The following is a 106100-nucleotide window of genomic DNA, read 5'->3' as shown; positions in this document are numbered from 1 at the left end:
AAACTCTATTAAAAAATTAACACAATGTTTGTGTTTTCGAAAAGTCCAGTTTTCTCTTCGAAAAGCGCACCAAATTCATTTGCGCGCCTAATAATAGGATTAGTGTCTTTCCTTAACTGTGAGCAAAATGCTCTAAAGCTTTCCTGCCAGAGTTTTCGGCTAATCTTTTTGATAAACCAGGATGAAAATACAGCTGATTGCAGCTGATCACCTGTTAAAGGGCGGTATTCATGGTATTCGTATGGCCGAAGCTTGACTAGTGCGCATGCGCCGCGTCCACTATATATATGATCATCTGCCAGTAGTGCCAGTAGGAGGCCACTTGGGCCACCGAGAGCGAGCAGCAGCGAGCGGAACGCAGCAATATGCGAGTGGGCGTGCGGTTGTGAATTTTGTGAGTTGCATGAGCGTTGTTACTTTTTTGAGAACTTTTATAATTAAACCACTTTAATTCAGAAGAAGAAAGCAACGATAATCGTCGTCATATTTTGGACTAAAGCTGGCGTATAATTACAGCCGAGAGTTATCTATAATAATAATAATCAGTAGGATTGAGAAGAAGAGCGTCCTTCGGTACTCGAGTCACTGTTTGCCTTAAAATCTGCGAGAAGGTAGTACCAGTGAAAATGAACAAGAACATGAACTCACCGTCGAAACTCACGGAGTTCGCTCCGTTGAGCCCCGAGGAGAGCCAACCTGGCGTAGCATCGCTCTTCTCAAAGTTCTTCAACTTCACCAGAAGTGCGTATCCGGCAGAGTCAGTTATTTCTAGTTGCGTTATGTTGTTATATTCTTTATGATTATCAACATTGTCTAATTTATCCACATCGTTGATATATTAATTATCAGATTCTGACAGTGCTATTTTGTTATAATTAAATGCTGCACGTGGTCTCGATGCACATATAATCATGCATCCATTCTAAAATGTGACAATTGCAACACATTATGATCTCTTTGTTCAGATTCGCCCAGTATTAATGATTCTACAGTATCTTCCAACAATGACGAGCGTAGCTCATCGGATTCAGAATCTTGGAAGCAATCAGAGAGCATGGAACAGACTCCAGACGATGATAGTACCAGCATGATGAATTTTCCGTTGGACAGCAGCGAAGGTCGCAGTTTGCCCAACGTTCTGAAACGTATCAGCAACATCGTGGCGTTGAAGAGTAATGTAAGGGCCAATGTTCTACCGTTAGGGTGATCACACCACACACTTTCTATAAGAAGTGACAGTAGGGTTTCGACCAATCGCGTTCTCGATATTCGATTGCTCCTATGGTTTATTATGGAAAGGGTGTGTGATCACCCTTAATCGTTAAAAGATCCAAATTTGTTTATTATTATTATATATTATTATGATCTTTTTCTCTACGAGATTAGATACAGATGCTTATATCTATTTATATTCTCCCTTTCTGAATAAATGCGGAGAGCGTGTATAAGATTTCTTTACAAAAACTAAAACGTTTTTCTATCATCTTGCTATAGAATAGAATAAATATATGAATCATACTTGTACAAGATATTGTGAAATATATATATTTATTTCTTGCTATATTTTGTGAAGATTTTCTTACATCATACGTTACTCTTATATTTTGCAGAACCTACGGTCGTACAAAGATTCTCAATTGAGGAATTACTGGATGCCGGACAGTGTGAGTAAACAATGTTACGAGTGTGGCGAGAGATTCACGACGTTCCGGAGAAGACATCACTGTCGCGTGTGCGGGCAAATTTTCTGCTCGAAATGTTGTTCCGATCAGATACCAGGGAAAATTATGGGGTGTACTGGTATGAAAATAAAAGTATTTCTAACATACATTCACCTTTTACATGATATATATATATATATATATATAAAGTTAAAAATAACATATAATAAATATAATATATAATAATATTGTATAATAAAAATATATAGCATACATATATATTTTATATATCGTTTATTTATGATATTTACGTACATCACTTATATATTTATATCATTTATATCAAATAATATCACCTAAATCATTTCATTCGTATTGAAGAATACCTACGTATCGCACTTACAGGAGATCTCCGAGTTTGTACATATTGTTGTAAAGTAGTCCTCTCCTACCTGCAATCGTCGGACATGAGGAGTGATCTAACGGCAGATCTGAAAGCACTGCAGGAGGATCTTCAGGTGAAGTATGGAAACGATTCGCCGCTGTTGACGCGAAAACACACCAACGAATCGATGGGCGACGAAATGTCGATAAGTCGGAAACCTAGCGTGGGATACATGGAGGAGAATTACGCAACTGGAAGGTAAATTGATACGTATGAATTATCTGCTGCTTATCCGTGTAGATACGTTACACGTTCATCATTGTTATTTTTGTCTCATCTGTTACAGATCGGGCAACAGTTATCTGACGTCGCACGAGCGATCCCTTGTGCTGCAAAATTCTGCCTCCTTGAGGATGATCTACGAGGAGCTGTTCCGATCTAGTCAAGCCATTACTTTACAAACTCATCGGATCCGCTTGAAGAGCTATCACAACTGTTTCCTGGCGAACGAATTAGTAAACTGGATGATAGCCCAAAATAAGGCAGCCACCCGGTATGTATCCCACAATGGTTCATTCATAGCAGCATGTGTCTGTTCCTGCTTTAATTACGCTGTAATTTTTATTATCTCGACTTTTGTTTGTCTTTCAGCGTGCAAGCAACCGCGATAGGGCAGGCGCTGCTAGAAGCGGGCTTCGTCGAATCGGTAGTTGCCGATAACGTGTTCAGCGACTCGGTCACCGTGTTTAGACCAGTGCAGCTATCTTCCTTGCAAAGTATGGACCTACTTACGGACAAGCGAGCGACGTGCGACGCGCAAGAGCCGGCGTGGGTGAAGACCATTCCTCAGCACGACTCGACTACGGGTAACAAACGTGACAAATTGAAATCTTGAAGGAACGTAAGCAGCGTTTCATGAACTAACGTTACAGATTCCGAGAGTGAGACGAAGCCGACGAGTTCGCAGTCACAGACTTTCGGTCGCTTACCGTCGTCCAGCTCGAGCTTTTACTTGGATCTAAACCTGGAGGCGTCCACCGTCACGCTGAAGAGACCGACTTCGGAAGACCTAACGGCGATCTCTGTCGACAGCAGCGACGGGATAATTGAACAGAAAGAGATCAATCTGAAACCGCACGATTGTAATCTCAAGATATGCGACGACCTGTTGAACGACACGCTTCAGGTACACGAGTTCAAGGAGAAGAACGGCTGGCATCGTGCGACAAACTTGAGGACGGCCTTCGGAGAGCTAAGCGCGTACGAGGGTCTAACGTGAGTCACTGCACTGTTTATACACAGTAATAGTAATAAAAACATTGATTATTGATTATATATTATTTTAGTATATTATATTTATTCAGTCAAATTACATATAATGTTAATTTAAATAATAAAACATAATAAAAAACATTAAATAATAAATAATAAAATAATAATAAATAAAATAAATAAAAAATAAAATAATAAATAAAAGTAAATGATAATAATGCGATGGAGGAAAGCAAGTGATATTTGTTTTTGTCGCAGATCCGCATACAAGGCGCACGAAGACTCGCTCATCAAACAACTCCTCAGTAAGGAGGGCTTGTCGCAAACGTGGTCGACCACGATACTGTCTATCGTGCATCAGATAGTCGATCACGTTAGGCCGGATTTAAATCACGACGCCGAGAATTTGGACATTCGACAGTACGTGCAATTCAAAAAGTGTCCCGGCGGTAGCAGGGACGATTGTGCAATCGTATCCGGTGTGGTCTGCAGCAAGAATATCGCGCACCGCGGGATGAACGCCATGATCGCGCATCCCAAGATCTTGCTGCTGCAATGTGGACTCATGTATCAGCGCGTGGAGGGCAAGTTGATAAGCTTGGAGCCTGTCATGTTGCAGGTACGTGATAGAATATATATTTATTCCCTTATTTATTCTATTTATTAGGGGTGTGATTTAGTTTTGAGGGTTTTTTTGCTCAAAAACGCATGTATTTAAATATGATAATGAATGAATACCTTAATCAAAATATTTTCCTTCGTTTTCTAGAACTTTTTCCCATCTTTCTGGCAAGAGATGGATTCCACCACGATAAAATCACTCTTCTTTTCAGTTGATCCATTCGTCGACGAATTTTCGCACTTCTTCCAAATTATCAAAGTGTGTATCCTCTAAAGCGTGTTGCATCCACCGGAACAAATAATAATCGCATGGAGCAATGTCCGGAGAAGACTTGCCATTCAAGCTCTAATAGTGTTTCTTTCACTGATAACGCAACGTCAGGTCGAGCGTTGTCACGCAGAAGAATCACTTTCCGTCGTTTACTCGCAATTGGTGGTCGTTTTTCGTCCAATGCTTGCTTCAACTTGTACAATTGGTGTCGATAACGATCAGCCGTGACAGTCTCATGCGGATTTAACAGCTCATAGTACACTATCCCACCAAATACAGAGCATTACTTTTGAACCGTCAATATTGCGTCTCGAAGTGGATGTTGATGGTTCGCCTGGATCCACCCATGATTTTCTGCGTTTCGGATTATCAAAATAGATGCACTTTTCATCCCCAGTAACAATCCGAGACAAAAGACTCTTCTTTTTTTGCCTGGCGATCAACGAAATGCAAATGTTCAACCGGTTCGCAATGGCACTTTCCGATAATTCATGTCGACCCATTTCCCTTCTTTCTGAATTTTTCCCATTTCATGTAAATGTTTGGTAACTGTTCTACGATCAACATTTAATGCTCTGACAAGTTCTGAAGTGGATTGTGTTGGATTTTCGTGCAATAATGCTTGCAACTCTGCATTTTCAAGCTTTCTTGGTTGTCCCAAGCGTTCTTTGTCCTTCACATCAGTATCACGACTTTTAAAGCGTCTAAACCAGTATTCACACGTCTTAATTGATGGGGCAGAATCACCATAAGTTTCCACAAGAATTCTATAACCGTGAGCCGCAGTTTTCTTTTGATTAAAAAACAAAAGCAACGCATGTCGAAAACGCTGTTTCGGACGTTCCATTCTTACGATGATATAAACACGACTGTTATTGCATCTATTGCTATAATGCTACTAAATGTGATGGATAATGTCAAGACTGTAAGAAACAACAGTTATCGGAAACAGCTATTGGAACAAACTGACACTACAGCCATCTGTTGCAAAACCCTCAAAACTAAATCACACTCCTAATACTTTTCTTTCATTTCTTTATTCATCTTTAATAAATAAAATTGCGACATTGTATATATATATCTAATAATTTTCTAATACATGCATCGCGTAATGTTAATTCCTGGGTCGAATTTTTAGGAGAGCGAGTATCTGGGACACGCGGTGGCGAGGATCACCGCCTTGGGCCCGGACGTGGTGCTCGTGCACCGCTCCGTCGCCAGACTAGCCCAGGACAAGCTGAGAGAATGCGGCGTGACGTTGGTTCTGAATGTGAAGCTCAGCGTGCTCAAGAGGGTAGCACGATGCTCGGGTGCCAGCATCGTCAACACCATCGATGCGCATATAAACGCGAGGTACATACTCGGCACCTGCAAGAAGTTCTACCTGAGGGACTTTCCGGATGACCGAAGTGAGTAATGAAGCAAAACATGTGTGCATCCACGTTCTACCAAGAACTATTTTATCGGATGAGATTTTAATGTCGCTGCAATCTTGTCTGAATTCTTAGGAGGCGTAAAGACGCTGATGTACTTCGAGAACTGCGCAAATCCACACTTGGGCGCGACGATCTTATTGCGGGGCGGTTCGCAGACCGAGTTGAAGAGAGTGAAGAACGTCACCTCGATGATGATCTTCGCGGCTTATTCATGGCGCCTCGAAAAGTCCTTCCTCATGGATGAATTCGCGAAACCACCGTCACCCAAGGATAACTCGTTTCTGGACGAGGCATCGCAGAAGGATTTGTCGAGCCTAGAAGAATCCGAAAAAGCCATGAATCAAGCTGATGAGCATGCGCAATCAACGGACTCAAAGAGGTTGAAAGCGGACGAAGAGCATGACGATGCGTCCAACAGCGGGCAAAACGCCGCTGCGATTCGAAGTACGCCCGCGAAGAACGAGGACGCTCACCGCTCCGAGAATATTTTAAACGCGGATTCTTTGAGGGAAGTGTCATCGATGCTCTCGGAAGATTCCGATCCTTATGATACCTTGAAGTTGTTTAAGGGTAAATCGAAGCCGTCTGTACATGATCCGAAGGATTCGAAGGATCTGGAGCCAGGATCTTGCGAGGGCGATACAGTTAAGGACGATAAGCCCAAGGACAACGTCTCCGTTCCTGATACCGATGCAAAAGAGCATAATAATACGTTGGAGCTATTCACGAGCAAAGAGGGTGCGGGTGTCGAGCAGAAACCCAACGAACTCCTCGAGAAAGCGAAGCTGAAGGACAGAGTATCCTCTGACGAAAAACGCATCTACGGGGAGTCCATAAGCGATCGAAGCGACCCGTTGCATCAGTATCTGAACGAGGATGAGGAGGACGTGTTCAATCACACCAGCCCGAACGGGCAGCGCCTGAGCGTCGCCGAGTTTCCTCTATTCAACAAGTTCAAGAAGGCGCTCGAGGGCACCGTGCTCAGCGTATCGCCTTATCTCAAGTTCTCCATACCGTACTTAGAGACCGAGCCCGGACGAAACTGCGTGCTGAGGAGCTTCTTCCCGCGCGAGATTTACTACTCGACGCAGTTTCTCGACAAGGTCAAGGAGACCCGGACAAACAGCGTGAGCGTGAACGAACAGCTCGCATCCGAGAACCGCGAGCGGAGCAGCGCGAAGCTAAAGCCGCAGCACCCGTTCGTCCAGGCACGGCTGACTACAAGCATAGACAGCCGCGACGTGCAGAGCATGCTGGCGAATTTCCGCGCGTGCGGCAGCAGGCTTACCCAGACACACAATGTGCTGCTGGACAATAAGGTGCAGCAGCAACAATCGGCACTGACCGAAAGCAACGAGCAAGCCACCTCGGCGTGGCCGGACTGCCTGGATCCCAGCAGTCACCAGCGATTATCCGTGCTGTTCTGCAGCTTCTCGCACACCGGCAACGACACCCCAGCGTTCTGCGTGAACCCCTGGGTCGTCAACATGATGATGTACGGGCAGAACGACATCGCCCTTGGCCGTTTCCTGGAACGTTACTGCCTGACGACCGAGTACAAGTGTCCGGCGCAGGCGTGTCGCGCGCAGATCGCCCAGCATATGCGACGCTTCGCGCACGACGGCGGCTGCGTCCACATCAGCCTGAGCGAAATGAGCTCCGAGCCGTTCGTGCAGGAGAACACCGATCAGATCCTGATGTGGAGCAAGTGCGTCAAGTGCAAGAGCGTGTCTCCCGTAGTGCCCATGTCGGCAGACACATGGTGCCTATCGTTCGCCAAGTACCTGGAGCTGCGCTTCTACGGTGGCGTGTACACAAAACGCGGCATGGACGCGTGTCAGCACTCCCTGCACCACGATCACTATCAGTATTTTACGCGCAAAAATATGTTAGTCGCATTCAAGTTTACCAGGATCTCGCAGTGGGAGATCTCGCTGCCGCCACCGTTGATCAACATCATTTACGACCCAAAGCAACATGCGAATGTGATCGAAGAGATGAAGAGCGTGACGCTGAAGGGCGACGAGGTGTTCTCGGCGATCAGGGAGAAATTGATGAGCCTGCAGACGGATGCGGAGAGCCTGAACCTTGCCAAGCAGCTGATCGCCAAGGATCAGCAGTACTTCAAGAACAAGATCGAGGAGATCCAGCTGAAGCTGACGTCGCCGACGTTGGAAAACAAGAAGCTCGAGGGCAAGGCGTCCGAGAAGCAAGTACAGACGCTGATGTTCAGGATCGAGGATGGCATCGTGATTTTGAGACGGCTCATCTCCGAGGCCGTGTTTACGTGGAGCAGCAAACTGTCGGAGATGGCGGCCAAGAAGAAGGACGAGCGACCGCGCCGGTTCACCGAGCGATCGCTCACGGCCGGCAGCAACAGCCTTGTCGACACTGATGGCTACATCACCGAGGACACCGCGTCGGAATCGCAGGTCGAGGATTTGAGTCCTATGTCGGCCGACTACAACGCGGCGGAGGCGATCACAGCGATACCGACCGACTTCGAGGCGATCGAAGCGGTTGAAAACTTGGACAACGAATTGTTGGAGTCCACCAATAATCCTGATGAGACAACCGTTGCTCAAGGTTCACCCAAGATGCACCAGCGTTCGTACTCAGACGTTTTGCCACTGTCGTCAGACGACGTGCCCGACAAGAAGAAGAAGAAGAAGACGATTCTATCACAGCTACTGCCGTCCGTTTCCGTGAGCCACACGATACCGAATCCTCTGGGGCCCTTGGAACATTATCTGCTGCCGCTGGGGTACGTTACGCACTTCATAATCACAACCTTGCAATGTTTATCATGTTTGAATAGCAAATTTAGCTCTTGGCTACATGTTAGCATTAGTTGGTTTGTTTTAAATCTTGGTCCAAGGTTGACCAAGTCCTGTAGGACCTATAACAGGAATTCTCGGATTTTCTTCTTCGGTTTCACAAAATAATTCTTTTGTTACAGATCCGTTGTTCCTGTAGTAGTATATGAATCCGAGCCCTCGTCCATAATCGCGTACGCGCTGGACTCGCACGACTACAAGCACGCGCTGCAGGAGCTGCTGCGTACGACGAAGGGTTCGGACTCCAATGCTAGTCCGCTGAGCAAACGCAAGTTTCCAGAGGGCAAGGACAACACGCTTGACCTGACGCAGTCGAGCGACTTCAAGCGGTCGTCCATGCTCTCCTTCTTCCGCGGCAACAGTCCCAATCTAGCGGCCAATAGTCCCATCGAGTCCGACAAGAACGTGGCGAGCGTGGAGTCGAGTAGCGGCGCCGTCGGCCCCGACGTCGACGATGAGAAGAAAGCGATCAAGCAGCAGAACTACATCGAGGTGCAGTTTAACGACGCGACGACCAATTTCTTCTGTAGGATATACTTTGCCGCGCAATTCGCCGCTCTGAGGGAGAGCGTCCTGCCCTGCGGCGAGGACGGCTTCACGAGGAGCCTGAGTCGGAGCGTGCAATGGGCGGCGAGAGGCGGAAAGAGTGGCAGCGCCTTCTGCAAGACCAGAGGTAGGATCGGTCTCTTCCATAAATCGTGACGTTACATCAATTCATTAACGATTAATTTTATAACTTTTATGATCAAATTAAGCAAATAATGAATAACGCGTTCATATAAAATTTTCAGAATCTAATTTTCCAGCTTATTTAACTACCCGATAAAAATAATTTTATACATTAAACGAGTATCATGTAAAGATGAGAAGTGAAATCAGATTTTATGAAGCCTAATTGTGATTTTTAATAGGTTTAACATGAACGTTATTTGTGCAGAATATAATGTGCGTTATCTTTGTTTGCAGATGATAGATTTGTCATAAAGGAGATGTCCCGGCTCGAGATGCAGATCTTCCTCGATTTCGCGCCAAACTACTTCACCTACATGGAGAAGTGCCAGCTGACCAAGCAGCCAACCTTGCTCGGCAAGATAGTTGGTGTGTACCGCGTGTCATTCAAGAACAACACAACCAACGCGGCTCTCCGCACCAGCGTGCTGGTGATGGAAAACCTGTTTTACAACCGGACCATCACCGATAAGTTCGATCTGAAGGGCTCCGTGCGGAATCGATTGGTGAATCCGGACGACACGTGTCACGAGGGCGACCTGGTCTTACTAGACGAAAATCTGTTGAACAGTACGTATTTTTCGCTTATCTGCAGACAGCGAGTCACTCAAGTGCGAGACTCCTTAATGAACCGTATTTTCAGTGAGCTGTGACTCTCCCCTGTACATCCGATCGCATTCCAAAGCAGTATTGAACCGAGCAATCGAGCAGGATACCAAGTTCCTGGCAGACAACTCCGTGATGGACTATTCGTTGCTGGTGGGCTTGGAACCGAGTTCTGACGAGCTCGTGCTCGGCATAATAGGTAAAGCTGCAGTTCAATCCTCTCGTCGATCAGCATTGTAGCAGTCAAATATTAGATATATGCACGAGTCTTTTTGTTTCTTTTCTTATTGCTCTAGAAAAATTGTTTAAGTTTAAAAATTAATTTTTTTAATTTAATTTTAATTTGGCGGTTCTGAAATGTTGGTATTAAAGTCTTTGAATTGTCACATGGGATAGAGAACAGTTATTCCTTACACATTAATAAGGTAAAGTGAGAGTTTTCCAAAAAAGATTTGTGCATATACCTGATGAAAAAATAATCACATAACAATCACACTTTCGATGCAGTAATGTGTCCTATAATATTAACGTAATAATGATTATCTTCAATAATCAAGATAGTCTCACCTTATCATCATTTTTTGCTCAACAGATTACATAAGAACGTTCACTTGGGACAAGAAGCTGGAGACCATGGTGAAGAAATCTGGCATACTAGGCGGCCAGGGCAAACTGCCGACGATAATCTCGCCGGAGGAGTATCGCGCCAGGTTCATCGCCGCGATGCATCGTTACTTTCTGCCGGTGCCGGACAGATGGTCGGGTCTGGGCAAGAGCGTCGAGATACCATCCGAGTCAACAACGTAATTATGCTAAAGATTGAGATTCGCATTTTTCTACGCGGTGCGATCGTGCGACTGATCGCATGTATGTACATACGAAACGGTTTTTCTACGTATTTTCGAGGAGCGCGAGCGTGTTGGCGTTACACGCGTTATTTGGCTGTTATTTTATACATTGTAACAAAGCGTGCTCTCTGCGGCGAGGGGCACGCCGATGGAAAGTCGCGCGTGTGTGTGTGATATCGTCCGCGAGATACCGGTTTTTAATATCTCGACTAGAGCGCGTAACGTAAATCAATATCCCGGTTTCTCGCGCGGAAACTTCTATGGCTGTTTGTAAAATAAATTACGTACGCACGTATTATATACCGATATATATGTATATGTATATGTATATATGTGTGTGTATATATATATATATATAAAATAGTTAAGCGCATGTACATAGTACAACTCTTTTGCAATACGTCTGAAAAGCGGTTGCTGCTTACTGCCCGCCGCCCCAAGTTCGAAAGTACAAAAGGCACTCATGAAAACGTAGACAGCAAGGCTAAGAAAGCACCATTATTAATATTTTATTTAATTCTCCAAAAATTCTTTTTTATGTACACGTGACTATTATTTTAGCCGTTGTAATAGTCAAATAAACAATAATCGTAATTTCAACGTAGTAGTAGTAATAGTAGTAGTACATTCTTGTCCTCCTTCTTGTCAATACTCCTATGCTCCATCTCGGACACGGCCTATGCGTTACACAAACATAAAGGAAGGTATTAAAGCGTGTACCTTACTGGAAAAAATATCGCGTACTCGCACTCTCTTACTCTCGTTCTCTCACACACTCTCTCTCTTTCTCTCTCTTTCTCTCTCTTACGACTAATATCCACTATTATTTACATAAACGTAATCGCAGTGACAAAGCCGTATGCGACACCTGGACACACTGGATCCAGCTATATATTGCATCGTCGGAAATTAGATTATCGGGTTAAGCTTGGACTCTGAATTCCTTGTTACCTTCACACCTCTTGGAGACTACGATTTACGCCTACAAATAAGAGGAGGAGATACGAATATCCGTAAAAGACACACTTTAGATGTTCGCTCGCAAAGAACGGAAAAAATTCCTTCTTGCTATCTGATACGCGTGGTGAGATAGAAAGAAACTTCTACCCCCGAAGGGGCTGGAGGGAACTAAATTCGTCGCTACGCGGAATATAAATAGGATCTTAACGGAAACAAAGTACAAGTAGTCCGTAGCACGAATAATCGTCCGTCTATGTTGCGAAAGGTACGCGAAAGATATACTGATATCGAATAACGTTACATCGCCAGCTGCCATACAAGAGCATTCGTGTGAATATCGTGAAGTCTAGCGTTGCATAAAACAGGCAGTACGTAATCTCTAGTTGTGCATTTAGTCGACGAAATAATCCAATCGAGGAACTCCTCGCCGCTTTATCGCGAGACCGAGGAAAGAGATACCGGGTTAGTTGATGTCAATCTCTCCCATCTCTCCCGGACTGTTCTCTCTCTTTTTGTTTACGTTCCGTTACTCGCGAATTCCTCGAATTTTTGTCTCATCGTCAGTTACCCCTGTCACATGTTCTCAGTTATTACAAGTAAAACAAACGTCACGTAAATTTGAAGTACATCACAATCTCTCCTTTTTTTACAAATTTTTACACGATAGAATCTTCGTTTACCTCGTTAGCTTAGCCTCGTAATATTTATACCATCGAGATACTCGGTATACGCCTATACATGTATGGAAACGGAAACGCGCGCGCGAACAACGCGAGTATTGCAAGCATCGCTAGTTTAGGAGGAAATACAGCGAAAGGATCAGTAATAAACCACCTAAGTTCCACGAATAAATGAACATCTCCGAGTCTGCGCTACAGCGACCGGTTTCGCTGCTCTCCGCTCCGCATCGGGCTCTGCCGTCAGCCGTCCTAGTAGCGCGAAGAAAGGTTCTCGTTCCTCGCAGGGAACGAGAATCGCGGAAACCGTGGCGGGTAGTCATCTTTTGTACTGTTGGCGTGGAAGTGATAGCGAGAGTTCACCGTCCAGTCGGATACAAGGAGTACAGCCAAGATATCCGAGAAACGTCCGCGAGTCTACGCCGTACAGGAACAAGGAAGCAGAGCTCCCGGGACAGAGACGATTCTCAACGCGCTCGAGCTCAACTGACCAGGACTCGATGTTCCTCATCGCTTCCTGCGGAGTGATCTTGACGCGTTTTTCGGAGAACTCTTGCCCCTCTTCGGTCCATCGGCCTCTCACCGACCGTAACGAGCCACTCTTCAGCGTCCCTTCAGCACTGGATCTCCCACGAAGAGGAAGCTGCGAGGGATAGTATCCTAGTGATCAGGACCCGCTTTACAGCTCATGCTCGTTGAACAAACGGCGACGTCGTCGTCGTCGTCGAGGAAATCGACGCATCGCATGCAATCTCGCGTTCTTTTCCTCTTCCTGTCTCCAGACAGAGCGTTTTCCTCGTGAGAATGGAGCCTCTCCTCCTCTCCCGTCCTCCTCTTCTTGTCCAGCCGCTTCCCCGCGTACGCGTTTCTCTCCCGTCTCTCCCTCGTTCCATGCCCCGGGCAACACAATCCTCGCACCGGAAACGTAATCGCGCGCGTCTAACGCGACGTCTCGCGCTCGCGCGTCGCCAACTAACACAGTCACTTTTATCTCTGCGGCTCGCCTAGACCGAATTGCGTCTGCTGTGGCTGCGTCTGCTGCTGCGTCGCATTGCCGGACGCGCTGCACCGGCCGCTCGCGGCGTGATGCTGCATCACGGTCGTCCCCGTCGAGTTCGCCTGCAATCCGTTCTGGCTCGGGGACATGCCTGCAACACATAGATATTGCAAGTTCTGATTTTTTTAAACAATATCCAGAATTAATAATAAAAACAAAGAAATCAAACTAAAGCTAAAGAGAAGGAGAAACATTATGTCAGAGAAACGGTTCATGACTTTGAAGCAGTTATCAAAACCAGTGCGAACAATACCGATCTGCTGGTCTCTGCTAGTTGCTGATGGAAGCTATTCTAATCTCTAATCGAGCTGATTACCAATTAAAGCTGTCAACAACTTACCCGACGGAGTCTTTTCACCAGCCGACATCTTGGAGAACGCCAGCAGCGCGTCCGGGAAATTCGGGGGAGTAGCTGGCGTGTTGCACGGAGTTATCTGCAAGCGCAAGAATAGTCTCGCTTAAAAACAGATTTAAAAAAGTTCTCGACGAGGGCATTAGCTTCTCACTTCTCAGTTACATGCGCAGAATAATTTCATGACGCGAGTAGCGTTGACAAACACTGCTGATGGACAAAAATACAGAAGAGAGACATTACTCTTTTAACGCCCGCGAATATTTTGATCCCGGAATCAAAGGACGCCTTTAGGGATTCAAAGAGCATCGCCTGCTGCTTTGGATCGCAGCAGATCAGACTCGAAGTCGCTCAAAGTGACGGAAATCCATCGGTCGTGAAAGACGGCTGTTAGCATTAACGAGTTTGTTGAACCCTTCAGCTTCTGCGGCGCCGGTCACCCCTTTCCCCCCCGCCTAGCGTCAGATAGATGAATACGGCGATCAAACAATACGGGCACGACGCGTTGCACTAGCGTGGCAACGACCAGCTCCGATAATCCGTCGCCGATAAGCGGATAATTAAACACCGGCAACGGTGTTTGCCGTGTTTTGATGCTTCTTTCACAGACGAGTCCGCGCTTCCGCATTTCCAACGTTTTACGTACTAGCCTTTACGTCCGTACGGGGTGGTTTATCGTCGCTCTACAAAACAAACTGCCTTTATCTTGTTTGCGCTCGACATTGTTCAGAAATATAACGTAAAAGATACAACGCGTGGGAATGTGTAATGTGAAAACATGATGAAAGATACAACGCACGCAAACAGCGCGGCAGAGCATAATACAGAATATATAATAATCGTGCACCCATACAGGGTGGAAGAAAGTATTGGGGGTGTGATTTAGTTTTGAGGGTTTTGTTTGCTCAAAAACGCATGTATTTAAATATGATAATGAATGAATACCTTAATCAAAATATTTTCCTTCGTTTTCTAGAACTTTTTCCCATCTTTCTGGCAAGAGACGGATTCCACCACGATAAAATCACTCTTCTTTTCAGTTGATCCATTCGTCGACGAATTTTCGCACTTCTTCCAAATTATCAAAGTGTGTATCCTCTAAAGCGTGTTGCATCCACCGGAACAAATAATAATCGCATGGAGCAATGTCCGGAGAAGACTTGCCATTCAAGCTCTAATAGTGTTTCTTTCACTGATAACGCAACGTCAGGTCGAGCGTTGTCACGAAGAAGAATCACTTTCCGTCGTTTGCTCGCAATTGGTGGTCGTTTTTCGTCCAATGCTTGCTTCAACTTGTACAATTGGTGTCGATAACGATCAGCCGTGACAGTCTCATGCGGATTTAACAGCTCATAGTACACTATCCCACCAAATACAGAGCATTACTTTTCAACCGTGAATATTGCGTCTCGGAGTGGATGTTGATGGTTCGCCTGGATCCACCCATGATTTTCTGCGTTTCGGATTATCAAAATAGATACACTTTTCATCCCCAGTAACAATCCGAGACAAAAGACTCTTCTTTTTTTGCCTGGCGATCAACGAAATGCAAATGTTCAACCGGTTCGCGATGGCACTTTCCGATAATTCATGTCGAACCCATTTCCCTTCTTTCTGAATTTTTCCCATTTCATGTAAATGTTTGGTAACTGTTCTACGATCAACATTTAATGCTCTGGCAAGTTCTGAAATGGATTCTGTTGGATTTTCGTGCAATAATGCTTGCAACTCTGCATTTTCAAGCTTTCTTGGTTTTCCCGAGCGTTCTTTGTCCTTCACATCAGTATCACGACTTTTAAAGCGTCTAAACCAGTATTCGCACGTCTTAATTGATGGGGCAGAATCACCATAAGTTTCCACAAGAATTCTATAACCGTCAGCCGCAGTTTTGTTTTGATTAAAAAACAAAAGCAACGCATGTCGAAAACGCTGTTTCGGAAGTTGGATTTTTACGATGATATAAACACGACTGTTATTGCATCTATTGCTATAATGCTACTAAATGTGATGGATAATGTCAAGACTGTAAGAAACAACAGTTATCGGAAACAGCTATTGGAACAAACTGACACTACAGCCATCTGTTGCAAAACCCTCAAAACTAAATCACACTCCTAATACAAAGTCGAGCATGCAATCAGGGAGTATCGTTTCCCCAATTACATGTTCCCAATTGAAAAGATAATTACATTTTCCATCTAACTATGACAGCGGGTACAATGTTATTCTCTGAACGATATGCTTCTTAGCCCCCGGGCAGGCCAACGGTGGGGTTTTAGTGAGTAAGAGTCTCACACTCCCTCCGCACCTCCCAAAAGGTGCGGGGGGGCCATGATGGATTTCTCCACCTAAAAAACAATGTTATTGCCTTTTTAGATCAGCTGCATCACGGATCTAGCACGGACTGTGCTAGACTGTGCAGGGGCACGAGGATAACGCGGGATCGATCGTGGGGGCACAGGCACGCGAGGTAAAAAGAACGTGCACGTCCGAGGGTGGTGTGCAATACAACGGACGGTCTTGCAGACCGCGATTTGGCACACGACTTATCGGAATGCGCCGTCGCCGACACCGAGAATAGTACACGCATCTACTAGCGACTGCCTGTTCGGCAGCGGTTCTCCTTTGTGTCGAGAGCGTGTCACCTTCACTCTCGTCCAATATCACGGGGGCCATCCGGAGTCGTTTCGTCCCCGGTCTGCTACCGGCGCGGCCCTTTGCCCTTCGACAACCGGTTTCCCTAGTCCGATCGCGATTTAATTGGACCTCCGAGTATTTATTGACCGGTCAATTACGGTCTGGTTAATCAAGCTTCGAGGATGACCATTACGCTGTTATCGTACTGTGATTACTTTATTTTCATTGGTATCCCTCGTTAATGCATTTACCGCCAAGCGTATTTCAGCTAACTTTGCAATCATGTCAGTGGGCTCGTTAGATTCATCATGATGCGTGCGTGTGCATAATCGTTTTTAAAATTTGACAAACGATGCTATAAAGTTGCTTATAACGTGCACTTTGTTCGTTATGCTCTTTTGTTACTGTTAACTCATCATCGGTGACCGGCCAGATAGAAAGCTCAGTATCGGTCACCGGTGATCGGTCATGATGATAAACGTGTTAACTCTGATAGCTCCTTTCGGCATCTTATCTCGGGATGTTTGTGTAACTTTTAATTGATGATTCTATTGGGTTGGCCAAAAAGTAATTGCGTTTTTTTCCAATAGATGGACATACATGTCTTGAAATGTAACTAACTTCATTCTAAACCGCAAATTCATTATGTAGGTTAACAACTCACAGTTCAAGCTTGTTTTAGAAAAAGAAAGTGCACGATTTCGTTAACAATTGTTTGTTTGCCGTCGATTTCAAAATGGAAAATCAAAAAGAACATTTTCGTCATATTTTGTTTTATTACTTCTGAAAAGGGAAAAACGCTGTGCAAGCTCATAAAAAGTTATCTGATGTATATGGCGAAGATGCTTTAAAACTGCGGCATGTCAAAATTGGTTTACTAAATTTCGATCTGGAGATTTTAATGTGAAAGATGCACCACGCTCAGGAAGGCCAATCGAAATTGATGATGACAAAATAAAGGCACTGATCGATTCGAATCGGCGTTTAACGACACGAGAGATTGCTGAGAATCTTAACATATCGAAATCGAGTGTTGAAAACCATTTAAAACGACTTGGATACATTAGTAAGCTCGATATTTGGGTAACACATGAGCTTAAAGAAATTCATCTCACTAAGCGTATTGACATCTGCGATTCTCTTTTGAAACGTGAGGAAAATGATCGATTTTTGAAACGTATGATAACAGGCGACGAAAAATGGATCGTCTACAACAACGTCAAACGAAAAAGATCGTGGAGCAAGCGTGATGAACCTGCTCAAAGCACTTGAAAAGCAGATATTCACCAAAGAAAGATTATGCTGTCAGTCTGGTGGGACTTTAAAGGTATTGTGTATTTTGAGCTGCTTGCAAGGAATCAAACCATTAATTCAGACGTATACTGTCATCAACTGGATAAATTAAATGATGCCATCAAACAGAAACGTCGAGAATTGGTGAATCGCAAAAGTGTTGTGTTTCACCATGATAACGCTAGACCACGTACAAGTTTGGTCACTCGTGAAAAATTGTTGCAGCTTGGATGGGATGTGTTACCATGATGTTACCACATCCACCATATTCGCCAGACCTGGCACCATCAGATTACCATTTGTTTCGTTCTTTGCAAAACGCCTTGAATGGTAAAAACCTTTACTGCTGATGAGGATATGAAATCGTTGTTGGAATTGTTTTTTGCTGAAAAAGATAAGAACTTTTTTGAGCGCGGAATCATGAAGTTGCCTGAAAAATGGCAAAAGATAATCAAACAAAATGGACAATATATTGTTTAATAAAGTTTTTGTTTCCCATGAAAAATTCGCCTTTCATTTATATTAAAAAAAACGCAATTACTTTTTGGCCAACCCAATAGTTGACCGGGGGGCTGAATTTTCCTCGCTCGATTTACGGCGTCAATCGACGTTAATCTGAAAGTTTCGGGGAGGATATAAAGTATACGGATCTTGCACCGCATCCTGCGCTACGCTCGAAAATGACTGGCATCGACCCACTTCTCCACTTTTTATCCAGTGTTGAATTCGCTGAAGCCGGGGAAGGAAAATACACGGAACGCGGCAAACAACGGGAAAGAGCAGCAAACTTTTGCCAGAGAATGCGAGCGACGACACGTTGCAGCATGCGCGTTAAATAATGAGTGCATCTGGTGAACGGCGGTGGAGTTCGTTTTCTCGGTCGAAGAGCAACGATGAGTTTTCCATCGCCGGAATTTCCGCGATTTCGGCCGCTTCCAGTATCTCGGCGATACACGTATCGCTGCGCCTCGAGATAAGAGATCCTATCACGAAATTAACTGATGAACGACGATGTTGTTCTTCTACTTTATCTACGCTGTATCTCAAATTTGTCTGGAACTTGTATTCTATATCGGTCACAACCCGCAGATCATTGAATTTGTTTAGAACTTCTAACTTAATCAGCTGCGACTCAAAGATCAATTTGACTGAGACCTTGTGATCGACTGTGTGGCTTAACGATAACGAACAATTGAACCACAAGATTCGCCTGAAACTTCTATTTTAATCGGACATAATTGGCCATCAAGATCATTAAGAATCCCCTCAAAATTTTTATTTTAATCAACAGCAGATAAAAGATCATTGAATTTGATAGAACTCTTATCTTGGTCGACAATAACTCTCGAAGATCATTGAATTCGTCTAGAATTTCTACTCTGATCAATGACAATTCTCGAAGATTATGAATTCGTCTAGAATTTCTACTCTGATCAATGACAATTCTCGAAGATTATGAATTCGTCTAGAATTTCTATTCTGATCGACAACAGCTCTCGAAGGTCGTTGAATCCGCCGAAAACTTCGATTTTAACCGCGATTCAAAGATCGTTCACGTATGTAGATCAAAATAAATCACGCAATATCCGGCAAAGGGATTTGCACCCATCACCGAGCACCCTGTGCAAGAACACCAGGTCTCACGTGAGGGGAGGAAGCGGCGCGCGAGGTAGCGCGAGGTAAATGGCAGATCACGCGAACCTGGTCGGTAGTTACCAGAATAAACTACGACATATCGGATCGCGCATATCTCGGCGTGCGAGGTAGACCCGAGGAGGAGGAGCAGCTCGCTCGCTCGGAATCTACCCAGCAGACGACCACGCCAGGATGCCGCGCCGCCGGAATAGAGACACAGTAATCGAACGGTTCGTCTCCCTGGGACTCTTCGTCGCACCCAGCGGCCTTGCCCGCGACTATAAAATCATGCGGAACAAAGCCGCTCACAAGAGCGAGTAATTAATCAGGAAGATAGAGAGCAACGTAAATAGTTGGCGGAAGGGGTGGCAGTGAAGGTCAGACACGCGCTGCGATCGATCTTCCCTCCGTGTGCGTGTGCGCTTGTATACGCGTGCGTATGTGTGTATGCACATTAGCACGACCGAGTGGCAGAAGGAAGTATTATTTCGTGAATTGCGTCGGCCCGTCGCATTGTCCCTCCTCCCCCTCGCCCTCCGCCACCTTCCCGGAATTCGTCCGCTCTACGTGCGATCTTTGGGTCTTCTCTCTTGCTGAACCTACTTTTGAATAATCAATAAGACGAGAACGTACACCGGCGGCGGCGGTGGCGGCCCACGCGAGCCCACGAAAGTTTTAACTCGCGCGACTGCATTACGTCACGTTACGTGGGTCGAGGGGATCAAGAAAACGGAGAGAATAAATCTAACACGCCGGGTACGGCCGTCGAATGAACTCGCCGTAATCAAAGCTCGTCGAGGAACGGCAGCAGGAAGTCGAACAAGATGCTCCTCGTCGCCGAGAACGAGGAGTAACGCACGTAACGCGATTCTGACGCAATGCACCGTCACGTAATCGGTGTCGGGAATAATATTGTTACAGATAACATCGACGCGCCGGTACATAATATCATTACATAAAATAATGATAACGATTCTGCCCGGGCTGGAGAATAACTAACAACGAAATCATTCCAGATAATTTTACAAGTGGGAGACGATGACGAGAATTCCCAATTACGCTGGAGCGTTTTAAACATCTTGACGATATCAAGTTTTACAAGTGAGCATTCGAGCAACATAAATAAAGCGAAATCGAGGGGATTCGCCTCACGATTTTCCCATGCAATTTCCCGTGTGAATTCTGTTCGCGTAACTATGCTGTTCCTCGAAGGAGAGGCCTTATCTGCAGTGTCGTTCCTCACGTTAGAAAGGAGGAAGAGACGCAGCCGACGACTCTTTGACGCGGAAATAGAACTCATTGATTGCGCGGGGCGCACGGATATAGATGCGGGTCCGCCCGCCTACGTACTCTTCGTCAGTCACTCTACAAGCGAACGACGTGGATGCTTACTTGGCCGAAGTGGGTGCCGGCTCCCTGGGCGCAGGAGGGTATCGCCGCCTCTTGGAAGAAAATGCTCAGAGCAGTCTGCAAGAGAGAAAGTACGGCGATTAGAAGTGCTCGATTACAAGCGCCAATGCGATAATAATAATAATAATAATAATGATAATAAGTTGTATTACTATATCGTTATCTCCCTTTTCCCAACATACGCTTGACGTATTTCGATACGATTACGTTGGTAAACATTTGCAATTCTTTCTCACATTTCTTTTATAATGAATCATTGCGTATATTGCAATGTTTTCGCTGAAAATATTTAATGTTTGAGATGATGATACAGTTTCAGGTTGAGTCTCGGCACTGAGAGGAAAGAATGGTTGCATTTACTATAATTTATAACTGTAATTTACAGTAAGCTCTGGTGACAACAATATTATTTTACTATTGACAACAATATTATTATATTATTATTACACATATTATATATAGTTGATCTTGTGCTGCATGCACTAAAGGTATAATTAAATGTTATAAAATTATAATTATCAATATATCCCATGTTGTGATCATACTGATTTAAAAAAAGTAGTCAATTTATTTGTCATTTTTTATCTAGATTTTTATTATTTATTATGAATATTGAAAATATCATAATTTGTAGTATCCTTACAAACGTTATAGTAAAACTCTAAAAATGGGTATTCTAATTATAGTTATTTTACTATACATATATTTACAGTCACAATAGCACTTGTTTTTCAGTGTACTAAAATAATCGCCTTTATCTCGAGAAAGCAAAATCTGATCTATTTAAATATGCTCTTTAAAAAAAAACAAACCTCAAACTGCAATCATATTATTTACAGGAATTCCTAGTGCCTTTTCTGTATATTTTCCACTCCTGCATTTTCTATTTTTACTCTCTAGCAGGTCGAGGAAGATATTAAATTGCGATATCGATACGCTTTCAGGTTGCAGAATGTTTAGCGCGTAGGTATCAGTTTCAATCAAGTACAAAGAATCGCGTGTAATCATCTGCACAATCAAAAGCGACGAAAGAAAGGGAACGATACGAGCGAGAACGGTCGAACGAGAACTTTCCTATGCCAGATATCATTAAAACGGTTATCGCGATCTTTCGGCCGTCTCGTAAGCCGCTTCGTCAGTATCGTCTGGTGCTTAACGGTATCGATATCCGATCCCTGTGCCCGACCGGCATCGGATATCCATATCCGCGAAGGTTCGCGTTCGCCGACAAAGGTATCCCATAATCGCTGATAACTGCTGCTAACACAACAGTAATTTCCACGCTTCGCCGCCAATTATCAACAGTTATTCGTGTACCGATAATTATCCGTAAACAGCACGCCACGTCGAGAACAAAAATTATTTTATTTTAATATTATGTAATGAAATAATGAAATAATAAAATAATAATCAATTACAATCAACGATCGCACGATTATTAAATTTTGTAATTTTACGTTGCGTTATCTTTTACACTGTTTTATCATTATACTACTTTTTACAATTTGGATTCTATTTAAAGATAATTGAACGTACTATTTAATTATATTTAATCGAACGGATACAACTCTATCAAGCCAAGATTGTTCGAATTACGGCTACAGCGAGCTTATTATAAGACAACGCTTGCTACAATATTACAAGGCGAACGCATTGCGCAATAAAAATATACACCGTGACATTCGACCAACTGGCGTTTAATTAAAACGCCGGTGATACTCGATACATTGAGAGCATTAGCATAAGAATGTAATAGGCCAGCTCGCGCGCGCGGCATGAAACACGTTTCATATTTCGGTCAGAACACCGTCGCGGCGAAAGGGATAAAACGTGCGAAGGTGGGTCCACCATTGTCTATTCGCGCACTGGTCGTGCTTACTTGCACTTTCGTGCGAGTACGTGCAACAAAACGGGAGTTGGAAATAGCAGTTCTGAAAAATGAAAGAAAAAAAAAAGAGAGAAAGGGAGAGAGAAGTTGAGAAGAAAGAAATCTTAAGAATCAAGTAAAAGAAATTAATTTGCGGATTTATGAAAAGAAAACTCGGGAAAGCGTGCGAGGAGAATGACAATCAAGCAATTAATCAAACACGAGCGAAAATTGTCAATTGGCGCTCGCATTCCGACGGATATACTGTTAATTAAGTGAATTATATAATTAATGAGGTGGATATTTAATTGACACAGAGCGACCGCGCGATATATTACCGGTAGCATTAATTATGCTGCATACAATTTACTGTCGCAACGGTACGTAATATTGTATCTAATATCGAAGATGTAATCGTCCGTGCTTCTCGATTACTCATTAATTTATTCGTGTCAAATAATTAGAATTCGATAAAATATACTAGTTGCATATCTGCAAATTAATTCAATTCGCTCGACATTATTCAATTCTGAGAACAATTTGACCATCTCAAAATTTACATATTGTCCCGCCTCGTGCGATTTTAGAGTCAACATAACGTCGACGAAATACCATGTGACACGACAAAACGATAACTGAAATTGTTCCACTTCGTTCGTTCTTTTTCAGAAAAAGTTTCAAATCTCGCTAAAAAAAAAAACACCAGATTAATTCGCGGATCTGTAATATTTACGCTGTTGCAATTGGCAATCGGGTGACACGCGCGGTGAGCTCCAACGAGCCAACACGGAGGGATACGAGAACGCGACGACGTCTCGCGCTCGCGAATAGCAGCGTGGTTCCGCTTTAACGCACCGCACCGCCACGCTCGAGCGGGGAAAGTTCTCTCAGATGAAAAGAATTCGCCGTAGCGCTCGCGCGGCATTATCCATCTCGCGTTCCCTCCGCGACGTGGATCGGGATCGATAATGTGGCAATTTTATACATATAGATATATATGTGTGGCGAGGCGAGTCGAGTCACGGGACGCCGCGGGGGACGTGGAAAAACCGCTCGAAACTGCACATTCATTTCGAAACGCAGAAGGAAAAAGTTAAATATTCATCCAGCGATATTTCGTGGCGCGCATTGCGCGATACACTCGCGAGAACGAGAAATCGAGATTTTCCTTTTTCACCTCCCGAAGCACGCGATAACGAGACACCCTGTATATCACGCGCACTGTGTCGGATTGACACGTAAGAGACGGGACGAGGAGCGCGTTCCCGCGTGTATAAATACACATTGCCGCATTGTTTACATCGTGGTCAAAGCACACATGCACACACAGAGAAAGAGAGAGAGAGAGAGAGAGAGATTCCTCAAGCTAGCTCTAATCACGATGATGCGCACGATGTCTGTGTATGTCGCAACCTACGTCTCTCTTTCTGTCTTTCCTTTCGTTAGTTTTCCCTCTTTCTCTCTCTTTCTCGTTTTCTCTTCGTTTCCTTCCACGATTACGCGTAATCGCGTAATAATACGTAGGAAAGAAGGAAAAGGAGCATCGATTTGCGCGTTAAATTTGCGTAGCACGTTAGCCGCGCGTGAAATCATCGACGCTTCCTTCACCGCACCGAAGATAAAAATTTAAGAAACGAGATTAACGAGATAACAAAACCTAGGCAAGGCAAGAAATCGGTAATCTAGTTCGCGCGCGTGTTGTGTGCGGTCTGAGATGTCTTAATAATCTTGATAACAAGCGACAAACTTTCGAATAATAATCATTAATATAAATCCGAATGATGAACAATCGCATTACATCGGATTTAAGTACTGTTCAAAAAAAGAAAAAGAGTAAAAACAACTTTTACGACGCTGTTTTTCTCAGCGCGTTACGCGCCGCATTCGGCGAATGCGAGGCGAAAATTACTATGTCTTAATGCTCAAGTAATTAAGATTTCTCGAAAGAGAGTTCGACGCCCACGTGTCCTGACCTTCAGGAAACCCGCAATCGCCAAATTCGACGAGCCTAAATCTCCATCCATAAATCATAAACATGGAAGACCAGAGCCTCGCATTAACCGTGACCACCGTGACGCTTCCATTGTCGAGCGCGAATAAACATGAATGAGTCATGCTCGCGCATGCTCGCAGCGCGTGCTGCCCAAATTCGCCGAAATTAAGCCGGTTCCTAGTTCCAGCTGCGGCTTGCGGGACTCGCAAGCAGGTTGACACACATACACGATATAGTTCGTGGAAAACACGGACGCGTAAACACGGCAGAACACCGCGTGACTCGCCGTAAATAGCGATTATCGATCCCTTCTGTCGCAACACTCGGCTTGACGATTGGGATGCAATCGTTCGTCTCACATGTACAGTGAGTAACAAAAATATTCGGACACCACAGTACTTTTGAATATCGGTGTATATTTCAATTGTTTAGGAATGACAAAAGTAAAAATTTTTTTTCTTATGATGTATCATTTATTGTAGTTAACAAAAATATGCAATTTAATGTATCTATGTTTAGCCATTACATTTTTATAAACATTAAATGAAATATTGTCCGATTTTCGCGTTACAAAAATATTCGGACAGTCAATATATTTTCTCAATATATTAGGCAATACATTATTTAAGACACCAGTACCTCGGTCAAAACCAATGTTTACAAACATACTATGAGTATCAGGAACTTGGAATTCCATTTATCCTCAGTATTACGTCTATCGTCAGTGAAAATGGGTCGCAAAAGCAAAAATACATCTTTCAATATAAGACAACTCGTGATTTTCCATCGTGAAAAAGGAAAATCTTATCGTGAAATTGGTACCCTGTTAAATTTAAGTAAGAGCACTGTTGCGGACATTATAAGAAGGTTCCAACGAGAAGATCGCATTGAATCCATAGCGCAAACTGACCGGCCAAGGATATTAAATGTTAGAGAACGCAGACAAGTTGTACGAAAGATACAAAAAAATCCACGTTTGAGTGTTCCAAAATTAGCAGTTGAAGTTTCTTAAGAAACTGGAAAAAGTATGCATCCCCAAACAATTCGTCGAACATTAAAAGAAAATGGATATAATGGCCGAGTAGCCAGAAAAAAACCATTTATTAACGAGGTGAACAGGCGAAAACGTGTGGCGTTTGCAAAAGAATTTAGTAGCAAGGATGAAACATGGTGGGATGATGTGATCTTTTGCGATGAGAGTAAATTCAATATTTTTGGGTCCGATGGACGAGCCATGGTGTGGCGTAAACGTAACAGAGAGTTAGATCCAAAAAATTTGCGTGCTACGTTTAAGCACGGTGGAGGAAGTATACTTGTCTGGGGCTGTATTTCAACCGCTGGTGTTGGCAATTTAGTTTTTATTGACGATATTATGGACAAAAACAAATACTTGAAGTTATTAAAAGATAATTTACTGCAAAGTGCTGCGCACATGGGAATTGAAGCAACATTCAAATTTTATCAAGATAATGATCCCAAACACAAAGCTCGAATTGTACAAGAATTTTTATTGTATAATTGTTCCAAAGTGTTGCACCCTCCACCTCAATCACCAGACTTAAATCCCATCGAAAATCTGTGGGATGACTTGGACCGGCGAATACGCTTAACTCCCATACGTACAAAAGAAGAGTTAAAGAAGTTACAAGAAGAATGGCAACAAATAAGTCCCGAATATTTAAGAAAAATTATTTCTAGTATGCCTAAACGCTTGAAGCATGTCCAAAATCAAAAGGGCTATGCTACCAAGTATTGAAATTTCAACGGTTAAGTTTTAAAATACCTTATTTGGTATGAGTGTCCGAATCTTTTTGTAACGCGAAAATCGGACAATATTTCATTTAATGTTTATAAAAGTGTAATGGCTAAACATAGATACATTAAATTGCATATTTTTGTTAACTACAATAAATGATACATCATAAGAAAAAAATTTTTATTTTTGTCATTCCTAAACAATTGAAATATACACCGATATTCAAAAGTACTGTGGTGTCCGAATATTTTTGTTGCTCACTGTACGTGACAATACATGTACGGGACAATTTCCAGAGAGATTGTTGCAGTAATGTAGTGCCGCGGTCGGGCAGCGCGGAGAAAGAGAGAAAGAGAGAGTGCTTTCCGAGCGGCCAGCATTGCGCAATAAATTCCCTGGCGATCGTGTGTAACATCGCGCCGTTACAATCACAACGTTACGCCTGATGTGCACGAAGACAATTATCGTTCATGCATCTCACGGTAACGCGCGATAAAATCCTCGTTGCGTTGCGCAACGAGGACGGCCGTGCGGATCGTTAGAGCCGCGAACGAAAACAAACGCAGACCGCCGCACTGGAATCTTTCGCCGAGAGGCGGGACGCAAAACGAGAACCAACTTCAGTCCGTCTCGCCAACTTGATCTTTTCTTCGAGTCTCTTCATGCAAACAGAGAAATTACGCTCAATGATCTTTACGCTTGATCTTTACTCGTCAATATACAGGAAACACGGACTATTTAATAATCTGAATTTTTTATTCAAGTAGTGATTCGCGAAGTTTTCCATTCGAGTATGCCGGATTTGAATTTCAAATGTAATTTCAATCGGTTTCGGTAAACAATTGAGATTCCGAAACAATTGAGGGACTCGGGTTTTTAAATTCAATCGGACTTCGGCGTGGAATAACGCGACAATTTCAAATAACTCGAACCGCTGTTTACGATTATTGTTTCGCGAATATCGCGTTTTACGGCGATCGTGGCGCTACCGGTTGATAAGGAGACGCGCGGACGCGCCGCGTGATTACGCGGCCCACGACGATCGTCACGCGTCGGTTTTGCGCCGCATGCCGGCCCGGAACATCGCAGCGGCGCGGACGCGCCGTTAGCAACATCGCGCGATTTTTATGAATGAAGCGAACGAACGGAGTGGAACGGCGTAGTGGCTAACTTCACGACGTTCATTGACGCCGGAGCGGAGACGAGGCGGAGATGTCGCGGGCCAGGTGTGCCGGCGGCCAGCGATCACGCGACATCGCGCATCGTCTCCCGCGACGCGACAATTCATGGCAACCGCGAACACTCGTCGATCAGCGAATCGGCGCATCTCCTGGCGCGTCGTCGTCGTCGACGAACGACGCGAGAGCGATCGGCCATTTTCGTCGCTTTGTTTACGTAGCGGTGTCCAGGCGAAAATACATCGCGGAGTATACATACACATATATATACACATGTATACAAGTGTATATATGTAAATTAGATATCTCGACACGCGCGTAAAAATACACTCTTATTTTCCCTCTCTCTCTTCCTAATCCCTAGGCTTGATCGTATCTTTGTCTCGGTTCCCCCTGCTCCCTCACCTCAAATTGCCAATGCGCCGCCTGCAGCAGTTGTTTTGCCTGCTCCCTGGCACAGCCGGCGGCTAACACGAACTGATTGATCATCACCTGCTCCCGAAGGGCGTCCATCTTCCTTCTTTTTTTCCTCTCGTGTCGGTCACGTTTCGTTACAAACGACACGAAGGGAGAGACGCGGGCGGCGTGGGAGGAGACGGCGGAGAGGAGACAGCCAGGGAGTCGGACAGAGAAAGAGAGAGGAACGAACGGACGGACGGACGTACGTACGTGCGTGTCGCGGTGAATAACGGCGACCGAACGCAACCAACGAGGGACGGAGGAACTCTGGCAAACCCGATGCGCGCGCGGTACGACGCGACGATGCTCACGGTGCGTCGCGGATTCCCGCGCCTGTCCGCCGTGCCTGCAGCAAGAACGAGCGAGCGAGCGCTCCGTCTACACGCGAGCCGCGCGGCGACGACTTGGCACGGTGAGCGGCGGGCGGCCCCTTGTTTTCAAAACTAAACTCATCGCGAGGCGGCCGCGACTACCGCGGTGAGCGCTGCGGGTCGCGGCACGGCGCGCGCGGCGGTGCGCGAGGGACGACCGGGGTGAAGCGCGCGCTGGATGGCTGGCTGGCTGCCTGCACGTAGTGACGTCAGGTCGCGCTGCTGCTCGCGCCGCGTTGCGCCGCCGTGCCGCCTCCCCAGTGTTTAGGAACGTTCCGCGTGCCGCGCGTCCCCCCGCCCAATCGCTGCCCCCCTCTTCCGCGCGCCATACGAAAATAAACAAAGATTACGGTCGCACGGGGAAGTGATGGTTTAACGGATTTTAAGTACTTTTAACTATCCGTTCTTCGAACGATACGAAATACACGCGTGATTTATTGGTCATAAAATTACCAAGCTGAAAAAAATCAGAAGCACCAGGACATCTGAGATCTGGGAAGTTTAAGTTGTCATGTGTCTATTTAGGAAATAGAGAAACCAAGACTGTTTAACTTTTCATGCAATTTGAAAGAAAAGTGTTTCGAGACACCGTTGATGTACTGTTTTGTTAAATACGGATGAACTTCTAGTCGGTGCAAGTGCGTTTAATTAAACTTGTCCCTCCTATGTTTTTAGTACACAATTACAATGTGTCTTAATTTAGAATAGATCTTATAAATTACAGTTTGTACAGAGATAATGTGACAGCTGCACGGCTGCCACAGTCAAGCAGTCTCCATCCGAAAGATTCGTACGTTAGCAAGTAAGAAAATAGTTACGTGAGCGGCCTTTTGTACGCCAGTAGATCGTCGTGATTGTACATGGTATGGATCTCATAGTACATGTATTTAAAAAAGTACAAGAGATTGTCATATTGCCCGTTATATCTGCGGTCCACTTCCGTGCATCCGTTCGCTCTTTCATCGTTGGCCACAGAGTCTCGTTCTCCGTTGGACACTGCACTGCCCAAATCAGTGGCATATCCTTCCACTCTACCAAAGACACACGAATGCAATTCTACCAGGAACTGATGAATCGCTTCGATCGTCGCCAGATACCACCTCGGACTCTTCTTCTGGTGCCGCCAGAACTGAGAGATCCTTGATTTCAAGATAACGCAGCGTATTCCTGCAGAAATCAATCTTTGTATAGGTATAGGTGCTCCAGATTTTGCACGCACCATTCATTAACATCAACAATAATGTGCGATGTTGATCCCGAGAATATACTGTCAATGAATAGTGCACGAGATCTCAAACTCCCTACATGTAACACTCGTACAAAAGAGTTTTGTATGATAATTGTAAAAAAAATAGGAAATGCAATGCTCATCGCGCACCTCTGAATCTTTTGTCCCTGTATATTTGTTTGGTCTGCTGCCACGTACTGTCAATAAAAATTGCTCGCTTTACAGGAAACTCGGCTTGGAGGTCCCTCTCCACTGAAGTATCACCCTCCTTCACGCTTTCCGCAAAAAGAGCCTCTATGGAAGACGCATCTTTGCTAGGGAAGATCAGAATAGTCTGAGGGATGACTTCTCTCAAGATAAAAGGGATTATTTCCAAGAATCACAGAATCGGAGGTAGATCGTTATTGTCATACTTCCTCTTTGTTCAGCGTCTTCGGGAACTCTGGATACCTGTAGATCGTCACATCGTCCGGCGCGAGTATCGCCGCGTGGATCGCCGTGCTCTTGCCGTCCACTTCGTTAGGGTGCTTAATGATATCGATCTTGATCGGTAGCTGAAAGTACAATAAACAACGATCCAGCAAGAAACAAGGACGAAAGAACAAATCGCAAAAACGGGGGTGCATTTTGACTTGACACGGATCGGGAGATGAAATCTGATCGCGATCGATACCTTTACTCGCGGGAAGTATCTCCGATCGATCACGGGCGTGCAACAGGTGTAGCAGAAATACTTCCGCGATTTGCGACAGGACTCGCAACATGTTCTGCCCTCGATCGTCTTCAGGATCTCGGTATCGGCGATTCTGTAGTTCTGGAAGGGCATTCGGTCGATCGCCGCTTGCTCCTCGGACTTCGATAATTTCTCCTCGCTGCCGTTACCGGCACCGTTGCGCTCCTCCATACTTGCGATAATTTTTATACGAAAACAGTGACTACTTAATAATTTATTTACTGATAACGGGCTAGCTATTTATCTGTCTACTGGAGAACAAGAGAACGTGCAAAATATGACCCAACACGAACAACATCGGCAAACGAATGCCACTTGTCGCTACGTCGTAGAGACGGATCAGTGCGAGTTCGCAAGGTTAACTCGGCAAACACGAACACACAGGGTGAATCCTAACGACTGTCCCAATTTTTTACTACATTACTACGAGAAATGGATTACCGACTGCAACTCTGATTAACTGACCGATAGTCAGCTGATCTGTGTCGCATAGATGGCAGTGGATTGACCGTAAACAGCGTAAACTGATATAACTATCACGGATAATAAATATCATGAACATCGATTATAGATAACGACGATTGTGAGTACTTGGTTGAATAATTTGTTTCTAATGAATGCAATACAGTAAAATTTTACGAAAAAATCGAACCAATCTCTTTGATTGACCTAATAATATATTAAATCACGATGCAATGTGCACAGATAGTAAAGAAAATAATAATATTGAGAAAGAGAAAATATGACTGAGCAAAATTTAATAAACTACAGATTACATATATTATATTAAAATATATTAAAATATTGCATATATTATATTTTTGCTAATTATATTATCATCAAAAAACTAAAATGAGAATAGTCGGCGATCTAATAATCTCTATAAAGTCGCTGATGTGCAGCGTCCTCATTTTTCGCCGGTACAACTATTTAGTCACAATTATTTATCATTAAAATTTGATGTGTCCGTACTGTAGTTACAATTGAGAATGTGTAATGTAGAGTTGACATGTTTGACATTTTTTGTTTTAGGATATACTAAAAACATCATATATGTATTTACAATATGTATATTATTATCTGCATATTTATGTGTGCATATGAGATATTATTTTTGATAAAAAATTAACTGCATGGAATCATCCTGAATATTTTGTGATACCTAAATAGACATGTATTTTATTTTGCATAATCTAGAAATTAATATGCACTGCATAATATGTGCTTGTATTTCTACGGTTACGCAGTTTTAGCGTAAAGAAAAACAGTTGTCGTTGGAAGTTCATATCTTCCATATCTTCCTCCTTCTAACATATGTTTTTGTATTATGACTGTTATTACATCAATTATTACGGCAAGATAGCTGAAGCGAAATAGATAAGAAAAATAATTTATTCGTAATATAATATTCTCAAACAATGTATCATAAATATTTAAATTTCTTATCATAAATTTAAATATTTATAACATTTATAATAATTATATAAAATGATAAATTTCTTATTGTACCTTGTAAAAGGTTTTAATCGAAAATTTAAAGCTTTATTCGCGCTGGTCACTATTATATTGGGTCATTAAGTATGAAACTTTACAAATGTAAAAGCGCCATCTTTAACATTTGTTATCTCAAATTTGGCGCCAGACGTCAGTATCAGGTTAGGTTAGTGTGATAGATGTATGTTCGCTCTTCAAATGTCATATTTGTTTGTTCAAATATCTTCATTAGTTTTATTGGTGGATTCTTTTTTATAGAACTATGGAAAAGTCCAAAATTCGTGTGATTTATGAATATGAGTTCCGCCGTGGAACCACAGTGTCGGAGACAGCTCGTAATATCAACGCTGTATTTGGTGAAGGTTCAACTACTAAAGCAACGGTGGGCAATTGGTTCAAAAACTTCAAAGATGGAGATTTCAGCCTCGCTAATGAGCCACGTGGAAGACCAAAGACGAAGGTGGATAATGATCACTTGAGAGCCGTAGTAGAGTCCGATCCATCTCAAAGTACACGTGAATTGGCATCGATATTCAATGTTTCCATACCCACCATATTGTTCATTTAGCTGCAATTGGTAAGATAAAGAAGTTGGACAAATGGGTCCCACACGAATCGACCGATGCGCAGCAGGCGCAACGTCTAGAGGCTTCCCTTTCTTTGCTTTCCCGTCACAAAAATGAATCTTTTTTTAATCGAATTGTGACCTGCGATGAAAAGTGGGTACTCTACGACAATCGTAAACGCTCACATCAGTGGTTGAACGCTGATGAACCACCGAGACATCACGCGAAACCCAACATTACACAGAAGAAGCTTATGGTGACTGTTTGGTGGTCCAGGTCAGGTGTTATCTACTACAACTTTATGAAACCTGGTACATCGATAACGGCTGAAGTATATTGCAAGTAACTGGACGAAATGATGCAACAACTTGCTATTAAACAACCGAAATTGGTCAATCGGTCAATGCCAATCCTGTTGCATGATAATGCTCGACCGCACACTGCACGACTGACCGTGGCAAAGCTACGGGAGTTGGAATTGGAAACTCTCCGTCATCCACCATATTCACCAGATCTATCACCTACCGACTATCACTTCTTCCGGAATTTGGACAACTTGTTGGTGGGAAAATTGTTCAATTCTCAACAGGCAGTCGAAACAGCCTTCCGCGACCTCATCGATTCCCGTACTCCTGGCTTCTATAGTAGAGGCATAGACCAACTACCACTAAAATGGCAGAAGTGTGTAAATAACATGGGCGCATACTTCGATTGAAAATAAATAAATCATGTCCATGTGCCAAAAATGCAAAAGTTTATGTTCTATTTGTAAAGTTTCATACTTAATGACCCAATATTTCTGGTTTTTGGATTAAAACCGCACTTTTATCATTTTGGTTCCGATTTGATTTCGTAACATTAACCTGATATCAGGTTACTTCTCGCCTCTTGATGAAGTAAATTGAAATGTTCACGAAGCATTCGGCAAAAATCAGAACCAAACTGACAAAAGCTACAATTTTAATCCGGAAAGCAAAACTGATAAGATTTTTAATGTTTTCATAAAGAACAAGAAAGGACCCCGCACAAACCTTATGAAAAATGGCTTTCGGTGAAATTGGCTGAAACTTTGCCATTTTGTACTTGAAGTGATGCTGATCGAAAGTTACCATTGCAACAAGTCAATCCTATGAGCCGTTCTTGTTCTAAAAAGGCCCAAAGTTTGTTAATAGTGTCTATAATACGTTCTCGCTCTAGGCGTCAACGACATGGACGTAGCATGGATCTGACCCTTTCTGTGCGCGCGCGCGCGCAACTGTCAGAAATAAGAAAATAAAAATAGCAACGCGAAACAAAATGAATTAATTGTTTCCAAACAGAGATTGTTTTTTTCGTATTTTATTTTATTATCATAATTTAGTCTTAAACAGAGAATTGGTGGTATACACATAAGGCCGGCTTACTAGTTATGAGTCGAGTCATAGTGCGTTCGAAAGGGAAGGTAAAAATAGGGTTTGGGTGTATGAGCCTTAGCCCGGATCTACAATAGGTGTAGTAAGCCTCAAGTCGTAAGAAATTGATCAATCACAGCCGATCTTTCTCCTCATATTCCACTGAGATTGGTCAATTTCTTACGGCTTAAAGCTTACTACACCTATTGCAGATCCGGCCTTAGTTTCGGAGAAATTTACATCTAAAGCCTATTACACAATGCAAAGGAACAGGGAATAACCAATCGCGTTAAGGCTCAGACACAATGAAAGGAATAAGGAACACAGAATTGGACGTAAGAATTTCGACCAATGAAAAGCCATGCATGCGTGAACTGGTGATGCATGCGTGGTTTTCTATTGGTCGAAATCCTTATGTCCAATTCTGTGTTCCTTATTCCTTTCATTGTGTCCGAGCCTTAACGCGATTTGAGTACGGATGACCAAATCGAGCAACGCGATTGGCTATTCCCTGTTCCTGTTGCCTGTTCCTTTGCATTGTGTAATAGGCTTTAAAATGAGCATTTTCCAGCGGTAAGGAAAGTACCATGAATAGCTATAATTCGGCGTGAAGCGTGGTAGTCTAGTGGCTAAGCGCGAGACTCGTATTTTGCCATCCGCGCAAGTTGGGTTCGAGACCGAGTTGTGATAATTTTTTTTCTTCGGATTTTTGTTTCTTTGTGTTTGCATTATATTTTTTTATTATATAAATAATAAATTATTATGTAAATAATGATTTATTATGTTTTATTATATTTTGGAGGTATACGTATATAATGAGACATAAACATATACATTTAACATTTGTAAACTTTTTATTTATTTATATAGTTTGTATACTGTCGAGTGTTTATTTATATATAAATTATATATAATGGCGTGCCCGGGTGGTCATGTATTCTTGTAAATATTTTTTCAAATTATTAGTCTCAATTTCATTTTGTTACTTGGTGAGAAAAATAATACATTATATTAATGATAATATATTATATTATCAGTAATTCAAAACGAAAGAATATCAAATTTTAAAATAAACAGCAAGATCCCCGCATGTTGCACGCACGCACGCACGCGGTCTTGATACTGATACGTATATGTTCTATAGCTGTGGCTGAGGGCGGATTCCATAACGAATCAATATTTTACAAGAATCAATAGATTATAGATGTAGTTGCTCCACGCCACGGAATTTTTCTCTTTACTATCATTCTGGATTTGCGATGAAACATTAAGGCCGCGCTTACAATGATAAAAACGTCTTCAATGTAACTTTTCAGCCAATCGCAGGTAATTTTTAAACTACTTTTAGAGGCGCTTTTATTGCGTTCCGAATACGAGCTAAATCTCGTACGTATTGCCAACCGCAGAATTAAAATTGATGACCAAAGCACTCGCTCGAGGACCATTATGGTCCTCGAGGAAATATTATGTAAAGAGTAATTCGCGTCGCGAGCGTTCGAATTGCCGAATTCAAAATGGCCGCAGTCGCGCCGCGCAATTCGCACTTCGACGCTATGCGACACGCGAAATAAATTTCTCGTTCGCGATAATAATTTCGCGAAGAATAATCGCGCGCTTTTCCGCCGAAAACTAAAGTGTGCTCGCAATTGTAGTCGTCTTCGATGTTCAAGGATTTCGTATTGTAAGTATAAGTATCGCTAATAAGAAATGCGATTGAACCCTTTCACTGCGCTTTTAGGCCGACACTAACTGCCCACTGGATGGAAATATTATGTAAAGAGTAATTTACATGATTTACTCTCATTAATAAGGAATAGCGTAATGTGCGGTGGTTATTCTGCGCGTCGCAACGGTTATTATTGCACTTCGCTTTGCACGCAAAGACCGTCTTGCGTCCGAGCGCTTCCGCCGTCAAAGGGTTAAAAGGCTCACATTATATTGTTATAATACTATTATATTGCTATTCCCGTATCTTCGCAATAAACGGTTCCCAATACGGCAGAGAAGGTTGCAGCAACGTTCCCAGCAAACACAAAATATAACTATTATATAACACAGAAGCAACACGTAATATAACAACTGTTATATGTTATTAATGTTGAGATTGCATAATTTACTTTGTAACTGCAATATAACTGCGTTATAAAACTGTTATATTGCTCTGTTATACATTGGTTATAATAATATAACAGTAATATAACTGAAATATGCGATATTATATAACTGTAATATTTGCATATTATGTCTATGTTATGTATCATTTTTAACATTCAGATGTCGAGTTGTCCGGTAGATGGCTTCGTTTCTCGCATGCAAAATATAATACAAAATATATATAGGAACGGTGATGACGGCAGGGCACAACTTGTATCGTAAGTCCATTTCTACGATGAAGTGGTACATGTTTGAACGAATAATAAATAAGAGGAAAGTACGAACTTGTACATAACGTTTAGGAAAATAAATTAAACATACACCTGTAATTGTAGAGAGAGGAAGAAAGAATAAATAATATATATTCCATTTATATAACATTTAAATAACATTTTAGTAACACGTTATATTATTGTTATATTACTGCAATTTCGTTTGAGTGGGAAATTACAACTAACATATACGTTACATGTAACGAACATGTTATATTGCGTGTTACATTCTGTTATATTATGGCAATATCATTGTTATATGACTGTGTTTGCTGGGTTACTACAATGTTGCATGCTTCTGTCGTGAAAGATAAGGGCGCTGAGAAAGCGAGACAAAAATGCAATAGGTGATAAAGTACTTTAAACATTATGCGCTGACACATGTAGGATCTAACCTATATATACATATCGCAAAAATGTTAATTTTATTCTATTCTTTAATTTTAATTCTTATTCTTTGCCATAAAAGCGAATATTCCCTTTTGCACACTTTTGTATGCGCAATTAAATCTAGAAGAGGATTTTTATTCTTCTGCAGGCAATAAACATAAGATGTTTAAAAAATTTAGCATTTTGTAAAACAGACGATTCCAGAATTTCTTTAAGATATGAAATATTCTTTATACATATATACATATATAGAATGTATACATATAGAATATAATATATTGATTGATACAGAAGGATGGGGGAAGGATGGAAAGAAAGAGAGAAGAAACTATAAATAGTTCGCGATGCAAGCGCGAGAAGTGCAGTTATAAAAACCCCGTCTCGTTTCATTTTCAGTCCTCAAGAAGAGAAGAAACGCACGGCGCGGCGCGGAGGAATGTACTTAAATCGGAAGCGTGGATGTCCGGTGAACGTTGAATCGTGGCGGGAACGTGATCTCTGCGGACGATGGCTGTAAGTCGATAGCTTGAACTTTTTGCGAGAGTTGCGCGTTAACGCTCGCCCTAACTTTAATTAGCTCATCGTGCGGTTGTATCGACCTCGAAGAAAGCTTTGTGCCTGTATTTTAGTATAGTTTCGAGACTTATTATTCCGCGCGTATACGCGCGAGCAAGCAAGCAAGTGAGCAAGCAACCGAGAAAACGCTGCTCTCTTTCTATCTCTCATCTCCTTTAATACAGAATTTCGCGGAATTTAGTTTACCGCTCGCCGCTCGTTGAGTTTGCCGTATAATTATCCGATGATGAGGAGCAGGGCGGGCGAGGGGATAGAGTAGGAGGAGAACGAGAAAAGAAGGAGATCGAGGAAAGGGAAGGGAAATTCTCTTTTTACGCGCGACGGCATCCTTCCGCGCGTTTTGTCGTCGCGAATGCGAATTGATTGGCTCCAATCAACCGATCGGACGCATAATTGCACGCCCGTGTCGCATCTTTCCCTCGGGAGAGAGAGCAGCCCTTCAATTTGACTTTGCCGCTTCGTCATTCTCTCTCTTTCTCTCTTTACTCGGTTTTCTTCTAATAAATAACTTCATATCCGAGGAAGCGGTCGTTCCGCGATACCGAGCTGCGAACTCTCGCTCACGTAGCAACTAGCTTTTCACATTTCGCCGCGCGGTGTAATAACAGCACGCGAATCGAACCTTTTCCCTCCGATATCCCTCCGATGACCTACGCACTTTTGCCCGACTGGCGTAGATCACAGGCTGTAACGCGCGCATTCTGCGGAGCTTGCCGATTTAATCCGATTGTCTCCCCGTGAGGACGCGCAAGGACACCCTCGATCTCTTATCGCAATTAAACGCTACATGATTGCGCGCTCTGTGATTCGCGATTGTAATTTATAGTCGCAGTTGCCTCCCCGAGGATACAAAGAAAGTGCGATATTACGATCGAGATCGTCGATGAGAATCTCAGTTATTTTATAGCCAACGATCATATGATCGTCACCGTGTATCTTTGTCAGAAATGTAAAGCTGCTTTTGTAAACTACAGTAAGTTGCAAGTCGGACCGCTGATTAAAGTGTGATCAATTACTGCTTGATATCAAAATGATTTATTTATATTAACTATTCATATTATTCTATTCACATACAAGAATTATTTTTCAAAAATATTATTCGCCTCCGAATTTTCCTAATTTAAATATCAAGAAGATGAACGACCTTCCTTTTGTTCTTGAAAGCGCTTTTGTAATTCTTTCTTTTCCCCTGTAGATTGTCATAATCATAATGGAGCAAATCTCCTGTTCTATATTCATTTAAAAAGGTACAAGAGACTGTAAAGCTTATCACTCATCGTAGCTCGCATTAGTTTCTTCGCTTTAGTACCTTTCTACTTGAACTAAATAATCATCGCTTAACGCGCGCACTGATAACATCGTTATCAGTATCCGACATTCGCGTTAGCTAAACTTGTGCGAGAGGATGGGTTCCCTCTTTATCTTTTTTTTAACGGAATGACCCACTGTGAACTGCGGGTCGCGCTTGCGACAGCACGTTTCCTCCCACGATTCTTGCGACATTAGCATGCCCGTAACTCGTAATTATACGGACCGGGAACACACACCCGTGCGTGCGCGCGTGTACGCGCGCAGTTTCACCCCCGCGTACAGTTTCGGGGGCGCCGACCGAGCGATCGCAATTTTCTGCCGAATATATTACGTGTACAGCGCTCTCCTTTCTATCTCTTTCTGCCGGCGGCGCGTGTATGAACATTTAGTTTTCACGCTTGAAAAACCAGCCGCTGACGGAATCCAACGTCGTCGTTAAATCGCAGACGTGATTTAACTCGTCGACGACGTCGGCGGCGGCGGCGTCTCCGCGATCTCATTTGTAACGCACCCCTCTGTCGCGCGCCGTCCTGAACAATAACAGTGCTGTAATAGACAATAATAGTAGGCGATAATGATATTTCTTGCGATGCACGTGAAGGCGACAGCCAGCCTACAATCGTTCGGCGAGGCTGGATGAATCTTCAATTGGTCCAGTGCTCTGTGATACAGAAACTTCAATTCAGCGTAAAGAGAATTGTAATTTTATTATATGACAAATTGATAAGTCGCGCGCAATTAGTGAAAAATATTCATCCGCTGCCAATACCACCTCGGCCGTGATTCAAACAAAGGGACGTGGAAGAAATGGAGAGCAGAGCAGTCCATAATGTTACATCTCTTTTTCCTTGTATTTCATGTCATTACCCGAAGTAGGATGACATGTAATAAAACTTTGCGATAAATTAATTCGATCCCTTTAGTATTTACAATTCGAATATATTATGCAATATTAGCACACTCTTAACGTAATAATTTTATTAATTAACTAATTAATAATTTTAGTATCCATTTTATTTGACTGATACTTATTTTATAATTACATTATAATATTCATTTAATACTCATTTTATTGCAAATTCTTCTACCTTCTGCAAATTGCGCTACTTATCTTGGCGCGAGCTCTTAAACTCCATAGAGAGAACGCGGGACGAGGTCAAAACGATGAGGCGCGCCGCTTCAAAGTGGCGAAGCTTTTAGCGAAAAATTCGACAAAAGGCCAGCCGCTGAGGGATGGGACTGATCCACGGTGGAACAAGCAACAATTAGTTTTAGTACGGAAATAGTTCTACGGTCTGATCATGCTTCTACCGATCGGGTCGATTTCCGTTCCTGTTTTGTGCATTATTTGCCGGCTCGGCGATGCTTCGACGTGGGAATACCACGAATGTCCGACTTTCGAAATGCGCCAAAATGAGAGACGTGTAGGTACTTTCGCGCACGAATGTTACAGTGTTTGCAAACGTGTTTACTGTTCGACGTTACCCATTGGTCATTATATCCTGATGCGAAATCCATGTTACGAAAAGAAGCGTGACGTTGAAGCAAAATTCGTGTATTCATGACGCTAATTAATTGGCGTCGATGTCAAGAGCCATGTTGAAGAATTCCCTATTAGCACATTCACCACTATAACGGTCACCGGTGACCGACATTAAGTTTCCCGATCACGTCATGATGGTCACCGGTGACCGACATTAAATTCTCCATGTACGTCACGTCAGTCATATCGGTGACCGATATGCAATAAAGGAGTTAAGACACGTGAATAACATATATCATAAGACGTAATTACGTACATTTGCAAGATAATGATTGTTTAATAATTGAGATAAATAATACATAAAGTGCGTTAATTTGTGAAGAATTTAATATTTTTATCTTTGAATTTTACAAATGATTATATGGATATGTAACTGTCTTACTTAACAATTCAGTGGCATGCGGAAAGTGAGCTAAATTGCGCTTGGCGGTGAATGGTATGTTAAGCTTAAAAGTGCGCAACAAAACTAACGCTCGTCACTTTTGACTTAATTCAGGAAGACAAGGATAATTCAATTATTTTTAATTACTAATCGTGTTAGCTTTGATACCTATGTAAATCTTGAATTTTTGGAAAAATGTTAGCCTCGCTTATGTAGCAGAACTAACACTCAGAGCTTTTAAGCTAATTTAATAATGAATCTTGGTTCATCTTTTAGCTCGCATTTGCAAGGACTTTCGCCTTTCATTTCCCGTGAATCCTGACGAACGAACATTAGTCCTGCTTTTGTTGCATGCGTAGCAGGGCCGACGCTCACAAGCATTTTTAATTTAATTTAATGAACCGAGCAATGGTGTTCCTAGCGTAATTTTTAATTCACATACACAAAGAACCCTTTCACTCTCAATTTTCTACTTCAAAAACCTTGAAGAATGAACGTAGTCAATATTGAGTGCATTGAAGCTGTCGTATGCACTCATGTTCAACCATCAAATAAACCTGTAGTGTATTGAAGAAGCGCGTCATTTCATTTGTATAATTAATTAATATGATTTAACCGGTCCGCGCATGCGCGCGCGACTGGAAGCGAGTCTGAGAATCACGTGCTCCTGAAAACGGAGCTCGCGCGGTGGATGAAATTAATATTGACCCGATTGTACGCAAGTTGTTTGTCCCCTTTCACTTACTCCGTACGAATCCTCGTGTTCTTCTTCGTTCTTTTGGGATCGCATTTCTTCATTTGCGTAACTCGACGGGTTACAAGAGTTACACGATAAGAAGCTTGTTGCGCACGTCGGTTCCCGCCGTGAAACTGAACGGAGCGACAACCTAGTGACGTCACGAAGCATCGATGCACGCTCGAGTAGAGGAAATGCACTTTGCACGTGCAATCGCACGAGTCGGATTATCGTGTCGAATTATTGTAATTCCGCCTTTAAACCGTCGCTTGTCCCGCGTATAAGAGTCGGGCGCAGCCTTTTTAATCTGCGTGCGCGTCGGATACGTGCATAGGCATGCTTGCACAAATACTTGCACGCATATGCAAGTTCACATAACGCATCCGACCGGAACGCGTTACCTATTTCCGCCCGCGCATTCCGTTTCCAAATCATTTTACGTTTCTGCTTTATTTGCCTCGGCGTTGTTACGTTCCGCACGTTTTTCCCGCTTCCCCTTATGTAAGAGGATACCGCGTAAACACGAGACACTCCCTCGTCGCGATTATCCTAGTTGAATTAAACATCTCTTCATTTTCTTGTTATTCTTCTCTTTGCGCACTTAAACGCATCGAGTAATGGAGGAAGCTTTTGTTTTAATGGTCTTACGCAGCCGATATTGAGTATTCTTTTAACGTTGGCAGTCACGTGCTGAGAAAGGAGAGAGAAACTTGAGAAAATACAATATTAACATTGTTGTGCAATGTTTATCGTTGCGTTTACATTGAAAAATAACTGGAAAGGATATTAACTTAAGCGAGTGTGGCATAAAGTTTAAGAAACATGATCATCTTCAGAGCTATTTCAAGAACTACGATAAAAATTGGTAGAAATTGTACGAATTGAGTGGAAACGCTGATGATAATATTATCGGAAAGAATGTTATTAAATTATTATATCCAGCTTTTGCCATATATCCGAATCTTGATATCTATTTACAGATCCTTTTATTTTATGGTTCCGCCGATCTAACGTCGGTTTAATCGGTTACCTATTCTACTGCGGGAATTAGCACAGTGGCACAGTGGCGGGTGACACACGTCTACGCCCTCAAAATCCGCCATTGTCTGTCTGAAATTCTTTAAAACTTTTAACTTCACAAATTAATTACTCACGACCGATCTTTCGCAACTTTGTGTAATTAAAAAAACTAACATAATTAAAAACATCATTTTCCTACCACGTAGAATGCAATCTATGTAGCATTAGTCACCCCTTTCACACCGATATCAAATATTTGCACTAAATTCGCTGCACAATTAAATCAAGCTGCAATTATGCAGATCCAAATAAAATAACACAGAATCTTTATCCGTTTCCGTGCAAATAATAATAATAATAAGAGCGCAAAATTGTTTCCAATTTCGGATAATTGCCGGACGTTGTAAAGAGAAATCTGCAATAACGTTATTTATTACGGTAGACGTCCATATCGCCGCCCGGTATCGGGTGTCGACATCACAGCAGCTCCAGAGGACACAGGCTAGACATTTGGAGCGCTAATGGCAGAGATGGCCAGGCGGAACGGCGCTGGGCATAAACGATAAAGTTGCGCTTCGATGACGCGCTGTTTAATTACTTTAGGGTGGAATTTCACGATGGCGCGGCGAGTAGCGGTTTCGACGATATATCGCCGTCGTGGCGTTAAGTGGGATCTTATCGTCCGGCCATTGGATTAACGGTGAATTAACGTTTATAAATCGCGCACGTCGGACGAACGTTCTTTCCCCTGCCCCCCTCCTGCGTGATTCTCCCTGTGTAATTATTTACATGCGGAAACGTGGGAGGGAGAAATGTTTCTCCACGTTGTTACGATCATTAGTTATGCTTACAATATCATTGACGTCTTCCGGCAATCGAGGGATGATCGCGTCGCACTTAAGATACGTGTCGTTATTGCGTATAGTGACAGGGGAGAGTGGGGCGCAATGGGGTTGCGGGGCATAACGGGGAGTTGCACAATTTTCTGTTTTTTCTCGCAAAACAGTGTTTTTATTTTGTTAACTAGGTCCAATTTTTTTATGTATGAAAGATAAATGATTATATTTTATATTACAAAACCAATTGTTTCTTTATCTTTGTTTATTTTTCATAGCATTTAGAAAAACGACATCCCCGTTGTGCCCCATTCCCCCTATTGGTCTTTTCTTTTATCATATTTTTCTTATTTTTATCAGTTTTTAGTTTTTATCCTTTTATCGCAAACAAGTTTTTATTTGCGAAGAAAGCAAGCATGACGCGGAAACATATGACATGACGTGTATTGCGTCGTGTAAAATTTTGTTAAAATTTTCGTGCGGTTTGCCGTATCCATGAACGGATTTTATTCACATATTATATATGCATAATAGAAAATGTTAATAATCAAATATGCGATAACAAGCGGGTTTATTTCATCTCCGCGTTCGCGCAATAAAATGAAACTGCAGCCAGAAAATCCTGGTATGATTCCGGTTAGCTTCATTACCGAAACTTTCGTGTTCATGCAGGTGTTTTCATAATTGTTGGCATTAACGCGCAGATAAACGTGGAGCGCAATATTAAACATGGACAATATTATTATTAATATATAAATATTGTATTATTAGATATTGGATATTAATCAAATTTGAGATTATTCATTGACGTACTTACCGAGCCTACTTGTAATGATTATTCAAAGATGTTTCTTTGCAACAAAAGTAATAAAAACATTGTTCCTCGTAAAGATAGGTAATTCGCAAGGTATACACCAACGCGCTTCGCAAATTAGCCTCCGCTCTTGTTAATAATTTACGTTTTAATATGTGCCTTTACGCCGAGATCGCTTACTTTGAAGTGAAAATGTTCTTGCAATAGGCTATTGTATTTTCTTACAAGTATTGTCGGCGAGCGATAAATAAAACTAATCAACGAGGGTGAAAGCATACTCATTTCCCTCCGTTTAGCAATCTTTTTCGTCTTGCGGTGGAAAATAGATCTTTGACGATATATATATCTATAGATACTCTGCAATTATCGCACGGGTTCCGTGACAGCAAAGTGGACAAAGTACATTGACAATCTATTAACAGTGAAACATTTTTCGCATATTGATAATAGAGAGAGAGGGGGGGAAGAAAGATTATATAACATATAATAAATAGATCGAATGTTGCTCTAATCTATTATAATCTATCGTGCTACGTGAAAGCTCTGCTTCCTCGAATAACACAGATCTCTGTGAATGAACCGTGTGTCAGTTCATTAAACGAGAATTGCATCTGGCGACTCTCATATAAACCCATTTGTTCCGTTATTATAATGTATGTCGAGTAATGCGTGCTGAACCGATCTGCTGAGATTCCGCAAACGTCGCAAATTATTTAGATTTTAAATTTCTCTCAAATTCAACAAATTTAAGCCTCTATTTCTTAAACTACTTCATCGCAAACCGATTTTCGCTACTGTCTGTGACAGAAATAATGAAACTACGAACTATTCGCTCATTAAACTATAATTAAAAAAAGAATACATAAAAAGTATTACATCGGGACGATGACACGTACGACGAAGTTAAATATCCCAAATTGCTCATCCCAGAGTCGCGCGCGCGCGACGGAGACATTGGATTCGAGAAGTCCACGAGAGAGTACCGAAGGAGAAAGGGTGAAAGGGTGCTTTCGGGTGGTCCTGCATCGATAAACGAGATCGTGCACCCACTTTATTCCCGTACCCTCACTGTACCCTCCACCCTCCGGGAATCCGTCCGTGGGCGCGCGAACGGTGGCGACGAGGGGGTGGCGGCAGCGGTGGCGGGGCCCGGGAGTGGAAGGTGTAGCGGCAAATCAGTTGATAGGGCCAAGAGTCTCTAGGCAGGCAGGAGGCAGGAAGGCCGCCGAGCCGAGCGGAGACGGTTGGCACCGCAACCGGCCGGCTATAAAAGCCCTCGCATCGAGGCGCCGTCATCACACGCGATTTGTACTCTGGGCAGTGAGGAACTGTCCGCCGTGCACCACCTGTTAGAGACCGCCCGTTCGGGTTTCCGTTTCCTCATCACCACCGCCGGCTCCCATCCTCACGTCGGCTCGGTTCGGCTCAGCACGGATCACTTGTTCCTCTCGTCGGCGTGGGACAGGTGTCCGGGCGTACGAGCGCATCGACGACTCGATCGCGAGCGAGCGGAGACCGGAAGTCGGCGGGACCGCCGGAAGTCCGCCGTCCTTGCCGCCGTCATCGTCGTCGGCGTTCGTCCTCTCACTCCGTCGAGTCTTCTCTTGCTCCTGTTCGAGGAAGAGAGGATTCTTCTTCTTCTTCTTCTTGCGCTTCTTCCTGCGTTCCTGTCAGCGTCCACAGGTTGTCGATTTCATCACTTCCGCGGTGACGAATCACGAGCGAATTGGGAATTCCTCCACGGAGAGGCTCCGCAACAAGTAAGTGACCCGACGCTCCTCCCCTTCCGTGCCGTGCGTCCCCACAGGACGCGCTTCCGGAACAGAATCACTTCTGCCGCGCAAAAATCGGCAAAAAATGCCATTTCACGTTACCTCGAATAATTATTTATTTTGTTTTTTTTTCAGTATTTTAATTTTTATTAGTGTCGCAAATAAGCAAACGACCGATTTCGCCGTTTGACGGAACCCTGCAACCTGGAGAATTTCCATCAATTTACGGTAATATACGGCGCGGGAGGAGTGATTCCGCGCGAGTGATAACGGCAAACTATGCGCCAAGTCATTGACGTCAACCAGTTTCGACGATATGCCGATATGGCTTCGATATCGGCGCGCAGATAAGCGACTTTGCCGTGTCACCGTGGAAATCACGGTCACGTTTTTTAAATACTCGCTGTCGTGTCGCGATAATCGAAAAGTATCGCCCGTCACTCGAAATTCGGCGGGTGCTTAATCGCGCGATGTAACACGCGATACCCAACCGCGGACACGCTGACGCAAACAATCGGACCGGCGTGCCGCGGATTATTACCGATAGCCGCGATAAATAATAAAATTTATTGGCAGCGATCAATAGCGATAATCCGATAAGCTACGTCACCGAACGGGGCGGACGTCCCATCCGCGTGCGAGTTCGACCTTAACACCGCCAGTCAGGAACGAGTTAGGAGCATATGCACGATAATCTGACGTCATGTGCACGCGCTAATCCTGATTTACGAGGAAATCGACAACCCGAGCTCGGCAGAAAGCGGACAACACGCGCGCGCGTGCAAACAACCGCGTTCCCCGTTTGTTATTCAGCATTATCAATGCGTCGCCGCGGCATCGCGCCGCTGTCAGCCGCGCAGATTCATCTCAATTAAACTTTCCGACACAGTTTTGCGCGCGCGACAAGCGCGCCGGATCACTGCGACGTGCACGCTCGCGCTCGCGCGATACGTGATTATTATTATTATTGTTATACAAATGCAACTGAAATGCAACGCGCTAAAAATAGGCGACGACAAAGGCTCCCGCTTCGTGCGCGTTCACCAATTAACATCGCGATGCCCCGATGCTATGAACGGCATTATTATTATTATTATTATTGTTATTATTATCAATTAATCGCGACGCACAGTTGCGTTAAGGGCGCGGGATACTCTTGCACGATGAATGAACCGGAAACGCGCGGCGCGCGCTTGAATTAAATATCGAATCGCTGTGAAATGAAGCGTGGCCGCTCCTCCAGTGGCTGCTAATTTCCTCGCTCGTGAGACAATTTATTTGTTTATTTATTTGTTTATCTGTCGTAAATGGAATCTTTCTCTCCGACTCCGGAGAGTGTTTTTTCTTTATTCCGTTCGGGATATAACTCCGCTCTCGTTTTCTCGCTTGATTCAGAATTAATGCTGTCTTTTACCCGCCGAATTTGACCACCCTCCCTAGATTTCGTACTCTCGGAGTCTTGGTGTACTTTTCCTGCGGTCCTGCGTCTGTTTCTGAGGGTAGGTTTATTTCCTCCGGGAAAGCGGACTGTCGCCGAAAGAAAGTGTTTCAATATTTCCCGGCGCCGCCGGTCGATTGCATGCGTGATGCAATCAAACGGAAGAATGAGACTTGGTATCGATAATCGTCGCGATTTTTCGTATGACATTATATTATAAATAATAGAATCCTGTTTTTCGTTGATCGCATGGGTGAACTCCGTGCGAACGAATACGCGAGCGCAAACGGCGCGGATAACGCCACGAGCCAGAAATTAATCTGTTCTCATGGCGTATTAATAATGCGATAATCACGCGTAATTACACATAGCATTACAAGTACCGTGATTCACGTTACCAGTACGTTATTAATAATGCCGGCGATCATAATAGTATAATAATATTTATCGGAACGGATGCCGCGCCGGCGATGCGCGAAATCGCAATCAGGAGGATCGATTATGGATTCGCCGGCGCTGGCCGGTCGGCGAGATCGACGGGTTACGCGGCCGCGGACGGCCTGGTAATTGTTTGATAAGCGAGATTAAACGAATCGCGGTAATTGCGCGGCGATAGACGCGACGGCGAAACAACAAGCGTCCGCGTCATCCTCTCGCCGAGGTGTTCTCCTTTCGCTCTGATTGAACGCGGACTCACGAAGGGAGGACGAAGGCCGGCCCGCGCCGTATGCTCCTACATGGGGGTACATCGAGTTTATATTGGATCCTTCGATATTGCGTCGCGATTTATCCCGGCTCCGGGATTTATACGCCTCTCCCGTTCCCGTTTCTCCTTCAGCGACGCCGCCTCGTTATTAGCTATTTCCCGCGCTCGTACTCTCCGCTGCGATCTCGATTCCCGGTTCAACCACGTTTCCACGAATCCTCATCGTCCAGAGGACCCTCTCCTAGTCTGCTTCTGAGGTCCCGATTTGCGCGATGGACTGATTCGCGAACCGGTACCCCAAAACGCGCGCGCGGAATCGGACGGAGAATCCACTCGCATTTCTTCGCGGAAGAGAATTTTTGATCACTCGGTTGAGAATCATTCGAGCCAACTTGATATCTTCGATATCTCGATATTTATCGCCACGTGATTTCCACGTATTAACGATGTATTATTATCATTAAATACTAAGTAATCCGGGTCGCGTCTGGACGGCGACGAATCAAACTAAGCGCGTACAAACAGCATAACATGCTTGTCATGTATATTAATTTTGTAGCAAGATAGGCAACTTTTAAACGAAGAACAAAATTCTCCGAAACATCGTTACATTGAGTTGCATCGTCATCTAAACGCGACTCGGATAATTTAATTAATGACTTAATATTTAATAACAAAATCCAGTCGGACTGGAGTCCGAAAGAATCGCGCGCTTCGCGATGACTGCGATCAGTTTATGCGCGTTTCCGGAGGATGAATTTTAATCAACGGAATTAATTATTCCGACGCAAGTTGCACAAAACGAAAATAATGTACAACACGAGCCAAGCGAGAGAGAACACGATTTGTTATACGATTTCTTCTCCGTCGCGTGGGAAGAAATTCAAGACTTTCAGGAATCTCGCGCGGGCGATCAAACTTTTTGACAGTTTAACGATTCCTCCAGCAGGCCGAGGAAGTTCCTCTCCGTGAGATTTGCGACTGGATACTGTGCAGGCTTAAGAACTTTTCCCGATGTAGCACGCGAAAACTTACGCGCAGCAGTTATCCGCACCGCGTGCGATGTTCAGCTCGTTCATTAAATGAAGAGAGCTTAGCCGACTCATCGAAGAACCCGGGTGAGCGGGTGCTCGTGGTTAGGCACACGCGCGCGCGGATTCTGATTAACGACGATTACCCGGACATCAATCATCCGTCATTATCCTCCACAATTAACATCTACTGCGCTACTGTAATTTATTATGGCGTTTCTCTGATCGCGCCATTTATTATCCGGATTGCATCCATTACGCTGTACAACATATTCCTCGCGTGATGCGGGCCTAAAATTATTATCGCGCTTAGTGTTTATTTTTATTTATTTATTTTGTTTTATTTTATTTTTAGTTTACTTTTATTTCTTTATCGCGCGCGTTCACCACCCGCGCCTTTCACATTTAACACACCATTAAATTATCGTGACACGTATCCCGCACCGTCAAAATAACGCTAACAACCCGCTTTGCTTAGAATTTTCGAAATTTGCGAGGGAGAGAGCGCGAGATCTTGCGCCGTGCAAACGTCGATCGGCGGGTGACCGACCGACCGCGTCGAAGTGACGTGTTAATTGTCACGCCTTTGTTGTCGCATTTCGCTAAATTTATTCCTGGCACCGCCGGTATCGCCGGTATGCAGCTCGCGGCGCACCGGAATATTCGCTGGCAATTCGCGTAATCGTTCGAGCGGTTGACGTCCAAACGAGCACTCGAACCGCGGCGTTAATCGAATTTCTTTTGGATTCCAATCGCTGGTCCGGCGAAACCTACGATCGACGACAATCCTGTGGGATTGTCCGTCTCCCATTCTCTCTCTCTCTCTCTCTCTCTCTTACTCGTTCGCTCGCTCGCTTTCCATCTGTCTCTCTCGTTGAAAGTTTCGAGCGCATTGAACGATCGATTTCCCATTCGACGTTACACGAACGAGGGGGTAAGCTTGCGCCCGCGAGCCTCTCGAGTAATCGTGTGTAGACCGCCGCGCGATTGTTCTTTGACAGGTCCATATAACAAAATCATCCCAATCTCGCCCTGCCGTCTTGGTACCCTCCGGATTCATATTTCTCACGTAACTCTCTTGCTGATCTAATAATTCTACTCGATATTACTACATGCTCAGGATTTTACAGAAAACTTTGCAAATTAATCTATTGGCATCAATAATTTTTAGAAAATCTTTAGAGATTTATCTTCGTATTTCTCTCGTAATGATAAAATGTAAAATCATGAACAATAATGTTTTATCGTTAAGGTAAAAGTCCCAATGACTAACCACGTCCCATTACCTAGCCATTGATGGGAATTATATTTTTTATTAAACTGTATATACAATATTACGAAGATATTTGTACTGATTTATCTTATTTGATTATTAAGTATCGTATAGAAAACATTGTGGGTAAAAACGGTTTGTTTAAAATATAAGAAAAATAGTTTTAATTATCGCAAACGAGTGCACCGCGAATGTTGTTAGATTCCTTACAATTTTATTAAGAAAAGTGTAGTACTTGTTAAGATGATAATTATCATAATATTAGGTTAATCTGCGTAAATAAAATAGTTATAGAATCTTAAAATTATAATTAGTAAGTAGAAAAGGAAAAATTTGATATTTAAATTATTTTTCAAATAAATATTTACGTGGCTATATATCGGTACAAACAAATTCCTATGTCCATATGGTATGTCCTAATACCTAACCACCGACACGTGAATTTTCGTGCTTCATTTTAACGTTTTCTGTGGAAACTTGTAAGTATATTTAATCTTAAATGTTACTTGTATCAATATTATATAAATTGTATAGGTTTCTTTACGTTTTATGCAAGTTTTTTAGTTCATTTTCTGCAAGCAACTGTCAAGCAGTTTATATAACCCAAAAATTTTAATTGCTTTTCAGTTTATTTTTTGCATTATAGCATTGTCTTATTACTTTACATAAACTTTTTCAGTTTCATGCAATTTTTTACTTCATTTGGTATGATATGTAGTATAAATATAGTATAAATTTTGAAGTAGTCAACTTATTCTTTGCATTATAAGTATAAACTATAAGTATAATTATAAGTATAAACTTATTATTTGCATTTTTTATTAACTTTTTTCTTATTTCGCCTTCTCAGAATAAATTTTTTTCCAATAAAATTATTTTAAATATGCTACAAATATTATGGCTAGTTATTGGGACTTAAATAATTGGACGCTAGGACATATTGCTTTTTGATGGCCATGTATTGGTACATCAAGTCTACTCACATTTTAATTAAATTTTAATTCAATACTGCAAAAATTGTGAAAGTTCTTTGTTTCTGTATGATACAAAATAGTAATATCTTTCTACATATGCAAGCTATTTTTAATAAAAATCCTAATATTTCGTTAAATTTTAGATATATTGTCTTTGTATTTCTAAAGTGGCCAGTTATTGGGACTTTTACCTTACTGTCGCGTCTCTCTTCAACAAGAAAGCTACTTTTAGTCAAATAAATTTGAGGGACAGAGAAAAAACTGATTCTTTCACTGTTACTCACTATCAAGATCGCTAATTAACTCTCATTCACTTCCGCTTCCTAGTTTGGACCTATTTTAAGTCGTAGGGTTTGCAATCGTCGCGATGAAAGAACGCGATTCCGAGTTAAACGAATCCGGGCGCCGGAGAAAAAGACTTAATCTTCCGCACGTGGAAGATTCGAAGGGACCGACGAGGACCGACCTTTCGTCTCCCTTTCATCAAGTTTAGAAGTTTATTCCGAGTTATCACGCCCGCGGCCGCCAGGCTGCTTTCATCCTCTTGTTGAGTTGACCCTCTTACACATGCAGCGAGAGCCTTTCCCCGACAATAATTCGTTATCGCGACGTGATTCTTCCAGCGAGAGGATCACGCGAGAGAACCGCGCGTTTTGAGAACGGGCGTTGCCGCCGCGTCGCGTCGGTGACGCAACCGAATCTTTAATCTGCATTCTCACCGCGCGATTGCGAATGACGTCGAGGCACGTCCACGCGCGCGGTGACGCGGGACGATGAAGAAGAGCTTTGATGCTGTTCGAGGTGAGACACACTCGCCGTTCCACATTCATAGTTCATGAATGCGAAGATTAGTGTGCTCTATTTTGCGTCGTATATGTGTATAGCGAAACGGATGTCGCTCGTATTTCGATGGCGCAATAAATAAACTTCCACACGCGCGCAATTTCTTCTTCTGTGCGCACACTTTTTCTCTCTCTTTATTTTTTTTCCTTTTCTTTCTCTCGTGATCCTTCTTCGTGTGCGACGAGATTTATTCAGTAAATTTCATTACGTTTCATCTTTTGTACACGATATTTCCTCGCGACAGTCGGCTGGCGTTCAAGCGTTTTACGTTGCGATTGAGTTGTTGCAACATTATTGCAAGAATGTAATGCGCGATGTGTGCCCTCGGCAAACAGCAGTTATTGCTCTACGTGAGATTAAGTCGGCGAGGAGATTAATTCTCTGCTTTGAAAGAGGGAAAATGATGTTGTAAGGCGTTTGGTTCCACGCAACGCGTTTCGCATGACGATGTCTCTCCATTTAGCACTCTCCGTGCGTGACGAAATTAAAGGAAGAAATAATGGGGAGATGTTTCGCTATAGCTCCGTAAGATTTAATTGCGGTAAACTCGAGTAAGATAGCCGTAGTTTTTTAAAATACAACAAACATACATACCGCAGTTTGTCCTATTCGCTGGATTTACAGCGGTTTGCGTTGATCAACGGGATAATCGACCACTCTGCAATCCGATTGAATACGTACGCGTGTGCCTCTCAGAAAGGCCGCATAATGGAACCGCCGGCGGCTTATTACGGCTAATAACCACAGATTATCCGCGGTACCGCGAGACCGACGAACCGATTTTCCCGACGCGTCACGGCGAATCCGACGCGGCAAATTTGATCGATACAGTCGGTGAGAAGGGGAGGAGAACGTAATACAGAATTGCCGATTCATCAACGTGGACGTGACACTGCGCGATCGCGTCAGGACCAGCTTTTTCGGGGGAGACAAACAACCCTCGGGAAAATCACGGGGACGTTATTTTTTTGTTTAACGCACTCACCGCCACGGTGATCACCTGCGACCGTCACGGCGTAAACGGCCGATCACCGGTGATCGACGTGCGTTAAATTGAAACAATCGTTCAGACAGTTGTGAATAAGATTATAACACGCAATTATTTAAATTTGCAAGATAACGATTATTTAATAATAATAATAGAAAAGTATAATAGAGACAAGTGCATTTAAACAATATTTTTATTTGTTAATATTAAGGGAACGATTATGCGAATGGTGAATCTTATTGTTAGTAGTACAGCTGGCGTGAAAGGAAAGTCAGCTGAATTACGTTGGCGAATGTGCTAACTTGAATGAGGTGCTCTTTAACTTAAGCAAGATGTCTTCTTTTCTTTTCTTGCTTTAAGCAAGACACTCAATTACATTCCTCTTTAGATACGTGAAACATGGGGGGAATCTTTGAGGATATAAAGAAATCCTATTACCGGGCTGAATCTGCTTGAAAAATCTGTTGCATAGCACTGAAACGCATTCCTCTCGTTGCGTAAACGGAGGAAACGGAGAAGGAAGGGACAAAGGAACAGCTCTGATGCTATTCACTGATGCAGACGGTGGAAGCGGAATCATTTTTTAAGCGAGAAAAAGGACGAAACGTGCGTTCCGCAACCCGTACGAATAAATCCTTTGCCTTTACCGCGGCGTGTTCGCTTTGCATTTTGAGAGAGTGAAAAAGAGAAGGAGGGACAGAGAGAAGCGAATTTTTTCGTAACACACTTTACGGTCTTTCACTAGCAGAGGCGAAATGCGGCATCTAATTTTTCAATGTAAGCGAGCACGTTCTATATCTCGGTAGAGATTTTTCCAAGCGCGCTCTCTTTCTCTCTTTCTAGCATAAATAAGGATAAAAGGGCAAAACCCGGTCGCGCGTACGAACACAGAAAACCGAGAAAGGAACCTCGAGAAAACAAGCGGGAGAAAGAAAGATGGAAGAAGCGTCTCCGATATCGCGGTCGTCGCGCGGTACCCTGGTATTGTAATAACGTTATCGTCGGCGAATGTCGCCGGGCGGATCTGCCTTTTTTTTCCCGCACGCAAGCGGCACCCGCCGATCGCGTCCATGTCGCCGATAATGTAATTAGAGCGGCGATCTGGGCACGCGGGCGATCGGCGCCTACTTATCGCGGCCGCGAATCGGCGCCCGCTATATACCCCAGGGGCGAGCAGACGATCAGGCGGCGGGGTGGCGAGGAGAAGGGTGCGCGACGCGTAGCGCCAGGCGGGAGGACGAAAAAAGAATCGGCCGGCGACGATAAATGATAAAAGTGTAAAATTAGAAACAATTACGGGCGCGCGAAAGACTGCCGCGAACCGGTCGGCCGGCCCGCCGGCGCGCGGCTTTATCTGCTCGCGCGAACGGCGCCGGCCGCCGAGGAGCCGCTGACATCGGCCGCTTCTATCTTGACCGTGTCGCAGCCTCCTCCTCCTCCTCCTCCTCCTCCTTTTCTTCTTCTTCTCCTCCGCCTCGTCCTCCCGGCCGTTGCGCTTTCAGTTTTGCGACTGTCAACGACGGGCGCGATCATGACAAGTTCGATACCGGTATTTCGCACTGGACACTACCGCCGGCGAAGGTACGCAAGGTACGTCGCGTGCACCGGATCCGAAATTAATACGATTGGACTAATTGCGAGAGCTTACTTAAGAGCGAGATACATTTTGTTCATTTTGTTTCTTACGTATGTGTATTATTTGTTATACAAATGATGGGTTTCTTTCTTTTTGTTTTTATTTGATGTCTCTGTGAGTAGGTAGGAAAATGATTTTACGTTGATAAAACCATACATGGGGCGACTTTGACTCCCGGCTTTATCCTTTTGTTTGCGCGTGAATAAATTGTGCCGGGTGTTGGTTTTCATGCAGCAGGTTCTTGGAGTCACGATGGATACTTGCGTTGGAAATTTCTAATTATCCGAACTAGGGCAGGTTCGATTGATCGATCGATTGATTTGTTATTTCCACGTATTGCAAACAGCAGCGTGTTATTTCGGAAGACGATTCTCAGAATTCACATCGCGATAATTAGCAATAATACTGTTAAAAACATGTGTTGTGTGCTGCAATTGTGATTTGCTATAGTTGGCTGTGTTGGCTCCGGATCACGCGATTGCGTAGTGATTACGTAGCGATTGCACGATGTTGCATGTGCGACGACGAAACAATTTACAAAATTTCAAAGAAATCCTTTCACATTCAGTCTTGTAACAATCATCCATTCAGTTATTCCAATGTATTGTTCCATTACAAATTTTTTTACTCGAGACTACGTGTCCAAATAATGAATTTTTTAATACAATAACATATTTTTATATAATATTGTTTTCTCTTATTCGCGCAGCGATCGAAAGAGCGACTCGATCAAATAATTTCTCTTTTTAATTTCGGTTTTTGTTGACAAGCGTCTCTCGATTTGCTAATGCCGATTACGTCAGTCTTTGCAGTCGTGACGTTAATTAGTGAAATAGGAAGATGGTGATGCGGGGTTTAATCGGGTTTTATTCGCCTTCTTTAACGCGCGTTAGTTGACGCTTATTCGTAGAATCGTCGTTATTGGAGGGTGATCGTGTCAGCTATCTCAATTAGATAATGATCTGAGAGCGCCTTATCGTTCACTGAATACCATTTAATGATCACTCTAATAACGATGTAACGTCGTGGATGCACGTAGAGGATAAGTCATAGAGAATAAGTTAGTGCCGGCGTTATCCAGAATTCTGCTTCCCATTTCGACGCGGAAATCCTCACCGGGAAATTCTGACTCGTTATCCATATATTTCGATGCAGTCGTTGCATTCTTTACTGATGTACAATTCCTTTCAAGAAGCTTATTCTAATATGTAAATGTGTTTATTTTGTATGTATGTATATATAATTAAACTAGACGCGTGGAAGCCTTTTTTCCAATTTCAATCACAAATGATTCCGTTAGTTTAATAACTAACAATAATATTAATTGAAAGGAAAAAAGTCAGAGAACTTCTGACTCTTAGAATAAGAGAATTCTGAAAAACTTGAAAATTCTCGATAATACAAACTAATTAAAAATTCTGATTAAATTGCGAGATGGTGCTTCGATCTCGGAATTGTTCGCGAAAACTTAATTTTATACATCCTCGTTTTAATGTAGTACATAGTTTTAATATACTACAATTTGAATAATTAAAAACTTCCAACGTAAATATCCATCGTGACTTCAAAAGACTGGCGCGCAAAATTGACGTGAACAATTTAACGCGCCGTTTCGCGACGTTTAACGCGAACAAAAAGACATTATATAAAGACGAAACATTGTGAAGAAACATTGTAAACAAGATGTCAAAGTCCCCGTTTAATCTTCGATCTTCAATTTTAGCCTTGAGTAATTGAACGAGATGCAGCGCTCTCTTTTCTCTACGCATCGCACTTATTATAATGTCTTGCAAATATATTATTACCTTCGTCTAACGTCCTCTGCGAGCCGCATAGGTCGCAAACATGTATATTAGACATATGCAAAAGTTTTAGTTATTTTTCGTTATGACATATGACAAATTTTAACAAATTTTAATGCCAACTCCTCAGAATCGCAAAAAAGCGAGAATTTATGTGAAACCTAAATAAATAATTATTTTATTAATATTAACCAGAGTGCTGAAAAAAGACTAAAACTTTTGCATACATGTCTAACATTCATGAATTTTGACTTTCATATAAACACCGATCTTTCATCTGTTGGATGCATACCACAGGCATCTTTGCGTCTCGTTACTCGCGTATCACGCGTTACGGAAAGTTGATTTGCCGTGTTATACGGGCACTGCCACTATTTTCCCGGCGTATTATGCGAATCCGTGTTATACGAGACCGCGTTATACGGGGGTGCAACCACCGTACATCTCTTGTGCGTCGTGCGTCTTTGCGAACGTGAACGTGGCTTCACCCTCTCGTTGCATGTCGCACCTTTTATCGAACCCAGGATATCGTAAAGTCTTCCGGTTTCCGTCACGTCCGCTTACAGCGCGGATGTAAGCGACTCCGCCGTTAATACGGCGATGATAAAGGTTTATCGTTCTCGTTACAAGAAGAATGCGTCGCAAATTTCGTGACCCTATAATCGCAAAGCGAACGTAATCGCTATCAGGCGATGTGTAAAGGCGCCCTGCGCCCTTACGTGCCTCATCGTTTTACGAGGCGGAATGTCTCGCGTCACGGGGGTGGAAGATGAAGGGGGAGAGGTGAAGTGTGCGTACGTGTAGTGCCCATGTAATGCCGCTGTTAACAGATAATCGATACGGAAACGATCACGATCTCCGAAACGGAAGCGGCCGAGATCTTATTAATTCGGGGCGGACCTCGAATTGCGATATTAAGGTGCGTCCACTTCCGGGAACGAAATCGAGATGCGCGAAAGTTCAATATGCGCGATGGACGAGCGAGTTTGATGTTTTCGTGCTGATATTTGCTTTGCATATTTTATGTATTGATATTTCCTTGTATGCTTAATATTCTGTGATAATTGTGAGGAAAATACCGAGTTGATATGTGTGCTTAATATTTTCATATTTCCGAAATATTATTAAATGCACTGTTAAAATATATTTTTGAGATTTAAATGAAAACGATTTTAAAACATTTCATAATTTTTGAGAAATTAATTTAAACTTTTGGTTAAACAATCACGAGATAATCTTCTGATTTTTTCATTGTTTGCGAGGAATTAATTCTTTATATCTTCCTTATTTTAATATATCTCTTTTCACGTGCTGCAATTTCTGTAATTTATTCAATTGTAATTTACTAATTGCAAATATCATTATTTCCAATTTAAACATTTATCTTGGCTTTGGCGTTCAATCTAAAGCCACAGAGTTATCTCGCCATGAGATTATCCATTTTTAATTAATTTCTCCAGAATCATGCCGTCTCAGAATTGTTTTCGTACAAACATGCAGGCTCCGCTCCTCTATATTAGTCTGTAAATTATTGCATGATAGATCCGAGCGCGGCATTAATCGCATGCTTTCGCAACATTGCGCAGCGTTCATCGAGCCTCTTTTACCTACTCTTTGCTCGATTGTTCAACAATAGCAAAGCGAGCGAAGACAGCAGAAACGAACGCATAATTCAAGGCTCTCTTCGCGTTTGCCTTGTTCTTCTCTCTCTCTCTATCAAGTTCTCCCGCCGAGATTTCGAGTGGACCTTCCCCGATCGGTTGGCACTTTCGCAACTTCCGTGATGTGTGCAACGACTCGAATATCTCCATGATCAAGCGAGGCTTCGTTGCTCGTGTTTTTGAAACTGAACCCGCGACGCTCTTCTCGGATACTTAATTGCCTTTGTTCCGTGCGAGCCGACTGCTGCGCTTTGACTGCAGCTTAAACATCAGAAGGAAACGCGAGATACCCAGTGCATCGAAATCATTTCAAGTAGGGCTTGCTTGTGTTCTCTGGTAAATTTCGATCGTCGACAGTTGCGCTTCGAAATTGTTTCCGCGATGTCCGCGCTCGGCGTGATAATGAGAACTCACCCTCATGGTCCTCGCATTTGCCACCGACACGTCGCGATTTTCTCCTGAAACGCGTAGTTAAAAATGCGTCTGCACAGTAAATTCGACCAAAATTATTTCCATGAAAATTTTAATAAAATTCGTCTCAGCACATCTCTCTTCAGTCTGTCATGTTCTCTTTTCTTCTGTTCTTTTGTCAACGCGGAGGGGTCTCATCGCGAAATGAGGACGCGTTCCGTGTTATTGCGTTAGACTTGTGCATCTGAATGATCACGAGCAGATTCGAGCTAGAATTCTAGTCGAAGTCGAGAATTCAGTCAAATCGGAGTTTTATCTAATAAAATGAGAACATCTCCCTCTGAAATCTGTTTTCCATGATGCACGGTGCATTTCATTTTTTCCCCAATTTTCCTTCGCCCTCCCCCTTCTAACGGCCGCCAATAAAGAGCGGAGCGTTTTCTTTTTTCTTTTTTACGGGGGAACTATCGTCGTGCTTTTAAGATTTCTCCCGCGCACGGATGTGGAAATGCAGCGATCGAGCGAACGAATAAAAGACCGGTCAAATGAATTCCGCGAATTGAAAGCAATCGAGTCGCGCAAAGAAATTTATTATGTAGGAAGTCGTAGAAGGAAAACCGCGACACACACGCAGCCGGACGCGTGCATGGCTCTCGCGCACTTTTTCTCGCAGGTTTCCCAGAGTTGCAACAATTTTCGCGTAACGACGAACGAGTGCTCGACGCTACGCGACTCGCCATCTACGTCAATCAGATCGATTTGATTTGCGAGTGAATTTTTTCAAAGCCATGTACTTGTAGCACGATACACAGGAACAAAATGGAAAATGTTATCAAAATATGGCAGTGTCCGTTCAAACATCCGGATGTTTAATCAGCGATTGACACAAAAAGGCTCGCGAGAGCCTAAATCGCGAATATTGGATTTGACGGCGCGCCATATATGTTAAACTATATTTAAACTATATTTGCGCAGTAAATATACATATATTCTATTATTACACAAATTATAACAAAACATAATATTATATTACGAACATAATATAATATTACGAATTCTATTGATATTTAAAATTACGTTAAACGTTTTGGTTTCCGAGCTCGTACCATTATCAGTAATTGCAGTGAGAACTCCCAAAATACCCCCACAAAGATTTGTAATTCTGGACAAGTAGATGACGACCGCAGTTGCGTAAAGTTGGAAAAGAGTATTTATCATCGCGAGCAAAAGAGCGGTAGCAGGAGCGCGCAGAAAATGCAGTCTCTTCCTCCTTTCGTCACATCACAAACATGACGGTGACACCCCCGCTATACACATCCACCTCTGGCATTTAAGCCCGTGCGCATCACAAGCCCGGGCAAAGCGGCGGCGCGGCGACGACGACACGACGACGACATGCGTCGTCCCTCTTTGCCGAAAGTCGCGGAATGTCACGTGATGAAAGCGACGAGGCTCGGAAGTACCCTTCTCTCTCCTCGTCCGTTACTGCCCCGCCACCGCTCCGTTCCACGGAGTTCGTCGTCGCGGACTGTCGTGTGCTGTCATGCTATACCGTAATATCATAAAATATAAAACGGTGCTAATCCAGCCGCGCGCAGAGATAACGTCAAGACGAACTTCGCCGCGACGTTACAAGTCCATCCGTTTACGTCCCGCGACCGCCGTTCTTTGTTCGGTCCGGATCACGGGAGCAGTCAGCTCGACCGCGAGACGCACCCCCGCGGCTAGCCGGGCTTGTTCTCGAATAGGTAATTAGTTGCGAACTCGCTGACATTCGTTATTTGACAGTTGACAGCTTCGTCGTTCCCCGTGTTCTCGTTCGATCTCATTCTTCTTCTCGTTCCGGCCGATAGGCGGTCCGGAAACGAACGAAACTCCCCGGGTAGAAATTTGGTCTGGCATGCCTGATCTAGCGTATGCCAAATAAGGCCCGAATACGATTTTTGATCGGTATACCGGATTCGGCATGCCAGATCCGATAATTATTTGGCATGCCGAATATTCTTTTTTTCTGATTTACCAAGCGACCGATAGATGGCCAGGCCAAGCGTGACGTTCTCGCAAGAAACATTTGCTTATCACGTTATAAATAACCATCCGGAAAACCGCAGTGGACTGAAAAAAATAAGCAGTGGCCTGTTATAAATCATTAATATTAATTAATTGAGACAATTGTGAAGTTAAATTGTCGTTTTACGGGAGGTACGGGGGGACTTTGATTACATTGTCAGAATAATTAATTGGCAGTGTTTTCTCGAATTTTATAGCATTGTTTAAAATCGGCAGTGGTATACGAACTTTTGAGTTGTGAATTCCCCCCTGCGTTTACTTAGGAACAGGTACGGCAGACATGACCCGGTCCAAACTTGTAAAATGCGTTACACCCCTTATCCGGGCCGAATTTGGTTTACCGAATCAGGACCGAATGTCAGAGCCGGCATGCCTTACTCGGCCCTAACTTTTACCAAACATAATTTCTACCCGTTACGACTCAGTTTGATCGACGCACCCTCCCATCTCCGTACTCTTCCTCTTTTCCTTCGCCCCTTTCCCACTCTCGGGACTCGATTCCATCGACTTGTAGGGATCCTTTTGTGGATCCGCGAAGATACCACGCAGAATCCCTCCTCCCCTGCTTCTTCCTCTTTCCCTCTATCTTACCCCCATCTCGTCGATATATTCTCGCGTGCCGAGTTCTCACAATGAATCCTCCGCGCACAGACATTAACATGAATAAGCGCAGAAAGGGTTTCGGTATGATAATTACGCGGCTCACTGCGGCATTACGTGCAAAGCGGATGGCGCGCTTTTCAGCCCACGCTAGCCGCTCGAGCGAAATTTGGATTAACCGAAATCTGTAGTTGTTGCATAATTTCTGTCGTATTTTGTTTATCTTCGAGGCGCAATAAATTCTTACTAGATTTGTTTGCAAACTGCGCTGCTAGGTGGTATACAAAAATAGCATGCAACCAACCTAGCAGCGCAGTTCAGAAACAAATCTGATAATTATTTATTGCGTGCCGAGGATGAGCGCACGAAATACGACAGAAATTATGCAACAGTATTTCAGCGTTTCTCGGTGCATTGAATGCGCTCTTGCGCTCGTGTTCGTCCGCTTGCTCACGCATCGATAGAGATTTTCCGTAGATAGGGGCTTATCGCACGAGATTGCGACAGAACTTTTTCCGATAAGACGTAAGAAAATTATGTTGTTTTTCTTTCTCGAGAAGAAAGAAATTGTAGGAGCTACTAAACATGACGTAAAAGTTCGTGTCAAATTGGAGCAGAGCAATATATAATTCAATATAATATATAAACTTCAATTATTTGTCATGAAATTATTCATATTCGCTTCTACCATTTTGTTTTTATTATTCCATTTTATTACATATTATTATTTATTATTTTATTTTAATATTTTAATATTCGTTAGGCGGAATGTGTACTCGTTCGTGTGTAGTTTCCGACTGCAAGGATTGCCATGCAAATGTTTCGCGAATCATTATTGCATCGGGTGTTTGTATAACGTATATTTCCAAATTCACGTTATCAGTCGGCGGTTTTGATTTACACGCAAATTGCATGCAGTTATCGCGGGTTCCATACGCATTTTGAAAATATTATTGCTCTGATTTGAGCATCCTCGAGCGTGAAACTTCAGACCGAAGTGATTCGGGACGCGATCGGGAATAAATTCAATGGAGACAGCGCACTGTTTAATATTTAAAAATCGAGTGATCCAGCTTTTCCGTTGTTAAAAAAAGGATCACTCTATGCTATTGTAAATACAGCCACAGCCCTGAGGGACTATTAAATTTTTCGCTTGAATCATCCGGGCAAAAATAAAATCCTCGTACGCCTATAAATACATCAGCCTGTCAGAACAAACATAAAAAAAGTTATAGTTCGAAAAAAAACACACAAAAATTAAAAACACACGGGCTTTCGCACTTTCTTTCTCATTTCTATATTATCCCTCAACTGTGTGATATCAACGAGTCAATAATAATTACTTTTATCAATTGTAATTCGCACAGTGTATTCCAAAAATCTCAAAACAAAGCTCAATAAACATATCTATCTATTCAATGCGCAATTGGGAGGATTAAATTGATCCTCGAGAGTCGCAAAGATGTCTTGCTTTTAACAGAATCAGTAACGCGACGAAAGTTTACGAGACGTGCCATGTGGATGCAGGATCAGAACGGACGAATCCTCCCTTAAATCCTCCCTTAAATCCTCCCTTAACGAGGGAATTACGGTGAGAGAGGTAAGACAAATGCGAAGCCGTGATTCGCATACTTACAAATCATATTTTACGGACAAGAAGGCGTGAATACGTGAGCACGAAAGAAATCAAGAGCAAAAGAGAGCAAGAGAGATAAAAAGAGAAAGAGAGAGAGAGAGAGAGAAGAGGGGAAGATAAAGACACAGAGAAAGGAGAGAAAGACTGATGAAAAATTACCCGAACGTCTCGAAGGTGTTGGCTAAATTAAATTCGGTCACGTGCGACCGCCGCGACGCCGGTAACCGCTGCCGCCGTCGACGCTCGTTTAAAGCGATGCTCTAGAATTAAAGCGCTGCGGCGCCGCGCGTCGTCTACATCAAGTGATGAATGAACGGGGGCGACCCTTTGTGCGAAAGAATGCGCGGTTACTTTCTGCTCAATGGATGTGCTTTGACACGAACCGAATGGATTAGCATTGCTTCAGAGAGCTGACAACAACAATTATTGCATTATTTATGATATTATGTTAGCACGTATGAATTCTGATCTTTGTTTTAATTCTCTCTATTTTTATAAATAATATATTTAATCAGCTTAATAATGCTTTGAAGGCTTTAATATCAATTTTTCAAAATCGTAAAAAGACGAGATCCCAATTTTAAATAATTTGTATCGCAATATAATGAATATAGCTAAGATATAACTTGAAAGATATACATATATAAGCAACAAATATGTATGATTATAATAAGTTTTCAAAACCAGTAGAGAAAAAGAGATTAAATCTCATGCATCATGTATAATTCATGTGTTTATTTATTACGAATGATTACGGCGGATTGACGTGAATCAGAGATGATAATGTCATAATACTTGTGAACACGCCGAGTGCATCGGATATACAATAAATTCATCAAAACAGCGCGGTATCGCAATATCAATATTTTAGATCTCGATCACTTTAATTTTAATTGCATGCCAGCGCAAGTTTTAATCAACTTTTAATGACACTGTCTATTTACTGATATTAATTGATATTATCGCAAAACGTTTAGATGACAACTATTGTTATTGACGTCGCGTCACCACTGTGATGATTATTTCTGTTTACGAGAAACATCGATTCAATCTTTATCACAGCTCTCGGTATTTTATTATCGAAAAACATCATCATTTTTCCGAAAATTTCACGATTTGTTACAAGCTAAATACATGATTAACTAAGCAATCCGGGTTGCGTCTAAATACTTAAGCAATGTTTTGAAGAAGTTTAGAAAAAGTTTTTATTTTTTAAATATTGTCTATTATAAAATTAATATACGACAAGCTATATTGTGTGCTATTATAAATGTGTGTTTAGTTCAATCCATTGTTATTTAAATGCGATCCGGATTATTTAATTAATATCACGCACGAGGGAAAGTCTGCGTTCAGAGACAGATCTTGTCAGCAATATTGCGGTGAAGTAGTTGAAACAGAAACAAATGTACTCCCACTCAAGTGGAGAACGCGGAAGATAAGATGGAACACGGTGATCAGATGACAATCTTCGATCAATCGGCTGATCTTATTTTTATCTTATCGTGATTGTGAAGTGCTCGCACTTCACGAAGAAAGAAACATGGACTCTCTGTGTTGTATATCCCATAAATGCCATCTGATTCCACGCGCTCGCGCAAATATTGCGGACGTCGCGTCCACATGTTACGCACACGTCCGGGTACATTGGGTAGCAAATGATACGTTCCCGCGTTATAATTTGACGTAACGATCCGCCCGCACTTCGACAGCCTGGCGATCATGACGTTTGAATCGACGGTTTTTAGGAGGCACGCTACATTGAGCGATATGCCCGCCTCCGTCCGGCTCCTCCGCGATTTTGCATCTTCATTTGCCCGGCTTTGCGATGCGCCATCGACTTCTACGTTAATTGATGAAGGAAAACGGAGGTATATTATTAATATCTTAGCGATTACCGCCGACCGTTTGTGAACTTGTCAAATTTTTTTACACTCAACACTGATTTACATTCAACATGATTATGGAATTCAGGATATTTCTTCGTATTTTTCGCGTCTTACGAGGCAAATTTAGTTAAGGTTATGAAATATTGAAATATTGATATCGAGACTCGGAATAGACTCGATTTAAAATATGATTTCTTTATTGTGATTTCTTTACATCTCTCATCTCTCGTTATTCAGAAAGATATTGCGCAAGTGTATTTGTTTATTTTATTATAGTTTAATGATGCAAGCAGATGTGTATTTGATATTAACGAGACAGCTTCAAAATCTTCCAAGATTATTCAACATTTCGCAATGTTGGAATTCTTAGAATATCGCAAAACGTTTTCTTTAATCTTCCTACGATAATATTCTCATCACGAAAACGTGATATTTGCTCGAAACAAATGTACTCCATGCTTTGCTCGTGCACGCTAGCGAATTCCGGAATTAAACAATCATTTTTTAATAAAGCTTGGCAAAATGAAGCTGCAGAGCTCGAGATTTTTTTCGACTAATATTTGATCCTTCTGTAAGGACCACGAAAAAAGTTGAACATTCAAAGCGTGAACTCTCAGTGTTCGCCGCACTAGGAAAGAGCAGAAGCCACTCTTGAAGAGTGTGTCCCAAGCGGAAATCCAATAAATATCCAATCTCTCTTTTGCGAAGATATATTAGAAATTTTTAATTGAGACGGCTCACTTTCTGCTCGTCGATAAATTATATTTACTCGTGACTGACGATCGAATTGCTCTCAATCTTCTCGTTCGGACAACGCGCGCGACATGTTGCTCTTTTTGCAGAAACGTGATCTCCGAGAAGATATTAATCTTCTGATTGCGTTGAATAATATTTGCAATATCCTTCGTGGTGTTTCGAGGATCGTCAACACGTTCCTTAAAACATTCACCCTCAATTTCTCGACTATCAGACACGTGAAAAGACTATTGCAGTCGAAAACTACTCGATTGGGGGCCACGTCCTTTCATCCCACGTTTCATCCCTTCATTTTTCGTACTTCCTCAATCGGAGAGGTCCTTCTGCTGCGTTTTTCACGTACATACGAGATATTGGACGCGGAAAAAGCTTCGCGTGGGCATCGACGTAAACGCATCAATCCGCGTCGCTGGTACGCTACTCACCAATATCACGGAATTTCGCCGTGATTGAGAATCGCCAGAGAGACTGAGAGACAGAGAGAGACAGACAGAGAGAGAGAGAAAGGAGAGAAAATCGGGTAACGCGAGTGTGCCTCTTTCTACATTTCATTTCCCTACGTTCGATAAACAAGGAAATAACATGCCGGAGATACAGATCACCCCCCCCCCCCCGAGGGTTAATAAGATCGGTTAACTTGCAAACGGTGGTGCGCGCTCGGAATCGATTAGCGAAAATGCGATCGCGCGATTCGATTGTAAGGATATATCAGGATTTTCGACTTTGCTACGTGTAAAATTGGCATACTAAACGGCATGTTGCTGTTACACTCTCACATTGCTCGTCTAATACGTAGTTCACGTGGGTAATTTACAGGTCGCGTAGAACAGACGGCTGATCGCGAGACATGCTTGTTAAATCATCAAATCCATATATCATCGTTAGAATATAATTGATAATGTAATTACTGCGACTTTTCGTTTTCGAGATTTTCGATGTAACAGTTTTAACTCGTTGTACGTGGGAAACGAAAATTACAAATAGTAATAACATATAATTAGCCATAATAATAATCTAAATATATATAATAATAATCTAGATATCTAAATATAATATTATCGCGCTTACTCTAGTCCGCATACAACTTATTGACTTGCGTCTCATTTCTATTGCAAATTAAATTAGATTGATATATTTGATTTTCGTTTCGGAATTTTTTGCTCCCTGATCAAAATTGTTGAACATCTGATAGCTGTCTCGGTGATACATTTAAAATCTCCCTCTATCTCATGATTCATGCGGAAATCCATTTGATTGAAAGATCACGTAATATGTCATCTCCCTCACAGCTCGAGTGATAGCTGGGGGACGACGCGTGTACGTCGGACTATAAATTTACTCGTTCTACTTCGTGCGGCGATTGATAATACTTATTGGGTTTCGACGGGCGCGCGTAATGATGAGCGTGAAAAATTCGAAAATTTATGATTCACGATACGCGATATTTCTGTAGAGAGAAAAAAGAAAGGTGAATAATAACGTGGCAAAAATAATAATCATAATGGGTGACCGATACGCGAAATTTCGCCGGAGAGAACGGGACGACATTATTGCAGCGTGAAAGCTCTGTGAAAAATTCCGCTGCGGAAAATTGGAGTGACCCGAGCGGACACGGAGTTTAATTTATAATTTATAATCGCGGCACGAAGTTTCATAGAAATTTATCTTGATTTTTAGTTCTACCGTCAACGCATCTGACATTAGCGTTAAGCTTACGCATGCAAAAGCGCGTACGAGCCTTCCAGAAGTTTTGTGTCTGTCTTTGGAGACTCGAAGCGAGGATAACACACATAAATTACACCACGTCGACCAAAATTCACAATCTGCTTTCCGCAGAAAAAGATGAGCTCGTTAAATTATAATTAAATGAACATAATATTATATGAATTGGAATAAAGTGCAAATGTCATGGCATTTTGTTCCTATTCCACTTATAAAGGCCCTCTGAGGCAAAAATGATTAATCGGAAGTGGTCGAAAGTAGTATCTGAAAGCGGGCGGTGTATGTGTATGTTTAATGTGAATAATAATTTTTTTATTCAACATAACGTACAGACGGCGTTGGGATCCAGCCATAAAAAGGATAATTAATTAATTAATTAACTAATCAAAAGATAATTAACTGTAGGGTAACCGGAGTACATCGTTCTCTACACACGAGAGATATCCGGTTCGCCTGGTCCCGAAAGAGCCGCGTCACGTTACATCGAGCGACGTTACGTGTATTTGCATACGAAACGAGCTTCCGAGCTTTTTGCGTCATTTTCCTTTCGGTTTATTTGCGTTTCGACGAGAGACATGAAAACGGACCGGGACAAATTGGAAATTACAGGACTCGTAGCGATTCCGCGCGCGCGCGCATCTCTATCTTCATTAAGTATCGCGAATCTTCCTTTTTCAAGCCGAAGAGAGAAAGAGAGGAGAGGAAGACGCAAATCCGGTAGAGAAATAAACAGTCATGTTCGGCGTTACGTGATGCATGATACGTGGATCTCAATCTCCGCGTAAATCCCGACTCCGAGGGAGAATTGAGAGCGGTGAGAAGGATGTCTAATGAGAATTTGCATAGCGAATTACGGTGCCGGTATCCATCAGTAAATACCATTCTACATGGATGTAGATGCAAAGGTACGGGAGAGTAGGCGGTCGCTTATGATACACGTACAGAGCATTTTGGTCTATTGTATCTCCTTTCGACGTCAAAAGGAGGAATTTAGCGAGCAATTAAACTTTTCTTCATGAGAATTATGTCGAGATATTAATGATTCTGCATTATGAATGATAAATATTTATGAAGCTTTGTAAGCGTCGAAGTGCGAGTAACTTTTATACGATCATGACTTTATTCAAAGTGCACTTTATGTAAAAATTATGTCTCTCGTTTGTTTCTTTCCATTGAATTTGTTGATTAATTTAATTTTTTTAACATCATTTGCATACATGGCTATTCACAAATGATCGATGACAATCTTTTTTCTTTTATGGATCTTCGAGGCGATTCTTGTGCTCGTGATTTAATCCAAAACGCACTCGATTATAAAAAAAATTGTTGTGCAAAATCCTTCATATAAATTTGTTTCTTATAATTACATGTTCAAAGATTATAATTTAAAAGCGCGAGATCGCAAACTCAATATCTCGCTCGATCAAGAAGAGCTAGTGAAACAAGAAGAAAAGATTCGCGAACTTTGCGTGCGTGGGGAAACAAGTTCGCGATCAGGAATAGTTGCTGTGAAAAAGTTTAAGGAACGGAGAAATAAACTGGGATAAATTAGACTTTACGCGCAGAAATATCGTCGCTTGTCTCTTTTAGCTCTCTTTTTTTCTCGAAGTAGATAAAGATGATCAGCATATATGTGCGTGTGCATACATTTTTTTGAATTTTATTTCGTGCACGAGCATGAATGCATCGTGCGAAACGTAGTTTTGCAATTTTACACAAAAAAGGACGCGTTTTATAATTCCAATATATTCTCAGTTCATTTTGCGCGAAAAACGGAAGTACTGAATATTACACGTTCTGTGAAATATTTTTTTTAAATTATACTGGCGTTGCGGTCGCGAAACACCCTCCGAACACTCATATACCGGATGAATCTCCATCGCCGTGAGAACACGAATACTGAAAGCGCGAGAAATAGAAGGAAATGGAAGGAAGTAATTAAAAGGCAGGAAAAACGCTGCGCTATTATCGCATTATCATTGCACATTTATCGGTGCCCGAAATATCGCGCGTCCCGCGATACTGATACGTCCCGCGACGCGTTAATGCCGCGCACGTTGATGCACTCGTGCACACATTAATGACCCACTCAATCAATGGGCACTTGTGTGCATCAACGGGCTGATGTGCCGCGTCATGCGGACGAGGAGAAGGGTAATTTGACCTGCGATTCGCGTACCAATTTGCCGCGTAGCCTCCGTTACCCTCGCCAGAATAACAACCCCTCGGATCCGTAATGTCGTTCGTGAACGCGGACAAATCTGAAGAAATCTGAAACAAATTTGAATTTGAGCAAAACGAATCTGAACTGAAAATCAGATTCAGCCAAAGTCAAAGTGTAAAAGCATTTTGCGGACCGCCTTCGACAATCATCGTGTCACGTGACTAGTTGAAATAATCATTTAGCTTCATGTGAAATTATACTCGTATTCTTTTACCTTCTGGCGTTGTCTAATTTGAGTAGGATTGCTCCACTGGTATCGTATCTCGGAGCAATCGCGAACGTGTCGCGGTCTCGACTGGAATCGAGAATAGTCAGCGATTTTCTAAAGATTTATAAAAGTCCTTTTGAATTTAAACATTAATTTAATTTGTAAACTTAGATGGTGGATATCAGCAATTAATTAAATTAATTGTTTGCTTCTCTTCACTTTATGACTGAGATTACGCCGAGCATATCGCTCAGCACAAAAATATGTTGCAGCGTCGACAAGTGATATCTATTAACGTGACCGATGACTATCCGGTTCATTAAGCGCGTTAACCGAGTTGCAAAATATTACGGGATCACAATTGACCTTTATTAACACGGAATTTCGGCGCCGACCAATGATCAATGGCTCGACTGATTGTTGTTAACGCACTGATTATATTATCATTTAAGCACGCGAATTACAATGCGAATTTCACTATCAGTAGCAAAATTTTAATTATTACGATTCGATAACATTAGCATCACATTATTAGACACTTCTGTCTAATCGACTGCGTAAAATTAAAGCTTGAACTTTAACTAGAATATTTTCTTTTCGCGTACAATCTTCTAAATTTTATTAATCACGTCGTGTCGTCCGAGAACGAAGCACTGCGTGTGCTCATCGATTTTTCTCGCAATGCTGAACATCTCACTCGTCTTGCTGAAAGGAATTAATTGCACAACACGAGTTTACATAATTATATGTCTGTCATGCGTGTACACACGTTCATTCGCATTCTGCTCTTTTGCAATTTTTATCTCTGGTCGCATTGTTTTTCGCATATTTTGTTCTTTCTGCAGCTTTGCATCCTTCTTATTCACTTTTTGTTCTACCGCGATGTGAAGTCTTTCATTCGTTTGCGGAGGCGTTTGAGACACGAGTTCTGAAGCGACAAATCGTAAAAACGCAAAAGCGACTGCCTCTTTAAATCTCGCTACGAAATCTCACGACACGTGACAAGAAATTCTCTCTTTCTCCGAGGAGAAGATAATCCTTACTTTACCGCGAATAAAGCACGTACAAGCAACAGGGCAAAGAAAGAAATGCGGGAAAGAATACGTGCATTTCGCGCTCAATAAATTCTGTCGATTTCTCTTTGATTCCGCGTTCTAAAGAAAAGAAACGCATGTTCACGAAGTGTTTAATCTCCACACGGTGTGACGTACTACTTTGTCCGGGCATTAATTTAAAAAATTCACCGCGGCAACCCGCGGTTACCAGGCACAATGCCGAAAAGAAAGGACCCGTGGGCCGTGGCGAAGGGAGCGCGAGCAACGGAACGAAGTTGACTTGCAATCGAGTTGAGGCCGACTCGCGACGCGGTAATTGGAAAGCTCGGGACGGACGGCCTTAAATTACGGACGGCAAATTAAGCCCGCGGTGTTAATGAACCCGGACGATGACGACAACGATGATGAAAACGACATCGACGTTTCGACGGAAACGTTGGTCCTCGCGCACGCGTTAAATGTTGCGCTCCTCTGTCAAACTAGACTTGGCATGATGTTTCACGAGAATTCTTCATATAAATTTCCTTGTCTATTTAGAATTTTGTAAATTTTAATTAAATTTAATTATGCAATAATTATGATTAGCAAGCTGCATTATTAGAATCTCCATAAAATTTTCTAAGCAATATAAACTGATCACTGATTATGTTAGATTACACTAAAAAGATAACCAAAGCTAAAAAACGCTTAATGTCCTTGTAGTTTCGCAATCAACGTGGACCGCAAAGGATTAATCGGATGCGGATTCGAATCGTCGGCGCTTTTGATGCGCCTGTAAAGCGCCATATGTCGTATAAAGCGCGCGCTACATTACATCTTGCGGGAAACGTTGTCGCGTGCGAGAGTTGCAACTCGACCCCAAATCCACAAAGTCTCAAAGTAATTTAACACGATGATAGCAGCCCCTTCTCTCTCTCTCTCTCTCTTTCTCTGGTTGCTCCTGGATTGGATGCTCATGCTTGACTCGTAATCTAACGCTCGAATCGAGGGACACAGAAGGCCCGAGACCAACCGGATGTTGGCACGGCAAGCAATCCGTACGACAAAGTAACTCTTCTCACCTGCTGCCACGCTGAAACTCGTCTCCTCCTCGTAAGTTATCCTGTGATGGATGGGACAAGATGAGACTGATAATAGACTGTTTGCTCTTGAAACCAGCAAGAAAATGGAATTCCGAGGAAGGAGAGCTACTCGACACGCAAAAAATCTAACGCGTGTACTCGTTCGCTTTTCCTGCCGATTTCCCTTTTACTTCGTTTCCACGACGTAGAAAGTTCATCTGTACATTTAATGATCCACTTACAAAAATATATTTTTTTTCAAGGTTCTCTTTTCTTGATTCTATCGATATAAGATCGATATGGCAGGGAATCGAGGACGTTTTACCTTTCTCCTATTTATGGTATTTATGACGAATAAAATTGAATAAATAATAACGAGTTATAATTTTCAGAATCTATAATTTTAATTAATTCTATAGTTTTAATTAACGTTTGCGATGATGTAATCTATAAAAGGTGAACCAGATTTAATAAAAAATCTTTATAATATAATTATGGTTTTCCATTGACAAAGCATCCATGCTTGGATCCATTGATCCCTTGATGCACTTTGTGGATGCTGAGACCACGACGTGAGCATAAAGGCCACCGGCCTTTAATGTAATTTAACACATCAAGGAGAAGTGAATTGCCGAACACGGTCGAAGCCTTAGAAGGAAAAAAAGGCGACACTGACGAGAGCTTTTTACGTCAGCGATCTAATCTATGTAGAAGTATTCCGTCTGCCAACTGACCATTATCATCTGTAACGTATTCCCTTTATGTTTCAGATGAACGTTATTAACTTACACGCTTGCACGATGGTACTGATCGGCATTCTGATGTTGACGACGACAATCAACCTCATAAGTTCCGCGCCGCTGTCTCCGTACGAGAAGAGGGAACTCTCGGACCGTCGTCCCAAAATTTTCCTACTGCCGGATCGAGCGATGCCAGAATTGGAGGTATGTTTGCTCGGACTGACGTAAATAATTCACGATAATCATGTCCGTTGTCATCGTGACGCGTGCAAACGACATTCGGTCGCTTTAGCTTTAACAAGTCCTTCATAAAAGCGACTTTTATGATGAATTGGTGATGACATAAAATATTTTATGATTATGAAGCCTTTAAATAATGGAAATTGCTGATGGAAAAGTTATGGTATGTTCTATTGTGTAGAATTTGTCATTGATAACACTGAGGCATAAATGGAGAGTTACACGAAAACTCCTAAGAATGTGTTAAATAAATAAAAATATCGCGTAGCACTCTCTTAATTTGAATCGATTGAAATGTCACTGATTAAATCAACAATGATGTGAATTTGCTGAAATTAGTTCTCAGTCATTTTTGTTGAACTACTGATACTCGTTTGTCTCACTTTTTGCTAACGATCTTCTTTTATTCTATCGCTTTTAACAATCAAATATTGGACCAAATATAAAAAGATTGATTTTATTTTATTTATCAGTTAAACTTCACTGATCGCAATGCTATTTTTATAATTGAGGGTATATTTATTTTTCATTGTATAATATTTTAATAAAAATTTCGCGCGTGTGCGTAAAATGCAATCGATTCTCTCAAAGGGCGAAAGTCTCTATGTGATAAGGCAACGTCATCAATAATCTGTCGATAAATTGCGCTCGTAGAAATCGCGTTTATTCCTCGCGGAGCGGCGATGTTCGCGAGGACTATTGTGCGAGAACTATTCGATAAAAGCGCGAGACACGTCCCGTCGAGCTCACATATAAACGTACGTACGTGGGTACGCGTACGCCTTTGAATTGTTAACGATCGATCACCGTCCGCGTCACCGTGGTGTTTAAAGATTTGCGTGCGTGTGCGTAACGCCGCACATAGTACGCATGGAGGAGACTTCGGCGCTCCGCTTTCGGCACGCCGGAGAATGATGTGGATCGCGCGTCGCGGAGTACATATATGATATAATTGAATCAACGAGGAATTGATGAATCTTATGAATGACAGAACGTCTCCGCGGCACTTTTCTGTACGCTCCTGGGATCCCATAGCTGCGTTAGATTCGCGTCTCCTTATTTCCCGCCCATACCCGCGGAGTTCCATTTCGCGAGATGAGATGAAAACGAGACGGAAACGCTAGAATGCGTTCTTTCATTTGGGCGTATTGCGTCGAAAATGAATGACAATTGAGATATTCATATAAAATTAATGTGTGTGTAAAATTTTATATTAAGTTAATTAAAAATATAATAAAATTGATATAAAATAAATAAAACTAATAAAATTAATGTAAAACAAAGAATTAATAAAATCAAGAAAAATTGAGGTATACATCGCTATTGAGACATGCGCCGGTTTTCTCCGCGATCGTCACGAAGAGGCGAGTTACTCCTCTCTTTCTTTCTCGATCCGACAGTTTTTGGAGCTTCCTTCTTTTTCTTTCTTTCAAAAAAGAAGAGAAAAAAATGCATGCTCATGATTCACGTGTGGTTTGCTTTGGATCAGTGACCTGGGAGAAAATTGCGAGCCATGGCAGTAAAACGAATGTAGGCAGGGAACGCCTGAAGAGCGCTAGTCCGCGGCTCCGCATACCGGAACTTTTTATTTGCGTTGCAAAGCGTGCAAAAGTGGCAATATTGCGATCGCGTTATCCGCGACTCGGGTTCATCGTTCATCCTTCGCCAACTTTATAAATGCGCGTTTTTTGGCTTGACATATCGCGCGACCACGCGAGCTGAGAGAAAACAGTTCTCGCTTCGCAATCCGAGACAGCTTGAGATTGCAGCCTCGGATCTCTTGGCGTTAAATTCACAGTTGCTGGTAAATTAACTAGCCGATTTTATGCGATGGAAAGAGAGAAAGAAGAAGAAAAAGAAGAGAAAGAAGAAGAAATTGGATGAAAAAGAAAAAGATAGATAAGGAAGAAGAAGAAGATGAGAGAGGAGAGGATGAACACTCTTTGAGTGAAAATCGTTTTGCGAAAATATGCAGTAAAATACACGAGCGAGATATCTCTGAGGAGGCGTAAAACGCGGCGTAAAAGAGCGGTAAAGGTAAAACTGCTGCTCGGGGAGATATCACACAGTAAATTGTACCTACTGGACAGGTTTGTGTGCAGGAGGGTAGCACGTAAATCTGAAATTGCCCTTAACACTTACGACGCTCTCGTGGACTCGATTGTTCGTTCGCTCGAATCCGAAATACGGTCTCGCCTAGTTACGGAGTTTCAATCGCGGCAATGACTGCCGTCGGAATATTTAACGCTGAATATTTAATGAGTGTCACGTCGCGGTTCTTTTCCGCAGCGGTGAACTACCATTTCGCATAACGCCACTTCATATCTAACACTTTATCGTCAAAGATAAAAAAATGAAAAAGATAAGATAACACAAAGAAGATAAAAGAAGTTCATTTATAAAATAACGACCAAGGTTTCGATAACGAAATTTAAGTTACGATGATGAAACAACGGACGATACTGAAAAAGAAGAAATACGATGATGAAGGAGCGATAAGAAAGGTCAAAGAACGTTCGTTAACGAGCAATTAATTTTACGTTACAGCTTTACTGGCAAAATGTCTGTTACTTCGCAAACTTTTCTCTCTCTCTCGCTCTTGCTTTTATGATATATATTATTCTTTAAATATTAACGCGATATTTTCTTCTTTTTGACAGAGTGAATTACTGGAAACGGACAACAATTTCGGCACGTTGCGTGCCAAGAGGATTGGCTCTTTGTCGATCGTCAACAATCTGGATGTGCTGAGACAAAAGTTCCTGCTGGAGCTGGCGCGCAGGAAGGCGTTGCAAGATCAGCGGCAGATCAACGAGAATCGCCTCGTCCTCGACAGCATCGGCAAGAGATCCGTGCCCGAGTTTTACGAAACGGACGCCGCTAGCTTCGTGAAACCGGGCACGAGAAACGGCCACGACTGGACCGCGCCGTCCAACAGACTCGAGTGGATCGAGGAGGCTCCGGGACCACAGGACGACCGGATGGCCAAGGTATATAATTTTCAATATTTTCGCCTCATTTCCAATCCCACTTCAAAATCGTTTGCATGTTAAACGATATTGGCTTTAAATTTGAATGTAATTTGAAGTAATTGAATTTTTATTATATTAATTGAAAGATTTGCTTTTAATTAAACCACTGTTCTCTCGCTTTTCAAATATTTATGTAGTCTTGTTTCTCTTTAGTTTTCTGTCTATTAATATATTTATTAATAATTTTCTAATAATAAATATTTCCTAATAATAAATAATACATTTATTAATAATTTCCCTTTTTATCTATATGCAAATGTAGATGGAGAGCAAATTTATTTAATTAAATAAATTAGATATGCTTTTCATATATATGAAAAAAAATATATATGAAAAAATATATATATATGTTTGTAATAAGGATAACATTATTGTTTCAGGTGCAGGCTAATGAACTTCGCCTATAGTGATCTGCAGAGGAAGATCACTATTCTGATACCTTTAGCTTTACTATATTGTGACTTTAAATCGACCATCGTCATTGCTGCATTCTTTCATCGAGTATCTCTTCTTTCCGTTTATCCGTTCCCCGTTTGACAGATAATCCCAGAAGATTCTGACGATGCGTGAAGATACGTGAAGATAGCTTGCTGAATTTCCCAATTGGCAACAAGAGTTCAGGCGCGCCGTCGCTGATCACATCCATCGGAGAGATCGAAACCTTCCGCGTGCACAGTATTCGACTCTTCTCTTCTGTCTTCTCGTTGACTCTTCTCTACGCCTAGCTTAAGCGTTTATTTATTGCGTTGCGTGACCACAATTATTATATGTAATGATAGAGCTCGGGGGTGGAATGAGAATCGGGCGACTGTACCGTTCGAAGACGCAGATACGACATGGCGCATGATAGATTGGGCTCTGCTGTTCCGCGTCTCCTATAATTAGCAAATAATTCACATCTTCGGACAATCGCATGGGAACGCGACGCGGTTTTTCATTTCTAGCTTTCTGTATCTGGCCTCTTCGGACGCGGAGAGAAAGAAAGAGAGAGAGAGAAGCTTAACGAAGCAGTATTACACGTTGTGATTTTTTTAGGCTCTCCTATATCTCGCAGAGAATGACCTGGTTGTCCGATCCTTCCTTAGCGCGTATTTAATTGATCGCGGTCGCACGGGATGTAGCGTAACGAGGAGACACATAGACTTGTTACACTCTCACCGCACTCTGATCCTCTCGCCAACGATAAATGTACAAATAACTTGATTCTATCGATACCTGCATCGCCCCCGCGTTGGATTGTTGGACGCGGCGGGCGCTCACCTCGTATGTACCTGCTGTTTGCATCTCTGCACGAAGTCTATTTTTTCTGCGTGTAGCGTGTTAATCGACGATGTCGGGAGGAACTATCCGCCAATTCGAATTCGTAGGAATCGAATCTCGTGAAGGGATCCGGAGAGCGTATGCACACCGCGTGGCGGATAATCCTCCGGGATGAACGCCGATGCGCGAATCCCGGAGGATCTCCGCGACGCGTCAAGGTTTCCATGAGTACAACACGCGCGTGTGTATATCCTGCGCGTATTAATTTAGGAATAATTTTCCATTACGCACACCGCGCTTAATTATCTTTATTGTTATTATCGCGCTTCGTTAATTTTCATGTTAATTTAACTGTAATAGTTGCGTGTGTTTCGTTAATTTGTTGTAATTGCATATTTATTTGATAAAGAAATGGAAGGCCTCGTGGAAATATTCGTACACATTTCGTTAACATTGTTAGCATTGTTAACGTTGATCGTTTAGCGATGTCGCGACACTTCAGGATACTTTCACGTTGACTTGTACAATTGTTTTAATACGTTTCATCGACGAACGTGCGGATTAAACAATTTCAGACGAATGAATAATTCTAACTATTAAAGTGTTCGAGGAAAATCCAGAAGAATCAAGCAGAATATTATTAATAATTCTTGTCAATAACAATTTAGAGATCAATGTTAGAAATTAGAGTAGACACACTTTCCGCAGAATCGTTCCTTCCTTTTTATTATTGGATGCTCCAAATTGTGCGAGATGTAATCTGTCATCGACGAACGACGAATCGATATATTTAAATACGTATATGTTAGATACGTGCATGTTGCATTAGTTCGTAGCGATAAGTAATTATTTATTTAAAAGAAAGTATAATTGAAGCGACATATAGACAATTCTCCGTTATATTATCATATGTTCGACGTATAATTTTCCTACATGTAGATCGCCTTATTCCATTATTATTGTTATTACGACATTAAGTTGCTTGAGATAATAATATGATTATGCTTGAGATAGTAATATGATTATACTTGAAGACAATGATATGATTATGCTTCAAATAATATGATTATACTTGAGATATGATTACGCTTGTGATGATAATACGTCGTTTAATAATAATAAATGATAATAAATTTCGTTCGATGAACACCAATGCTAAGTATCTGCGTGTATCCTTATAAAATTAGTAGTACTAATTATTAAGATGATTAACGAATAATGGGTGGCGTCTTCAATCGCAATCACATAGTTCTTCTTTAAAAAAATTTATCTTTTCTTTATTATTGACGTAATCCACTCTTAATACTTAATACACTATTACTACACATACGACTGGAATAATATTCATTAATCGCTTCAAGTAAATAAAGATATCGATTCATTTCTCTGTAAATATGTCTGTCGATTGTTATAGCTGTACAGAGTATGTATCACGGTTAAAAATATTATTAATGTACACTTCCTCTTTCCTTTGTCGAATATTCTTAAGAAGATATCAAGGGAATGACGAACAAAGGGGGTCTCCAGTCTTAAATCAAAATTCGCTCGTAATTAAAACATTTTCCAGCACATCTTTCTTTCTAATGCATCAAAAATTTAAAAAATTAATAACTTAAAAAAGATTTTATATCATGAAGATGCATATAATATACGTATGTGTGTGTGTATATATACGTATGCATACATACCTTCGAAATGCATCTATTATGAAATTGTGCATGAGCATGCCCAAGAATACTCAAAATAACTTGAATAGCTATATTAGGTAATCCAAAATCAAAATTGAACATCAGGGATTCCTTGCTATATTTATATTAAATATCTCAAGTATCTCTCTTATACCTTACAAAATGAAGTCTGTTTTTAATTTAATTTTTAATTTTTAAAATTTCATCGTAGCAAAATCATCTTGCAACAATAAAGATGACAACACGAGCATTAGAAACTAATTCTGTCATTCGTATGTCAAAAAAAAAGTAATCATTCGTGAAAACTTTCGCATTCGTGAATCATCCGATGTAACATAAAAATGAAAGGGACTGTTTTTGAAGGATCGATGAAATCTCGGGCAGTTGAGAATCATAGTAAAACTGTTGAGTTATTGAGATGTACGCTCTACAGCACGAGCGTGATCATAGTTTACGTAGATCGAGAACGAAGACGCTGCCATCGGATGCCGAGGCGCCGACTTTGTCCCCACGACTGTTCCAACAAACCTCGAAAATACCGCCAGTGCCCTTATAGCTATGCACCAGTTGTCCACTCTGCACAAACGAGAAAGGCCAATCGGTTTAATCAAATTCAACTTTACATATGCGGAGTACATATATGTATATTACAATGGTGTATTCTGCATAAGAGCATCAAGAGTAGAAGAAAGGAGCTGATAGCAGCGATACGTACTTGTGTAGACCATATGTGAACGCATTTGTCGAAGCTTCCGCTAGCGAGAAACTTGCCATCGGGACTGAATGCGACGCTGTAAACTGGTTCGGTATGTTTCGTGAGTGTATGAATACATACACCTCTCTCCACGTCCCATAATCTGACAGTAGAATCGAACGATGCGCTGGCTAATGTTAAATTCATGTTCGGATTGTGGGTGCCTGGTCCCGTTGGCGACCACTTGATCGTGTAGATCTCCTTGTTGTGAGCCTGCAGATCGTGAACCCACGTGTCCTGCTTCATCGACCAGATCTTTAGACTCATATCGTCCGAGCAACTGGCCAGTAGATTTCCCAGTGGATCCCACTTGATCGCATTGACTTCATTCTGCGAAACGCGTGGGAAGGAGACGGAAGATGAAAAGAGCGCGTCTTGCAGTCGATTAAATTGATCCCAAGAGGATATCTGCAATCGTTGTCCACTTACCGTGTGTCCTTGAAAGCTTTTGATAGGCTTGTCCACGTTCAGTTTGCATACATGTATGCATTGATCCGTCGAACAACTAGCAAACGACGTGTTCGTCTGCCAATCAACGTCTAATGCAGGCGCGCAGTGGAAGCTGAATTGCTGCGTGCATTGTCCACTCTCGGCGTCCCAGATAATTGTAGTTTTGTCGACACCGGCGCTCAGAATATAATTGCCGCGCTTGTTCCATTTCAGAGCGAAGATCGGGCCCTTGTGCTGGCCTAACGTAGACGCCAGACGGCCATCGGTGGTCCAGATTCGTGCATATCCGTCATAGCTTCCAGTTGCCAGCAACGTGCCGTCACACTGCAACGTTCCGACATGTACACACGTCGCTTGCGCGCTATCGTAGATGAACAAGAATAATCATTCGCAAATCGTTCAATTTTCCTCACCTTCCAATCGAGCGATGTAACGTCTTTGTTACTCGGTACTTCAGTACCACCCTTTTGGATGCAGTGGCGTAAGACTAATTGATTAGGTGCGTGCGAGATGTCCGACATGTCCCAAATGCGAGCGGTACTATCACCCGAGCCAGAGGCTAGAAGATCCGTCTTCGGATTCCAGGCACATATAAATACCTCGGATTCGTGACCTCGTAATTTGGTCGCCTTACTCGCGGGGATCTCCACCGCGCTAGCGTTGCTACCAGCATTCGCTTCGTTGGCCGACTCGTCCACTTCCATCTCTGATCCCCTGTCGCCGCCTCGGTCGTTATTACTAACGCCTTCATTAGTAATAACTAGAGGAAGAGAAAAATGACTACTGACGAAGTTGCGACATTGAACCCATTGGCAGAGCGGAGAAAATACCATAGTTACAATAATTTGTTCCAATTGTGTATTAATTATCGCAAGTTTGAAGCTTGATGCAGAGAGCGTCGAATATTGGATACTGAAGAAATCACAACACGTGCAAAAGACAATGTTTCGTGACCTACATGACGGTGTGAAGTCAACTGTAACTTGTTTGTCTACTCTGCTAGTCACAGCGCCACAAGAAAAAAATGTATGAAAATAAAGGTAAGCTACCACTGCCAGATACAAATCTGCTACCGACTACTTCACATCTTTAATCTTCAAATAATTGTCGTTATTCGTTTTGCTGTTTAGAATCAAGTTACATGTTTATATTTGTTTCATCTAAAGATTTTATTTAGCTTTGGTCATCCAAGAAGCTTCTCAGATTCGAAGTCAGTGATTCGACAACAGATTTTGTTTTTTGTTTTTTGTTTTTTTCCTTTTAACACTATTTATATTATGAAATGTGAGAGTTACACGTTATAGATTGTTTGCCACTAGTTTACAGACAGATCGATGATGAGTTAGATGGCATCACTCTCGGCTGTACTCGGGTGATAAAAATATGCTTTTTCATGGAAGAAACATATAAAAATATGCTCCTTCATGGAAGAGACATATTTTTCATCAATCCTCACGCGCGAAGGAGACACACGATATAACTCGCGAAATGACTGTAATCAATGGCACTGTCCTGTTTTAATCTGCCTGGATTGTAAGGAGGTCTGGAAAATTTTTGAAACTTTCTTTCGCAGACCAGGGTGTACCAGGCCATTCTTCTGTCTCTCTATCCCGAAGAGAAGAACAGAACAATATATATGTTCACAATAAGACTACATATTACAGTTAGTTTACAATAACAATAAGAATAAAATTAAAATAAAGCTTCACAAGTTTCATCCAACTACTTTCTCGTCGTACATGTGTGTGTGTGTGTGTGTGTCGGATAGTTTGCGACGCATTACTTTGATGTAATTCCGACAAAATAATGAAGAGTGGCATGAATTCGGCGGCAGCAGAATATAGTATCTCGACATACGGATATAAGTCGATCATCTCTTTGTATCACTGTTACACTATCCCTTACAATATGATATTAACAAATGAGTTATTTCTTCTTCATATGCACATGATGCATTTCTTCAGTTTCTTACTACCGTGCATTTAACAGACGCTTTATATGAATTGTTATTTGTATTTGCGTAAAATCGTTTCACATATAGCTATATTTACAGGCCGAAGTGAGATCCTGACTCATTAATTCGTTCTTACATCAAGATTGTCTTGCGTATAATCTTAAGATGCTTATCAGCCAATAAGAAAGTTTTTTTGATATCTAAGATTATATTTAAAAACAAATTATTGTAAGAACAGATTATGTATACAGCTTGCAGTTACATCTCAACAGATGTAACTTCAAGTCAAACCAAAGATCACAATTGCCAATGAGTTTAATGAATGCAGTTGACAAACGTCAATTCCTTTCTCTGTTGAGACACAAATTTAAATTTAACCATCATCATCATCATCATCATCAATCATCTACTCAGCCAATCTCTGTACTTTCAATTAAACATTAGATTACCTTACATCAGTACAATAGCACATAGAATACCTTCTTCGCCGTTTGTGTCCTGTACTTCAGTCTTCACCTGCTGCTTCTGCTGATTGATTTGGTTTTGACGCGTAGCGACCACATCTGGCATAACGGCATCGATGAGCGACAGGGACTCCACCACTCTCTGCTCGGTGCCATCTTCACCTATTGATATCTCCGCTTCTGTGTATTGCAGTCCCTTCTGAATTATCGACAAGAGGGCTGCTGGTGGTACCAAGGCCCCATTTATGTTGCTCTGCGATATGTGCGATTCTATGCCAAAGGTGTACGCTGAATGCTGAAAACCTGTGCGAGAAGAAAAGAGAAATGTAAAAGTAGCTAAGGTAACAATAAAGTAACACATTCAAACGATGCTGAATCTAAGCGAGCCGTTCACAAAGTCCGCACATACACGTGTAAAGACGCGTTAATATGTAGCTTCACGAACCGCCGATTCGTTACGCCCCGCGTCTCGTCTCCATAACCTCGCCATCGGCGCCGCGGTATCAAATAACATAGTTCGATATTTTGATGCTACGCTCCGCATCATCCGCATCGCGTTCCGCCTCGTCTCTATAACCTCTCCGCGGCATCGAAGTATCAAGTAACATACCGGTATTTTGGTGTCGGCTACTTTATTCTTAAAGTGAACAAAGGACAACGGCGTCAAGCTCTCGCCGAAGGAGCGAAACTGCGTGTGTGAACTAGGTGAAAGGTTATGAAACTCATGTTCGTCGAGGCTCACCGGATTCCTGTAGGTATCGGTAGACCAGGAAATTGACCTCATCGCTAGAAAAGCTCATCGTGCTTGACATTCACGGTACTAGCACGATAGCATTGTCTAGCGACAAGAACGACGACGCGTCAAAACCGGCGTCTAACCAGGAGAAGTAACTGCATCCACGGAAAAACCTTCGGTACCGAAATAACTGTAAAAAGATCGAGAAAGATCGAAGTGCACAGCACGCAACAGCGTGTACACATTTAGGGTGCGTTCCGTTTCACGCATATGCGCGCATTATATATATTATACGTAACATTCATTATAGATAAATCACATCTCCATAACCTCCATTGTATATATTATACGTAACATTCATTATAGATAAATGCGCGCATATGCGTGAAACGGAACGCACCCTCACACAACTCCCATCGGCTCCTCGTCGGCGACTCGGCGCCAACCAACAATTTAGGAGTACACTGAGGTGCATAAATGACTTCCTTTTTCGGTGTAGATAGGTGTAGATAAGCGCAGCATACATTCGACCACGCAGATGGCGCGCTTATCTACACCATTTACACCGAAAAAGGAAGTCATTTATGCACCTCAGTGTACATATTGCTATATCGATGGTCGAGCTCTTCGAGATTGGTGTTGGCGAAAACGAAATGCGCATGCGCGGGAACTAGTAAAGGCGCTCAACTTGATTTTTTAAATTTTATTTTCTTTTTTTTAAGCATCATGTAAAGAACTTGATTACAAGAAATTGAGTATATTCGAAGACAAAATTTGTGCCTGTTAACTTGTCTTGGAGAATTGCGAATTGGTTGAGAAAAACTACGTTTTCTCTGAACTACGGTTGACTCGTACTACTGCAAAGTAGTTGTAAAAAGGATCCGTTACGAGTCTCTACTATCTTCGTTTGGAGAATGAGGTAGTACGATTTGACGATAAATCAGCCTTTATTATTTTAATAATAGCATAAGTTAAAATAATAAATTACATGTATCTTTATTTTTAAATAATATAGCTTAACGAACAGCTAAAATAATGTGTAAATTATACATTCTTGATTAACGCGTATTTAAAATACTAAATATTAGTAAATATTTTATATAATTCTAAATAATTAATTGTTTAATTATTCATATATTATTTTTATGAAGCGTTGCTTAATATTGTTGTAATTAAGTCGAAACACGAACAAAGTTTGTAGAAGGATATCAATCTTAAAAACTTGAGAATGAATTAAGAAATTAAAAACTGGACAAAATATTAATTCTATAAAATTGCTTCGCTGATTAATTTCCGTACAACGTGTAGTTACATAACACATTTGTGGGCTGCAGTACAGGCTCGCGATTTATCTAAACCTATCTTCACATTTGCATTACTTGAACGCAGGAAGTGCAATAGAGAAGTGCAAAAAAGAACAGCTCTTTTGTCCTTTTTGCTAAAGATGGTGATCGCGCAGTGAAGTGAGTCACTTGCGCTACTAGAGAAAGAGAAAGACAGAGAGAAAGAGAGAGAGGGTGACAAAAGTTAGAAAAAGAGAGGTTGTAAGTGGTTGTCAACAAGTAGCGAGGCTTCTGCTTTCCTTTGCAATTTCACGAGTCGAGTGAAGACTCGAGCGAGTGAGGGGAGAGTCTAACCGCGATTTATGCTGCTTCCTTCGTTTGTGACCTGCGACGCACCGACGAAATCAACCGCGGGGCGTGCCGAGAGCGCCGAAGTAGCACGAGGGTGGTAGGCAGGAGCTGTCAAGGCATCGAGAGTTCTCTGTCCCGCACGTCCGAGGGGCTCAAGGCTTTGATGAATGTCTGAGAGTGATTACGATTCGGCGAACGAGTACACAAGCCTGATGGACGGCCACGTCGCGGAGTCCCGCACGGACGACCCAATCCTGGTCAACGATCGTCGCAAAGCGCGCACCAGGACCGCCAACGAGGAGGTAATCCCCTCGCACACGAGCGAGCGAGCGATCCACGCCTCGTCTTCCTCTCCGCATGACCTTCCACGTGTCCCTTGTTGTTCTTAATGTGTCAAGTTTCTCTCTTCGATGAGGCAAAATAATTCTAAAGCAAATCCTAAAATTGTAAAGCAGATTCTAGAGGTTTATTGATAGCTTTGTAGCTCTTGACGTAGTTCTTTGAATCTAGCATTTGTCCTGTCTGAGTACCAAGGAAAATTATTGAAAAATGATGCACGTTCTCTGTTACAGGTGGAAAATGGGATGCCCGAGGTACACTTCGAGGCGTCGGGTACAACCGTTGCCCGGTCAAACAGGCGCGGCGCATCCGGCAACAATAATCAAAATAGATTGAGGCATTACCGAGACGAGGAGGAGGAAGAGCTAAAGTATGGTGCAGCTCATGTGATCAAGCTCTTTGTTCCCGTCTCGCTGTGCATGCTGGTTGTAGTGGCGACCATTAGCTCGGTACACTTCTACACGACCAAGGGAATGTACTTGTAAGTGTTGCTTTACGCTTTAAGGAGAAAGTTATTGCAACTTAATTCCAGATTCTTGATCAGTTGCGTCAATTTTTGATACAAATTCATTGTGACATTTTTCCATAGTTCTTTTTATTAGAGAATATTTTATGGAGTTTGTTTAGAAATTTTTAAGTACTTTAAATATTAAATAAAGTATTTTTTTCTTTCTTCGTAGAGTGTATACTCCGTTTCATGAGGAAAGTAATGAGACGGGTACCAAGGTCTGGCAGGCATTCGCCAACTCAATGATCCTCATGAGCGTCATCGTGTTTATGACTGTGATACTTATCTTCCTGTATAAATACAGATTCTACAAGACCATACATGGCTGGCTGATTATAAGCTCTCTGCTCTTGCTGTCAATGTTCTCCGCCTTGTTTTGCGAGTAAGTGCGAGACTATATTTAAGTTCTACATCTAATTGATTGTTCCGCATCGATCAGACGCTTGAACAGGAAGAATTATCATTATGTTTCTACTTACAGGCAAGTATTAAAAGCTTATAACATTCCAATGGATTTATTTACATTAGGTATAGTCCTATGGAATTTCGGTGTAGTTGGAATGATTTGTATTCATTGGCAAGGGCCACTGCAGCTCCAACAGGCTTATCTGATTTTCATTTCCGCCTTAATGGCGCTCGTTTTCATCAAGTATTTACCTGAATGGACGGCCTGGGTTGTGCTTGGTGTTATAAGTATTTGGGGTAAGAAGCTTCCCAGGGACAAGAAGTGAAGACACCGTGAGAGAGATCGACAATTTTATTCATTGCTGTTCTTGTTGGCACACTTAGATCTGATTGCGGTCTTGACACCGAAGGGCCCGCTGAGAATACTCGTCGAAACGGCGCAGGAACGGAACGAGTCTATTTTCCCTGCTCTCATATATTCCTCCACCATCTTGTATGCCTATGCCGGATACGTGCAGGCAGCTACGATGGCGTCCGGAGACGCCGCGGCGTCGCCTACGCGTGATCAAGCGGACAATCAAAATAATCGCGTGTCGGGCGACGCGGAGGAGGGCGGTTTCACTTCTGAATGGGTAGAAACGCACGGTAAGGATTATCAACAGTCGTCAAGAATCGTTAAGAAGATTAATTAAATTTACTTTAATAAAATTTTAATAAAATTAAAGTAGTCAAGGCAAAACAGAAATGGATCAGATTATTACACAGATAATACAATCACAAATCAATTCTATGTATTGCATCAAGTCGCCGATATTACGTTTGCTTCAAAAGTCGTCGTTGCAAATGCCCGAGCTAATTCGATCCTGATCGCGCAGGTGAACGCAGCGCGAGACGCGCTCAGGAGGTACGCGACAACTCGTCCACAGGGAGGGAGAGCGCGAGACAGCAAGAGAATCGTCCGCGGGATCCGCAGCAGCAGCAACAGCAAGGACAACCGGGACAGTTGCTTGCGGTCGCTGAAGAGGAACGCGGAGTTAAGCTGGGTCTCGGCGACTTCATATTCTACAGCGTGCTCGTTGGGAAAGCGTCCAGCTACGGAGACTGGAACACCACGTTGGCTTGTTTCGTCGCTATTCTCATTGTGCGTATTTGCTTACTTGTGCTTGAATGAACGAGAAGCGTGCGAAGCTCTCTTGACGAGCTGTCTCTCTTGCAGGGCCTGTGCCTGACGCTGCTGCTCTTGGCCATATTCAAGAAAGCGCTACCCGCGTTACCGATCTCCATCACGTTCGGGCTGACGTTCTACTTCGCCACACGGGTGATCGTCGCGCCGTTCGCGGACAGCCTAGCGAGCGAACAAGTGTTTATCTAAGGATCTAGCTGCGACAAATACCGCGTCCTATTATCATTTTAATTTATTGCAGGAATCAAATATCTCGCGCGAGGGGGAAGGGGGGGGGCGGACAATGCCCGTCTACTTACCCGTTTAGTATTCATTCGAGTGTGTCGCCTTTAGTTCCCGTGCTTCTTGACTTGATCCTCGCCGTTTGTCTGCACGAAGTGAAGTTTCGAACGGATCAAGCGACAAAGAGTACCTACATTTTTTAATCAGGTATATATATTCGTCAGAGAATAATATATCAAATATATTTGTATCGCGAAATGCTCACAGGAAAGGAAAAGAAAATAATCTAAATTTCTAACGTAGATAGATAGAATAGAGAGAACGATAGAGAGCGTAGCTACCTAGTATTTTTCTACGCGAAGCGAGCTCGCGCGAGCGACGCGAGTCCTCGCTACCGAACTGAGCGGTGCGGTACGTTTGATGCGGCGTGCGAAAGTATGTATGTATGTGTGCGTGCGTGGTACAAAGCGGGCGAAAGGATGCGCTGCATTATAACAATTTATTGTACTCCGTTGTTACACTTACAGAACATAGGTCTCGTAGATTCAAGTATAAAAAAAGCGGATGACGACGATGACGACCGTTCTCTCTCTCTCTCGTGGTACGAAACGTGAGGTAAAATGTCGAATACGTCCGAATGCGTAAGTAATAACTGCCTTCGTTCGCGCGCTCGATGAACGACCGCGCGATGTTCGCCAATCCCGTTGAAGACGAGCGGGTTGTCGTGCACTAGAAGAGCGCCGAGTTCGCTACTACTAAACTACTAGCCAGGGTGTTTCCTTGGGGGTTTTTTTTTTCTCGAGTCCGGTTACACACAGCCATGGGGGAGTAAATATTTTTAATCGTACTCTATACGAGAAAAGCATATTTATCGTACGTTGTGGCGTTTAGTTTATAGATCCTAATTTTACGATGCTGAACGATAGCGTTCCTCGCGAGACTGATAAGCTGTTACATTGTCTCCTTTCGTCTCTTTTTTTCGTCGCGTATCTCGACGAGGATGATCCGGTGAGAAGACACGAGGCCGAAACGTCCGTCCTGGCTACGTAGGAAGCGGTCTTCTCGCATCATCACACAATGTCTTCTCGAGTTCGGTTTGTTTTCTTTTACATGCCGATAAAAAGTTTCTTTTTTTTGGTAAACTTTAATACTGCAATCGCACAGTCTGGTGATCGATCCGACCAATCGTTATTCGCGACGACAGCAAGTAAATCCTTTAGAAACGATGAAAATTGTCATGTCATGATCGAGCTTTGGTTTCGTTTCGATTATTATTCGAATAAACACCGATAATCGCATAACAATGCATCCCGCTGTTCAACCGTTAATTCCTCGCGCGCTATAATATTATTTATGTAACGTATATACTATACATATATAGATCCCCGGAACCGGAAGAACTTCAACAGCGATATGACGTCTCTCGTGTTTGTAACACACACCGCTAACTTTACAAGCAGCAATAATTATTACGCTATTAACGGAAAGTCCGCTCGGTGTCGATCTTCGCGTGTAGGATTACCAGATGGCATCGAAAAAGAATACATTGCAGAGAAGAATCCGAAAAATTGCGGAACACGAAAAAAAACATTTAACAAGTGGGGTGAAACTGATATTTCAATACACCCCAGTGTACGTCAGGCGCCACACGCTGTACAAATCCTCTATTGGAAAGCTGCACGTATCACTGGCATCAACGGAATCGTTACCGTTAAAAAGTGGAGAGTATTCTTTTACCACCTCAAAAAGAGTATATTTACTCTTGCAAGAGTGCATCTGGTAACCCTAGTTGCGTACAAAACGCTACTCGGCGTGTAAAATAAATAAACCTCCGGCGCTATCTACGAGCAAACTATGCGCGGTTGCGTGGTCAGCGCTGTCGGCTGATCTCGCGTAATTCTACAATAACGTCCCGCGTACTCTTTCTTCCCTTTTTTTCTTTTTCTGCCGTTTATAATACTTAACCAGAATTCTGATATCAACTACAAGACCCGACTACGTCTCTCGCGAAGGAAGGTACACTTCGTGATTGCGAACTCTATCAGGAGAAAGATATTAGGAAAATATCTGTAAAGGAAAAAATATAAAATCACACTATGACGCGATATGTTTTGCCTCGCCAAACGCCCATAGATGATTTTCTTACTCTTGTGTTTTCTCTCTTTCTCTCTCTCTTAAAGAATATATTACGTTGCTGTTCCGTTTATTGTCTCCAGCGAGCTTGCATCCACGCGCTCCAGACAATATCGGGGAAGGAACGTTGATTTTCTAAGACCAGTCTTACAATCGCTAAGCATACTTCTGGAAGCATACAGTTTCGTAACGACTAAGGAATCGTGTGGGACTCTCACCCAACGCTCGTAACCCGCTCATCAATTAAATAATTTAAATAATTCTTAATACTTATTGGGAACTATGCATCGGCTGTGTCGCGAGAGAATCCGGCGTAGTCTGCCGCGACACGACGTCGGATAGTTCAGGAAACGTCACAGTTACGAGTGTCAGGCGGCTCGTCCTGTGTAGCTACATTGCGCTACGATATTTCGCCGATGTCTTACTCTAGTCGCGCGCTCCGCGTCTTCGCAAGTGGAAAAAAAAACGGGGAAAAGACGCAATGGATCGCGAACGTCCGCCGTGTTCTCCGTCTCCTTGTTTTTACTGCTGGCCGCCTCCTCGACACCCGAGGAAGACCGAGTATTGCATCGCGCGACGGTGTACCTTAGCTAGTCCCATATTTGCTGCTCTCGAACATGCCGCGTCTGAAGAAGGAGCTGAATTCTAGCAGAGATTGCTTGTCTACGTTGCTAAGATTGCCGTTGAATTTGTAGAGGGGCTCGCAGTGCGGCAGCTCCGAGCAAACCTGGATCAATCGGCGGAGGTACTCCTCGAGGCGTTTTCGTCGTTGCCTCGCCACGACCTCGTACTTTGGAAAGACCTGGCGTGGAGGAAAGCGTATCGCCGCGACCTGCGAACGAACAGAAAGCCTATGAAATTATTTGCCTCGTGAGTTTATATCATCCGCGATTATAGAAATACTTGGAGTCATCCGTGTCTGCTTTGAGATAATTAGACTCGTTCAATTCAACGATTACACACACGCAAACTTGAAATTTTTTTAGTTTATTTTTTATTTTATGACTTGAGCGAATAGAAATTATTTTAAAAATTTCAGCAGACTGACATTTGACGTGACTTGTGTCAACTTCGCGATTATCTCAAATAAACGTACCTTGCTACCGTACTTTTGTCGCATCGATACATACAACTCCCGAAATCTTCTGTATCTACGCAGAAGAGTCCAGGTGTCGTCCTGTGCAACGACTCGCACTTCATACTCGTAGTGACTGGATGCGCCAGCTCCTCGTATCACGTACGACGGTACGCTGACGATCATGTTGATCACGCTGTCGCAATCGCCGTTGCTCGCTATCAACGACGGTAGGGACCTCGTGATCGTTAGGGAGTATGGGCTGCTCAAACGGTCGCTTCGGTTCTGGCTCTGCGCAAGAAACATGAAGAATAATCATGATAATCAGAAAACAGGCGAGAATTAAAGAGGAATATCTCACAACGACTTACCGTTAAATAAACTGTCGAGTAGCCTCGATTGGAGGATCTTTTGGACGCTAACGATTCCGATAAAGACTCTTGTTCGTTAGCGTTAGGCCTGTTATTCCTGAAAAGTTGAGATCTGGTTTGCGCTACCGTCAACAGAATAGCGGAGCTATTATTCGTAGGTTCTACAACACTACAGTAAGCATTTGGTTCGTGCTGTACATAGTCCTCGGTCTCGCTGACGACGAGCCGATCGTCGTTGCCGGCGCCGTCGTCCTCGCACTGGAGTTGCCGGCTGGAGTTATTCTTCCGTTCGTCCTCCAGCAGCGACACCTCCAGTTCGATCTGCTGCCTCTGCAGATCCTGCAGTATCATTATCTGCCGATTGAGATCTTCCTTCGACGGCGTGCCAGCGTCCAGGCATCTCATCACCATCATCCGTTGGCGCGCGATTCTTTGGTTCAGCCTCTTCATCGCCGGATTCTGCTGTATCGGCGATTCCAGCGAGTCCTGGAGCATGTTCTCCGAGATGAGGGTCACCGTGGCCAGCTGCAGCTTCCTTTCCTCTTCATCAGTCTTCATCGACTCCGTGGAAGCGACCTTGCTCACGTCAGTCAAGTTCTCATCCATCACCTGGGACAGATTCGCATCGTCTTGCGCTAAATGATCATCTCGCATGCCATTTTCCTTCCGTTCCTCGTTGTTCTCTCTCTCGACCTTCATGGCGTTGTTCCGCATCGCGTCGGCGTTCTCGAAGATACGGAGCTCCGGCGAGTCGGCCGCCGCCGTGTGGAACGTTTCCGCAGTGTCGATGGAGCTTGGTATGCTCTGCGGCAGTAGCTTCAATGCCGAGGCGATTTGGTGCTTCCTATTGGTCGCTTCCTGGAAGAGCGACTTCGAGTCGCAGTCGGACGCCGTCTCGCCGTACGATGACCGTTCGTCACCTGGAGACGCGGGCAGGGCGCGCTTTAGGTCCAACGATAGGCTCTGCTTCCGCCGCACAATCTCCTGCAACTGTTCCTCAGTTCGTTTCGCCAGCAACAACTTCTTCTCCGAGACTCCTGCGATGCCCAACTGAAAATTGTTTGTGTGAGAATCATTCAGGAAAAGAGCAACCGCGGCAGTTTTTATTATAATAATTAACAAAATGAAAATCTACGAGGACATTAATATGGACACGTGAGAGTCTGAAAAAGCGGCTGACATAAAAGTGCGTATATCTCAATTTCGATTAAAATTAAATGAAATAAAATTGGATAATAATGAGATAAATCTGTTGCATTATCTTTAATATTATCTTTGAAGAAGGTTCAAGGCAGGGCCAAAAAATTGTAATTGATAAAAATGAAATATTAAGCTAGTACGTGCTCATATCAGTATTATTAAAATATCGATTTTTATGTTATTAAAATATTATTAAAATAATGGATTAATAATATTATTAAACTAAAAATATAATCGACAAGTTACCTCCGCCTTGAACATTTGCTTCTGCCTCTTGGCAATCTCCATCAGCTCCTCCTCCATCTTGTCCACCTTGCTCTGATGCTCGTTCAGCGATCGGACCTTGCTCTGCAGCTCGCTTTCTAGAGCAGCCAACTCTTTTTTCTGTTCAGATAGATCACGTATTAGTGGAAAGTGATTGAACAAAATTTAAAAAACGACTTGCATCTACTTACATGATGATTGACTAGCTCTCTAACGCTGTCGATGCATTTCTCGTCGTTCAGGCTGGACCAGGACTCGGGCAAGCTGCTGTCGCTGCCGTTATCCGTCTGAAATGCACATTTACTTCACTTTCCATACTTGTACCAATACCAAATTGAAGTCACGTGTCCGAGAATCTCTTGCGAGGTCCGCGCACGCTGAATTAACAGTTTGAAACATCAAGTTGGAACGCAAACTCGTTCACCTTTCAAATCGCCTGAACCAGTGATCTGAAAACTGGACGAATCTGTTACACGTAATCTTCATGAGAAGTCTGAACGATTTCGGAAGGACAGAATTATAAAGCTGAAGAATTATCAAAAACCATGAAGAAGAGATTGAAGCTAAAGTTCCTCTTTTTGCACAGATCACCGCTTTTAATTTCTTTAAAAAAAAAAAATAGAAAGATGTTCCAACTATATATCATTGGCGGTCGCGCGTAACGAGGAGAGATGCCGTCAATAAGAAACGTTACATCGTCCGTAACGTGTGGATTCTCGCGAAGGAAAGTCGATTATAGATACAGATGCACGAAGAGTGCACACGTTATGCATCGCGCGCACAATTCGTGCGATATATGCGTGCGTGCTGCAGACTTGCGGGACTTGCTTGGGTGTTTTCGAGTGTTGGCTCGCCTTCGGACGCGGATCCTTACCTTCTCCCAGCGATGATTTTGGTTTTGCGCGCGTTCGTGGCTGCTGACGAGCTCTTGCAGCTGCCGATGCTTGGACTGCAATAATGTGCGCAGATAGGCGACTTCCCTACACATATTTTCTACCTGGTACCACACACACACACATCGATGCGTTAACAAAAGGGATAATCAACAGAAGATAATGCGAAATTAATCAAAATTAAATCGGCTGATCGGCCCTGCGGACAAGATAATGTTTTTTATACAGAAATTAAATAAAAACATAATAATACAGATTTTAATCTACGTGTACGCAGATTAAAGCGATCGCTTACGGTTGCTAAATACCACTGGCTGCTGAAAGTGAAAATGATAATGGATGAGAAAATAATAACGGCTTATGAGACCAATGAGAGAAAAATAAACGAGCTTGCCCCATGCGTGGGCAGCTCATCTTTTAACGGCAATAAAATAATAAAGATATTTTTTTAAGATGCACGTAAGAGGATACTGTCTATCTCTTAACTGTACGTTAGTAGAGAAACTATACTAGCATTATAGCTGGGGACGGCATTACTGAACGCGTCGTTTCAACTGAACGAAAAATCTGGGATTAAAAAAATAAAACGTATAACTAACGAGTGTGCCACTGCCTCGCGTGATACGTTACCTCGAGAGAACGATAAGACTGCCTCTCCTTACCCTACTGATTAGTACATACTCGAAGTATACACAGTGCGCGCATGCGGACGTAATCGCGAGGTGCGAGGCGACAGTGAACGAGTTCAACGAGAACTGACTGGGTTTGTTAATCGGGTGGGTTTGTTAACAATCGCACGAAACTGCAATAAATCCTAAGAATTTACATGAAAAAGAAAGAGAGAGAAACAGAAAAACAGAGTGAGAGTGCGTGCAAAGTTTCGTGGAGGATCAAACGCCAATTTTCGTATGAAAAATTTATTAATCAACAATATATCAGTGTGTGTGTATATATATATATATATATATATAACAATAATTAGTCTCCTCGATATCTCTGTGTGTGTATCTCATCGCATAACAAACCCATAGACGTATCTCTATACAAACAAGCCCAAGGTATGTACATACTTCATTCTTAACATTCTCTACTTAAGTAATATGTAACATTCCAGGGAATGCCATCTCTCTCTGTCCGGCAATATCTCCTCAGCACTAGCATTTGTACGTAAATCGGCGACTTATTCATATATACACATTCACGTGCGAACACGCAAGTCGTTAACATAAACAATCTGTGAGTATTTAATTACGTTAATCGATATGTTAAACGTAGGCGCAACATATCCGAGGAATCCTGAGGCCGGATCGGAGGTATCAGGAGATGATCTCGCGTGCAAGACATCTCACGAATTAGGTACAGATAGATCTCCCTCGAGCGCAAAACTCATCGCAGAAGACAACGATAGAGTCTTCTTGTTTCTATTTTTTTTTTCTACTAGAGAGGAATTATACACATGATAGGCCTGCTAGACATCGACAGACAGTACCGCGTAATCTTAGTCGTAAGAATTTTGAGCCTGGACCGAAGTGTCGTTTCGCAGACGGCCGTACCCCGAGACGCAGTCGCAGACGCTCGTCCGCGAGTCGTCGTCCCGCAGCGTGACGCGGCAGCGCGAAACGAGAACGGGAGCCCACCGAGAGACACACCGGGGATGTCACATGTTCAACGGACAAACGTGCGAGTAGATGATGATGTTGCCAGACAAGCAAATAAGGACACCGATAGCGACAAGGACGAGGTAGAATTGGTACTTGATCGAGATTACGTTCAGGTCCGGCGACTCCGGAGGAGGCGCGTCCGTGTCACTTACTTGCGTCATCTCGTCCCGCCGTTCTTGCTCCAGGACGTGCCGGCGCGCGCGCAGCTCGCGCTGCCGCGCCTCCAGGGCAGCGATCGCGTCCGCCCATTCCTTCCATTGCGCACCCCATTCGCGCTCCAACTCGCGCTGGGCACCCTCCAGAGCCTCGCGTCTCGCAGCCCACCGCTCCTCGCGTTCCTCTTGCTCTCTCTGCGGAGAAATAGAGTAATGTCACTTGTAGAATTCTGCGATTCTCAGGTGGACAAGCGCAGGCGTTGCCTGCTCTACGCGCGAACCTTAAAGTCCTCCTTCTCCTTCAGCAGCGCGGCCTTCTGCTGTTCTAGCTCCTCGACCGCCCTGAGGTCCTCACTAGAGTTCAGAAGATTGTCGCTGGAGCAGGAAGCATGCAAGTCGGAGACGCTCCAGCTCAGGAGCGACAACCTCGACAGATTGACGACCGTCGACTGCAGGTTGCCGTTGCCTGAGCCGCCCTCCTTCCGCAGCTTCGCCGCCTCGGCCGGGTCGTTGTATCGGAACATGTTGTTTCTGCCCAGGAGGATGATGCAGCCTTGGGACAACCTAGTCGGTTTGTCCACTTGAGCGGTGTTGATCCAGCAGTGGGGCGATAGAGGGTGTAGCGTCGCCACGCCATTGTCCAGCTCAACCACGCAGTGTTCTGCCTCCACGTCCGCGCCGGTTAATACAATGTCCTGTTTGCCATAATAATAATTTGTTAATGAAACAATAGATAATTCTTAAACGCTTATTATTTAAAAATTCGCGCGATGCGTCCTTCGTAATTTTTAATCTTAATATATCTCAGCAATTTAAAAATTATCTCTAATAATTAAAAATTTAATTATTTAAAAATTATCTCCAATATCTTATCTTTATTTTTCTTTTTCACATATTTCTATTATATGATTTTAATGTTTGGTATGTTATGCTCTTATGATTAACATTTTGAATAATTTCTAAATTTATAAATATTGTCACCTGGACGACTGGTGCTTCCTCCGTGCCGACCAACGTCTTCCCTTCTTTCAGGTGATATAACGTGACGCCAGTACTGAGGAGGTCGTCGTCGATACCGACGAGATGAGGCATTTCTGAGTCGAGCACAACGCCAACCCCGCTCTTTCTCAGTCCCAGCGCTTTTTGCTCTTGCAGAATCTGCTGTGTCTCTCGCCACTTTTCCGTCCACTCCTCGGTCAGCACTTTCTCCTGTTCCTGCTTCTCCTGGATTTGAGCCAGCAACACTTGCGGCGGCCTTTCCACGCTCTATAAATAACAAGTGAAATGATGGTCAGACGAATTAATACAAGTTTTTCGCCGAGAATAGTAATCAGGAAGTTCCATCAGGAAGGGGAACGCTGCGGGAGCGTCGTTCGTCGAGATACTCGCCATGTTCTTGTCGATGAGGGACTTGAGCTTCTCTATCTCCGCCCTGAGTTCTCTGATGAGCTTGACGTTCGCATCTTCGTTGATGGTCGGCTTGTTGATGATGTTCTTCGCGCGATTCGCGTATCTGAGCGTACTCAGAGTATCGTTGTAGTTGCATTCAGCCGGGCTGATCGTGGCGATCATGATGGTCTTGGAATTGCCGCCGAGGGAGTCCTTCAGCAGCCACGTGAGCACACTGTCCCGATAGGGGATGAAGGCGTTTCGCTTGCTGGCGGATGTGTCGCCGCTGGCGGAACTCACCTCCGAGAGCGTGGATATCACAGTGCCTAAAGTCACCAAGGACTTGTTGATATGCGCGCCTTCCTTCAGCCGCTGACCCGTCGCCCCGGTCGCGTTCGCGCGCTCGCTAGAGGAAAGACAAGAACAATCTTGAGGATTTTAAGACTCGCTCTGCGCTCCTTCGTTCTTTATTCGCTCATTCTTTTATATCTTTTTCTTCTCTTTTTCGCGCGACGGAATCGAAAAAATGTAAGGTCGGCTTGCGGATTGCCTTTCTTTTTTCGGGACTACCTTCCGGCCAGGTCGACTAGGTGCACCTTGGAAACGGTTTCCGACGGCATGTTGCCTTCCGAGAGGCCGGCCTGTACGAAGGTTATCGTAAAAATCGCGTGACTCCTGCTACTCACGTCGTTCATCATTGTGCTGGCCGTCGTCCTGTGCGTATTACCTCTCACCATGCATTCCTGGAAGCGAAAGTGTTTATCGACGTGGCGGAGTGAAGTGAGAAGCGTGTTATCCCCCCCCCCCCGAGAAAGATGATCCCACGGCTCACCTGAATGTCCGAGTAATCGTAGACGAGATGACACGATAGATCTTGTACGTAGGGCCCACCCGTGGGGTGTTCCCGTACCCTCAACGAGTGGGATTGGCTCTGGTCCAGTCTTAGCAGGTCTCTCACTCTCTCATTATAGATTTCCAAGAAGGACACTTCCGTCCTGTAAGACGCACCGCTTTCTTTCCCCGCTGCCATTCTGGCGAAGAGCGTCTTGCAGATCCGTGGTATCAACCCCTGGGATTCCTGCGGTGCGTGTGCGTATGTAATAAATTACAAGAAAAAAAGGCTAAATCAATGTTTCTAGTCCCATTGAAGATGGAAAAAGGGTGATCAGTTGCAATTGGCAGATAAATTGTTAACTCTGATCTTCATTGCAGAATTATCAATAGTACGACCAAAAAACGACTTGAAAAAAGGCAAGAGTTTGCGACTCTTTGGTGATTATTTATAATTCTATAACATTAGAATAATAAAACACCTTACAGACTTTTACCATATTGTCTGAAAAAAAAAAAACGTAAAAAGAGAGTTGACAGACCAATTGCGATTTTACATTGTTTTTGCTACAGAAATTCGACATTTCGTTATAAGACAATGCAACTTTGACTCGTTCGCGAGTTCGATTTCGCTCGCTTTTACTCGTTCATTCACTTCATTTGTCTCCCTCTTCTGCTCAGAGCATACTTCAGACTACAAAGAAACGCCGTTGCAACACTCCTTCTCCCACCTGCGCCGGGAACAACAACCGTAAGCGAAAGAGGACATCCGTTTGACAGACTAGACTATCACATTACCGGCGTGCCCATCATCGTGAAGGTCTTCCCGGATCCTGTCTGGCCGTAGGCAAAAACGCAGGCATTGTAGCCCTCGAAGGCACTTTCTATTACGTCCGTACCAAGATCGTAGAAAACCTGGATAAAAGGGAGGCCGATTGAATTAGCGATTCTCCTCGATCGATCGGCGACAGACCAGAGCAATACGACGTCTCGCGGACAATGAGCGAGGAGCCTTATCGGTCCCGTTGTCTCGCCTCGTCGGCAAACGACCTACCGTAAACGCGACGAAAACGTACGCGCGCGTGTACACAGATCGCCCATTGGCGTAGCGTTGATCGCGCATACATGCAAATCATTTTACATAATTGCGTTTAATTAAGTCGCGGCTCGCGACGCGGGCTCGCACCGGCTTTGCGTAACGATTATACCCACGCAGCCTTAGCAAATGTTACAACATTCGCGCATTGCATTACAATTATTGCACGACAACGAGATTATTCTATATAATACGTCGGTATTTCGACATACTCTTTCCTCTCGTTCCTGAAGAAGGAAAGCGGCGAGCAGCGTTCGGCCTCAACCGATCATCGCATCGTCGTCGACGAGAGCAACGATCTTACGCCAATGCAGCCGACACGCGATCGCTCGCGGCTCCGTCGCATTTATTGCCGATCGCCAGTCGCTATCGGCGCGATCGGATCAGCGGGCTGCGCGAGCATAAATCGCGCGATCCGCTCGGTCTTTCCGCACACGCGGTGGCGTTATCGCGAGCGTTCTCAAGGTCAACGGCTTTAATTGGATCAGCGCGCTAGCTTCTGTTGCGAGACGGCTGTCGTTTTGCTCCGTCTTCCTTTTTCTTTTTCGCCGTTTCGTCGCAGGTTTTCATCGAGAGAGTATCGATGATTTCAGGACGCGCACCTCTTCCTGGGAAGCATAGTTCTCGTCGTTCGGGTCGAAGGACCAGTAGGAGTGATCGAACGTGAAGTCTTTGTACTTTCCCCGGTCGATATCTCTGCAGCTATCCGGTGTCTGTAAATAATGAAGCGGCGGTGGTTACTCGTAGCATTTTGCTATCGCGTTTAAGTGTTAAAGTTCAATTGCCGTTTTAGCGCACAATTATTTGCACAAACGAATCGCGAATGATTAACAATAGCAAGAAATACTTGGAGGAGTGGAGGGGAGCGAGAGTGCCAAACAATCGGGGCGAGAGCGATGTCGACTGGAATGTACATAAATTCTGTATTGAAACTGGAGCACTCATTGATGATGTTACCACTTTTCATATTTTTACATTGAAATGTTCTCTTAAATTAGCTGCATTCCGCAAATAGCTTTCCTGATAATGTAATATTATCGTTTTGGTATTTTTATGATATTATCACTTTTTACATATTTTTACATTGAAATGTTTTTTAAATTAGCTACATTTTGCAAATAGCTTCTTTTCTGATAATGTAATATTAATGTTTTGGTATTTTTATATTAAAAATTCGAAGGATTGATTTGAATTTGATATCTGATCTGATTGATATTCTGTACATTTTCCATCTCAATATTAACATTCTTAAGATTCGTGTTTTCAGCTACACTTTGCATACTTTCCCCCTCTCTCTCTTTCTCTCTCTGTTTTCGTTTTCATTTTCAGCACGGAATGTTGAACTCGTATTAATTATCCGCGAGAAACAATCGTATGATAATCGCGTTGCAGCTGTGCGTTCCGCTCGAATGTGAGTCGACGTAACTGACGACACATCGGTGGGAACATCGCGCTGCATTATGCAAGAAGACAAGTATGGCAGGCGGTTAAAAAGTAAAACTGAAGTGATCTCCGCCTCTACGATTTCACACGCTGCTCATGCGATGTGCACGAGCACGCCGCGGTTGGAAAGCGATCAAACGCAATGCGTGCACATGCAAATTGCTAAACTACCGTCGCGACGCATACGCACAGTTCGAAAATAGGCTGGCAACGCGTGTTCTCACGGTAAAACACAATGAGCTCGAGTGACTCATGAATTAAAAGTCACGTCGAACCTACCAAACATGTTTACGATGTGTATCGATACATACACGAGTTTGGTTTTCTCTCTCTCTCGACAACAATTATCTCCTGGAAAAGAATTACTTCGGACTGAAGATTATTCTCACCGTTTTGAAGAAGTTATCGTTAAAATCCTTGAAACAACGTACAACGTGACAATTAAATTGTTCTGTCTACATCTATTTATATCACAAAAGTAGATCAGTAATCTTGGAAAAAAAGGAGACTAAAAACTTATGCATGTATCTAACAACAGACTCTTTTAAAATGTTGCACTTGGCAACGACTGTTCTCCACTATTATGTCTATCGATGTTGAAAGTTTATTGCCACTAATTCGATACGCGTGTTATTAATTCGCTGGCGTCGATCAGCTCGCCCCTTATCGGGATCGATTAAGCGCGCTTCGCTTTTCCGGTCAAGGTTGCTACAGAATCCGCGTTTGCGATCCTCTCGTGATTGCTCCCGCCCACCATGGGACCGGCGATCTCCCTTGATTAAACAGAGGGAGATCGTCCGGATAAGGTTTAATTGAATGCGGATAGAACGCGGCGATTATACAACAACGAGACACGACGAGACGTGGCCGAGATCGCTCTCGATTGCGTAGCCGCGATCACGCGGCTCGTCGAGGCGAGATCGCGGCGCAACACGCGTCGCTGCTTCTTGCGGTCCAGCCGAGATTTTCGCACTTTCTCCTCGCCGCCCGCTTGTTATCCTCCAGCAAGGAGATTCCGCTAACCATCGGAGAGAGAAAGAAAGAGAGAGAGAGACTTTTTGTTTCGTAAGCGACTCTCAGTTCCATTTCTGTAAAAGGTAATATAATGTAATGTGAATAATTATATGTGATGTTATAAATAGTAATAAATAGTAATAAATAGTAATAAATAGTAATAAATAGTAATAATGTTATAAATAGTAGAAAATAAATAGTTATTTTATTTTCTATATACATATATATATATAGAATTCTTCATTTTTATGTTTCAGAAAGGATTGAAACCGAGAAATTTCGTGGACTTATTTTAGAAGAATTATCTAATTATCGTGATCCTTGAGTTTTTAATGGGACTGAAATGAACTTATAAACTTGTACTTAATCTGCGTAATTTCCTTTTTAAGATCGATTCGGGAATAATAAATACCACGGTATATAAATGCGACACGTTTTCGCTCTTGTTTCGATCGCAGGCACTTGTCGGCGAGGTAATCAGTCACGAGGCCATTAGTAATTATATCTCAGCAATCCGTCGAATTCGTTCGAGTAGAAATTATGACACTGAGCTGGAAGCATTGTAGCAGCTATGGCGAAGAAGAAAAGATTCTCGACTTCGAACGTAGAAATCCTTTAGAAAGTCCGTTTAAGATCATTATTCTTCAGTACTACAGTAATGCCACAAAGTTCTACATTCAAGTTGCTGTACATAGCTACAACAATTCACTATTAATTGCAATTAATTTATTTCTCGTACGTTTTAAATTTCCTGGAAATGAGAGGCTTATAATTTTCCAATTTTTACTACAATCGCTCATTAATCAATTAATAATCGGGACAATCAAAGCATTCAAAGCAGATCGCTTTTATCTTAATTGACAGCATGACAGACTGAGATCTGCGACATTTCTCAGCGAATCGTAAAAATAAAAAACAGAGTTTGACATACGACGCAATGCAACAACAGAAAATGACAAACTCGCGATGTACAGTTTCAGCTGATTTTACGGCATTTTGCGAGGCCGTAATTATGACTGATGAACTGGCGCTGATGTAACCGCGCTTGCATCACGGTATGGGCCTTCAGTTTCTAAACGTGGAACCAAAACGCGAATACGCGACAACCGCCTTTAGCATCGCCGGCGCGTCCCCTTGTAAAACAGGTTGCTAAACTGCCCACGCATCCCATTTTATCCGGCACTGATCATCTTTATAGCACAACAAGCCTGCAAATTCCCTCGCTCAATAATTCAAGTTGCTTCTTCCTGACAAATAACGGCAATTTTCCATCCTAATGTTTCGATAAATCTCTCTTAACGGGTTTTAATGATAAAGCTCTAGAATAAAGGTCTCCTTAAGGCAACATCGATAGAAGAATGAAAAGAAGATATCTATTTTCCAAAGCAAATATTTGATCTCGAATAAATAAAATACATTTTTCGAAGTTCGAAATTCAGATTAAATTTGACACAAAGTTTTTTGCTGTGCATGCAAACTCTAGGCAAACTCTGAACACTTTCCGGTTCATCAAGCCTTAGCAATTTCTAATTAGGGTTTTTTCTCCCCCTTTCTCTATCCTGCTTCCTCTCCCTGGTACCCTCTCGTTTCCTACACGTATGGAATGTTTTATAGCTGCACCATAAAAGTCAAAGCGATCATCTTCTGGTAACGTTGCAAATGCACGCGATCGAATTCGCGTTCTCACCAAGAACCGAGACCGGCATTGGCACCGGTGGCGAGGCGAAAATCACGCGTCCGTGCGAGAGCCGTTAACCCGGTTTGATAATGACCACTGGAGGCTTCGGAATTCGCCGTCGCGCTTGCGCTTGCCGAGGTGTAACCGCCAAGAGAAAAAAAGACAGCTCGGCCAGTTATTATGTTATCATTACCAGGAATCATTTATTTGGAAGCCTGAAGTTATTCCTTCAAAAGCAGAAAGAAGCTATGAAGAATAAGCGAAAATTATACAAATAAAGTGACAGAAAAAGCGAAATACCGCATATAATATTATAATTAATACATCGGAATAAAATAAAATTTTAATTAATTAAACGAAATGAAACTTCTGCAATTTAAACGTGAACTTTATGAGTCTAGATTTGGTCGATACATTCTTTCTCTCTCTGCTTTTTTCTTTCTGATACTCTCTCACTTCCCTCTCACATGTGGAATTTCTTACAGTAGTCCATTAAAGTCAAAGCGATCATTTTCAATGCACACAAACCTGAATATGTGCAAATTTTTATATAAATTTCGATAGGACAAAATGAGGTGTGCGCGCAACTTGCTTACCTTGGTATTGAAGATCCGCGTCTTCTTGCCGTCCATCTGCACGATCAGCTTCTCGTTCATCGCCACCTCCCTGCAAAGCAACAACGACAGACGTCGCGCTGTTACATCCGACTTGTCGATCTCTCCATCTACGACGACGGCCGTTCCGTCGCTTCGCGAACCGAATCTCGGATCGGCTTGCGCGCGAAACGTTAGTTCGTCGACCGCAGTAAATGCACACCAGTCGATACCACGATGACATAATTGTGTCACGTGCTGTCAATAACATCAATCCAATACAGAGAGCGGGCCGGAGTTATCGTCACTTCATCCAGCTCTTGTACGTGGCGTGACGAAATAATTGAATCCACTCGTCGTTTCAGAAAAGCAAGGCTGCCCCAAATTTCCCATTTGTTTTCTCGAAGCTGCAGAATTTCTGTTTTTCGTAAATATAATGCTTGATATTATCAAACTAACTGTAAGTATGTGACATCACTGCGTTTTGCTGAAACCTTTTACGCTACTTTGGACGAAGCAAGATTGCCACAGAACGCGCGTTCTGTCCCGCAATATTATTGTCGCAATCCTTCTTTTCTGTGAAAAGAAAAATTGAATGGAATCGAAATCGGATTATGAAGCACTTCGAGTTCGCTACGAAATCTTTTCTGAAGCGAGCGGTCGATTATTTCTTCAATATTGCGCTGTCAATAACATCCCTTCCGTACAAAATGCGGATGAAAGTTCCGACGTAAAATTCCCTTTTGCCTGTTACACGCTTAAGGGGGGAGCCTGCTTTAGAACGTTGAAAATAAGGTATAATTTTACGAATTTTTTTGGAGAAACTATACAGCGGATCATTATAAAACTTTGATGCATTTATTAGTACATGTTTAAAGATAAAAAAATTATTTTTTTATTTGAATATATCGCCCGTAGAGGTCGTCCTGGAGGCATTGTAAATTGGTGAGCATTCTCCTGCCTCCAAATTTCATCCAAACTGAAAAATTGAAATATTTTCTCGTTATTTATGAATTCCCATCGTCGATGAACCTTTAATATTCATAAAAACATTAAGTTAAACAATTACTTTTGCATGAAAAAGTTCAACAACTTTGCCTAAAAATCGTACTTTTGTGTTCTAAGCTCCACCATTTTGGCACTTTTCAACTTTTTTCTTCTCTCTTTGGTTCATCGACGATGGGAATTCATAAATAACGAGAACATATTTCAATTTTTCAGTTTAGACGAAATTTGGAGGCAGGAGAATGCTCACCAATTTGCAATGCCGGCGACGCGGCTGCACTAAGACTTCTCCAGGACGACCTCTACAAGCGATATATTCAAATAAAAAAATAATTTTTTTATCTTTAAACATGTACTAATAAATGCATAAAAGTTTTATAATGATCCGCTGTATAGTTTCTCCAAAAACAATTCGTAAAATATACCTTATTTTCAACGTTCTAAAGCAGGCTCCCCCCTTAAATAACCGAATCGAAACGTCAATGATAATCTATGTTTGAATTACTAAATCAAACGAGACTTGAATCGATATCTTTTTTCTAACTTGTAAGTTCCAGAGTCCGTAAAGTCCACGGGAAGAGTCGGTAACCCGTGCAGCAAGGCAAAGAAACAAATGTGCGATAAAAGTGAAAACTTCGGTCCACGCCGGAAGATCGATAAATTATTTGCTTCTCGTATACCAGAGCCTTCACTTTCTATTTTTAATTTTTTATGCAATAACATCGAGTGCACGAGTGGCAGCAACAAGGATCGAGTCATCGGAACAGATGATGATGATGAGAATGATGATGATGAATCGTCAATGACTCCGAAAGCGCGTGCACCAAGCCGTGTCCTTTGTTGCTCGGCAATATTGCACGATGATTCCTACGCCGATAATACCTCGTTAGTGATCGATAACGCCACCGACGCAACGTCCTCCTCGACAAGGACGAGGACGAGGACGAAGACGACGATAACGACAACGGATGTTGTTGACTGCAAATTGATTGCACAATCAACTAGTATCGACCGATGGCGATCCAAAGAACGCGTTCAGGACACGCGAGTCCAGGAAGGACGTCCGAAAACGTGACCGAAATGTCCCTTTCGGACATCTTGAGGACGTCACTCGCTGCAGCCAATTCGGACGACGCAGCCCCAATCTGCCCCCTGAGTCGACGGGAACATTCGTGCGATCGTGAAAAAGAGATCCGATGCGAGGTAGCATGTTGCCGCGGAATGTGTCGCTCGCTGGATATTCGATTGGTCGACACCGACCGCTCGGTACGTTACGCTCGACGCTGTTCGGTAGCGACGCACGCCCCGGCGTGCGCGCACCTTTCGGAGCGCCCATCCGGACCGACGGACGTCGCGGAAAGGGAATTTCCCTTCGCGACGCACGGTCGCACAATTTTCAATTTGACAACTCGAAACTCGAATAAACCGAAGGCGATGATAACGCTGAATCCGCCGCCCTCGAGCATGTTGTAATCGCAGATTCTTTTCACGTCGCGCGACGGACTCGAGAAAACAGACCGAGCGGGAACCGAGGGGGAAGTCGCAGCCCCAGCTGTCTGGCCCTCCCCCCCCAATTGACCAGTTGCACGGAGACACACGCACCTCTTGTTGAAGGGTCGTACCCTCACAGCCACCTTCACCGAAGCCATGGTCTCGCGAGGAGGAGCGCATCGGGCTCGGAGGCGGGACGGGAGACGAGCGCGAGAAGCTTGATTCCCTTCGCCGTCGTTTCTTCTTGCGACGACGGCGACACTGTGAAGACGAAGGCGTGCCCACTGCCCCTACGCACACGGGGCGACGTTCACGCGCGGCGTCGCGCGCGCCTACGGAAGACGCTGCTGGCGTCCTCGTCGAGCTTCGAGCGCGGCCAGCGGCAGCAGCGACATCATCCCCCCTCCTCTCACGCACGCACGCTCGCGACTCACGAAGGACCGCGAGCGAACTGGCAGAGCGGCAGCTGCGTCGTCGAACCGAGCCGAGCCGAGCCGAGCGCAGCGAGCTGCGCATGCGCGGCTCGTTTGCGACTCAGTCTAGCCACTCGAAGGCCGTTGAAGGCGCCGGTGTCACCCGCAACTGTTAAATATTGAGACACAAATTAAATTCAACTTAGGCGGATATACGAATTAGTTATTTATTAAAGGAACAAATAATAATATATTAAAATAATGATACGCGTA

The 106100-nt window shown here is 42.9% G+C and overlaps 7 protein-coding genes across 13 annotated transcripts; 3 read left to right on the top strand and 4 right to left on the bottom strand.

The window, feature by feature from the left end:
- The first annotated feature begins 308 nt into the window (after positions 1-308).
- On the top strand, positions 309-11266 carry LOC105277992 (1-phosphatidylinositol 3-phosphate 5-kinase). Of its 3 annotated transcripts, none has more exons than XM_026975430.1 (15): positions 309-394; positions 517-741; positions 966-1177; positions 1611-1800; positions 2067-2304; positions 2393-2599; positions 2698-2912; positions 2979-3321; positions 3577-3937; positions 5349-5619; positions 5719-8410; positions 8606-9156; positions 9450-9782; positions 9856-10017; positions 10411-11266. In XM_026975430.1, exons 2-15 carry the CDS (start codon positions 627-629, stop codon positions 10623-10625), a joined length of 6105 nt encoding a protein of 2034 aa, XP_026831231.1. In that variant the 5' UTR covers positions 309-394; positions 517-626; the 3' UTR covers positions 10626-11266. The 3 variants fall into 3 exon arrangements, with proteins under 3 accessions (XP_026831231.1, XP_026831234.1, XP_011335065.2); XM_026975433.1 differs by having other exon boundaries at positions 325-394; positions 547-741; XM_011336763.3 differs by having other exon boundaries at positions 349-394; positions 550-741.
- LOC105277991 (UBA-like domain-containing protein 2-A) lies at positions 11160-28435 on the bottom strand. Its single transcript, XM_011336762.3, has 4 exons — positions 27887-28435; positions 20670-20744; positions 13701-13794; positions 11160-13451 (listed from the first exon to the last, which is right to left on the bottom strand). The coding sequence occupies exons 1-4, from the start codon at positions 27992-27994 to the stop codon at positions 13291-13293; spliced, it is 438 nt and encodes a 145-aa protein (XP_011335064.1). The 5' UTR covers positions 27995-28435; the 3' UTR covers positions 11160-13290.
- Positions 28436-28937: 502 nt separating this feature from the next.
- Positions 28938-31020, bottom strand: LOC105277994 (DTW domain-containing protein 1). Its single transcript, XM_011336765.2, has 4 exons — positions 30213-31020; positions 29953-30093; positions 29690-29873; positions 28938-29478 (listed from the first exon to the last, which is right to left on the bottom strand). Exons 1-4 carry the CDS (start codon positions 30441-30443, stop codon positions 29126-29128), a joined length of 909 nt encoding a protein of 302 aa, XP_011335067.1. The 5' UTR covers positions 30444-31020; the 3' UTR covers positions 28938-29125.
- Positions 31021-36938: 5918 nt separating this feature from the next.
- On the top strand, positions 36939-77932 carry LOC105278009 (diuretic hormone 44). Of its 3 annotated transcripts, none has more exons than XM_011336780.3 (4): positions 36939-37052; positions 72284-72457; positions 75154-75483; positions 75906-77932. In XM_011336780.3, the coding sequence occupies exons 1-4, from the start codon at positions 37047-37049 to the stop codon at positions 75930-75932; spliced, it is 537 nt and encodes a 178-aa protein (XP_011335082.2). In that variant the 5' UTR covers positions 36939-37046; the 3' UTR covers positions 75933-77932. The 3 variants fall into 3 exon arrangements, with proteins under 3 accessions (XP_011335082.2, XP_011335083.2, XP_019886775.2); XM_011336781.3 differs by lacking the exon at positions 36939-37052 and adding an exon at positions 45031-45517; XM_020031216.2 differs by lacking the exon at positions 36939-37052 and adding an exon at positions 45685-45757.
- Positions 77933-78040: 108 nt separating this feature from the next.
- LOC105278008 (F-box-like/WD repeat-containing protein TBL1XR1) lies at positions 78041-83325 on the bottom strand. Of its 2 annotated transcripts, XM_020031215.2 has the most exons (7): positions 83232-83325; positions 82838-83021; positions 82111-82398; positions 80091-80437; positions 79657-80001; positions 79189-79557; positions 78041-79049 (listed from the first exon to the last, which is right to left on the bottom strand). In XM_020031215.2, exons 2-7 carry the CDS (start codon positions 82905-82907, stop codon positions 78918-78920), a joined length of 1551 nt encoding a protein of 516 aa, XP_019886774.1. In that variant the 5' UTR covers positions 82908-83021; positions 83232-83325; the 3' UTR covers positions 78041-78917. The 2 variants fall into 2 exon arrangements, with proteins under 2 accessions (XP_019886774.1, XP_011335081.1); XM_011336779.3 differs by lacking the exon at positions 83232-83325 and having other exon boundaries at positions 82838-83122.
- A 630-nt stretch (positions 83326-83955) lies between these two features.
- LOC105278005 (presenilin-1) lies at positions 83956-88710 on the top strand. Its single transcript, XM_011336778.3, has 7 exons — positions 83956-84767; positions 85038-85285; positions 85485-85694; positions 85794-86014; positions 86102-86362; positions 86593-86858; positions 86934-88710. The coding sequence occupies exons 1-7, from the start codon at positions 84633-84635 to the stop codon at positions 87087-87089; spliced, it is 1497 nt and encodes a 498-aa protein (XP_011335080.1). The 5' UTR covers positions 83956-84632; the 3' UTR covers positions 87090-88710.
- On the bottom strand, positions 87910-105866 carry LOC105278004 (kinesin-like protein Klp98A). 2 transcript variants are annotated; one of them, XM_011336776.3, is made up of 16 exons: positions 105526-105866; positions 102922-102991; positions 98793-98903; positions 97893-98009; positions 97096-97341; positions 96834-97006; positions 96264-96669; positions 95856-96140; positions 95156-95569; positions 94872-95069; positions 93040-93162; positions 92357-92452; positions 92148-92285; positions 90702-91751; positions 90352-90621; positions 87910-90087 (listed from the first exon to the last, which is right to left on the bottom strand). In XM_011336776.3, exons 1-16 carry the CDS (start codon positions 105570-105572, stop codon positions 89842-89844), a joined length of 3990 nt encoding a protein of 1329 aa, XP_011335078.2. In that variant the 5' UTR covers positions 105573-105866; the 3' UTR covers positions 87910-89841. The 2 variants fall into 2 exon arrangements, with proteins under 2 accessions (XP_011335078.2, XP_011335079.2); XM_011336777.3 differs by lacking the exon at positions 93040-93162.
- Between the last annotated feature and the right edge of the window lie 234 nt (positions 105867-106100).

The sequence above is a fragment of the Ooceraea biroi genome, chromosome 1 (assembly GCF_003672135.1).
Source record: "Ooceraea biroi isolate clonal line C1 chromosome 1, Obir_v5.4, whole genome shotgun sequence".
NCBI lineage: Eukaryota > Metazoa > Arthropoda > Insecta > Hymenoptera > Formicidae > Ooceraea > Ooceraea biroi.
This window is presented reverse-complemented; position numbering and strand designations above follow the sequence as displayed.

Bases quoted from the DNA above. Each gene is read 5' to 3' on its own strand.
- LOC105277992 (XM_026975430.1), top strand. From the start codon at position 627: ATGAACAAGAACATGAACTCACCGTCGAAACTCACGGAGTTCGCTCCG. The intron at 3,938-5,348 runs GTACGTGATAGA...TCGAATTTTTAG, and splicing joins TGGAGCCTGTCATGTTGCAG to GAGAGCGAGTATCTGGGACA. The intron at 10,018-10,410 runs GTAAAGCTGCAG...TTTGCTCAACAG, and splicing joins GCTCGTGCTCGGCATAATAG to ATTACATAAGAACGTTCACT.
- LOC105277991 (XM_011336762.3), bottom strand. From the start codon at position 27,994: ATGGACGCCCTTCGGGAGCAGGTGATGATCAATCAGTTCGTGTTAGCC. The intron at 20,745-27,886 runs GTGAGGGAGCAG...TCTCTCTTGCAG, and splicing joins CGGCGCATTGGCAATTTGAG to ACTGCTCTGAGCATTTTCTT. The intron at 13,795-20,669 runs GTAAGCATCCAC...TTGCGCTTGCAG, and splicing joins CCGGCACCCACTTCGGCCAA to ATAACTCCGTGCAACACGCC.
- LOC105277994 (XM_011336765.2), bottom strand. From the start codon at position 30,443: ATGGAGGAGCGCAACGGTGCCGGTAACGGCAGCGAGGAGAAATTATCG. The intron at 29,874-29,952 runs GTATGACAATAA...GTCATCCCTCAG, and splicing joins AGACGCTGAACAAAGAGGAA to ACTATTCTGATCTTCCCTAG. The intron at 29,479-29,689 runs GTGCGCGATGAG...TGATTTCTGCAG, and splicing joins CAGGGACAAAAGATTCAGAG to GAATACGCTGCGTTATCTTG.
- LOC105278009 (XM_011336780.3), top strand. The intron at 72,458-75,153 runs GTATGTTTGCTC...TCTTTTTGACAG, and splicing joins GAGCGATGCCAGAATTGGAG to AGTGAATTACTGGAAACGGA. The intron at 75,484-75,905 runs GTATATAATTTT...TTATTGTTTCAG, and splicing joins AGGACGACCGGATGGCCAAG to GTGCAGGCTAATGAACTTCG.
- LOC105278008 (XM_020031215.2), bottom strand. From the start codon at position 82,907: ATGTCAAGCACGATGAGCTTTTCTAGCGATGAGGTCAATTTCCTGGTC. The intron at 80,438-82,110 runs GTATTCTATGTG...CTCTTCCTCTAG, and splicing joins GGACACAAACGGCGAAGAAG to TTATTACTAATGAAGGCGTT. The intron at 79,558-79,656 runs GTAAGTGGACAA...CGCGTTTCGCAG, and splicing joins AAAGCTTTCAAGGACACACG to AATGAAGTCAATGCGATCAA.
- LOC105278005 (XM_011336778.3), top strand. From the start codon at position 84,633: ATGTCTGAGAGTGATTACGATTCGGCGAACGAGTACACAAGCCTGATG. The intron at 84,768-85,037 runs GTAATCCCCTCG...TCTCTGTTACAG, and splicing joins CCAGGACCGCCAACGAGGAG to GTGGAAAATGGGATGCCCGA. The intron at 86,859-86,933 runs GTGCGTATTTGC...TCTCTCTTGCAG, and splicing joins GTTTCGTCGCTATTCTCATT to GGCCTGTGCCTGACGCTGCT.
- LOC105278004 (XM_011336776.3), bottom strand. From the start codon at position 105,572: ATGGCTTCGGTGAAGGTGGCTGTGAGGGTACGACCCTTCAACAAGAG. The intron at 95,070-95,155 runs GTTCGCGCGTAG...ATTTCTCCGCAG, and splicing joins AGGAGAAGGAGGACTTTAAG to AGAGAGCAAGAGGAACGCGA. The intron at 91,752-92,147 runs GTAACTTGTCGA...AACAATTTTCAG, and splicing joins AGCAAATGTTCAAGGCGGAG to TTGGGCATCGCAGGAGTCTC.